Source organism: Diplotaxodon limnothrissa, linkage group LG3, assembly GCF_057381915.1.
Source record: "Diplotaxodon limnothrissa isolate DT_005_m linkage group LG3, D_limnothrissa_male_GT1.1, whole genome shotgun sequence".
Classification (NCBI taxonomy): domain Eukaryota; kingdom Metazoa; phylum Chordata; class Actinopteri; order Cichliformes; family Cichlidae; genus Diplotaxodon; species Diplotaxodon limnothrissa.
Window position 1 is genome coordinate 43,557,959 of NC_140598.1, and position 144,179 is coordinate 43,702,137.

At 41.3% G+C, this 144,179-nt stretch overlaps 3 protein-coding genes and 2 pseudogenes across 4 annotated transcripts; 1 reads left to right on the top strand and 4 right to left on the bottom strand.

The window, feature by feature from the left end:
* Nucleotides 1–31,024: 31,024 nt before the first annotated feature.
* On the bottom strand, nt 31,025–32,472 carry LOC146636020 (E3 SUMO-protein ligase ZBED1-like; annotated as a pseudogene).
* An 8,407-nt stretch (nt 32,473–40,879) lies between these two features.
* Nucleotides 40,880–42,279, top strand: LOC146636021 (sentrin-specific protease 1-like). Its single transcript, XM_085350668.1, has 5 exons — nt 40,880–40,945; nt 41,064–41,152; nt 41,268–41,379; nt 41,460–41,568; nt 42,227–42,279. Exons 1-5 carry the CDS (start codon nt 40,880–40,882, stop codon nt 42,277–42,279), a joined length of 429 nt encoding a protein of 142 aa, XP_085206794.1.
* Nucleotides 42,280–47,258: 4,979 nt separating this feature from the next.
* LOC146636022 (serine protease 27-like) lies at nt 47,259–51,479 on the bottom strand. 2 transcript variants are annotated; one of them, XM_085350671.1, is made up of 6 exons: nt 51,422–51,479; nt 50,735–50,755; nt 49,570–49,732; nt 48,874–49,127; nt 47,881–48,029; nt 47,259–47,594 (listed from the first exon to the last, which is right to left on the bottom strand). In XM_085350671.1, the coding sequence occupies exons 1-6, from the start codon at nt 51,477–51,479 to the stop codon at nt 47,259–47,261; spliced, it is 981 nt and encodes a 326-aa protein (XP_085206797.1). The 2 variants fall into 2 exon arrangements, with proteins under 2 accessions (XP_085206797.1, XP_085206796.1); XM_085350670.1 differs by having other exon boundaries at nt 48,865–49,127.
* A 28-nt stretch (nt 51,480–51,507) lies between these two features.
* Nucleotides 51,508–59,469, bottom strand: LOC146636023 (serine protease 27-like; annotated as a pseudogene).
* A 17,895-nt stretch (nt 59,470–77,364) lies between these two features.
* Nucleotides 77,365–86,575, bottom strand: LOC146636024 (chymotrypsin-like protease CTRL-1). The gene is made up of 6 exons (XM_085350669.1): nt 86,518–86,575; nt 86,065–86,085; nt 83,705–83,867; nt 78,883–79,145; nt 78,649–78,797; nt 77,365–77,748 (listed from the first exon to the last, which is right to left on the bottom strand). The coding sequence occupies exons 1-6, from the start codon at nt 86,573–86,575 to the stop codon at nt 77,365–77,367; spliced, it is 1,038 nt and encodes a 345-aa protein (XP_085206795.1).
* Between the last annotated feature and the right edge of the window lie 57,604 nt (nt 86,576–144,179).

A 144,179-nucleotide genomic window follows, 5' to 3' on the forward strand; every position in this document is an offset into this window, starting at 1 on the left:
CATGTTGTTACGGCTGATTTGCTTTGACAGCCGTGATAGACTAGGTTGTCATCCACAAGACAAACTGGCATAGATCAGAGAGGTTTGGGACAAGTGTGTGGAGTGCTAGCAACTCATCTATAACCCATGTTCAAACATCACAGTTGATGAGCATCTGATCGGTTTTAGGGGATACTTCCTTTCTGAACAGTATATGCCAAGCAAGCAAGCAGTCTAAATTAGAGATATTACGTATCGGTATCGGTCTGATACTGACGTAAATTACTGGATCGGATATCGGTCGAGAAATAAAAAAAATGTAATCCATCCATTAAATATCAAAAAAGCACCTCACAAAACTTGTGAAACGGCGTAACTCGGCTCATAACCGTAGCACGTAGGAGCAGTGTGCTCACGTGATAGAGCGGCTGTGTGTTTTTGGAGCCTCGCTACCAAACCAGCATTTCATCTCCGAGGAAGTTTTCCCAGAGAGAAGTAAAGCAAGTGTGTAAGTTCATCTCTGAATGTTTGTAAAGCATTCCCGCGTTAAGCTTAACAACCGATATATGGAGCGGCTGCCTCTCTCTCCCTCTCTCCTGCTGCCACTTCAATCATGAAACTGATCAATGATCAGCTGATCGGCTTTTCTGTCGTGAGTCCCGTCTCTTGTTTGTTTATCGCTCACTTCAAGCCAGAAAGAGGAAACCAGCGGCTGAACAACAGCAGCACGTTTAAGCTTGATAAGCTGTTGTTAGAATTTATTTAATATCACTTTCTACACCAGGATCTTTTTCTACGTAGCTGACGGCTGGTAACTGTGCAGGGGCGGATCTAGCAAAGTTTAGCCAGGAGGGCCGATAGGGCATTAACAGGGAAAAGGGGGCACAAAGACATACTTTTCATTCTTATTCTCATTTAAAACATCTAGCTTTTAATAAATAATTATCTGAATCTTACACCCAAAGTTTTAATCTGGTGTAAAATGTATAGAAGTCCATTACTGTATATAGTAACTGTTAAGTCTAATATACCCTAGTAAGCTATAGTACTTTTTCCTTTGGGAAGATACCATCTGTGCAGTCTGCAATTCTGTTGAAGAAAGATGTTGAATCTATTTAATTATTCTTGAAAAATAATTCATTTCTGTGCATTTTTTTCACGCTGCATCAAATTAAAGTTGATTACGTTGATTAAGCATCATGAGGTGGAGGGTGGGGTGTGGTTCCCTATTTTTTTTTTTTTTTTTTTGCTGGAAGCTTGCAACCCTATTAGTTAGGTTGTTTAATATTTCTGCTAAGGACTCTTTAAAATACCAGAATAGGCAGGATGGAGCAGGTTTAAGTTTATTAGATTGATCAGTGTTGCTGAACTATGAAATATTTTGGGTGCAGTGTATTTTTTACATACAGGTATAACAGAATAGCTTTAGTGTTGTTGTTATTTGAACTTGAGTATGAACTTATACAAAATGCAGCAAGATATTAAAAAAACAGTTTTATTGATTAAAAAACACTTTATATCGGATTCATTTCGGTATCGGCAGATATCCAAATTTATGATATCGGTATCGGACATAAAAAAGTGGTATTGTGCCATCTCTAGTCTAAACACAGCATAAAGATATGTACAGCATGTGATGCCAGGAAAACTTATGCAGGTTTATACTGGAAAACCTGCAAGCGGTGTTCCTGAAAAGACCCAAGTGAAGTTTGTGGTTCTGGAGATGGTTGGAGGTCTCAAGGGACATAAGATAATGTGCAATTTCTTCACATCCTAAACTCTTGGTGAGGATCTGTGTCAGAAGTAAATGTAGTTTTGTGATGAATTCCTCTGCATACAAAATACACACATACAGGTGTGTATTTTGTATATATATATATATATATATATATATATATATATATATATATATATATATACACATATTCAAATTGTTGTTCCCAACCAGTGCACAGCCTGAGATTCTCAGGCAGAAACCAGCCAGCTGTTCCCACATCATGCTTAAAGACAAAATGCAAGCTAGTTTTTGCTGTTAGGGCCTGCCTGAGTAACGCCAGCTTGGTTTGTCTCCGTGTGCTTTGAATTCACTGCCAAAGATTTATTTACATACATCAGGGTTTTTTATACATCTTAGCAGGTTTTCTTTTAAAATGTTTTAGCATTCTCAGCTTAATACCATGTTATTTTTTTAGCTTTTAGAATTTTATGTTCATTTTTAATTATTTGTAACCATGGATTCTCAGTGTATCTTATTTTTTTATCCCTATTCTGATGTTGCACTTGAGTTTTGCATGGGCTATTTAAATTAATATATGATCTGTTTTTATCATTTCCTTTTAGTTTGTTTTATAGCTTTGTAACACTTGTTTTGATGATTGCTATATTTGAACTTTATTCTTTCAGATTAGATTTTAAGATAATTAAGAATATAAGATAATATTTTAGGATAATGAAAACATGATTTATTGTCTGCTTCTTAACACAGAGAATACCATCTACTTTTGCAGCTTATTATAATCTAAAAGTTAATTTTTCCCCCCAACGTTAAAACTGTGAAAAACAGCATTTTGTGGGTTCAAGGGAAGGTGATCAAAGACTCACCCCAGAGCCCTTTAGATCTGCTATTACTCGGTGGGGGATCCCTCTCTCACTTGGCCTTTAGTGATTTTTTCAGATCACCATAAAGACCACTGAGATGCATTTGTTATAAATCATTAATCGGCTAAGTTTAACAATTATGGGAACACCTAGGGAGATTTTCTGTGCAGTTGAGTTGCTCAGCTGAACATGCTTGTATTTTACCCAGGTTAGTTTTCAACTGCTACCCTTAAAAGTGAAGGTTATTAGAAATTAACCCAAAATGCTGACTTTAATTAATTACATGTATATCTTTTCATGTAATTTACTTACATAGTGTAAAATGTTACATTTAATGGAATCTGGTCAAATGGAATTTACTTGATTGGTGCACAGTCAGTTTACAGTGTACTGATTTGAGGGAGGCTGTGGAGCTACATGTGCAGCAGATGGTGTTGCATGTTCCGTCATGAGCTAACCTGTACAAATCAAATTAGCGTTCATTGTGCATGCAGTTAGCACTAGCAAAGTCTATCTGTTTCTTCACATTTCTGTCTCTACCTCTCGCTTCTATTTTACTGTCCTGGACTGAAGTTCAGAATTGCAGAAACAAAAGCTAGACACTACCAATTGTTTCCTTTTATACATGGGCTTCAGCCTGCAAGTGTGTATTTCCTGTTGTCCATTGACGCACAACATGTTTGAGTTTTGCTTACGCCATAGTATGTGTGTGTGTGTTTACTGGTTAATTTTCTTGGCCTCGTTGCATTGCCATTAGCATTCCCCAGCTGGACAAAAAGGAAAGGGCAACCTCATCCTGTCTGAGAAAAGAGGGATAGAGGGTGGCAAGACAGAGCAGGAGGCGGAAAAATGAATGAGCCAAAACAATGGAGCCTTCTTGGTTTAGGCTGTTTTTGAGCCCAGCGATTGTGTTTGTGTGTGTGAGTAAGTGCCAGATGATTGAGAACCGAAACAAGCTGCATGAATATGGATGCAGCAGTCGGAGCTGCAAGGCCAACGGATCTATCATCAGAGACACGACTGATCGAGTGAGTTTAAAAATTCAACAATATCTTTAAAGGTCACTTTAACACTTCTTAGCGGGGAAAACAAAGACTGCAGGGAGGCAAAAGGTGACAGTGAAGGGGAATAATAATTTCCTGACTTTTGGAACTCTGATCTTTAGCTAGTAATGAAAACAGTCTGTAAAAAAAAGTCCCCGTGTGAAGATATTAAGTCTTCATATCTTGCCTTGTTATGTTTCGGTTAATTTTAGAGGTTCTGTGTTTTGCAAGCGCCTTGTTTAGCATAGGCTCATAGGCTTAACCCTGCCTCTCTGTCTTTGCATTTGGGTCCTCACTCCAACATGGCACGGTTGACAAATTGACAGTTCAAACTAGCATACAACTTCTTATACCATCTTCTCAACTTGGTGACATACACAGAGGAGGCTAACTGAATACATGTTTCAACACTAATACACAAAAGTAACACAAAAGCACATCACAGATGCACAAGTACAAATGGACTTTTTATAATGGCAGAAGCTCTCAAAGTAGGCGCTGTATGAGGGGATGATCCTGAAGAGATCAGTTATTTTTTCATGGGAAGACCTTCATCATATTAGCTTGCAGCATTTTGTTTGCTAATACTTCATCTGACCTATCAGGTAAACTTCACCTCCATTCCTTTTTTAAAATTTGTAGCTAACAAAAAACCCTTTTTAAAAACTGCTTCTGCTTGAGCACACATTTTACACTTAATGGACTCATGCGTTTAAACTGCTTTACTGTGCTAATTTCATTCATTGTTCCTGGACTTCTTTAGAGCTTGAATCGACCATTACTGTAGAAGGCAAAGACTGTAATTGATCCATATTTCAGCTTTTTAGTCCTTTGACTTCTATTGATTTTTTTAAACTTTTTTTTCAGAAATTGAATTAATTTTGGAGTACTAACTTGAAATATTTCTTCCATGCAAATCCAAATTTACCAGTCCTGATGATAGAAAATGCAATTTTTCAGGTTATAAACAAAAGGCCATTTGAAGTTGGGTCTATCAGTGAAACAAATACAGAGAAGATTAATATGCAGATTTTAAACATAAGGGCATCAGAGATCTATTCCCCATGTCAACAAATGTTTTTTTTGGATGGTATGAAATTAGTTTGGGGTTTTTAGCCCTTCATTAGTTTCCCTTAGTCTCATGTTGACAGTCAACAGTTTGTTCCTGTTGAAATAATTAGCATATGTACACGTGGAGATCAGCCACTCCCAAATCTTTTGCCTTCCAACTGCATCACCACTGAATAAGAATATTTTAACAGAGGGACCTGATGGGACTCATTAATCAGAGTGCAAAACACTTCTCATTACTGCCCTGTCTTTTCTTTTTGTTGTTAAAGTTTTCTCCACCAGCTCTATCTGGCCATTTTAAAATCTCACCAACTTACATTTTGGTGAAAATGATTAAACGCATGCACATCATCCTGGGAGCGAGGTAATTCATTCTGAGCTCAACATTAATCAAGTCATCTGTTCTTGTCATTCATCTTTACCAAACAGAGTGCTTTGTCTCACTTCTCGCCTCTGTGACTACATCTGCAAGATCCTTTTTGCTGTGTACCCAGACATATTGGTTTTACTGCCATTTCTTAGCTTTCTTTGTTAGATGCTTTTGAACAGACCTGACCCTCTTCATTTTATCGCTGTTCTTATTTACTTAACTCTACCTTTGCACCAGCTCATGCTGTAAAGGATGAGATTTGGGAATTCAAAAGCATTTCACAACTTCAGTATTCCACTCTAGTTCTTTCATCTAGCCTCCGAATATTTCCTGTCTTGGCGACTGATTTTGAAGCCCCTGAGTATTTTTTCCCCAGTTATGCTCACAGTTGATCTCTACATAAATATCAGATTTACTGATACTTTCAGTGAATGTGAGAAATGCTTCCCAGGCTGCCTTTTTAAATCAATTTACCTGCCCTCTCTGCTTGTGTTGTATAAAGAACAACTGACCGTATTTTTTTATTATTACTTCAGTCAGCATCTTTAATCAAAAGAGATTTCTTTTTTCTCTCTTTTTACTACTATCTTTAGTCTTTTCTGGGACCAGCTCACCCTTTAGTGAGGAAAGCAGAGAGAGCAGCAAGTACTGGGCAGGGATCGAAGACAGTCACAACAATGAATGTTAGAACATTAAGAGTTAAAGTGGAAGTGGGTTGCAAAGCAGCTTGCAGAGGGAGCAATTGTGCAAGCTGAACTTGACTTTTTATGAAAAACTTTTTGATTAGACATCTTAAAACCCAGAGGAAACGGTCAACTTGCACTCATGTCCATCTCATTCCAGATGTTGATTATCTGATTGTGCATGATTATGATGGATGACTGTGTCAGACTAAGACATTACTCAGAGAAGTATTTTCCTTTCCACTTAGATGCTGCAACTATTATTATATGTGTGCAGCAGCAATACATCAGGTGGCTGCAAAGAGCAACTGTGTGTTCATCTGAGACGGAATCAGAGTATGTGCAGATGAACATTTGTTCCTTTAAGCTTTCATATTGCTTTAGGTATGATTGTTGTGCAGGAACATTTAAAAGAAAAGAAAAAAATACATGGCAACTAGTGCAAACAAGCATACAAGAAAAAATACTAGAATTTCACTCACTAAAACTAGAGCGCAGACTTTTTAGCTGGGCTATATCTCACAGCAACATTGCATAAAATCAAGATTTGGATTGCAATGGCAAACAAAGCTTTCTCTGATCCAGCAAAGATTTTCCTTTAACTTACAGACACATTACACCTATCCTCACATATTGAGATTGGAAAATGAACAACAGCATTAATGCAGCAGAGATGTGGTTCATCATGAAGATGATGGCAATCATACACCAAAAGACTAAGGAATGTTTTAAAAAACTTTGATATACAAAAAAAGAGCAAACAACAAAAGATCAGTGTATAAGAACATCAGAGATAAGATTCTTTAGAGAAGAGGAGGATTGGAATATGATGTTACATTAGGAAAAATGAAAGTGAAAAGAAACAGAGGCAGAAGGAGCGAAACCATCACTGCTGGAATGAAAGACTGGATGAAGAAACGGCATTTTTGGAGGACCATGTTTGTCAACACCATTCGGCAAGGGACTTAAGAAGAAGAAGAAGAAGTGCCTCACAGCAGGCATTATTATCTTTGAGATGATTTCATTCAAAATCGTCCAAACAAACAACAAACCTATATTTGTCACACAATCATACAGAGTACAACATGTAGTAAAATGCTTGAGTCCAAGCGGTGGACGTAGCCGCGCCATTCCAGGGCTTGGTTTTAGCATGGGGGTTCTAACCAGGACCCTTACTGTATACTGGGTGGGAATCAAACTTACAACTCCCTTTCTAAAGGTGTGTAGTCTTGCCACTACACTGTCTAGCTGCCAACGTTTTGATTTCATTCAAAATCATCTAAATGACACCAATAACAAAGCTCCAAATCAATGTCTTGTCAGCAAGGGATACTGAGTGCATTTCAGCATCAAAGAGTGGGTTTTATTCAGGCTCAGGTGGGTTAGCTTTCAGGCTTTAAAAAAGTCTGTATGAAACTCTTACTTGCAATCATTAGCAACATCTTTGCAAATAAACTTTATGAGGCAATAATGCGAATTTAATAGTCTTCCACTCTGCCTGCGTTCACGTCATACTCACACATTAATGTGTTTTACATCACATTGGAGCTTTGTCGGTTCCTCAGTTATTCACTGGTGGTTTTGAACTTCAGTGACACTGACCTGTGCGAAGTTCACTGTGTGTGTGTGTTAACATATCAGTGTGTATGCTGTGCAAGTGTGGGGTTGCTTTTTTCACTTTAATACCCAGAGGCTATTCTTTTTGTTACTTTATCTTTTACCCTGACACCCACACATACACATACTGTGTTATAATGAAAATGTTCTCTTTTTCAAACAAAAAGCTTCTCATGCAGATGAATTGATTTTTGTTGCATATCTTTTGTCAGATATTTCAATATGGCACTGTTCACTTCCTCCAAAAGAAAGCTGCTTCTGGTTTTCCTGTGTGGATGTTCACAAATCATTCGGTGAATGAGCATCAAACCCAGAAAGATTAGCCGGAATGCCAGAAAACTTGGTGAAGGCTTTAGGAATGTGACACAGAAACAACAACTAAATATACTATAATAATAAAAGAGACTATAAGTCAGTGTAATGTCCTCCACATTGTGTGTGTCAAAGATTATAGGTTGCCTTTTCAAGAAAAAACATCTAATTACTATTCCTGTACAGAATAATTTATAATGCTTGAATGTCTTTGAATAGAGAGTGAACAGAAAGACTCAGAGCAGATCTCTGTTTAGGGGACTTCTTTATAGGGCTGGGTATCGTCACTGATTTCTAGAATCGATTCGATTCGATTCGAATCGAATCTGGGAAATTTTGCCTCAGACAGTCAGAAATATTATAATTCAGATCAGTACATTTACATATTTTTGTATCTATAAAAAGGAAGCTGACACTTTCCAGACTTTATCAAAGGTGTGAGCATCACAGCAGAGGCCTTTGTGCCAAAGTAGCTGAAGATAAAACAGAAAAACATGAAGGTGGTTTTCCTGGCCTGGGTTTTATAAAAATATTCTGCAGTTCATCAAAAACAAAAGAAAACCATTAATCAACATATGAACATTACCTCTGAAGTTACAGCGGTTTTATTAGAGACACGGCTAACGTTTTGCATTTTGCATCATTTTAAAAAGTTTAAATTTGTTCAGTATTGAACAGCAGAAATTAGGTTTTCTTTTCGGAAGTAAGTAAAAGGGAAAAAAAAACGTCGGCCGACCGCGCTGTAAACAACGGTAGACTTGTGCGTAACAAGCAAGCGAATAATGCAGAAAACAGATTTTCAGACGGGAAACTGTTAGAGAGAGAGAGAGAGAGAGAGAGAGAGAGAGAGAGAGAGAGAGAGAGAGAGAGAGAGAGCTGTGCATGAAGTGTGATTTTATTGTGGTGGAAGCAAAACAGCAAAAGTCAGAGTGAATTCATGACGATGTTTTTGTGAACTGCTGGTTCAGTCAGTATTGTTTGGAGAGAGATCAAACTAACAGCTCTAGAATCAGCGCAAAAGACGTAAACACAAAGCGCGGAAACATCCCGCCGAAACATCAGAATCAGCGAGCTGTCGGCTTTCAGCCCCGACCGTGTCCGTGCCGTCGGGTGAGAAAGGCGACATCTCACTGATTCTGATCCGCGGGTCCGCGCTTTGTGTTTGCGTCTTTGTGTAGAATCTGTGTACCTGCTCTCATTTACTGTTTTAGCTGTTTGGGTGGTTGTCGAAGTTTATGAGGTTTCACCAGAGATTCTGGCATTTCGGGCAAAATAAATTTATATTTAAAAATCGATTCAGGATTTTAATGAATCGATATCACATTATCGAAGCCAGAATCGATTTTAATCGATAAATCGATTATCAAAACCCACCCCTACTTCTTTATAATTCTTGTCGAAGAGTCACCGACAAAAAAATGCGATTGCCCATACAAGAATGAGCCGAAATCTGGCTTCTCTGGGTGTCTGGCCTTTTTCTTCATGGGGTGAAGAGCTCACTAATTCCAGATGACCTCTGCTGTCCCTGCACATCAAGTGGTGATAATGGAGATGGGGCCCAGCTTTCAGGTAATGGTGATTGAAAGTTGGACAAGTGAAAAAAATCTGAGTGTATCTGGGAGTGCGATTCCCAGAGAGAGGAGGAAAGACAGGCCTTATGGTTAATAAAAAAATACCTCAGTCGAAAGAATATGAATCTAAACCGTGATATCTTCCTAACCCAAGGATTTTTTCTGCTTTTTCAAGCAGGCCTAGTTGAGGTTCAGCTTGACACGGGTGCGGCACAAGTCCAGTGGGACAATCATGTCTGGTCATGCTACAAGGCAACTGCATCGAACACTGCTGGTTTTCTTAATGAGAACAAATCCCTGAGGATGGTTTAAATTGTGAATGTGCATATATGTAAACTACAGAAGCAGTTTGTGTGTGTGCGTGCTATTTATCCCTTTTTTCTTCACTACCTTTGGTCTGTCCCAGTCTCAGCTTTCTTTCAAAATCTTGCCATCCTGTCCCCATCGCTCGATGCATCATCTCCTGAAGTTTCCATCACCAGCTGTCAGGCCTGCCCAGATTTTGACATAAAAGCCAAAGCATCAAACAGTTTGAGCTCAAGCTTCTTGACTGATGTGGCAGTATGTCATCAAACCTTCAGGGCTCAGTGAGAGACAACGGCTTTAAATCTGACCTACAAAACATTTTTCTCATAAACAATAACAATGTGTACTTTTAGTTGTCATAGATATGCTTTTTTAATTCCTAACTACACAAGAAATGTCAGGATGAAAAGTGATCATTTGTGTATTTAACAAAACAGACACACAGCAACTGTAGGAATGCAACGCAAACCATTAAAAATTCAATTTCCTGCTAGTATTTTATTTTTTCTCTGACAGTGTCAAAGTGTCTTTGTTCTAACTCTTTTGACTTTGTCTCCTAAGCAAGTCTCACAAGTACAGAGTATCAGCACCAGACTTTAATAAATAAGTCAGAGGTTGTCTTAACCAGCAGGACTTTGACACAGATTTCCTGCACACACAATATAGCTACCGTCCTTATTGCTTTCATATTGGCTAAATCTCTCCCTTTACCAATTAGAGTCCCAACTGTCACCTCCTGATCTGGTACAGAAATATTTCCTAATGATCCGCACGTTTGGTTGCCCTTCCTGACACAACCCTCCCCATGTATCTGGAATTGGGAGTACACTGAATTTGCTGTGCTGTGATTTTATTTGCTTTTATTAGATATTGGCTTTTCATTTTCATTTTTACACAGGTTGAAATCATCCAAGACATCTGGTCATGATTCTATAACATATAGAAAAAGCATGACAGCATTTACTTTAATCGTCTATGACGATATCTATCTATCTATCTATCTATCTATCTATATATTTTTTAATATATATATTCTGTGCTCCAGTTTGAACAGACAAATGATTCCTTCATTTTAGGTTGTAAGAAGCAGCCTAGGAGCAGGATGGTTTCAGCTGTCTGGGCTTTAAAAGGAGGGAACAAAAGAGTACAGGATGAAGATGAGGGATGAATGAGGAGGAAGAAAGGCCTAAATCCTTAATCCAGAATTTAATTTCCCACTTTAGCCGATATTTAAAGAGATACATTCACATATATCATCCGTTTACTGTGAATCTAAGCGGATGTGTCAGGCCTTTGTACTGTGGGATGATGTAAGCAGCCTGTAATGACAGGAAAATCTGCACCAAAGAAGGAATCGAAGAGTGCTGGGGGTAGAAAGTCCTGAAGTAACTGAGAGTCACTGGTTCACAAGAGAAAAGTTAGGGAAAGAAAGGTTTGAGTTAAAGTGTGAAGTTTTGAGTGTAAATACAATTAACAGACATTTAAGAGATTACTATATATAATATTTCTATTTTAACAACAGTTCAAGCAACCATGTTGGTCTCCACTTCCTGCTCATCCAGCCTCTTCCTCCTCCTCATTCTTCCTGTCACGGTCAAGGCAGTCCTGTGGGTTTTCCTGCCTCTATTTTATCCAAGCTTCAGCTGTCACACCCTCTCAAGGGCAATGATTGCACATTCTGAATACTCCAGCAGTAGAGCAGTATTTAAAGACTGGCTTGTGTATCCATCCTCAGTAAGACTGTGGTAAGTTGGCTTCTGCATGTTAAAAACAAAGCTTTGCTCTGTGCTCCAGGTATCCTTGCTCTCTTGTCTGCTTCCAGTAATTCCTGAAGTTTGCCTTGGTTTGAGACTGAGGCTGAACCTGCTGTAATTCCAACCAGTAATCACTAACCGGCTAGCTCTTAACCCACTTTCCATTACTCTTTTTTTCTGGTGCAGGAGAGTAATAATGTCTAATATTAGTGTCTTATCTATGCTTAATGTTTCAGTTTATCCCATGGTCAGCCCCATGGGGGTAGATGAAAAATGGGAAAAATTTGTATTTCCTGACTAGTTTCAAGTGGTTGTTGGCAGTTGTTGTGAAATTTATTGCTAAAGCCTCATTCATAGAGATCTAGAGATTGGTCAGTAACCCTCTGAGCTCCATCAGTCTTTTATGAAAAATAAACCTTAGGGACTGATGTTACTAACCAATAAGGTTATAAAACGTTTAAAATAATATTGAATTCAGCTTATCGGAACGGGTCTACACAACAGTCCGAGCTTCTTATGTGGACCCTTGGGAAAACCGATTCCTCGTCAACTTTGTCTCTGTTCAACTGCAAGTTGTTAACCTTACCAAAAAAAATTATGAACAAAATTCAGTGTTGGCATTTCATAATGTAACCAGGCTTCATTTACATGAGTGTGGCTAATGTGGAGTTATGTTCAGTGAAAGGGCAGGCAGGGGATTTTCTGAGAAATCAGAAAATCAAGGGCCAAACAGCCTTTTTCTGAAATCTGTTCTACAAAACAGCAGCTGAGGAATGTCAGACATGAAGCAAAATGATGGTGCTGAGCATCTCACTTTACGGCAAAACCAAGGAGGCATTCATCACAGCAGGAGGGTACAAGCGCGAAGGCTCACGGCATCATGTTCACCGTCATTAGGATCCTCATATGGGTTTCGAACACAGGGCATGCCTCTAATGAACATGCCATTAAAGCATAACGGAAATAGTTCATGCATATCTAAAGGTTTACTGTTGGTGTGCTGACTTACACCAAAATAATACATCATTAGGTTGAAAAATGAAAAAAGTTCCGCAAACAGCACACTAGTTTTGCATTAACAGGAGAAGAGCAGAATATATATACACCACAGAAAATAGCGATGGTGCAGATTTATTGAAAGATGTGCTTTAGCTGCCACCTGTCTAGGCTGAAACCCATGAGAGGGTGAAATACACAAAGATCCTTCTAGTGCTCAACTGGTCGGCACAGTCAATGTTATACACCAGAGTTCCCTCGTGGCTCTCCTGACCTTGCCAGTGCAATGTTTGTCAGAGGCTGTTACTCACCAGATGGTGACTTCATTGTAGAAACTGTCCCCAGTCTCATTTCATCAGTCCCTGTTGTGCAGTGTGTGCTTCAGTGCTATGTGCACTGGGAAAAATTTGGACTTACTTCTTTAACCCCGACTAAACAGGACATCATATTTCATTTTTAAATTCTTGGAAGTTATGGAAAAAGCAAACAATCTGCTTATTTTTCCCATGTAGATGCTTTATTTCTTTTCCACTGTACTTTTTGAGGGAGGCCAATGTGGACTTGAGCCTTTCTGGACTTGTATTGCGTTGGTTGGGAGACTGTGGAAAGCATGGATTCCTTATCACTGTCTACGCCAGGCTGGAGGTGCATTTTTGAAAGCTCTTTATACCAAGAGGATGGGGCTTAAGCTGCAGTCTGACTGTCATTATGCTTTCCAACCACATTCAGGTATTTTCCATTTCCTCAACACTGCCTGTGCCTGTTGTGGGGACTGCTAATATCAACATACATACTGAAAACCTTGATGTCACAGCAACTCTAAATGTTACAGTCTGCTACAGACATTACTTATAACTTGTTGCTTCAAATAATAAATCGTTAATTAAATGTGTAGATAACTAATTAATTCTATATAGGAGGTTTCAGTGGTATGTCTGCTATGCCACTTCTATGTCAAGCCTAACAACCTGAACAGAGTCTGTTTCACTAATATTAGTTGGATATTTTAAAATTTCCTCCATCTGGCAAATCTGAGATTTGTATTATTTATTTATTTATTTATTTATTAAATTTTTAATTTCAAACTGCTGTTTCAGTTTTATCTCAAATATGAAAAAAAGTTTATGATAGGTTTGTAGCTTAAACCTATTCGCTGGAACATTCAAGATAATTTAATTACACAGCAAAGCAAGACACGAGTAGGCAAAGTTCGTTATGTTTCTCGTGCACGGGAGAGAACTGGACAAACGCCGTTCCTTTGCTCGACCCCAGTCGCTCTTGTCCGCTCCCCCGTAACACTGCTCTTTTATTGAGGTTACATGAATATACATAGGTTCATTAACATATGACGTCTACATACAAACAAAGGGTACCTTGCCTGTGCGTTGTGTAAGTATGTGTGTGTGTGTGGGGGGGGTCAGAGTGTGACCCCATAAACGACTTCCCTAACCCTGCTGGTTTGGAAGTCCAACAGATCATCTAAACAAAAGGCACTTAGACTAAAACAGATATAGACAGTTTATCCTACCATAAAACAATAAGAGAAGGTATGCCCTCTCCCATGCTCCCAGAATGTGGGTCTGAATGCCAGAACACTCTGGAATGCACACCAAGCCTTTGCAGACTGCTAAAGATCCCACATCCTATCACTACACAATCGATTATACACCTCTAAGCATATATGGTTAAATATTTCTAAGCATAAATGACAATAAACAATACAAATCTAACAGTTTATAACAAATAACATGAGTGACTCTGATGAAACACTTGATTGTGATCAAAGTCAAACCTTATTAACACAAGGGTTTGAAATAATACTAAAAAAGGTAAGTGACAGAAGTGACAGACAAGGTAAGTGACTCATGTTGTAACTGACTTCAGACGCCGGAGATTTTGGCGGAAAATTAAAGCAAATGGTAGCTTAGAATTAAACAAATTCCTTTAAGCTTCAGTATTACCAAATACACTTATCAATTGTCTTATAACTAACAACATTTGTCTAAATCATCTCCAACACCCTGGAGAACAACGGGGAGAGTTTAGAGGCTCTCCAAGATGACATTGATCAGTGCTTCCATGATCTCGTAATGAAGAAGGCTCAGAGTGCATCTTCCCCGGCCAAATCTGAGACGCCGTCGTCAAAAAGATGTCGCCCGGCAGATTCCCCCGGCACAACATTGCCAGCCGGCAAAGATATTGCTGACATACTGGAGTCAATCGACAAACGATTGTCCAGTTTCGATGCAAGGCTGTCCTTGGTAGAGATTCTTCACCGGGAATTTAAATCCTTGCGAGAATCCCTGGAGTTCAGCCAGCAGCAGGTGGAAACGCTCGCTGCTGAAAATGCCACGCTAAAGGAGTTGGTGAAATGTCTCAAAGACAACGTTACCCAGCTAAATATAGAAAATAAAAAAATAAAAGAGACAGTTATTGATCTACAAGCTCGTGGCATGCAAGGTAATCTTGTATTTTCTGGTATTCCAGAAGCTGCTGGACAAGACAGTGAAAAGCTTAATCAAAACTCACCTGAAGCTACCGGAGGACACGGTGAAGAACATCGCCTTTGATAGAGTGCATCGCATCAGCCCCATGCTGGCTGCGACCGGGAGACCACGTCCTATTGTGGCCAAATTCGGCCACTTCAAACAAAAGGAACAGGTGAAAAGCCGCGGCAGGGAATTAAAAGGAACGGACTTCAGCGTGAACGACCAGTTCCCAAAAGAGATCCTGGATCCTCTTTTTCCCCCTCTTGTTTTTATGCTGCTCACCCTTGTCCTTGGTTTCTTTCTTTTTTATTTTCTTTCACTGCTTCAATCACCTGCTTCCAGACTCATCCACAAACAACATCCTTTATTTCGACATTATACGCACAGCACGATAACGCAAAATCATGCCCTCAACGGCAGCACATTTACATCAGTCAGACAGCACACACAGACATATAGGATACACACACTTAAGCCAAGCATACTCATATTAGTAAATATGCAAACACATAGTCAGACTCAGGGAGCATCTTGCCACACATTTTTTCTCTCTCTCCTTCTCTTTATTTACGAACAAGTGATGTATTCTCTCCACCTGTCTAAGCGTCGCACACAGTGTGCACCCCTAGTTATACACAGACATCTATGGGTACACTAAGGTTTGTTACAAGGAATATAAATGGAGCTGGCTCCAGAGAAAACAGGTTAAAAATATTTAACCAACTCAAAAAACTACAAGCAGATGTTGTCCTTTTACAAGAGACCCACAGACCTCTTAGAGGTTCGAATGAACTTAAAACACCTGAGTTTCCTAATGTGTTCTCAGCTTGTTATAATTCTAGACAAAGGGGAGTAGCAATTTTAATACATAAAAATATTAATTTCACAGTACTCGATACAGTCATAGATCCAGAGGGCAGATTCTTAATCATTAAACTATCTATACTTGATAAAAAGCTATGTATTGTAAGTGTATATGGTCCAAATGTTGATGATCCCTCATTCTTTCACGGTTTTTTCAGTGCACTCTCTGAACACTTAGATGGCACACTTGTTCTTGGAGGCGACCTCAACCTTGGACTAAATGAAGACATGGATAGGCTCAATACAGCGGGAACTCAGCGTAATTGGCAGTCCACAAATATAATCAAACAGTATATGAGCGACTACGGCCTTTGCGATTCATGGCGCTCCCTTCACCCCACCAGTAAGGAATATACTTTTTTCTCACATGTCCATCACTCCTACTCTTGTCTGGATTATTTTTTGGTCAGCAGCTCACTGCTGAACGACATTTCAGACACTGAGATTCACCCTATACAGTGGGGCAAAAAAGTATTTAGTCAGCCACCGATTGTGCAAGTTCCCCCACCTAAAATGATGACAGAGGTCAGTAATTTGCACCAGAGGTACACTTCAACTGTGAGAGACAGAATGTGAAAAAAAAATCCATGAATCCACATGGTAGGATTTGTAAAGAATTTATTCGTAAATCAGGGTGGAAAATAAGTATTTGGTCAATAACAAAAATACAACTCAATACTTTGTAACATAACCTTTGTTGGCAATAACAGAGGTCAAACGTTTACTATAGGTCTTTACCAGGTTTGCACACACAGTAGCTGGTATTTTGGCCCATTCCTCCATGCAGATCTTCTCGAGAGCAGTGATGTTTTAGGGCTGTCGCCGAGCAACACGGACTTTCAACTCCCGCCACAGATTTTCTATGGGGTTGAGGTCTGGAGACTGGCTAGGCCACTCCAGGACTTTCAAATGCTTCTTACGGAGCCACTCCTTTGTTGCCCGGGCGGTGTGTTTTGGATCATTGTCATGTTGGAAGACCCAGCCTCGTTTCATCTTCAAAGTTCTCACTGATGGAAGGAGGTTTTGGCTCAAAATCTCACGATACATGGCCCCATTCATTCTGTCCTTAACACGGATCAGTCGTCCTGTCCCCTTGGCAGAAAAACAGCCCCATAGCATGATGTTTCCACCCCCATGCTTCACAGTAGGTATGGTGTTCTTGGGATGCAACTCAGTATTCTTCTTCCTCCAAACACGACAAGTTGAGTTTATACCAAAAAGTTCTACTTTGGTTTCATCTGACCACATGACATTCTCCCAATCCTCTGCTGTATCATCCATGTGCTCTCTGGCAAACTTCAGACGGGCCTGGACATGCACTGGCTTCAGCAGCAGAACACGTCTGGCACTGCGGGATTTGATTCCCTGCCGTTGTAGTGTGTTACTGATGGTGACCTTTGTTACTTTGGTCCCAGCTCTCTGCAGCTCATTCACCAGGTCCCCCCGTGTGGTTCTGGGATCTTTGCTCACCGTTCTCATGATCATTTTGACCCCACGGGATGAGATCTTGCGTGGAGCCTCAGATCGAGGGAGATTATCAGTGGTCTTGTATGTCTTCCATTTTCTGATGATTGCTCCCACAGTTGATTTTTTCACACCAAGCTGCTTGCCTATTGTAGATTCACTCTTCCCAGTCTGGTGCAGGTCTACAATACTTTTCCTGGTGTCCTTCGAAAGCTCTTTGGTCTTGGCCATGGCGGAGTTTGGAGTCTGACTGTTTGAGGCTGTGGACAGGTGTCTTTTATACAGATGATGAGTTCAAACAGGTGCCATTCATACAGGTAACGAGTGGGGGACAGAAAAGCTTCTTACAGAAGACGTTACAGGTCTGTGAGAGCCAGAGATTTTCCTTGTTTGAGGTGACCAAATACTTATTTTCCACCCTAATTTATGAATAAATTCTTTACAAATCCTACCATGTGAATTCATGGATTTTTTTTTTCACATTCTGTCTCTCACAGTTGAAGTGTACCTCTGGTGCAAATTACTGACCTCTGTCATCATTTTAAGTGGGGGAACTTGCACAATCGGTGGCTGACTAAATACTTTTTTGCCCCACTGTAGCTGTCAGCGATCATGCTCCTGTATCTTTAACACTAATGAACAAGAATAATACTACGCCAAGAAAAAACTGGAGATTTAATATATCACTACTTAAAGATGAAGACTTTATTAAATATTTTAAAAAAGAATGGACTCTATATGTAGACTATAATGACACTCCTGGATAGGAATGGGTATTGATAAGATTTTCACGATTCCGATTTCATTTTCGATTCTGTTTAACGATTCGATTCTTTATCGATTCTTTTTAAAAAAAGAGAACACTGAAGTCGAATAGCTTAGAACTTTGTTTTATATCTTCTCTTTGAACAAGATAGAAATTTAGGAGTAACATGGCCTTACAAACCCAACAGTGAGATCTTAAGAGATCCACCCTACGGCTCTTCAATGGGGTGTCACAGGGTCCCCAGGAAAAAAAATATGTAAATGTAAAATAATAAAATAAATATTCTTCTGTAGCAATAACAAAGTATAACATAAATTATTCTGCAGCAATTATACAAGGATATCCAGTAATGTCCTGCCTACAATTAAACACATTCACTTACTGAAAATCGGGGCATCTGCTGTGGCAAATGGGTGCAAGCCTTTTACCACAAACTTAGTCACTGCTCGGTGACATTCGTCTATCCTGGCCTGAAAGGAGACGCTACCGGCAGACTGCAGCGAGAACTGCCAGCATCTGAGCCAGACTCTGTCTGTCTCTCTCATCATGGTCACCTAAATGCACAGTAATGGCAGGTTTTGTAATAAGGCAGATCGCGCTAACATAATGTGCACTGTTAGTTGATTATTTACCTGCCGCATTAACGGGAGAGGACGTGCAAACGTTACCACCGCTGCTGCTGGGTTGAGATTCCGGAGCGGAATTAAAAACACGACATTCATTTAAGGTCATCACGTGTTTTGTGAGCAAATGCTTTTGCATATTCGTAGTGTTTCCTCCCTTAAATGAAATATCTACTTTGCAAGTATTGCAAGTTGCCCTGTTGTCATCCGTTCTCGTAAAGTATAACCAAACTTATGAGCGTTTGAGGCGCCATGTTTCCTGCCAGGTAAATGATGCTCTGCAATGTGGTGACATCATTCAGGGCAACTGGAATCGATTGCAAAAATGGCAAACAATTCCAAGGAATTGAAACAGTGGGAACCGGTTCTCAACAAGAACCGGTTTTTGATACCCAGACTTCCATCAAATATGAATTCTGCAAACATTAATCTCCTGCTAAAACCAGGCCCTGTATATCCCTCAAGCTAATTTACCATCACTAGTCAGCATCAGCTCTTCTCTGACAGCATGGTGGGAGTTTCTAAAATTGACGGAGTCTTCATTAATCCCATGCAAACGTACACCTATCTGGAACAACCCTGACATATTACAAAACAATAATACGATAAACTTTTCAGATTGGAGTGGTGAAGGAATCAAATACTTAGAACATATATTAGAAGGAACAGAATTTATTCCATTTGACAGACTAGTTACACAATATGGGATCAACAAGAAAAGATTTTTAGAATATCAACAAATTAAATCCATAGTAAAAAGGAAATTTAAACCCGGTCAAGCTGAACTACAAACACCACCAAGTGTGGTACAATTTCTTACTCTAAAAAACCCCCAAATTACTATCCAAAATATACAGAATGCTTTCTAAAACAGATGAATCAATATCACTTCCTATTGCAAAATGGGAAGCGGATTTATCAGTTAACTTAGACCAAAACTTCTGGTCTCAGATATACTTAAAAACCTTTCATTTAATTAGAAATCCCAGTCTTCAATTAACCCTCTCAGGCTCAAATTAAACTTTTTGTTGCTAATGCACAACCAAGTCCGGCAGTGGTACTTCTGAGTAAAAAAAACCTCATAAAATATGTATGTGGGGTAATCAGGTTGTTAGTTTTTAACTGTTGCAAATCGGCAACGCCTGCCTCGAGAGGGATAATTCAATACAAAATCTTACATAGAGTGCACTATACAGGTCATCAGATGTTCAAGATGGGCTTTACGTCTACCAACAACTGCTCACACTGCCAACCAATTCACCGGACAATTATATCCACGCTCTTTGGTTCTGTCCACCAGTTCAGAAGTTTTGGCGCAAGATATGTGAAGACTTATTAAAGTGTCTGAAATGTAACATTCCAACTTCCCCCTTAGTGTGTTTGTTGGGCAGCTTGGATAATGTCACTTCAGAAAAGAATATAGCCCATATGATTTTCACTGCCCTATGCATAGCCAAGAAAACAGTCCTCACGAACTGGAAAAATAAAAATAATCTTAATTCTAACCAATATAGAAATTATCTTATAGATTACATTAGACTTGATACAATCTCTGCCACCACATCAGATCAATTGCTCTGGGCTCCTCCTTGTTTTCTCTTTAATAATAATAATGGTTTGGATTTATATAGCGCTTTTCAAGGCACCCAAAGCGCTTTACAATGCCACTATTCATTCACTCTCGCATTCACACACTGGTGGAGGCAAGCTACAGTTGTAGCCACAGCTGTACCAGTAGGCGGTAGGTGAAGTGTCTTGCCCAAGGACACAACGACCAGGACAGAGAGCCCAGGGATATATTCCAACCTGTCCCATAGATCATCATGATGTTGTTTATTCTATTGCTCTTTTTTTTTCTTCTGCTTGTTTTCTCTTTTTTCTTTCTCAACAGGTGATCCAGGTGATTGATATATGTATTTTTTGTCTGCTTATTTTGTTGTTTTTTGTTTTTTGCCCTTTATCCCCGTCACTCTTCCCCGCTGTTTTTCTTTCCCTCTTTCTTCCTCCCCTTTCGTTTCCCCAGTCAAGTCTGTCCCGTATTTAGCAAGTGAAATAAAATAAAATAAACAATAAAAGGTGAATCAAATAGACCATTACGGCAAGGCTGGGATGGTCCATTTGGTAAAGTAAATCCGTTGGGCATCTTTCTTCCCCTTTAGACAACAATTCTGATGGCAAAAGAGCCAAATGGGACAGGCCAAAAAAAAACAACAACTAAAAAATATGATCCTGGCTGGCAATACAACAAAGCTCAAAATGAGTGCATGACTAATGCAAACTGAGCATGGTACAAACTTCACTATGATCATTTTAAAATCGTCTTTCAAAACCCATCTTACAAAGGAGTGATAGTCAGCAACATCATCACAGGAAGATCTTACTACAATAATACAAAGCTAATAGTTTAACAAAGTGTAGAAAGTTACATTCACTGGACACTTTATTAGGTACACCTTGCTGGTACCAGGGTAGACCCCATTTCCCCTTCAGAACTCTTTGTGGCACACGGAAAGTGCTGGAAACATTTATCAGATATTTTGGCCCATATTGACATGACAGCAGCACATAGCGGCTGCAGGATCTTTAGCTGAATATCCATGGTGTTACCTCAACATTACAGTGAATTCATTGTCATGTTCAAGAAACCAGGTTGAGATGATTTGAGCTTTGTGACATGGTGTGTTATCCTGCTGGAAACAGTCATCAGAAGATGGATGCATCTTCTCATGGGTTGCTAAAAAAATGCAACACCAGCAGCTGCTTTAACTGTTGATACAAGGCAGGATGGACCTGTGCTGTTGGTTAATACTGTCTTAATATCACAGCCGAAATCGAGACTCATTAGACCAGACATTTTTTGCAATATTCTTTTAACTTTGGTGACCATGTGTGAATTGTAGTCTCTGTTTTCTGTTCTTAGCTGACAAGAATAGTACCTGATGTGATCTTCAGATAATGTCGTACAGCTGCTTCATGTTTTGGTATGTTCTGCATTTAGAGATGCTCTTCTTCTTATACTTTTGTAGTAATGAGTATTTGAGTTTCTGCCTTTATATCAGCTTTAAGAAGTCTGACCATTGTCCTCTAATCACCAACTTCAACAAGACTCTTTCATCCAGAGAGCTACCACTCACTGGATATGTTATCTTTTTCTGACTATTCTCTGTAAACACTAGAGATAGTACATGGACATTGGTAGTTTCTAGAATACTAAGACCAGCCTGTCATACACCATACCACTCAAATAATACTGCATTCAAAGTCACTTAAATTACCTTTCTTCTCTATTCTGATGTTCAGTTTGAAGTTCATCTTTCCATGTATAGATGCCTAAATGCACTGAGTTTCTGCCAAGGGATTGGATGATGAGATATTTGACTTGATGGAAGCTGAACAGGTGTTCCCATCAAAGTGGTGTCCATATATCTATGTGTTTGTTGCCTTAAACACTGCTGCCACAAGGAGATGTGGGACAGCATTATCTCATTTTCTTTCTCAAGGAAGGGTCTAGGGTATTCTGCCAAGTGATATTTAGAAAAAACAAGCACACAAACACATTTCTTCAGAATTTAAAGTATTTAGTCAGTATTTGCTATGGGTGATACTTGTTAAAAACTGTTAAGTACAGCGAGCAAACTCAAACACAGGGCACAAACAGGAGTAGGTTTAAAGGGTCTATATTTTAGAGGATAGTAATGAAGATCGAGTGGTTGGGAGGGCCGTGAGGGGGGCTGGAGGTGAGGCAGAGGGAATTGTGGCAAAGAGTGAAGTTGGCAGGTGAGTGATGCTTGCAAGTGGATAAACTGGTAGGCCAAGAAGTAGAGAGCTGCTGGCAGGTAGCAAAAACAGCAGAAAGATGGAAAAAAGGAGGTAAGCACAAGACGCTAAACTTATGTTGGCCCAACAATGTTTTCTGACACTTGAGGTGGCGAGGGGTGGTTTCACAAGCCGGGCTTGATATATTGCAAATGATGAGCTGCAGGTGTGCCAGCAGGAGCCTTGATGGAAACCAGATGGAAGACAGAAACAATGAAGGGTATAGCACTGGTTACACAGAGCACAGTGACATTTCACTCAGTTAAGAACATTCAAAAGCAAAAAATAAAAATAATAATTAAAAACAAAGACTGTTCAACAAAAAGATGGGATTTTATCCTATGAAGTAATACTTGTTCTTTGCATTGTACTGAAACAAATCGAATGAGCATATGTTTGTTTTCCACGGTCACTTCACTCCACCTCCCTTCTGTTCTTCCACTTCCCATCGTGAAGACTAAAGGAAATCCTAAAATTACGTCTTTTGCACAATATCACCTCCAGTGCACTCACTTTATCAGCAAGGAGACAAGACACTCATCTTAAATAGAAAAGCTGTAGAATTACAAACTAAGGACCATTATTGTGATATTAAGATAAAAGTGAATACATAAGAAATAGTTTATGAGCATATTAAGCAAAACTTTCATGCCTCCTGTTCCAAACTGGCAGGAAAAATGTTCTGACAAAAATATAGCTTTTTTCTTGGCTAGCACTTTCAGGAAATGAACTATGCTTTGGATCCCATTAATCAATCAGTCACGAAGGCATCATGGCAGACAGTAATCAGCACAGTCTGCTCAGAAGAAAGTTAAGAGCAGTCGGGGTGGAAGGGTAACACTTTTCCTTAGTGACATGACTCTGTGCATACAAATATCCAAAGCTAATTAATGAACCTGCCAATCACTCGGCATGGAGGAGTACCGAGAATAGCAGTGAAATGGAAACTAGGTGGGAAAAACAAATGGGAACTAGGAGCCACATGCAAAACTATATAATTCAGTTAAAAGGACTAGATGTTACAGTCCCTGATAATGCATTGCTTTAGATTGAGAGACTCTTGAGGGATGGCTGTTATGAGGAAAGGCAGCCCAGAAACTTTGCCAGCAGCACACGTCGTTGTGTGTCTCAACTTTCGGTCTTTTACCCAGGCTAATCTGCCATTTTCCTTCCTTGGTTAGATTTAGGGATTAGAGATCGATCTAGATGAGTTGACCACCAGTAAAAAAGAAATTAATGATGCTTTTACTTAATTCTATCAGGAGCTGTACAGAGGTTGTCAGATTTCTTTTGTTCTATTAAAATTCCCAAACTGTCCGAAGACCAAAGAACTGTATTAGAAGGTAAGGTCACACTAGCTGAAGTTAAGCAGGCAATTGGTACTCTTAGATTGGGCAAATCTCCAGGTAATTTCCTTCAGATTTTTATAAGGTGTTTGTAGACGAATTAGCTCCAAGACTACTGTCGGTGTATCAAGATGCACTTCAAAAGGGGAGATTAACACTTAGTATGCGATCGGCAGTGATCACGTTATTACACAAAAAAGGGAAAGACCCACAGCAATGTGGGAATTACCGCCCAATTTCATTACTCAACGTGGACAAAAAGATTATCTCCAAGATACTAGCTTTGAGGCTTGAGAAGGTACTTCCTTGCTTGGTCCATAGGGATCAGGTTGGTTTTGTGAAAAACAGATGTTCTGCAGATACTTTACGTAGGATATTGCATATATTCTGGAAGAGCAGGAATAATTTAGATCCCGTCGTCGCCTTCTCCTTAGATGCAGAGAAGGCCTTCGATAAAGTTGAGTATCCCTTTCTGTTATATACGTTGAAGAAATTGGGTTTTCGTCCCATTTTCAGGCAGGTGGTATACACAGATCCAATGGCTACAGTCACTACCAATGGGATAATGTCACCCTCCTTTTCGTTAAGTCGGGGCACTAGACAAGGTTCACCCTTATCACCTCTCATTTTTGCCCTGTTTTTGGAGCCTCTGGCTATTGCACTACGTGAATGTAAGCAGATCAGAGGGGTGGATATGGGTCAAGAAGAACATAAAACTTTTTTGTACGCGGATGACATTTTATAGATTTCAAGTAACCCAGAACAGGTGGTTCCTGCAATCTCCTCAATTATTGATTCTTTCTCTGCAATTTCTGGCTACACCATAAATTGGTCCAAGTCCGAAGTTATTTCCATTTCTAAACTGTGTCCTCCAGCCATTAGAAGCTCATGGCAGTTCAAGTGGATGCCCGAGGGTTTGACCTACTTAGAGATTAAATTGACCCCTGGTTTAGATAACATAATGCAAGTAAATATCTCCCCAGTAACTCAAAACATTCATCCGCTTTTGCAGAATTGGGCCAAAACGAATCTGTCCATTCTGGGCAGAATTAACTTGGTGAAGATGATTATTGCTCCTAAATTCCAGTACTTTCCCCAAATGTTACCTATAGCAGTCCCACATAACTTGCTAAAGCTTTATAATACATGTGTGGAGGGTTTTGTGTGGGCAGGCAAAAAGCCATCCTTTAATCGGTCCAAATTATATGCTGCAAAAGATAATGGTATCATTATGCTTTCTCTCTCTCTCAGGTAGTTAAGATAACTAACTCCCCTACGGAGAAGACATCATGGGTTGCGATTGAGGAAAGTCTTGTGGCTCCCTCATCTTTAGAGGCCTTCCTCACTCAGAGGGGAAGACCAGTACCGTTTAAAGATCCAGTATTGGCTTTTATACAAGAGACCTGGTTTAGAGCTCACCAATTTATCCGCGCTAGCCCCTATCTTACCTCTAGAACCTCTATCTGGTATAATAAGAAAATATTAATTGGTAAGAAACCGTTCAGGTGGGAGGCTTGGGTGAGGGCAGGTATCAAGCGGGTGGGTGATTTATTTGGGCAGAGTGGCATGAAACCATTTGCGGAAATCAAACAAGAATTTTTTATTTTTTTTTATTTTTTTTTTGCCTGTCCCGTTTGGCTCTTTTGCCATCAGAATTGTTGTCTAAAGGCAAAGAAAGATGCCCAAAGGATTTACTTTACCAAATTGACCATCCCAGCCTTGCCGTAATGGTCAATTTGATTCACCTTTTATTGTTTATTTTATTTTCACTTACTGAATACGGGACAGACTTGACTGGGGGAAAGAAGGGGAGAAAGAAAGAGGGAAAGAGAAACAGCTGAGAAGAGGGACGGGGGAGAAGGGCAAAAGACAAAAACCAAGCATATATCAATCACCTGGATCACCTGCTGAGAAAGAAAAAATAAAACAAGCAGAAGAGAACAAGAGTACTAGAATAAACAACATCACAATGATATATGGGAATATGACAGTAAATACTAAATATTAAACATTATCGTGCAGCACATAAGATCAACAGAACACAGTGTGCTTTGAGGGAGGAGCCAAAAAGGGTGTAGTTTGTGGGTGTGATCACCCGTGTGTACACCTGTGAGCATGTTTGCGCTTGTTTTTTTTTTTAAAAGGTTCCTTCATGTAATGATCTGCTAGAGGGTGTGGGGGGGGGCCACAGCCCCGTCCTCCAGGGCATGAAGCAGGTATGGAGGAGATCAAAACTCCAGACATCCAGAGGCCCCCAGAACACAAGAGACCAAGGAAGACCAACAGAGGGGCAGCCGCACCACTGTCCCAGAAAGAGCTGAGGAGAGTCCAGAGCGTTCTCACTCCCGAGGCGTAACATGTGGACGTTTTGTCACGTCCCGCGGCGTTCCTGAGGAACGCGAAAGGAGACCTTCGGCGTTCTTATGGTACGCGGCGGGTTATGGCTGGAATCCAGTGCAATGACGCTCCCGCGGTAGTAGACGTTCCAGACCTGTATTCCAGCCCTAAACCTAACCTTATCCCTAGCCCTGACCATAACCTTATTCCTGACCTTAACCAGGACTTTAATGATGTTAAATAGCGTGTTTCTAAGCGATTTGAAGAAAAAGAGCGAACATGTGTAGGTTCAGTCCAGACGGTTCTCATATTTCCTCTTTTTCCGAGGTCGTCATTTAGGAACGTGGTGGGTAGCCGAAAACGTAATATGGTGACGATTTGTCACCTAGCGTAAAATGTTACGCTTTGGGAGTGAGAACGGGTTGGGAGAGTCCCAGATGAGGGCTCACTCAGCAGCTGCGGAGCAGAAGCCAGGGGGAGTTGCAGTGACGCGCCCGTGAGCTCCACCGGCAGCCAGCCGTGCCTGAGTGACCGAGCCCCAGGCCGAGAGGCCGGGGGCACCCCACCTCCGAAGTGGCCCGAGCGAGCCCCAGGCTCCAGGCCCCGATAAGCAGCCGCCAAGGAGTGAGCCGGTGTGTACCTGGACGCCCATCCCCGGACACAAAGAACCACCAACGCACCGATGTCTGAGGGAGTCCGCCACTGGCAGGGGAAGTGGTGGTAGGGGGAGATAGGCCTCCAAACCTTGGAGGGCCTGAGATGTCCCCAGAGAGGTGGCGCCTGACACCCAACCTGACATATAGACACAGACATACAGGCACACACAGATACAAACATCCATTCCCACCCTCATGCTCTCATATGCACTTACTCCACACTCAACCAACGTGGAGACAGACATAAAGAGACGCTGTACACACGATCACACTCCCCAAGCGTACTCTACAAACCGGTTCTAGGTACCCTTGCCCCTGGAGGGGGGAACTGCACCCAGACCCAGGTGGTGTTACCCTTTTCCCTGCGGTGGGAGGAGGCAGACTGCCCCGACTCCGCAGCAGCAGGGAGGCCCCACACTCCAGACCGCAGTCGGACGGCCAACTCCTCCTCCTAGCCTCCCGCTCCAGCAGGCCGCAGAGAATGGGGGTGAGAGAAGACTCCAAACCTCCCTCCACCCGCTCATTGTAGTGTTGATACATGTGTGTTCTAAGGTGCATTTAAAACCCAGGGGGGCATGGAGCTACCTGCCAGAGAGCAGCAGGTCAGTGCATGGTCCCTCCTGCTAGCCCTCAATGTCTACGTGTATTTAAAATTGAGAGGTGGGCAACGACGCCAGGGGTGGGGTGTACACCCTGATAGTACTTTGGATTCCGTGTATCGTGCCCACCCCCAAGATCCTATATGTATGTGTAATGAGAGTGTGAGTAATGTGAATGTCTAAGTTGTGGGATAAAATTGAGGCAGAGGCAGCCAGAAGGGGACAGAGGGGGGGGGGGGGGGGTAGCCTCCTCTTGACCCTGGTGACATACCCCTACTCCAAGGTCCTGCATGTGTGGGTGGTTGTGGTGGAGCGGGAAGAGGGAGGCAGCTGGAGATGGGGAGGGAAGGAAGGGAGGGGCAAGTGACCCCTCCCTGGGGCCAGCTCCCCCGCTGACCCCAGTAGGCACCCCCATACTCCGCGACCCGCCAGGGAAAGGGGGCCCAGGCCCATCCAGACCGGGGCCCAGTGCAGCAGCGCCTCCCAGCCCCACAGAGCCCGGGACAGTCCACCCAACCCCACCACAGAGAAAACTGCACCCACCCCACCATCCACTCATCTTCCAGACTACATAAGACAATAAACACCCAGGCTGAGATCTTCCTCCACCTCTCCTGTATCTCCCCCTCCTGCAGAGGGAGCTCCTGAGGAGAGGAAAGCTCCTGCAAGATGTGATAATCTCCCCCACCAGTTGAAGAGCCCCCCAGGTGGCTCGCCTGCTCCAGGGCTGGGCCCCCATGCACCCACCCGCCCACAACCCCGGCAACACACCAACCAGGACCCAAGCCCCCGAGGCCCGGCCCGGGCCCCAGCCCAGAGACAGAGCGCCCCCAGAACCTCACGCCCATCCCGGACCCACCCAGGGGCAGCCAGGCTACCAGGTCAGTAACCCACGTCCGTCAGCACAGACCCTCCCCTAGCCCCGCTGCACGCAGCCGCAAGGAAACAGTCACCTGAGAGCCAACAGAGCCCCTAACCGGACATAACAGCTACCCCGGGTTGAGCCCCCCAAGGAAGATGCCTCCGGGGAACCCCCCGACGCCCTAAACCTGTCCCTACCCCCACACCAATCACAACAGTGAAGGCGGGACCAAACTATGACCCCCCACCCCCACTAGGTGATGGAGCTGATCAAAGGAGCCCAGAGCAATTGATCTGACGTGGTGGCAGAGGCTGTATCAAGACTAATGTAATCTAATAGATAATTTCCATATTGGTTAGAATTAAGATTATTTTTATTTTTCCAGTTCATGAGGACTGTTTTCTTGGCTGTGCATAGGGCAGTGAAAACCATATGGGCGATATTCTTTTCTGAAGTGACATTATCTAAGCTGCCCAACAAACACACTAAGGGGGAAGTTGGAATGTTACATTTCAGACACTTCGATAAGTCTTCACATATCTCGTGCCAAAACTTCTGAACTGGTGGACAGAACCAAAGAGCGTGGATATAATTGTCCGGTGAATTGGTTTGGCAGTGTGAGCAGTTGTTGGTAGACGTAAAGCCCATCTTGAACATCCGATGACCTGTATAGTGCACTCTATGTAATATTTTGTATTGAATTAATTGAAGACTGGGATTTCTAATTAGATGAAAGGTTTTTAAGCAAATCTGAGACCAGAAGTTTAGGTCTAAGTTAACTGATAAATCCGCTTCCCATTTTGCAATAGGAAGTGATATTGATTCATCTGTTTTAGAAAGCATTCTGTATATTTTGGATAGTAATTTGGGGGTTTTAAGAGTAAGAAATTGAACCACACTTGGTGGTGTTTGTAGTTCAACTTGACCGGGTTTAAATTTATTTTTTACTATGGATTTAATTTGTTGATATTCTAAAAATCTTTTCTTGTTGATCCCATATTGTGTAACTAGTCCGTCAAATGAGATAAATTCTGTTCCTTCTAGTATATGTTCTAAATATTTGATTCCTTTACCACTCCAATCTGAAAAGTTTATCATATTATTGTTTTGTAATATGTCAGGGTTGTTCCAGATAGGTGTACGTTTGCATGGGATTAATGAAGACGCCGTCAATTTTAGAAACTCCCACCACGCTGTCAGAGAAGAGCTGATGTTGATGCTTTTAAAGCATTCATGTCGTTGGATGTTTGAGCTGATAAATGGTAGGTCTGAGATCTCTAGATTGTTGCAAAGTGCTTGTTCTACATCTAGCCAAGGTTCATCTAAGAGGGTATGTTTTAGCCATCCTGAGATAAACTGAAGCCTGTTAGCTAAGAAGTAGTGCTGAAAGTTAGGCAGTTCTAGTCCTCCTTCATCCTTGGTCTTTTGTAGTGTTTTTAAGCTTATACGTGGGGGTTTATTTTTCCAAAGGAATTTGGACATATATGAATCTAGAGATCTGAACCAATCTTGTGGTGGTTTAGTTGGGATCATTGAGAATAAATAATTTATTTTTGGTAAGACCATCATTTTTATAGCGGCAACCAATCAAACAAGAATTTATTCTGGATCCAAGGGAAATTTGGAGGTTTATATGGAGGTTAATAACCCAGATCCTTCATCTAGTATTCAGGTGTTTGCAGCTCATGGTATTCTATGGGATCTTCAGAGAGGCACACTCTCCCAATTTGGAGGGGCTGTATGGGCTCATATTGTGGTCATAAATATTTTGTACTTGTAAATCAGGATTTGTATGTGTAAAAGGAATTTGCGTGTGTGTAAAAAAGATTTGTGTGTGTAAAAATAATTTGTGCGTAGAAATGACAGTCTTCACTAGTGGGGATACTTACAAAGCTTTCTTCTTTATGAATTAGCATACATGTTTTTATTGAGCATTTGAAGAACCAGCAAAAAAAAACAGAAACTCTTGTAGAGGACATAAAGTCAGAGATGGACAAGGAGCAGGTGCATCTAGTACAGGTAGAGCTGCTGCAAAAACCCACAGAGCTCAGCAGCCAGCGCAACAAATTCTGGATCCTTGGCTTTTAGTTAGCATTAGCAGCACATGCTGCGTCCGATGTGAAAGGACTTTATGCTGTGCACTGTGACTCACAGCAATGCTCCCGGGTAGGGCTGGGCAAAATGATTATTTTCCTAATCGATGAATCTAGCGATTAATTTTTCGATGCATCGATTAATCTAACGATTAATTTTTCAATCAGATTCGATTTCGATTTGATTCGATTATCAATTATTTCCCCATTATTTGACTTGTATAGCAATTTCACATTTACTTTCACTTTACTAAAATAAAGTTGTAGTAGTCGTACAATCTTATATAAGAGATAGCATTTAACAAGAAATGAAATATGCAAACATATATAAAATTGAGGAAAAGTTAACAAAACATTTAAAATAAATAGCAACAATGTAACATTCACTTTGATATCTGCAAAAAAGTGCTCTTCATTCACAAAACAAAATCCATTTTGTTCCCGTTTCTCACATTTCTGTGTGCGTGTTTGAGTTCAATCATCAATCATGTTAATTACATGAAGTAGTTATGGATTGTAGTAGTTATGCATTGGAGATTTAATAAAAATAAAATCCACAGTAAAATTGCAGTACAATCTTCTGTTTTTAACAAAAAATTAAATGTTGTGGAAAACAAATATGAATAAAGGAAATCATAGCAAAAAATTAATAAAATATAAACAGCAACAATGGCGTCTTTGAACAAATAAAATGTAACATTCACTTTGCTCTCTGCAAAAAAAGTGCTCTTCGTTAACAAAATATCCATTTTGCTGCCTTCTCTTCTATTTTTGTGTGTGTGTTCAATCACGTTCATCACATGAAGTAGTTATGCATTGGAGTGGAGGAATGTTAGCATTTCTACATGCTCAGCAGTCAGGCTTGCCCTTTTTTTTGGTGACAATGTTTCCAGCAACTGAAAAAAGCCTTTCAGATGGTGTTGATGTGGCAGGTACAGCCAGATATGATTTGGCTAAAGTAGCTAGTGTGGGGAATCTTGTTGCATTATTCTTCCATCATGTAAGGGGGTCATTATCCCTTGGAATAGGGGCTTCCCCAAAATACAACAATACTTCTTTCCTCACTGCCTCATTTTCTCCATCCCCAACCTGGTCAGTGTTTTCATTAAAATCTTCCTCCTCAGAATCTGTACCCAATAAAGTGTCCAACACAGATCTCTTCTTTGTTGGGGGACTTGCTGAGGCTTCCTGTCCCACATGTTCCTGCTCTAACTGTGATCTCTGCTCCCTTTTGAGATCAAGTGCCTCCCTCTGTATTCTTGCTTGCAGTTTCAGAGCATCTTCTGGAGAAAGGAATTTCAGTTTACGAAAACGTGGATCGAGGGCAGCAGCAATGAGTGACACATTTTTCCAACCTGCTTGAAATGCAGATACTTCTGGCTGCGACCTATACAAGATTTCCTCTTCTGCACAGTTCTGGAAAGAGTTCACTGCAGCAGAATCAAATGATTTGTTTTGGGTGGATTTCAGGAGACCTTTCAGCAGGGGGGGAAGAACAGAGACTGTGACATAAGACTGTCCACTGAGAACATTAGTGGCTTGCTCATAAGGCTTGAGCACCTCCTTCAATTCATCCAGAAGAATCCACTGATCATTTTTTCAGATCTAGGTACTGTTTCCCACGCTGTGTGACTTCTGGATCTGAAAGCGTCGCAACCACTGGCCATCTCTGTTCCAACAGACGTTCAATCATGTAGTATGAACTGTTCCATCTGACAGTGACATCCTGGATTAGTTTATGCTCAGCTGTACCCATCTGTTTTTGCTTCTGCTTAAGTTTGGTGCTAGCTGGCTCACTTTTCCTGATGTGCTTTACAAGGCCCCGTGCAGCTGATAGTGCCTTATCAATCTTGGGGTCTTTCAGTGCATAATTTACAACCAGTTGAAGTGTATGCCCGGCAAACCGATAGGACACCACTCCAAACTTCTCTTTCAGGATGTGAAGAGCTGAAACTATGTTACTTGCATTATCATGCACAATGGCAAGGACATTATGCAAGGAAATGTGGAATTTTTCTGCCACCTTCTCCACCCAGGAGGCAAGGTTTTCTGCAGTGTGGCGCTCTTCAACTGGCAGTGTTGCTAAATTGAAGGAGAGAAGATCCCAATTGTCATTAATGAAATGACAAGTTACCCCTAAATAGGACTCTGTGACCAGACTTGTCCAAGCATCAGTGGTAAGGGAGATTTTGGATGTGGCCTTTTTTAGTTAATTCCTTAGTTTCTCCACAGAAGTTTCATACTTTCTCTCTATCATGCTTGCAAAATGACGCCTAGACGGCAGAGTGTAACCTGGTTGGAAAGTGGTCAGCATTTCTTTGAATTCCTCACCTTCAACCACAGCAAGTGGTCTCATGTCTTTTAAAATCATAGATAAGACGCTCTCGGTAAGTACAGCCACCTCCTGGGGGGTGCATAGTGTACTTCTTCTCTGACAGTAGTCCTCCAGACGTCAAAAGCGTATAGTGTAGCTTTTATTTTGGAAAGAGCCATTTCTCTGTAATAAACTCTCTTTTCCAAAGATGAGTGATTTCTCGATCAGATAGATTTATTTTTTTTATTATTTTGTTGTTTCAGCAACATTAAATTTAAAAACTGTACCTTTGAGTTAAAATATATATTTATACTTTTAATAAATGACAAATTAAAAAGGCATGAACATTTTTTTGTATCGAAAAAATATCGAACCGTGACACCAAAATATCGAACTGAACCGAACCGTGAATTTTGTGTATCGTTGCACCCTACTATCTATCTATCTATACCATGTATGTGCCTCACTGTTATGCCATGTGCCTTCATAGCATAACAGTAAGAGATTAATGATAATCACCATCACCGTTTAGCAGGTGGTGTATTATCCTTGTTAACATTTTTCCTGTGGCCAATTCGCTGTCTCACATTTTTGTCTTTCTCCGATTTTGATAAGGGATGATCAAAACGAGTCGGAATGCGCCTGCGCGCATTCCGACTCGTTTTGCCAGCATGGGCCAGAAATAAAAACCAACTAAACAGCAGCTGCTACATGTTACTGCTAAGCATCTTAAATGATTTTTGCATTTATGGAGGTTGGGTGTTTATCTCTGTCTATGAGTGAGTGTATGTCTACGTGGATTGGGGGGGGGGGGGGGGGGGGGGGGTGTGTCTGGATGAATTAAAGGGTAAAAACCAGCGTTAGTAAAAAAATTGAAAACTTATGGTGGTTTGTCTTTTTCAGAAGCTGCTCCTGGATGTCATCGTTTGAGGTGCTGGTGCATAGCCGTCGTGCTTTTATGATAGGCCATGTCCACCTCACAAAGCTGGCAAATGACTGATTTGCTTTGTTTTCGGTTAAAATATCCCTTATTGTAGAACTGTTCGGGTGGAGTGGTTTAAGTCAACTGCGACTGCCTGACTAATGTTTTTACGTCGACATATTTTACGCGTTGACGTAATCGATTACGTCGACACATTGTCCCAGCCCTACTCCCGGGTCAGCCCTGACTTTGTGTTAAACTAATCCTAAAGTAATAATGGTATTTCTAACCATTGATATACCACAACTTTATCCTTTCAGCAGCTACTGAAAGTTAGGGGACCTAGCTTCTATGGGATATTTATATAGAGATCCTCCAGCTTCAAACTCTATTACCCTTCAAGAACCTGCAGTTCAAAAGCACCCCTCCGACAGCCAAACCCATCAATTCTCTGATTGGATAGTTAAATTTGTGATTGACATGACATTGACCAATGAAATAAAAGGGTCAAAAATTATTTTTAAACATATAAATCCTGATGTGCAAGTATAAAACTGATTTACAAGTACAAAATATTTATGACCACAATTTGAACCCATAGGACTGAGGCAGTGCTGGGAGAAGGATCTGGGAATTCAGATTTTAGAGGATAGTTGGAGGAAGCTGGTTTAATCGTGGTGTGTTTGCTCACATGAAGCACAGTCTCAGCTTATCCAATACAAGTTGCTTCACAGAAATTACTGGACTCCCAGTAAGCTAGTCAGGTTGAAGTTTGCTGACAATGACACCTGCTGGAAATGTCAGGAGGAAGCCGGGACCCTAGTTCACATGTTGTATGCATACTGGAAAAATGATTACTTGTGGTATGGGATCATTAACCTTGTGAACAATCTTTTTAATCTTAACCTTTCTAAGTCTCCAGCTTTGTGTGTCCTGGGTCTGTTACCTGACAGCAGTATTCTCACTAGAAAACAGAGACTATGGGTGCGTTTGCCTTTCATAACAGGATGCAGGATAATACTGAGGCGCTGGAAGTCATCTAGCCCCTGTTGTTTTAGGGAATGGTCGGAACAAATGTCCAGGATGGCATTATATTGTGGCGAGCTCAGACAAGGAGGAGACGGAGGTATTGTTTGGTCTTGCTTCCCGTGAGCTAGCCAGGGAGCACAGCCGTTTATTGACATCTGCAGAAGAACACAGCCGCTAGCTAACTGCTCAGCGCGGCAACAGCACAGCAACAACAATAACAACACACAGGGTGCCCTCTGACCCCGGAAGGACATGCCGTCGCAGCGAGAGGGCGTCACCCGTCACTATGGCAACATAAACAAAACATAACTGTACAAACAGAACCCCGAACAGCCCTTACCCGCTACATAGCCCCCACCTAAGGGGTCAGTCGTCCCCGACGACCCCATTACCCCACACAAAGTCCTGCAAATGTCCAGGTGCCTTCTTTTGGTGCACCGGCCGGTCACGACCGGCGTGGGAAAAGTCACTCGGGTCAGAACATGGGGTGCCACCATCATCCCCTGCCCCGGCGTCTGCCGGAGCGAGCGGTCGGTACGCTGAGAGCCTGTCACGGTGCAACACCACCATGCGCCCCGGGCCCGACATGCGGATACGGTACACCACATCTGTTAGCCGCTCCACGACCTCCGCCGGCCCTTGCCAGTGACTGCAGAGTTTGGGGGACACTCCTCTCTTCCGAACCGGGAAGTACACCCAAACCTTGTCGCCAGGCATGAAAACCCCCCCTCGGCACTTGGTGTCGTAGGCTCTTTTCTGTCGTACTCCGGCCTGGGCCTGGCGGGTGTAGTCATGAACCACCTGCAGCCGCTCCCTCAGCCTCCTGTAGTAGTCCATCTCCGGCTCGGGGGGGACCCGAACACCAGATCCACAGGTGTCCGGAGCTCCCGTCCAAACATCAGAGCGGCAGGTGTGCACTGGCTGGACTCCTGCACCGCAGTCCGATACGACCAAAGGACCAGGGGCAGATGTCGGTCCCAATCCCGCTGGTGGCGGCTGGTGAGAATGGCGAGCTGGGTGGCCAGCGTGCGGTTGAAGCGCTCAACCAAGCCATCGCTTTGTGGGCAGAGCGGTGTGGTTCTTGTCTTCTCCACCCCCAGTCGTCGGCAGATCTCCCCGAAGACCTTCGATTCGAAGTTACGCCCCTGGTCACTGTGGAGCTCAGCCAGGACCCCAAAACGGGTGAACATCTCCTCCACCAGCTTCTCGGCCGTCGTCGTTGTGCTCTGGTCCGGCACCGCGTAGGCCTCTGGCCACTTCGTGAAATATTCCATAGCCACCAACACATACCGGTTCCCTGACTCTGTGACGGGGAAAGACCCTAGGACGTCCACTCCCACTCTTTCCATTGGGGCCCCCACCAGGTACTGCTGAAGGGGGGCAGTGGAGCGTTGAGTTGGGCCCTTCTGTGCCGTGCAGGTGTCACAGCAGTGCACATGAAGTTCCACATCCCGTCGACAGCCAGGCCAGTAGAACCGTCCCCTGAGGCGGCGGAGAGTTTTGGCGTTCCCATAGTGTCCTGCCCCCACCGAGCCATGGACCAGCTCAAGCACCTGCGACCACAGCGACCGAGGCACCAACAGCTGCAGGAGACCTCTGCCCTGACCGGGGGCCCGCCATCTCCGGTACAGGAGGCCGTCGTGGGTCTCCAGATTGTTGTGGTGGGAGTAGTAGGCCTTCACCTGGGGCTCCTGTCCCAACACCCCCGTCCAGGCGGGGCGTTGCGCCGCCTCCAGCCAGGCCCCCACCTGAACCAACGTCGCGTCGGCCTCCTGCTCCCGCTTCAGCTGCTGCGTTGTCAATGGGAGCCACCCCCAGCACCTCCTGGGCCCGCTCCTCCTGTCGCAGGCAGTAGCGGCACTCGACGGCTACGCAGGGCCGTCTGGAGAGGGCATCAGCGTTGCCATGCTGTCGACCTGCCCAATGCTGGATCTCGAAGTCATAGCCCTGAAGGACCTCCAGCCAGCGGGCCACCTGCCCTTCTGGGTGTTTGAAGTTCAGGAGCCAAGTCAGAGATGCATGGTCAGTGCGCAGGAGGAACCGGCAGCTGTGCAGATATGGCTGGAAGTGCTGCACCGCTAGCACTACGGCCAGCAGCTCCCGCCGGGTCACGCAGTAGTTCCTCTCGGCTCGCCCCAAGGCACGACTGAAGTACGCCGCCACCCATTCTCCAGCCTCGTCCTGCTGGGAAAGGACCGCCCGACTCCTACATTGCTAGCATCAGTGTCCACAATAAAAGGTTGCCGGGCGTCAGGGTAGGCCAGGACTGGGGCTCTGGTGAGGGCCTCCTTCAGCTGTGCAAAAGCCGCAGCACAGGCCTCCCCCCCAGCCAAACAGCTGCCCCTTGTCAGTCAGGCGGTGGAGGGGGCTGGCCATTGTCGCGAACCCCTTGATGAACCGACGGTAGTAGGAGGCTAGGCCCAGGAAGCTCCGCAGTTCTTGGACGTTCGAGGGAGTCGGCCAGTCCCGGACCGCAGCCACTTTTGCGGGGTCAGTGGCGACACCTCGATCACATGGCCCAAGAACGTGGTCTCTCTCGCCAACAGCCGGCATTTCGCGGGGTTGAGCCGCAGCCCAGCTCGTCGGATGGCACTCAAGACCTCGCTCAGGTGAGACAGTGCACTGTCGAAGTCGCCACCATGCACCAACAGGTCATCCAGGTACACAACGCAGCGGCTACGAGGGATATCCACGAGCACCCTCTCCATCAGCCTCTCGCCTTGTAATCGGAAGGTTGCCGGTTCGAGCCCCGGCTTGGACAGTCTCGGTCGTCGTGTCCTTGGGCAAGAAACTTCACCCGTTGCCTACTGGTGGTGGTGTCCGGTGTTCTGGGAATTTCTCCTACCCCGTAAACCGTCCTACCCGTTGTTCCTGAGCATGTGCGCGCATGCGCACAACACAAAAAGGGAAGCTAAGCGCATCCGGCTGTGATTTCACGCTACTCCATTGTCATATTTTCAGGAGAATAGGTAAGTAGTAAGTATTAGTACTTTTTATTGACGTTGATACTTGATTTTTTTTTTTAAGCCTTTGTGATTGTTTGTCAATATTAAAGTGAAGTCGCTATCTGCTTTCTGCACAAAACTGTCGAATTTGCAGATTCGGTGAAGTCTGCTGCCAAGTTACTGGACACGTGGTATTTGCACAACACTTTTGAGTCCGCAGCTTCGGTGTTTTAAGGCTGTTTCGGTAATGTCGTTATTTAATAAGTTAAATTATTTGCATTGTCAACTGCACATATTGAAGCTCATAAGAAAATGTTTACTGACATTCGTAGATATGGAGAAGAAGTGGGAAGAGATTTACGCGTTCATTTCTGCGGGCTCCTACCCTTCAGGATATGACCAGGCTCAGAGGCAAAACCTCAGAAGATATGCCTCAAAATTCAAACAAAAGGGTCAGTAATTTATTGTTAATACTAACAACTCATATATGTGATTAAATTAATTTCTAAATATATATTGTTTTACTGCAGATGGAGAACTCTTTGTTGGAACCAGAAGAGTAGTAAAAACCATGGATGATGCCAGGAAGATATTTCATGAGTTTCATTCATCTCCAATTGGAGGACACACTGGCACACACAAAACGCTAAATGCAGTGTAATCCAGATTTTACTGGTTTGGTATGACAGTTGACATTAAAACATGGGTATGTATTAACTGTTTGTACTGTTGTTAAATAGTGTTTAAAATAAGCAATTTTTTTGATATCAGTTAAAAGAGAAACTGTACACTTGCAAAATATAAATAAATATGGTTAATTAGTGACATTACAGTAATAACCTGTAGGCCTGGCAGAGATTTGAAGACACGCACACAAACTATTGTTGCTAAATATTTTGTTCGTTAGAGAATATGTCATTACCGGTAAGTGTTTTTTATTTTTTGTTTTTTACAAATGAGAATGTTGAACATTTACGTGAACTCCATAAATATTTTTACCTTAAAGATTCTGGAATGTGACCAGTGTCAAAAAGTTGGGAAACCACTGACTGCTGTGCAACCGTTACAGTGTATTCAGGTAAATATTATGCCCCGTTTACCCATCAAACTATGTTTGTAGCTCATATTCATAAAGGCAGGAGGGTTTGCCAACTAATTTTAACCATCAATGTTAATGTGTACATTATACAAATTGTTATTCAAATTATTTATTTGTCCTTGATAGGTGTCTGAAGTGTGGGAACTTATTGGTATAGATCTTACTGGACCTCTTCCTAAAACTTCAAGCGGCTTCCAGTATATACTTACTGCAACTGACTACTTTTCAAAATGGGTTGAAGCTTTCCCATTAAAAACAAAATCTGCATCTGAGGTAGCCCAGCACTTGTGCTCCATTATATATAGACATGGCTGCCCCAAAAGGATTTTGTCAGACCAAGGCAGAGAGTTTGTGAATGAAGTAAGTGTTAAATAATTTTCAGTTACATTTTTTAACTTTACTTCACTGGGGTCAAAGATTTTTTTCTTGTGTGCTTGTATAAGAAGTATAACCTTGTCCTTATCTGTTGAAGCTCAACTTTGATCTTTGCAAGTTATTGCAAATTGAAAGAAGTGTCACAGCAGCATACCATCCACAGACCATCTGTGGATGGTATGTTGTCATTGGTCTTTTCATCTCATCTCAACATAAAAAGGTATGCCTAATTTTTATCTATCAGTTTTTAATAACATTACTTATGTTATTCAAACTTAATTGTTACTTAATAATTTATTAATTTCTTTACTTCTAATTAAACTTTCTGTCTTACTTACTGTGTTTACATATTTCTATGCCTGCATTTAGAGCCCTCCGAAAACTGGTGAATGACCAGCAGAATAACTGGGATCTGTATCTAGAGCCCACCCTGTTTTCACTTCGGTCAAAAGTACACACCACAACAAAATACACACCTTTTTTTCTGATGTATGGAAGAGAAGCAGTATTTCCATCAGAAGTGCCTGCTCAAGTGCCGGTGAGTGTTTGTCAAATTCTTTCTATGTTAGAACAAAGAATTGAAACCATTTAAGAAAAAAACCCAGTAATGTCTTTATGAATATATCATCTTGTTTTAATTGCTAATATCTACAAAATTTTAGATTTCCAACATCATTCTGCCAGACGACAAAAGGTACAGTGACTATGTACAGTCTGAAAGTGAAGCACAACATGCAGTTAAAGAAACTGCACAAGAAAACATTGCGAAGTCACAAGACAAGCAAAAGGTTGCATACGCCAAGCGGGCCCTGAAAAAGTACAAAAATGTTGTGTACAATGTAGGGGATCAAATTCTGCTTCTAAATATGAGGAAACGTGGGCGAAAAGGAGGAAGACTTGAACCGGATTTTTCAGGTCCCTACACAATTGATGACTTCAGTGGAAAATGTGTTAGACTGAAAAACGCTGAGGGAAATACTTTAAAAGGTCTATACAGTATTGACCACATTAAACCCTATAGAACAAGCCACCCTGTCAAGTCTCAACTCCAACTGAACCTGTTGAGAGTAGCCCATCTTCTGAGATGTGGCCTTGCAGTCCTCAGCATCATCATGAAGCGCTGCAAAATAACAGATCCTCTGTCATTCAGTTTGCACCAAAAATAGCTCAGGTAAAATCAGTCCAAGCACCAGAAGAGCTTGTACCAGTGATCCCCCAGAAACCCAGCACGCAAGAAAAAGGTGGCATAGCTAAAAATCTCATTCTGACCGGTTGGTCAATTGTTGCCAGTTTGGCTAGTCAAATGGATAGAATGTTTTGTTTTTTTCTCCCTTCTTGCTAATTTTGACCTGTTGGTCCAATTTTGGCTAATTTCTGATTTACATAAAGCTACTCCCCTCTGGCATGTTTATGTTGTTGGCCCGTTGGCCCTTGTCTGCTTGTGGCCTGTTGGCCCTTGTCTGCTTGTTGGCCATTGACCGTGATTTTCAAATGGCAGCTGTTATTACTAAAGAAACTTATCATATTTTGTTTTGTAGTGAAGTGGCTTTGGGCTGCAAAAGACACCGGGCGTGTGGAGGCAGTCGTTGGGCCATACAAATTGTATGACTCTTCTTTTCGCACACTGGAGGATAGTGGGTGGCTTTCTGATGAGGTAAGTGAAATAATCATTTTTGGTCCTAGTGGTGGTCTGTAAAAATAATCTTCTTTTAATCCAAACAGGTTTTAACCTGCACTGCCTCATTAAGAAACAAAAGGCAAGTAAGAACGTATGCCGGTTATTTCACAAAGGTATTTTATACAATTTTGTAATCTTTTTAAAAAAAAAAAAATCTTGCATTTTTCAGAAACCCGTGCAACCTCTCTGTTTTCTGGGAAGTTTAAATGTGTCAGCAAGGTAATGTAGATGTTATATTGGTTATATAGTGTATGCTATGTAAATAAATCTAAACCTTTTATAAACTTAAAAATATTCCACAGATGTTGTTTCCGGCTGAGGACATTTGGTTGTGCCCACTGAACTCTGGTGCACACTGGATCCTTGTGGTACATGTTCACACCTCATGTGTTTTTTCTCTTTTTTTGTTTTACTGTTATTTTTAGCAGCATATTCTTATAAGTGAGTGTAATACACATATTCTACTAAATACAATTTTTATTTTAGGTTGTCAAAATCTCCTCACAATCTGTACTGCTGTTAGACCCTCTTGGAAATGAAGGTTGTTATGAAAGGAAAGTTATGCGTAACTGGAGGTATTCATCATTCATTAATTATCTGTTTTAGGTTGTTTGGTTTGTGGTTTTTTTTTTCTTTTTATTTAGAGCAAAATGCTGGCTACATTTTAAAAACTTGTTTTGTTTTTATTAGGAATTTTCTGAAGATGAAAGGAAAGGAAGAGTCCCGAGTGGATTGGAAAATGGAGACTCTGCCACACAACAAGCAGATGGACTCCAGCAGTTGTGGAGTTTTAGTGTTGAAGGTATTTAATAAGCAATTGTATTTAATGTATTTAACTAGAATTAAGTTAATCAATTGCAATTACTGTAACATATTTTACAGTTTGCCGAACACTACCTTCTGAGTGGAGAGGTTACTAGGGTGCTGTCCACTCCAGAAGCCATTGGGCTGCACCGCACTGAAATTGCTTGCGGACTGCTAGAACATCAAAGTAAGTTGAGTCATGTGGTTTTGTGTTGCAATAGCACTTTCAGTTTTGTTTAAAACTGTTAGGTTTAATGTCAGTGTGTTTCTAGGTAATGCTGTGTAGTTTGTTCCATGCTGGAAGCCGATCCTGAGTTCAGTATGATTGAAATGGTAAAACAAATAAACCACAAATGCAATATACAGTGGCTTGCAATAGTATTCGGCCCCCTTGAACTTTTCCACATTTTGTCACATTACAGCCACAAACACAAATCAATTTTAATTGGAATTCCACGTGAAAGACCAACACAAAGTGCTGTACACGTGAGAAGTGGAACAACAATCATACATGATTCCAAACAATTTTTACAAATGAATAACTGAAAAGTGGGGTGTGTATAATTATTCAGCCCCCTGAGTCAATACTTTGTAGAACCACCTTTATCTGCAATTACAGCTGCCAGTCTTTTAGGGTCTGTCTCTACCAGCTAGAGACTGGTAGAGACATTGGTCTTTCACGTGGAATTCCAATAAAATTGATTCATGTTTGTGAATGCAATCTGACAAAATGTGGAAAAGTTCACGGGGGCCGAATACTTTTGCAAGCCACTGTAGTAATTATTTTCTCATCAAATTCATAATGTTGGTTAACACACTTACACCCCCCCCTTCTCCCTCTTCAGGTGCAGTGCGAGTTTTGTTCCAGATGGGCACATTTTGGATGTGCTCAATATGAGAGCAGCCTGGTCAAGTACCTGTGCGACAAATGTGCATAATTTGTACACTGTTTCTTTTTCAGTTCTTTCTCCCTGTGTTCTGTTGGATCTATAAATGTCAAATATATGTATCTGTAAATATATTCAGTAAATATATACTGTAACTATAATGGAGTGAGTTCATTGTCAAAGTTTATATAGTCAGGTGTTCCAATCACTTCAGTGGTGACAGCTGTATAACTTAAGCACCTTGGCATGCAGACTGCTTCTACAAACAAGTGCCAAAACATGCTACCTTTGTTATTATAAAGTAGAAGCATAATTCTGACAGGAAGAATTATGTGCCAAAACATGCTACCGTTGTTATTATAAAGTAGAAGCATAATTCTGACAGGAAGAATTACGTGCCAAAACATGCTACCTTTGTGAATGTGACCTACAAGCACACTTTAATGGGTAAAAAGAAGTGTCAAACCGAACTGAATATCAGCTACAAACATACTCTGATGGGCAAAGTTAAGTGGCAAACCATCATACCTACTTAAATTTGTGCTGGAATTATTGTTTGGCAGCAGAAATGTGCATAAATTACATACAGTAGGACATTTTGCCAAAGTAGGACAGTTTGTCATATGGCAGCGTAAAATTATCCTACTGGTAGGACGTTTTGCCAAAGTAGGATGGTTTGTCAGAACACCGGCAGCCTCGCCTCTGTCAGTGCGCCCCAGGGTGGCTGTGGCTACAATGTAGCTTGCCATCACCAGTGTGTGAATGTGTGTGTGAATGGGTGGATGACTGGAAATGTAAAGCGCTTTGGGGTCCTTAGGGACTAGTAAAGCGCTATATAAATACAGGCCATTTACCGTTTATTTACCATTTTGTTTACTGTGTCACGGTCTACAGAGGCAGGCCGTGCGGTGGTGTGTGTAATGGACCCAGGAGCGTACACAAGTGAGTAGACGGGAGTGAGTTTAACAGAAAGCGAGCCTTTAATATGACTGAAGACCAGGAATACAAACACAGCAGGGATAGCGTGGCTAAACTATAACTAAACTGGGAAAACTAATACTGTGACAAACTAAGAGAACTCTGAGACGAAGATGATCACAAAAAGACTGATCGTGAAAACATGGGGGTGAGAACACAGACGACGCGACACAGACTACATGAAACACAGAGACTAAACACACAAGAGGGATGATCAGGGGAAGTGGCCACACATGGGAACACAGCTGACACAGATAAACATAACAAGACATGGCAGGAGTAAACAACACTGACGGGAGACTGTCAAAGTAAAACAGGAAGTACACAGAGGTGCAAACAGGAGGAGAGAGAGAGCACGGGCATAGTGGGCTGGGGAAACATGGAATGAAACACAAGGAGGGGAGATGAGGGCTCACAGATACATAGAGGGGCACACAGGGGATAAAAGTCACAAGGGGAAGTCAAATAAGGAACAACATAATAGGACAACTCAGGAAACATGACCTAAATAAGGAACGAAATACAAAAATACAAGAAACTAAGAATACTGGGCCCACATGGCCCAGGACCATGACATATTGTGTTTGTGTCGATTTTGAGTTGACAGGAATCTGATGGAGAGAACAAACACAATCCAGTCGTAGTTACTGATCCATCATCTGTTCATTGATTGACACTGATTGACACATTTTGGAGATGTTAGCTCTTTATACAATAAAGTTACAGCGGGATACAAATAACATCAGGCTGATCCTGCCACAATTTGTTCCCCGGTTCAAATCACGGACAAACAGTATCCCACAGTTGTTTATGTTTTTAAACCCATTTTGCACAGAGAGGCATTTTTTGAAACATGCATTGATAGCAATGTTGAATATTATTACACATGAAAAAACACAACTAGACGTAAAATAATCACACCGTGACGCTTCTGCCTTTTTAAATGGAGGGACAGTAACTGCGTGTTTATATGTAAGCTGTAAAACCTGCAGATAGTCAGATTAACAGTATTTTGTCTCTATCTGCCATTCTGAAATTCATCTCATGTAAACAATAACGTGGCGCACAGCATGACGTGAAAAAAAGGCACATACCTTTGACGTTGGGTGATGAACTCTGTATTCCTCGTCTACACGTAAACGCAAAAAATTAGTTTTAAAAAATCTCAGTTTTCGGTGATTCGAAACGCCGTTTACGTGTGGACAAAACAGCTGCGTTTTCAAAAATACCCGTGTAGGTGTGAACAGAGCGTAAAAGAGTTAGTAGTTTGCAAGGTTATTATTGTTAACGAAAACTAACGAAATAACGAAAACTAGATGTGAAAAAACATTTTCGTTAACGGAAATAAAAAATTTAAAAAAAGGAAAACTAACTAAAACTGTAATGAGTGTTCACAAAACTAACTAAAAGTAACTGAATTTATAGCAAAAACATGTTTAGTTTTCATTGATGTGTGCGTGTCATACAATAGTCAAGGGTGAAAATGAAGTTTAGTTTACAGATTTTTTTCTTGCTGTCTAATTATGCCAGCAGGTGGCAGTACGTTAGTCGAGTCGTCTGTGTTGCTGCTCCGTCCACATGCAGAATCATGTCAGGAAAAGTCGGGAGAAAGCGCCAGAGTCCAGTTTGGGATTACTTTGAATATGACTGTGTTTTGGATAAAGCAAGTGTCTTGTAGTGGAAAGAGACAAATTATGAGGGACATTTCTAAAGGGAAAAAAATCCCACAAACCTCAAAGTGCACTTGAAAAGCTCACACAAGAAGGCTAACCTAGCTTACCTTGAGAAGGTAAGGGAGCACACTCAACCCTCATCCCCAGAAACAGAAGCTAACCCCAGGCAAGGCAGCGTGATGCATCCCGAAACAACAGGACTGGGACATCTACATAACTGTGTGAGTCAATTGCCTTCAAAAAGTTTATCAATTCACTTGAACCAAAATTACGAACACCCGGTGCTGCAAGAGTTAATAGTCTCATTGGGGCCAAGATATACATTTTATAGTTGCCTGGTATCAGTGGTTGTTCATCTGCCTTTATTTATTTATTTATTTAAAGAACCCATAGGTGGGAATGTGAGTTGTCTGTCTCTGCGTGTTAGCCCTGCGACAGACAGGTGACCTGTCCAGGGTGCAGGGTATGGTAGCTGGAATAGCAACATACCCAAGGATAAGCAGAAGAGAATGACTGATATGATGAAACTGGGATTTTGTTACACTTAATTATTGCAAACACAACTAAAACTATAACTGAAACTAATCAAAACTAAACTGAAACTAAGGATTTTCAAAAAATAAAAACTAAACTAAACTAGCAAACAATTGGTAAAAACTAAAACCTGGTAGTTTATTTTCTTACTACCTGTAATTTATTCCAGATTACTTGTATTTGTTTAACTGTTTACTAAATGTTTGAGGTGTGAAAGAAACCGCAATGGAGCAAAATGTGGGTGTGTGTGGTTGGAGGATGTGTTTGTGCGTGCGAGAAGGGTGGGAGCGCGCGAACATTTTTCTTGTAAAACAAAGGGGAGCCTAGCAAAAAAAGTTTGGGAGCCACTGCTTTAATCATTAAAACCACCATCCTCGGCACAGTCAACAGGATTCGCAGGGAAATTCCTCAATCCACTAGACAGACAGATCGCAATGTATTCACCACTCAGGTATGTTGCAGGTCTTTTGTGGTTCTATGTTTATGTGTTTCATTGTGTGTAAAAGGGCTATGGAAATAACAATTTATCTTATTTCTTAGGTGTTTTCAACCTCTGCTGCCACGCTGACGGCGTATGCGGCCAAACGGAAGAAGACAGTCTATATTCTTAGCAGCATGCACAGCGTGGTTCAGACTGATAACACCACCAAAAGGAAGCCAAACACTGTCACCCTTTACAACAAAACAAAGTGTGGCGTGGATGTGATGGACCAGATGGTTCGGGAGTACACTGTCCGCAAAGGAACACGGCGCTGGCCAGTCGCCGTGTTTTATAACATGATTGACATGGCAGCACTGAATGCACATGTGCTGTATCAAGCATGCACTGGGACGAAGGAAAGACGGGTGGACTTCCTGGTGGCGCTTGCAACAGAGTTGGCTCACTCTCATGTAGCTGCGAAGAAGGCAAGAAAAGATCAGTTGCTTCGGGCAGAACCCTCCACACCGAGCCCTGGAAAAAGAGCCACGTGTCAGGTCAAACACAAATGCAAGAAAAATCAGGCCACTGTGCGATGTGTTCACTGCTACAGGTACACGTGGTAAATGCAGACGACAGATACCGTGGCAGTGCCAGGATTGTGAGTGATTGCTGAAAATGTTGAAATGTACTCACTCACTTTTTATCATTATTTGTAAATATGTGTACAAATGGTTGGTTTTTTGTACTGTTTTCATCAATAAATGTCAGCAACAAAGGACATACAAAGGACATGTGTTGATTTCTCCCTAAGATGGCAAACTGAAACACTCCACTCCCCCACCCCCTCAATCACTCACCCCCACTCCCCTCCCTCCAGAATTCCTAGGTAACGACCTAATATACATATGAATGACTCCAGCATTTGACTGACTGCTCTCCGGCTTTTAAAGGTAGAAACGCAAAATGATGACTCCGCGGTGACTAAGGTAGAAAACCAAAATGACTGCTCTCCGGGGGTCTAAGTGTTAAATGATTAAAATGAAGTAAGACAAAGTAAAGCAATTCACCATATTTTAGACAGTAGAGATAAGTAAACATGTTACATTTTCAGATAAAAAGTTATTCTGTGTTATAATGTCTAATATGCTCACTGACTCAACTTTTTTTTTAGTATTTCCCATTACTTTCATACCTAGTGCTTCATTTATAAAAATTTTAGATTGTGTATTCTCAAATACTCAAATCCTAAATTGGGTAAGTTGAAACTGAAGCTCCCCCATAAATCTATTGGAATAAAAAGTGTAGCCTTCACCTCTAGGTTATAAAGTTTCATAAAGAAAAATTATTTCAAGCTTCAATGCTGAACTTGAGTAAATGTGATGAGTTAAATTCCATCACTTCCAACAAACACTTGGAGCAACACAACAAGAACACAGAGAGAGGTGAAGTGAGTGAAGTGGATCAGGTTTTCACCACTGTCAAACACACTGTCATCTATCGGACAAGTGAAGTCTAAATCACTATCAGTGCCTGGCGAGGTGAAGGTAACAAAGCCTGGTGATTTGCCGGTGATGGTGTCGCTGATCCATTTCTGGTACTGGGACACACGAGTGTAGATCCCAGGTCTCATAGGCTCAGCACAGCCATAACCAAAGCTCACAACTCCACTTTGGACCCAGACTGATTCTTTCTTTGTCATAAGTGGTCCCCCGGAGTCTCCCTGTAAAAAGAAATTGATAAAAGTTAAGACAGATAGGCGTCCTGTAGAGGTCCTGACTTGTCTCAGTAAGATCAATCCTGGTGAAGTATGGATCGTGTCAACATGAAACAGATTATTTGCATGTCTGAGTAAGAGGCCATGGTGCAGTAATGTAACAAGTAGTGTAACAAATGATTTCTACATGAATTAATGAAGTAACATGATGCATTACTTCCTTAAAAAGTAACTAGCAGCATTTGTTTTATTAACATCCCACTCTATCTTGTAAACAAACAGTGGGTGTTACCTGACATGAATCCTTCCCTCCAGCTTTTAACCCAGCACAGATCATGTTCTCTGTGATCTCACTGAAGTCTTGATAGTAGCATTTGCACTCGTTGCTTCCCACTATTGGTACATTCACCTCCTGCAGGATGTTGGAAAGTGAACCATCACCTAATTGGAAAAAATTCAAATGCAAGAGCTTTTATTAAAGAAGCCAGCACCATCTTCTTCTCCCTCCACTGTGGATCATCTGCCTCAGTCTCATGCTATTCTTAGCATTCTTTCCTGCTATGTCCTCCTCTACACCCATGAAGCTCTTTTGTGGTCTTGCTCTTTTCTCTCCTGCATGGCAGCTCCATATATTCAATACCCTTTGTCCACCATGTTCCCTCTTGTGCACCTCTTCTCCACTGTATAAACCATATGTCTAACTATGTCTCCAAACCGCTCAACCTGAGCTGTCCCTCTGATGATCTCATGAATGAAAATCGAAACATCTTTAGCTCAGTATGTCTATGAAGGTTCTCAGTCATCCAGGTCATCATAGTCTAAGGAACGTGGAGACAAGCGTCTGGACTTCTTTAAGTTGCTTGAAGAGGTTTCACCTCTCATTCGAGAAGCTTCTTCAGTTCTAAGGTCAAATGATTGAGAGTCCCAGATTTAAGCCTTGTGGGAGTAACCCCTCAAGAGTGTCCCCCCTTGGCTCATGTGATTAGATAGAGGATCATTAGGGGGTCCATTGTCCCTCTTGGGGGGACACTGCCACAGGACTTAAATTTGGGACTCTAGAACTGAAGAAGCTTTTCGGATGAGAGTTGAAACGTCTTCAAGCCACTTAAAGGAGTCCAGATGCTTTTCTTTACAAGCTCCTTAGACATCTTTAGCTCAGCTTCATGTCTTCTTGTTAGAGCCACCATCTCCAAACTGTACATCATACTATTCACTATTCTTTTTGAACCTTGATAAAGTAAGTAAAGTAAAATAAACTAAATTTTTTGTAACTTACTTGCCGTACTACCAAAACCAGTGACCCAGCTGCTGGTCCCACTGTAGAAAGTGCTGTTTTCAGAGGCTAAACAGATGGGTTGAATGTAGTCTGTGAAATTCACTGGAGCCGACAGCTTCAGGAGGCATATGTCGTTCTCAATTGTTAAAGGGTTGTAGTTGGGATGGCAAACAATGTTTTCAAGTGTCTGTGTCACCTCATTTGGGTTTAAACCTGACTGGCTGTGGCGACCCAGATGGACCTTTGTGAAGGAGAGTTCAAGTCTTGACAAAACGGAAAAAAACGGAAAAAAATATATAGTTATTTTCATAGCATCTTATGTTGACCATTATAACAGTCACCATAGTAACAAATGCAGTAATATATATATATATATATATATATATTCCAGTTGATGGAAAGTTTCTCATCTGGCTGTGATTTAATGTGCTATTTATATAGAGTCAAATCAAAGCAACAGCAACAGTTTCTTCAAGGCCTTTTATTCATGTTAGTATTAGCCATCAGTCATTAGAACCAAAAAAATAGCTTAAAAAAAGGGACCACATGATAACCAGACAAGTGCAAAATTATCCATTTTCTTACAAATCACAAGTCTAAAAAAACCCCCAGAACTTTTTGAAGTCAGGAAACAGTGCTAACTCCTGCAACACCATGCAGGAACATTATTATTACTAAAAATGGAAACTTACAATGGTGACTTACAATGAAATGCAGTGAGCGGCCGTCAACACCCACTGGTCGGTGATGAGGGACCCTCCACAGGAAAAACTGCCAAAAATGGATAAAGCTGCCTGCCAGGGCCAACTTCCTGGGGGTGCATCTTGACCTCCTACAATTCTGCTATGTTTTGCAGTCATGCCGCATGCTGATAAATAAAAATGGATGCAAGTTAAATGGTGAGTACGCTGATAAGCCACAATAAAAACCACTTACTGGTAAAGCAAAGAGCATTCCTTATTGTTTTAGGCGTAATGTTTGGCAATTTATCTGTCATGTTGTTTTTGATTGTGTCTGCCTGCAAGCGCCTTTACTAAGAAAGATGCAAAGATTCTTAAAACATGCTGATTGTACAACAAACTCCACTGACTGTAAGTCAACTTTCAAACCTCCCCAGACTGCAGCTTTTTATTCAGTTTGGTGCTGATATTTGTGAAGATTCTTGTTTTTTTGCAAACAGGGCTTAATAATACTATATTTTAGGTAGACTTCCTGCAGTATTCTTCAGATTTTCAGAGAGAGCCAGTTGTAATTTAAAATGCAATACAATATGCAACATTTTATTGGTGGTGTAAAAATGATCATGTCTTAACTCATGTAGTAGGGTTAGACAAATATATTTGCTCTGTTTGGTAACTTCAATCAAAGCTGTGACTTGGTCAGTATATTACGGATATTCGGTCCTCTCCAAATTAAAATTTTCAAAGTCAAATCTCAACAACAGTTGCCTCAGGTTGCTTTGTATTGTAAGGATAAAGACCCTACAGTAACAGGAAGAAACCTCCGACAGAACCAGGCTAGGGGAAGGACGGCCATATGCCACGAGTGGGTGAGAGTGAGGGGAGGGAGACATGACAAGACATTCAATCCTAAAATATGTTGGCATCGTATCCTGTCCTTGCTGTAAAACCAATATGTTTAGTCATTGTTTATAGTTTCATAACTTTGGCATTTAATATTTAACTTAACAAAACGTCTATCCAAGGGTGTAGACTGTAGGATTAATGTCAAATGAAAAAGACTCCGAGCACTCCTTTGTTGCTGAAACAAATGGGAGGAGTATCGTCTATTGTCTGCAGCTGAGAGGAGGAAATAATCATGTTGAAACCTGAAGCTTGCAGAATGTGTAAAATTGTTCTTGGATGCTTACCAGGCTGCTGTGAATCAGCATCTGAAAATTGAAACAGCGATAACTAGTTAAAACAGTGTATTGCACATCACGATTTGCTTTTGTCAGCACGTGTCAGAGAGAGAGGAAACAAATATGTAAAAATTGAAATTGGACCTGCTCACAGAATTTTAGGAAAAGTGAGTGATTTAAAAACTAAAACTGTCCTTTCAGGAAATTTAAAAGTGTTTTTTCCAATAGCAAATTAAATATATTATATTATACTATATTATGTTATATTACATCTTATGATATTGCCCATGTAATTTAAAAATTCAATTTCTAATATCGTTTGTCTGCTAACAATTCAATTTTATTTATTTATTCAACAGCAATCAAATCAAAGATTTTGTCATTTGTACTTGTGCCAGTATCGTCTCTTCCCTTATAAACACTGGTTTTTATTAGGTTACTGAATTCAGCTCTGCCGAACACGTGCTAAACACATACTTGCCAGTTTATTGATGAATAAGTTGGAAATGTCTATATAAAATAACACAATGTGACTTTCCTGTCCTTACAGGGAATATGCCAAGTGAGCCCTTTAATAGTAACCTGGCAGAAAAAATGTGACTAATGTTTAATGTTTTGTATCTCTGTATTAATCTTTCGCTCTTCTATAGCCCATAAGAAAATAGTGTAGTACTGCAAATAAAATCAATTTCTCACCTTTGCACAAGAGAACGACGATCACAGAGAAACAGCACACAAACTGTTGGAGAGACATTGTTAAGTACACCGGTTTTAATTTGACTTCAAGTATTAAATATGGAAATCCTGGTGAGCTCCACCCACGAGATCATGCCTCCACACTTGTCCTTGCCCTCACTGACCACTGGACCTACATAAGCAACAAAAGACAAGGAACCAGGTCAAACAAGTTGGGCTTGGTGCTGTTGTGGAAGTTTCCATTTAATAAAGCCTGCAGACAAACGGTGAGTGGAAGCTAACCTCCTTTAATCAAAAAAGAACAAAAATCCAAGCTTGGTGAGAGGAGCCATTGCGGGAAGAATGACTAGCAGAGTCTCTCCTGAACCCAGCAAAGTCCTGAGTTTAAATGCCTTCTACAGAAACAAAAAGCAGTACAGTGCTGTTTTCACACATTTAGTCCTCCCCCAAAGAAAAGTTCACACACTCTTGTTACCTCTCACAGTGTTGAAGAGACAAAAGACTCTTCCTGTGGGAGATCAGATAAAATCACCCAGCTGTTTAAAGGCATGAATAAGGTGTGAGACATTGAGACATGCTAAAACCCAGTGGCACCAAAGCATTATACAATAAATAACAATGCGTTTACATGAGAACAAAGTTCATATTCAAAAGATGAATGGATGAGTGAACATGAATGAAATAATTACCCAGATTATTTTCCTGAGAAACACTTCCTTCAACCAGCAGGTGTGAATATGAGACCGTATCTATGTCATGACATGGAAAATCTATGGAGATAAAACATTAACTAAACTATAAAACCAAGGTAATGTTTTAATTATGACATCATTCAATACTTTGATTATTTTTAGGTATGATTATTTCATTTTCATTTTCTCATTTGAAAAGCTGCATATTGTAGATACATGCTCAATAAAGTGAACTACCGTATTTCCCGGACTACAAAGCGCACCTGTATATTAGCCGCACAAGCTAAAATCAGGGGAAAATCCTGTTTTGTACATACATTAGCCGCACCTGACTAAAAGCCGCAGGTGTTTCAATGTTGACTTATCATATGTAAGAGAATATGCACAAAGGGAATTGTCAGGAAAGAGATGGCTGTTTGGAGACACACCCCTTTTATTAATATTTTGAAAAACAAGTTATGGGTACATGTTTGCATAACTTTTTAGGTATATGTACAAGTAGCGGTAATTACAAGTACGTATGTACCGTGCTTCATAAATGGATAACAAATGTAGTACATAAAAATAACCTACAGCACACCAGAAAAATAGATTCAGACTACCTTTTAGGCTCAGGTGCAGTGACACGGCTTTAACAAGAAGAAAAGTCAAGTCATTCACCACCATCTTCCTGCGCACTAAAACCACCAAAGTCCTCTTCTCCAGTGTCGGATACGAACAGGCTCAGGGTGGCTTCGTCATCCACTCTCCGCTTCTCTCCTTCGTTGTCACTTTCAAAACCAAAGAAATCCTCGTTGTCAGTGTCAGAGTCGAACACCTTCAGAAGGGCCGTGGCGGTGTCCTCCTCTCCATCATGCAGCAGTCCAGCCCTTCAAAATCCGTTGGTGATCGTGGATGTTTTCACACTTTTCCACGCTGTCAGATTCCACCGGTGGAGTTGAGCATAACTTGCTTTTCGCAAGTTTATGGCCGCTCATCATCCACGCCTCCTGCTGAAGGTGTAGCGCTACTTTGAAGTTTGTTTTTCGCGCTACTTGTACGGCACTATGTTGCCTGGCGGATGGACATGTGACCAACATACTACTCTTGAACCCCAATACTGTGTGTCTGATCACATGCCCTTCCGCCAGGCAACGTAGTGCCGTACAACAGCGGAACAAACAAAACAAATCGTCTTACGATATGACAAAAATCATTTACAATCCATAGAAAAGCCGCACCTGACTAAAAGCCGCAGGGTTCAAAGCTTGTGCAAAAATTAGCGGTTTATAGCGCGACAATTACGGTATTTCTTCTGTCAAAAGGAAGGACTTACTGTAACATACGACTGTTGTTATGACGTGTTTTTTCAGGACTTAAGAAATGGGCTTGGATTTAGTCTAAATATTTGATGTTACATTATATAACCACTTTGATGCAAACTAATTTGTCTATTCTTGTGTGATGTCATGAATAGAATTTCTGAGAAAAATAATCTCGAATGCATTGCCATTCTGCAAAAGGAAAAACAAATAATATGATGTATGTTTGAAATGTTACACCCATTTAAAGAGTAGATGTATTGAGGCTTCATTCGTCCACAGCTGGCCCTGAACAGAATGTAATGTCTGTGAAGGTTCTCAGTCATCCAGGTTATCGTAGTCAAAGGAGCTTGCAAAGAAAAGCGTCTGGACTTCTTTAAGTTGCTTGAAGATGTTTCACCTCTCATCCGAGAAGCTTCTTCAGTTCTAAGGTCAAATGATGGGGAGTCCCAGATTTAAACCTAGTGGGAGTATCCCACTCACATCCTGGGCCATCTGACCTCAGGAATTTGCATGATAAGGTGGGGCCAGGTTTCACAATGAGCGCACCCGAAACCCTGGCTGATTGGCACCCACACCCAGTTTCACACCTTGGCTCAGGCGATTAGGGGATCATCAGGGGGTCCTTTTGTCCCTCTGTGGGGGGATACTCCCACTAGGTTTATAGGGCTTTGGAGCGTGATGTCACGGGGGTGGGCGTGGAAAGGATTTTGGCCCGATCCGCCATTTTGGGGGTCTAGCGCAAGTGAAAAGGGAGCGAAGGCACACACAACAGCCATGGTTCGTATTTGCTGTGTGGTCGGCTGCAATGTTCGATCACACGACCGGCAAGAGAATAAGGTTGAAAATGGTTTATCTTTTCATTCTTTCCCAACCTGGAAGCAACATGAGGCAGCTCGTGTATTGATGTTACCAAACGAAGGCGTCCAGCCTGGATAGCAGCTGTGAGAAGAGCTGACGTGCAGTTCTCTTCCATCTCCAAATATCTGTTGGTGCTCCAGACATTTTCATTCCGGTAAGTTCTAAATATGTTCATATCACTCTTTATAGCCTATTAGTATTATTTTCTATGCGCTCTGAGCTCATAGCAAATTAGAACAAACATCCTACTGAGTGATTTTGCAGAACTACCTTCTATCTATAGAGATGCTAATTATTTGGCATTATTGCAGCAAACCAGCCTATGAAATAGATGAAACACATCGTGACTGAGTTCCAGCGCTACACAAGGGACCTGCTTCAAACACACCACCATGCCAATCAGATTACTTCTTCCATGTGAGGGTGAAGAGGTGACCCTTCTGGATAAGATGGTGAAGGTTTGCTGCGTTTGGTGAACAGTGTGATAATAAAACCAGGGAAAAATGAAACCTGCTCCTGTTAAATGTTCTTAAGTCTTGTGCTGTTAAAATTGCTGTATTTTTTCAAAAGATACAGTAAATAAAGTAATGTTAGTAGTGGGTGATATCATGTAAACACTCATGATTTTATGTAAACATTTTGTCATTTGTAAACTATAAATGACATGGATTCTACATTGTAACTGATGTGATGTTCTATAAGGTGGTTTTAATAAAAAAAGAGGCAAAAATTAGTTTGTTTCTTTATTCAACTTTTGAACAGTGGTACTCAGTATATATTCAGTAAATGCAAATTATTTACACGGCAGTGTACTACAGGCATAAATGTAGACCCCTAGATAAAACATTATGGGTCATTCCCACAACCCACAGCTTTACTGTGTTCCAGCAAAGTATCCAATAGCAGTGACAACTCCTCCAAAGTAGCAGGTGGGATTTTTCTGTTTTGAGGACGGCTCCTTTTCCCTGTCACTACAGATGGTCTGTTTATGTTTTGATCAAGAGCCTTTTTTTGGGCAGCTGAAGAGGAGAAGTCTATCTTATGGCCAACCTCTGGCTGTATCTTGGTCATATTACCCAGCAAAACCCAGTATGCAGGTTCATCTGTAACAGTCCTTGTGCCACGGATCAACACTGTTGCTTCTACATTAAACAGAAGAGCAGTGACGCGGGTGCAGGTCTCTGCGACTCCGGCCTTACAGGTGCAGTGGGCGGCTTCAACCTTCCCTGTGATGCTCACAGTGACCCATGGCTGCAATGCTGGTTCATTCAGTCTTTGAGAGTGCAGGACCTGAAACACACACAGACAACGTTCATTTAAAGACAAGAACTATGAGCCAAGGCCGACGTAAATGTGTTTTATCTACTTTATCATAAATGTAACAAAGTGTTTAGAAAGTTAGCACATACATGTCATTTTTCATTTCTTTATGTGTCCATCTATAGAACGCTGCATGTTATAGTGTAAATCTGCCTGCAGAAAATGAACCTAAAGTATGTACCGGTAATGCAAGGATGTCATCACTTTAGAGATGGAGAAAGCATAAAGTGACAATTATGAATCCCTTAATATGATAAGGAGATTCTGCAGGTCATTGATCAATATATAAAATTAAAATAAACTGTATTTTTAGTGACACAAGATACAAACATGGAAGCAAGATGTTTAATTAGGATTATTTATAATAAACATTAATAAATTACTGCAATTTCTTTAACCATAAAGAATAACAGTCCTTCAGGAGAATGTCACAACAATGCACTGAACTCACTATGTTATCCACCTAACAGCCTCCACATGTTCTCACTGTAATTTCCCCTCATGAATGAATTTATGCTGCACTAATCTGAATGTTTGCAGGGAAATCAAACGCATTTCACTCGCAGTACTTGAGCTGACTTACCTTTGTTTGAATGACGACTTGTACGCGCTGATTCCACAAATAAGGTACGAAAATATGTCAGGCTACATCAATAGCGGTTGGTCTTCAGGGTTTCTACTCCACGGCCGTATTTCATACGGGTCCACATTTCCAATGCACGCTATTTTCTGCAAGTACCGCCACTTCGCCTCTGAATGAAATCGGTCTCTATACAGTTCATTCTCTTTTGAGCTGCTTTTAAGCATCTTTCTTGTAGTCGTCGTTCCAACACAGTGTGTTTGGTTTGATTCGTAGACCCCGAAAATGGCACTGCGCTCCCATAATGCATTGCGGCGTGACGTCAACTCCAAAGCCCTATATCTGGGACTCTCCACCATTTGACCTTAGAACTGAAGAAGCTTCTCAGATGAGAGGTGAAATGTCTTCAAGCAACTTAAATAAGTCCAGACGCTTTTCTTTGCAGGTAGGAGCAGTGGTTGAGATTGATGTGGGGCAGGTGAAGAATAAGTCATAGTCAAAGCCCGGGGAGGTGTAGGTAACAGCCCATATGGAAAAGATATATATAAATCTTATAAAGTTTGTATCTGTCTTGTGTGAAACTTGTATGAAAAGCATATAAGTGTGAAAACAGATATAAGATCCCTTGAAAAATTATATAATGAAACTTGTATGTTTTGGATTCTTACTAAAACAATGTATGAAAGTAATGTGAATCTCATGGAACTTAATTTCTACTAAATGCATAAAATGGTTCTGGAGCTGTTCGTGTTAACCGTCAATCAGACACACATAACTTGTACTGATTAGTTATAGTATCATCCAACACTCTCACCTTCACATGATTAAATCGTTTTTAGTCACTGACAGAGTATCACAAAACTTGAAATAAATCTAAGTGAAATGATGTATGAATAAATGAACTTGAACAAATAAAGGCCTCATTTTCACTCGTGCTCAGTGTGGACTCGACTCTACTCAGTTTTGGTCATTTTGTCGTACAGTTGATTGTGCATTGGGTCATTATAGCAATGGGGCCAAAAGTCCAGTGACATCATTTGTATACATCACGGCCAAAAAACAACCAAAACACAACAATGGAGTATGGGAAGCTCATCTTGCAACTGGAAGGTTGGCAGTTTGATCCTCTGCTCTGTTTGTCTCGGTCATTGTGCCCTTGGGCAAGAGACTTCACCTATCGCCTACTGGTGTTGGCCAGAGGGGCCGATGGCGCGATATGGTAGCCTCGCTTCTGCCAGTCAGCCTGCTGTGGCTACAACTGTAGCTGCTTCCACCAGTGTGTGAATGAATAGTGGAATTGTAAAGCGCTTTGAGGGTCTCGAAAAGCGCAATATAAATGCAATCCATTATTATTATTATTATTGTTATTATTACCACTACTTTGAGGCGATGGTATACCTGCTGCTCAGTCTATGGCATTTTGTCAGACTCAGGGACCATGGCACTGGTTTCTGTTTAGCTTTTTCTCTTTCTCTTTCAAAAATGGCGGTTTTCATTACTGTTAAGGAGTCCCTCTCATGACTCATCGACCTACACCACTGACTGGCCTATCAGTGACATGCAGTCTGTTGACATCACATTTACGTATTGATTTCCCCCGCTTGGAATACTGGCTGAGTAGGTACAAAAAAAGTACCTGGCACCAGGTACTACCACCTAATGAAAACCCTGAAAACTGAGCTGAGTCAAGTAACTGCTAATGGAAAAGGGCTATAATGTTAATAATCATAAACACTACAGAAAAACAGTGAGTGGTTGAAAGCTGATACTCAATGCAGTCAATTAGGCTTTACATTACAAATAAGCACAAAGTGGTAGTCACCTGACATGAATCCTTTTTCAATCCAGCACAGATCAGGTTATCTGTTATTGCAACCAAGTTTTGTAAGTCACAATTGCACTCATTGTTTCCCACTATTGGTACATTCACCTCCTGCAGAGTCTCTGGGGTGGAACCACCACCTAATTGAGAAATTTTAAAAGAAAGAGCATTTTTACATGTATCACTAATATAAAAGAAAAATATATATTTTATAAATTACTTGATAGGTCACCAAAGCCAGTGACCCAGCTGCTGGTGCCATTGTAGAAAGTGCTGCCTGCTGAGGCTAAGCAGACTGGCTGAATGTAGTCTGTGAAATTCACAGGAGTCGACACCTGCAGGAGGCACATGTCATTCTCATATGTTAAAGCATTGTAGTCGGGATGGCAGATGATGTTTTCAAGTGTCACAGTAACTGCATTTGGAGTAATGAAGTGAGCAGCTGTCAGCACCCACTGGTCGGTGATTAGGGACCCTCCACAGGAAAAAAAAGCCAGCATTGGCTAAAGATGCCTGCCAGGGCCAACTTCCAGGGACTTCATCTTCACCTCCTACGATCCTGCCATTTTTATTAGCTCTGCCACATGCTGACAGAAGAAGACACAAAAGTTCAATAGTGAATACGATGATCAGCCTGGAACTGTAAATTACTAATACCATTTACACTGTAAATTTCAAAAGATTATGAAGGGAAGCAGCAACTACTCAAAAAAAGCTTTTCATTGTTTTAGTTGCCATCTTGGCACATATGTAGCTCAGACAACAACAGGTGTGGGTTTAAATAAAAATAAAATAAAAGACCCAGCCAAAATTGTTTTCTTGCTGAAACAAATGAGTTACAGTAATGTTTGTTAACTGTATTTACAGCACATCTGAAATGGGGAATCGTGCAAAATTGTTCTTGGATGCTTACCAGGATGCTGTGAATGAACATCTGAAAATTGGAACACAAAGACCGATATATCAAACCAGTGGTATTGCACGTCATTACTACTGAAATTCTATTTAAACCCAACTAATGTGAAATTACTTCACTTTAAAAAAAAAATTATGTAAGTAATTAGTACTTACTTAATTAGTATCATTAACTACTATTACTTACAAATTTAAAAGAGAAATTAGATAATGAAATAGAGGTGACAAGAGCAGAACTTAAAAATGTCAAAAAATTATCTATCCTATCTTACAGAAATGTACAGGCAGGATACATTTCATAGTATCCAGAAATATATTTTTTAGAGTATAAAACTCTTTAACATCTGTAGTTAAACTTTTCACATGAAATGTGAAAAGTTTAACTACAGATTTTAAAAGTTTAACTACATTTTTCTTATGACATAGTTCACATTTCATGTGAACTATGTCATAAGAAAAATGTTTAACAATGCAAATACAACTTAAACTTTTCTCTCACCTTTGCCAAAAAGATTGATCATCACAGAGAAAAAGCACAGGAACCGTTGGAGGGCCATTGTTGATTATGCTGGCTATAGTTTGTTGGTTTCACCCACAGCCTGATGCACCCAGATCTGACCTTCCCCCCAATGACCACTGAAATAACAATAGTAACAAAAGATAAAGCAACAAGTTAAATAAGTCGGTCTGTGTGCCGATGTTTGATAAAAGCTCAAATGATTCACACATTCTTGGAAATACGCACTGGGATTCATAGAAATTTTATGTAAGAGAAGAAACTATTCTAAAGGCTGTGGTTGGAGGTTGTTTTCTCCAGCCTGGAGGTGGATGTTGGTGTTACTATAAAATCTATCAACCTAACATGCATAATTTATGGCTTTAAAACATTAACTAGTATGCAAAATAAGTAAGCAAGTACGTTTTGATATTTTCATTTGTTTTTGGGTTTTTTTAGATTAAGGCAAAATAATTTCATTAAGGCTTGGCATGCTTGTAATACTGACAAACTCAATTGGTGCCACAAGTGAAAACAGCATACTGCACATACATACAGTCCCGATCAAACGTTTAAGATCGCGTGAAAAATGGCAAAAAAATCATATTTGCATGATTGTATCTAAATAAGATTCCAAGCAGAGCTTCAAAATGCAACAACAAGAAATGAGAGTGAGACAAAAAAAATTTAAGCATGCAATTTCTTGAAAACAACCCTTAAACAGAAACAGGCTATGAATCCACATTTCTGCACAGATTTGGCGTTTTAAAGGCATGTGATCTTAAACTTTTGATGAGCTGTAAAACAGCCTGTCTCAGTTCACGCATTCTTTTCAATAAATTGCATGCTCAAAAAAATATTTTGTCTCATTCCCATTTCTTCTTGTTGCATGTTGAAGCTCTACTTGGAACCTTATTAAGATCCAATTATGCAAAATATGATTTTTAGCTATTTTTTAAGTGGTCTTAAACTTTTGATCGGGACTGTACAACATATGTTGTAAACTTCTTTCAAAACCTGTATTGATGAAAGACCAAATTATGGTGAAAAATCCACCATATACACGTTTTTACTTTTGGCTCTAACAGCGGGCCTTGGATCACAGCTGGACTGGCCATCGGATATACAGGGCATTTGCCAGGTGGGCCAATTGTGATTTTTCTTTTTCATGGGCCGATGTTTTTTGTTCTTTTTATAACGGTATAACAATGAAAGGTGGTTGAGGAGCCAATTGGTCATGATTGACTCTGCACTGGACCAATTACAGCTGAGGAGATCGAATGCACCCTTTTTTCCAACTTCACAAAATTCTTTCAGTTTTTTTTTTTTCAAATTGTAGACGGCATTTTTATATTTAGGTTAGTAAAAGGCCTTTTCACATCTAGTTTTACTTTTTAATTTAGTTTCATTTAACTAATAATAATGTTGGTTGGTAATGCTGATCATCCAACCAGAATATTTTAAATTAAAACTGAAATTTACCAAAATAACTGGTTTGTTCTTGTCATTCACACTAGTTCTGCCCTGCCAGTCTATGCATACTGCTAATGATATAAACATTAGTTTCAACATTATAACAAGTGTTCAAATAATATTGTAGATATGCCACACATTTTTCATAAATACAACACTGGTTTACTGTTATTCACTAGTTATTAAAAATTATTAACTGCAAACAAAGTCTCAATGGAAATGTAACTTTGAAGTTATCCATTATTAACATAACTTAGGGTTAAATATGTTACTGACTTTAGCACTATTTTAACTGTACTGAGTTTCCACTTGTGGATATGCATTAAAGTTTCAAAGAAAAGGCAAAAACCTAAAGAATCCCAAGTAACTAATCTCATTTTAATGTATCACTGGTTTGATATTTAAATGATAATAGAAAACAAAACTAAAAGAAACATAGTTGGTTGCAAGGAATATGGTGACGATCAAAACTAACCGTGCCTTGATCTAGGTCAGGAGTCGGCAACCTGCGGCTCCGGAGCCGCATGTGGCTCTTTTGTCCTTATACTGCGGCTCCGGGTGGTTTGGGAAAATAAATTAGAAGTATTTAGCTGAAGTGTATTTTATTTGTGTTTAGTTCTTTTTTTTAACTTGTAGTTCTAAATTGGAAGATTATTGTGATATTGAAATATAAAAATAAAATTGTATTTCGCTCAAAATAAGCGTCACACTTGCGGAAGCCAGTATACCTGCCGAAACGCCATGCATTTATCGAGACTTTCAACCCCAGGTAGGCCAATTATGGATCTTCAGATCCACATTACGTCAGCAGCCACCACCGTGAAACAAGTTAAAAACAAACACCACTCACGCCTCATAGACGACAGCTTACAGTCCTGCGTAAAGATGAAAGTGACTTCGTTGCAGACGATGTGCGCAGAGGTTCAGGAGCAGAAGTTCCATTGAAAACATACCACTGCAGACCCGGTGCTTTTCAGCATCTCTTTATTGACCACTTTTCACACACGGTTGTTGTACGCATACAGTCGGCTGTAGCTTTTCAGCTCACTGCCCGACACACACCAACACAACAGCAGAGAGAGCACAGACTTTAAGGTGGCGAGGCGTGATTGCGGGTGCCGCTCAGGTGCGTCCGACTCCCATGCAGCGGCGCTGCAGCCCCCCCGCCACACACATTAACCAGGTAAAATACATATTTAGGCAGAATTTTGCAAATATCTATTTTTCATCTTTTAGCAGCATAGTGCTTTTTTTCCAATTATTTTTTAAAAGTCAGGTCAAGGCTCCAAAAGCCCAAAGGCGATATAAGGGTGGCGGCTCACAACAGTTTTTGTTTGCTACATGGATCATTTTAGTTCAGCTGGGTGTCTTTCCTTTTGTTATATTTCTTTAAGAGTTCAAAATGTGTTAATTACATAAATAAAATGTAATTTTCTCATTAGCACTTCATGGATTTAATAAGCAACACACTTTAGTTATTCACACAAAGCATAAAGGTAAAAAAACAATATATGCAGTGTTATCTTCATTTTAGACGTATTTGCGGCTCCCAGTGTTTTCTTTTGCGTGGAAACCAGGTCCAAATGGCTCTTTGGGTCTTAAGGGTTGCAGACCCCTGATCTAGGTGATATTTTCTTTTGTGACCCACTCCTGTTGATATTGCATTTTCATTTTATTTAGAACCATTTTGATCACCTTTCCCATCTTGCAGCAACTTACTAGTATGATGCCAGTTGGGCTGATAAGTGATAAAGTCTGCTTTTGTTTTTGTGATTATTGTTTTACTCTGCCCATTCTTTGTTTAAGCTAGGTAATAAGAAAAATGTGCAGTAATTCAAATAAATGTCAGTCTTCCTCACCTTTGCATAAGAGAATGATGATCACAGAGAAACAGAACATCCGTGGAAGAACCATTGTTAACTACACCTAACTTTGACTTCATCTACTACATATACCTGCTCAGCTCCACCCACAGGATCATGTGACCTAAGATGGCCTTCACCAAGACAATTAAAATGAAATCTACAGCTGTTTTTGCTTTGTTGTTTATAGACACCTCAATCACCACACATATATGATCACCACACACACAGACATTCACATTTGTTCAGTATCAGCTGTGACGCCATTTAAAACGCCGTTTTCTTGAAATTATGCAGGGCACTCCTCATGGTTCCCTCATCCAATTACTTTTAACTCCTTTCACCCAATCAAGGAAGAAAGAAGTGCAGACCACACTAATTCATCACAGATTCGCCTTGCTACCTTTTCGGTACCAATGCTTGTCCCAGTATTCACTTGTATTATAATCCTACTATGCATTTTGATGTGTTTAACACATGATCAAGCAAACAAACGACAGAATACTTTACGTCTTACATCTTAGCAATAATATTCTGCCATCATGCACTACCGTTTCGTGCTAGTTCTGTTTACTTTTCTCTTCTTTTGTCTCCACTTTTTCCACCCATATTTGGAGGCCCTGCAGCTTCGTGACAGAGAACCGACATCCCAAGTAAGCTGAGGATGAAAAGACGGGGGTGTTGTTGCTGGAAAAGGAGACGTTATGTAATCATTGGAAATCCCTAATAAGATTGAGGAACTAATGACCCAGTCACAGAGGGAGTACGGGCAGTGTAGCATTACGATGCTAACAGAGTCCTGGCTAACACCGGACATGAATGTGGCGCTGCCTGGTTTCCAGCTGCTGCCGGTTCACAGGACGAGAGACAGCAGTGAGAGGAAAGGAGGGGGACTGGCAGTGTTTGTTAAATGACAGATGGTGTAACCATGGGTACATCGCTATGAAAGAATAGCTCTGCAACAGATACATTGAGCTGTTAGCATGCGGGGAAGCAGTCTGTGACTCTCTGTGGTCAGCAGACTGCAAACCCAATCTCTGAGAGCCCTTTTTATAATATCAGGGGACTATAATGACACATCGCTCGACTCCACACTGTTGACCTTCCAACCATACATACATTGGGTAGACAGGTCAGCTTTAAAGAAAAACAGTAAAATGTACAACAGAATAGGGGAGTCGAGGAGAAAAATGATAACTCTACTCAGACTGAACTCCTGATAGGGGATCAGTGTGAGCATCCAGTCATGCGGCATGACTGCGCTGGTCCAGTCGACCTGCCGTCTGTATTGGGTAGGGGGCAAGCAGCAGAGGCCTTTGGAATGGGGGACGGGGGTGAGTGCGTAACTCTGGTAAATGGCCTGTATTTGTATAGCGCTTTACTAGTCCCTAAGGACCCCAAAGCGCTTTACACAACCAGTCATCCACCCATTCACACACACATTCACACACTGGTGATGGCAAGCTACATTGTAGCCACAGCCACCCTGGGGCACACTGACAGACGCGAGGCACCACCGGACCCTCTGACCACCACCAGTAGGCAACGGGTGAAGTGTCTTGCCCAAGGACACAACGACCGAGACTGTCCAAGCCAGGGCTCGAACCGGCAACCTTCCGATTACAAGGCGAACTCCCAACTCTTGAGCCACGATCGCCCGAACTCTGTACGTGCATGCATGTGTGTATGTGTCCTGTGTTCAGCTTGACAGAGTGACCTTCCAACCAGTAAAGTGAAAGTCAACAGTCCGCAGCCGATGCAGGTGACCTTGGGAGGATATGGGCATAGAGAGTCATAACACAGTCTCATGATCAAGAATCGGGCTCTCCTGAACCCAGGCTTCTCGTTGAGAAAGGGGTGCCAATTGTGTTGAGGGACCAGTTAATCAAATCAATATTCTTTAGGTTTTAGAGAACAAGACCGAGAGACTCCCTGAGGATTCAAGTTAGACGAGACTAGACAAGAGAAGCCAAGCAGGAAAGACAAGTTCAGAGCCAAAGCAAGAGGATCCGCTGGCACAAGTTGGATATGACAGTGCGCTTTTATTCACGAATGACTCAGCTCTGGGTGTTACTATGGATTTAATTTTTGATATTTTAAAAATCTATTCTTGTTAAACCCATATTGTATAACTAATTTGTTAAACTGAATAAAGTCTGTTCTTTCAAATATATGCTCCAAATATGTTATTTCTTTACAACTCCAAATAGGAAGTTAATTACATTATTGTTCTGTAGTATGTCAGGGTTGTTCCAAATGGGTGTACGTTTGCATGGGATAATTGAAACTTGGTCATGGAAACTCCCAACATGCTGTCAGAGAGGAGCTGATGTTGATGCTTTTAAAACATACATGTTGTTTTGATGTTGGATCTGATGAATAGCACATCTTTTATAGGGGAGAGATGATGAGCTGATGGAGCTCAGGCATGTGTCAGCCTCCCCACCACACCCTGAACCCACTGTTCCACCCCTCCCCTGCAGCTGAGCCACAAATCATACCCCGCCACAGTATGTTTTAACCACCCTGAGATAAATCGTAGCCTGTTGGCCAAGAAGTAGTGTTGAAAGTTAGGCAGATCAAATCCTCCTTTATCCTTGGCCGTTTGTCACATTGTTAAACTAAAATACGCAGGTTTATCTTTCCAAAGGAATTGGAACTGGAACTGACGATTCCAGAGAACTAAACCAGTGTGGCGATGGTTTACTTGGAATCACTGAGAATAAATAATTTATTCTTGGCAAGACCATCATTTTTATTGTAGCGACCCAAGTGATATGGGTAGAGATTTCCATGTAGCCAGATCATCTTCTACTTTCTTTAAGTATAGATAATTTAATGATTGCAAATCTACCCTCTGTGTCTACAGCTGTATTGAGTACTGTGAAATTAATATTTTTGCATATTAAGATTTCTAATACTCTTTGCCTAAAGTTATAGCAGGCTGAGAACACATTAGGAAACTCAGGTGTTTTAAGTTCATCTGTAGCTTTGGCAGGTCTACGAGTCTCTTGTAATAAAACAACATATGCCTGTAGTTTTTTTAAGCTTGTTAAATATCTTTAATTTCTTCTTTCTGGAGCCGGCTCCATGCATATTCACATGAGACAATCCTTAATGTGCCCCTAATTGTTTGTGTTTAACTAATGTTGGATGCTACATGTGACGTGTGTGCATGCTAACTTATATGAACTAGCATGTACATGCTTGTGTGTGTGTGTGTGTGTGTGTGTCCTATATGTCAGCGTGTGCTGTGAGGCTGTAGTGGATGTGCTGACGCTGAGTGCATGTGTGATCATGCCATGCAAATGTGTAAAGATCCAGGGTGTTGTGTGTCACTGCGTGGGAGAATAGGTGATCAGTGCAGTGAAAAAAGGGAGAGGGAAGAGACCTGTGAAAAAGGGCAAGTGGGAGGGATGAAACATAAAAAAAGAAATTGTGATTAATGTAACACTGCTGAGCCCTTCTGAATTTAGATGTGTCAGATCATGCGTCATTCCAGGATTTCTTTATGGAACTGGTCGTTCACGCTGAAGTCCGTTCATTTCAGCTCCCTGCAGCGACTCTTCACTTGCTCCTTTTGGTTGAAAAGATTAAATTTGGCCACAACAGGACGTGGTCTCCCAGCACCAGGCCTCTTAGCTCCGATACGATGGACTCTGTTGAAGCAGATGTTCTTAATGGTGTCCTGAGGAAGCTTCAGGTGAGTCTTGATGAAGGTTTTAAATGTTGATTTAGTGTCCTCTCCAGGAGACTCTGGGATATCTGAAAAAAACAAGGTTATCTTTCATGCCACAGGCCTGAAGATCAATGACAGTCTCCTTCATTAATTTTTTTTTATTTCCTTCACCAAGATGGGTCACATTCTCAGTTAGAGACTTGACCAAGTCCCATATTGAGCCGTTTTCAGCAGCGAGTGTTTCCACCTGCTGTTGGCTTAATTCCAAGTATTCTCTCAGGGATTTTTTAAAAAATTATTTGGTATAACTGAAACTTAGAAAACATTTGTTTATTTTAGAGCCACCATTCACTTCGCAGCCTTATGCACTATTAATATACACGGGAAATACTTATAATACTACTATAATGCTTATAGTATAATACTTACATTAATACATATATTTTGATAGAAGAGCTTATATGTGTGCTATGTTTTAGTCACAAACAGAGCTTAAAAGATCACATTTTATCTTACTTTTATTTTTCTTGTCATATAAAATTTTCTAGATATTTGCTGTTAGTTATGTTCTTTTATCTTTTATTTAACAATGCAGACAAGTCACTTTATACTTGATAATAATAAGCTTGATGATACTGTCACTTGAAACCTTAAAACATGGATGATGACAGCAAGAGAGAGAGAGAGGGAGCAAAAAAAATATAGTGGCCATCCAATCAATAAAATAAAATAAAGCCAATGTAGCTTCTGTTTGCCTGCATTCCCTTATGGTGATTTCACATTATAAAGTAGTCTCTTACACTGTTATTAAATATGGATCTCCAGCCTGCATCCATGCACTTCATGGATGATTTTTGTGGTTTCCAGTAGCTTATGATATGAATAGTAGCATTTAACAGGGTACATATTACTCTAAGCATGGCTTGAATAGGCTGGTTTCTACTACAAATCTATTCTTTTTCATATAAAAGCAGCGCTCTTACTGGGCAAGTTTGCTTTGTGTATGGAGTGGAAAGGTGATTTTCCAGTGTCTGTATTGTCTGTATTCTACTTTAATTGCTTGAAGATTTGCGGCACTGCCTCTTTGTGTTTAGTTAATAAAACAATGTTGTGCATGTTTCTTCTCTTATGTGCTTGTATCCTTTCGGCGGGGACTGGTCTGCAGTGCCATACAGGGAAGGCGAACACACCTGCACGGCATCCGTGGACTTAAAATCTGTACTGGGTCCTATCATGTTGTTGTTGTTGATATTTGGTCAGCTGGCGGCTGAAATGCTGCAGCCGTGTGTGTGTTTCTGAACAGCAACCGTGCATAAAGTATGCTGGAAAGCAGTAAAATGTGATTTGGTCTGCCATGGATATATTACAGTGATGCCGAAACCCAGGAGGGGGGCGCGGCAGACCCAGGACCAGACCAGCAAAGGGAGGAGCTGGCAAAAAAGGTGGCCGAATTGGTGGCCACACACAAGGAGCAGGTGGCGGTGTATCGCTGCTGGGGGGAAGAGCCATAGGACTGATCCAAGCGCCACCTGCAGTTTATGGCAAGTCTGGCAGTTTGGGTTGGTTCCTGGCTGACACCGCCGCCACTACCACCGGCGTTCCCCAACAGTTCTGGCGGTGGAGGGCCACCCATGCCTGCCCGCAGTGTGCGATCAGCCAAGACGCAGCCTGCAGCTATATATGTCCCCACTCCACGGGTGGGAGAGGCTAGTGGCCAGCAGGTGCCTGCGCTGATCCCAGCGCCGTGGAGTAACTACCGTGCATGCGACCTGCACCAGCAAGGAGCAGTGGAGAAGCCGGAGGTTCAGGAATGGAGGTTCCCATGCCAGGGGAGCCTGCACGTAAGCCCGAGGTCGGCCGGCGGGTCAGACCAGCCTCACCTCCACCAGAGGCTGTAGCGCCTCGTGGTCTCGCGTGCTGCATGCGCACCCGGCTGCCTGTGAGCCTCGGCTTGCCGACACCGCGCTGTGACTGCTTGCTACACGGTCGACCACCGGACCAGCTTCACCGTCGCTACTAGAGAAGTAGTTGGCCATCCGAGCTGTTATCGCCTGGTTGCTGGACCAAAGAATCGCCCCTGGCTCACACTGTTTTGTCAGCCACTGTAAGAGAAGGTTTTCATGGATACAACATGTTTTAACTTTTTACACAAATGTTGTCTTCAATTTGTCTTTATAGATTTATAGATTCATTTCAGTCATTTACAATAACTTGCCTTCAGGAACTCGGGGCGGACCTCATCCACACCAGGGGCTCTGCCACCAAGGAGTTCTTTAACTGCCTCAGTGACCTCACCCCTGGAAATTGGCGGGTCATCCCCCTCATCCCCACACTCTGCTTCCTGCTCAGAAGACGTGCCAGTGGGATTAAGGAGGTCCTTAAAGTATTCCTTCCACGCCCAACAATTTTCTCAGTCGAAGTCAGCAGTGCTCTGCCAGCACTATACACAGTGCAGGTAGAGCACCGCTTACCCCACCTGAGACGCCTGATGGTTTGCCAGAATCTCTTCGAGGCAGTCCGAAAGTCTTTTTCCATGGCCTCTCCGAACTCTTCCCACACCCGAGTTTTTGCTTCAGCCACTGCCTGAGCCGCATTCCGCTTGGCCTGTCGGTACCTGTCAGCTGCCTCCGGAGTTCCACAGGCTAACCAAGTCCAATAGGATCAACCGTTCCTCCCAATCACGCCCCTCCAGGTCTCGCTGTCGTTACCCATGTGAGCATTAAAGTCTCCCAGTAGGACAACAGAGTCTCCAGGTGGAGCACCTTTCAGCACCCCACCCAGGGACTCTAAGAAGGCTGGGTACTCTGAACTGCCACTCAGCGCCTAAGCGCAGATGACAGTCAGGACCCATTCCCTGACCCTAAGGCGCAGGGAACAAACCCTCTTATCCACCTTGATCATTAATATGCAAATTCTCATGACCATTGATCAAAACCCACTGATCAATGGCCATGAGTACCATTGACAGAGATTTGGGCAATGGCTGCAACCACAGCATTGTAAGATGGTGAAAGATGTACCCTAAGGCCCCTTCCTCGATTCAGAGATGGTCTTTCCCTAATCACGTAAATGGCCTCCTTGATTCCACGCTCAAACCAGCGTTCCTCCGTGTCCAGGATGTGTTCATCCTCATCCTTGTAAGAGTGTCCACTTGCCTGTAGGTGTAAATAGGCTGCAGAGTCCTGGCCTGACGAGGTAGCTCTTCTGTGTAGTGCCATACGCTTTACCAGAGGTTGTGTGGTTTCCCCGATGTATAAATCCTGGCAATCCTCCTGGCACTTAACAGCGTACACTATGTTACTCTGTTTGTTTCAGGGGACCCGATCCTTGGGGTGGAGCAAGTTTTGGAGTGTTTTGGGGTTTAAAAGCCACGGAGACACGATGCTTAGAAAAAATGCATCTCAACTGTTCTCATACTCCTGGCACGTACAGGATCACTACAGGTTTTCACTTAGGCAGTGGTTGTCCTTCTCTCCTGGATCGGCTGGAGCTTTCTTTAGGCGCCTTCCGAGCTTTGACAAATGTCCAGCTGGGATAACCACATTTACTCAGGGCCTTTTTGATGTGATGTTCTTCTGCTTCCCTGACTGTGGGGATGGTGTTCGCTCTGTGTTGTAGCCTCCTGATGACACCCAGTTTATGCTCCAGTGGTTGATGAGAGTCAAACCTTAAATACTAATCCATATGCGTAGGCCACTTTTCATATCCTCCCTGGTGAATTTGATGTGTTGGTCCACCGATTTAATGTGATCTGTGAATTGTGGTAGGTCATGAGATTTGATTTTTTTTGGTTTTAGAATAGAATAGAATAGAATAGCTTTTTATTGTCAATGTTACAAGAACAATAAAACACAGTTTGGCATCTCTCAGTTGTGTGTAATACACAATAACATAAGTATTTACACAATAACACAGGCTTTAACATTTACACAAGAAAGATATGTACAAGTTATACATACACATGCATACGTACAGATACACCCATACATACTATCAATATACAATTGTACTTAGTAGTCAGTATAAGCTTTTAATGATATGTTTGCATATGATAGAATACTGCATGATGACCTTTTTATGACTTAGACTGTTGTCCACTACAAGACTTGTTTTATACATTCTTTCTCACAGCGATAATAGCTGAACAAGCTGTTATTATTTCACTCCTGCCAGGAAGAGGAGAGCTGGATACTTTTATCTGCACTCCCTAACAAGAAGAGGGGCCACGTCCTTCAGAATCACACACACACACACATACACCTACATACGCACATACATACGCACTAATATTCCTCTTTCTATGAATAGACGTATTCACTGTTGTATTATTTTTGTATAGAAATAAAGACAAGTGCACGAACAGAGCGCACATCACAGGGCTCCCACTCTGGTGTGAGCGTTCTGTGATCGCCCTTGCAAGTAAAAGCTGCAGCGTCTGTGTGTTTCTACCTTTAGATTCTTAGCTGAAGAAGTGTCTTTAGAATAAATCTCTTGACACATACATACACACAGACACATCTACACAGATATGGGAATTTGCATATTACTGATCAAGGAACTGACCTCCCAGCTGTTTTTTCCTTCATGTGTTTCAGTTCACTATCACCTACAGACCTTGTTCCCACAATACCAAACCCGACGCTCTCTCTCACCAATTCACCGCCTCCAAGGATTCTGCTTGTGACTCTCCCATCATCAACCATCCTCTGGTTTTCTTCAGCCCCTACCTACACCAAGCCGCCCCTGGTCTCATATTGCTGTCGACTTCATCACTGGTTTGCCACCTTTGTCAGGTAACTCTGTCATTCTGACCAGCATTGATCATTTTTCTAAAGCTGCTCCCTTTGTTGCCCTCCCTAAGCTTCCTACGGCCCTAGAAACTGCCCGGCTCCGGACAAACCATGTCTTCCGTCTCCATGGAATCCCCGTTGACATAGTTTCAGACAGGGGCCCACAATTCACGTCATATGTCTGGAAGGTGTTTTGTTCCTCCCTGGGAGCTCAGGTCAGTCTTTCCTCTGGCTTTCATCCACAGACTAACAGCCAAACTGAGCGGGCCAATCAGGAGCTTGATGCGGCCCTCCGATGTGTGGCATCCACCCACCAGACCACCTGGAGCAAGCAACTTCCATGGATTGAGTACCCTCACAATGGCCTCACCTCCTCAGCCACCGGAGTGTCCCCTTTCGAGGCATCCCTGGGCTTCCAACCACTTCTGTTCGCTGCCATTGAAGGTGATCATTTTGTGCCTTCTGTACAGCAGGTGTCAGCGCGCTCGGAGAGAGCCACACGAGATGCCCTTCTCCGCATAGTGGAGCGGAACAAATGCCTGGTGGACCGCCATAGGACCCTGCCACCGACTTACGCACCCGGACAAAAGGTTTGGCTGTCAACCAGATTCATTCCGCTCAGATCTGAATCCAAGAAACTGTCTCCTACCTTTATTTGCCCATTCAAGATTGACTCTCTGGTTCACCCGGTAACAGTCTGCCTTAAGCTGCCCCAGAATATGCGGATTCACAATGTTTTCCACGTGTCGCAAGTGAAACCCTGTCTCTCCAGTCCTTTGTGCCCTCCTTCCAGACCCAGGTGTCAGGGGCCTGGGGCATGGTTTGTAATACCTGGTGGATTGGGAGGGCTGCGGGATGGAGGAGCGTTCATGGATCCCATGGGCGACACTTCTGGACAAGAACATGGTGCAGGCATTCCATGAGGCACACCCTGAGAAGACTGGAGGTCGCCGGGAGGCTCCCGTTGGGGGAGGGAGTACTGTCACGGTCTGGATGATCAGCAGGACGCCAATCACCAGCTTCTGCTTTTCTCTCTTTGTTCTCTCTTTCTCTCTCTCGTTGGTTAGAACTCATTGCGGGTTGACGCCCTCGGCCCATGCCCCTCGTAGGAAGAAACATCTGAGCCTCATTAGTGTGTCCAGTATTCAATCCAGGGAGCGACTACTGTTCTTATCGGGATCGTTGCATGACTCGCATTAGTGAAGTCAAGCTTCAGCAAGTGTTCTCTCATGTCTTAGTGCTTTGTATTAACAAGGGTTTCTTTTTGTACATACTCCCTGGATTGTTTCCTCTGTGTTTCCCGTGACAAGTGTCGGAGAGAGAGACTGATTTCGTGTGTGGATTGTTTGGAGAGGCACAATTGCTTTTTCTCCCGGATTTCCCTGGAGTCCTGTCCCCTCACCTTTTGTATATAGCCCAGGCCTGCACCTAAAGCTTCCGGTTGCGCCGTTAGATGGCTGCACCGACGAGAGCTCCCAGTCATCTCAGCAAAAATGTTATTATTTATTTTGTACTGCTTTCAATTTCTGTGCGCACAGCGCGATCATACACTCGGTATGACAGACAAACGCTTCTGGAGCTACGTTCGTCAGCCAGTTCGGACTTTACTGCGGGTTTCGACTCCGTGGACGCTCTGCTGCCTGGGATCCTTTGTTTACTCCCGCGACGTCGAGGGAAAACAAAGAGGGGGAAACGCGCCGGAGTTTTGTGCCGAACGCGACAGAGAAACAGCAAGCCACCTCTTCCCAGCATCCTGCTCGCGAATCTCCAGTCTCTGGACAACAAACTTGACGAGCTGCGTGCACGGATTAAACACCAACAAGACATCAGGAACTGCTGCGTTCTGGCCTTCACAGAGACATGGCTGGAGCCCAGTGTCCCCGACTGCGCCATTACTCCGGATGGATTCACTGTTTACCGGGGAGACTGAACGAAGGACTCAGGCAAGAAAAGGGGAGGAGGGGTGTGCTTTATGGTTAACTCCTTGTGGGCTAGAGATGTGTGTATCTTAAAAACTTACTGCTCTCAGAGTCTCGAGCTGCTGACCGTTAAAGTCAGGCCTTTTTACCTCCCGAGGGAGTTCAGCTCAGTTCTCCTCTCAGTTGTTTACATTCCCCCATATGCTGATAAAGCTGCTGCTATGGATGAACTGTATGACATCATTACTGAACTTGAGAACAAAAATCCAGAAGCTGCCTTTATTGTGCTGGGAGACTTCAACAGAGCCAACATGAAGAAGGTTCTCCCCAAATGCTATCAGCACATCTCCTTCCCCACAAGAGGTGATCAAACATTGGACCACTGTTACACTCCATTCAAAGTGTGCTACAAACCCCTCCCCCGCCCAGCTTTTGGTAAGGCAGACCATTGTTCCATACTGCTGCTGCCTGCGTACAGACAAAGACTGAAACAGGAAAAACCAGCTTCCAGGGTTATTTACAAATGGGACAGTGAGGCTGAGGAGGTCCTGCAGGACTGCTTTGACACAACTGACTGGCAGATATTTGTGGATGCAGCTGATGGCAACATCAATGAACTCACAGACTCTGTCATTGGATATATTGGAAAGTGCATGGATGATACCATCACAAAAACCACTGTCCGCATATATCCAAATCAGAAACCCTGGGTAAATAAAGACGTTCGCGCCAAGCTAAAAGTGCGGACCTCTGCCTTTAACTCCAGGGATGCTGATGCATATAAAGCATCCAGGTACGACCTCCAAAAGTCCATAAAAAAGGCCAGAAAGGACTACAGGGACAAAATGGAGTCCAGCTACCACAGCTTTGACACCAGGCGACTGTGGAATGGACTGCGCTGCATCACTGACTACAAGAAGGTCAACACAGTCAGTGTTCAGCCCACTGCATCTCTTGCAGACGAGCTTAACAACTTCTATGCTCGTTTTGACGCAGACAACAGAGAGCAGATACTCTACCATCAGGAGGACAGTGAGGCTGCAACTCTAACTCTGAAAACAGAAGCTGTGAGATGGACCTTTAAAAAGGTAAATCCTCACAAAGCTCCAGGACCAGACGGCATCCCAGGCCGGCTACTCAGAGTGTGTGCAGACGAGCTGGCAGAGGTGTTCACCAACATCTTCAACCTCTCCCTGAGGCAGTCAGTGGTCCCCACGTCCCTCAAAGCATCCACCATCATTCCCGTTCCCCGAAAATCAGTGGTCTCCTGTCTGAATGACTACCGTCCTGTTGCACTGACATCCGTCATCATGAAGTGCCTGGAGCGGCTGGTCAAAGGTCATATCTGCTCCTCCCTCCCTGACACACTGGACCCTCTTCAGTTTGCCTATCGGACAAACAGAACCACAGAGGATGCCATCGCCCTGGCAACGCACACCACCCTCACTCACCTGGAAAAAGGGAATACATATGCAAGGATGCTCTTCATCGACTACAGCTCGGCATTTAACACCATCATCCCCTCAAAACTTGCCACGAAGCTCGTCGACCTTGGGCTGGGAACACCGATCTGCAGATGGATTCTAAACTTCCTCACAAACAGGCCCCAGGTGGTGAGAGTTGGTAAGCACACCTCCTCATCACTCATCCTAAACACAGGCACGCCACAGGGTTGTGTGCTTAGCCCCCTCCTATATTCCCTGTTCACACATGACTGTGTTGCTAAACAAGAGTCCAACATCATCATCAAGTTTGCGGATGACACAACCATCATAGGCCTCATCACAGACAACGATGAGACGGCCTATAGAGAGGAGGCGATGGCGCTGTACGAGTGGTGTCTGGAAAATAACCTGACTCTCAACATCAGCAAAACTAGAGAGATGATAGTGGACTACGGGAAACGACCAGTCAGAGAACACCAGCCCATCCACATCAACGGTGTCAAGGTCGAAAGGGTCAGCAGATTCAAGTTCCCTGGAGTCAACATCACTGAGGACTTCTCCTGGACCCTTCACACAGACACTGCTATCAGGAAAGCTCGCCAGCGGCTTTACTTCCTGAGGAGGCTGAGGAAGTTTAGCATGAATGCCAACATCACCTCAAATTTTTACAGGTGTGCAATTGAGAGCTTGCTGACAAGCTGCATCACAGTTTGGTACGGAAGCTGCTCTGCCAGCAGCCGTAAATCACTACAGAGGGCGGTGAAGGCAGCAGAGCACATCACTGGCACGAGGCTTCCTGCCATTCAGGACATTTATCTCCAGCGATGCCTCCGTAAAGCACACAGCATCATCAAGGACCACAGCCACCCAGCACATCAGCTGTTCTCCTTGTTACCATCTGGCAGACATTACAGGAGCCTGTCTGCTCGGACTACAAGACTTAAAAACAGTTTTACCACCAAGCCATACGACACCTCAACCACAACACTTAAACACACACAACTCAGCACTCAGAAGCTACCCTGCAGCTTCACAAGTACTCTGTTTAATCTGCACTGGTCACTCCACTTTATTGTCATTGATATTTATATTTAAAAGTGCAATACTGTAATTTTCTGCTGCTCATTCCTGTGCAATATCCCATCTGCCCTCCCGTCATATTTCTTTTCAAGATTTTCTTATTTAATCACTAGTGTACATATATTTATATTTATAGATACATATATATTTAGTCATCTTTTCTCTTTTACCATGTCTCTCTAATATTTTGCTCCTTACTATTTTTCTATTTTCTTTATTATTTTATTTTATTATATTTTTTCCTATTGTATCATGCTGCTGAGTGACTGCTGCTCGTCAAACACATTTCATTGCAATGTTGACCCTGTGCTAACTTGCATATGACAAATAAAACTGAAAACTAAAAACCTTTTTGTATACACACCTGGTGGACGTTTGTAAATAAATTCTCTTGTGTGCATCTGACCTCTGAGTCCTGCGTGTGAGTCCTCCATGTCAACCGTAACAGAACTACCTACCCTCTTCCTGTAACCACTTCCTGGGTCTCATTTCAGGGGCTCAGTATTTTTGTCACTGAGCAGTGACAAAATAATCTCATGATAGTCTTTCTGGTTTAGCAAAACCATGCATCTACCCTTGTCTGCCACAAGGATGATAATGTTGTTGTCATTACTAAGTGATGTGAGTGCCTTCCTCTCCTCCATGCTGATGTTGGATGCTAGGGGCTTTACATTGCTGAGACAGGCTGAAAAATTCGTCCGTAGTTGCTCTGCTTCCACGTCTGCAACATTGTTATTTCAAATTGCTGTTTCTGTGGCTGTGTATAAGATTGGGGAAACCTGCAGTCAGCTGAGACTGAAGAAGTCACTTGGATAAGTGATGAAATTTTTCTCTCACTGAAAACGCTACGTCCAGATGAACAGAATCAACTTTTTGAGATTAATGGTGAAAAGCCTGTGGTCAGGTCCGTTTCTAATGCCACACATACATATTTAATTTGTTTTTTGTTTTTGTTTTTTTCATTTTCTCATCTTCTCTTATTTTTCCATCATCGCATTAGAAAAAAATAGCAGACATTCTGATACAAAAACTGATGGTACAAATGCTGTTAAATGTATGATGCTGGTTTAGCAATGCCTTCTCTATGAGGAAAAGTTATGTTGCACAATACGTTTCGAGGCACTCTAATGTAAAGAAAATATCTAGCTGGCAACATCAAGCTTGTGAATGATAGTCCTACCAACTCAACAACGAATACTATTTATTTAAATAACTCAAAATAGAATACAAAAGAATGCAGCACAGTAAATAGTATTTTAAAATTGCATGTTTTAATCATCAAAAGTGTAAGCATACCAAAACATGATTTGAACAGACCACAGATATATGCCCATATATAACGTGTTAACATTTAAAGAGAATTACTAAATAATGTTTAAAATGTATTACTTCAAATTTGCCAGGCTGTAGTTTTAAATCATTACTGAAGTCATGGAAATACATCAGATAAAGATTAGCCAATCACTGTAATTGAGAAACAGGATATAAGAAATTGTTGCCATTTTCAGATAAACAAATATTTCATGTCCAAATGTTTAAACTGTCCACTTCTTCTTCTCTTATGGTATCAACAGTTAGTCTAATTTCTACTAATAACTGTTTCGTTTCCCTTGTGAAGTGCCCAGAAACTTAAGCTGTCCCATAAATCTCTTGGAGTAATGATTATTTCAACTTAGTATTTGAGTACAGGACTAGTAAATGTGTTGAGTTACATTCCACCACTTCCAAAAAACACTTGGAGCAACACAACAAGAACACAGAGAGAGGTGAAGTGAGTGAAGTGGATCAGGTTTTCACCACTGCAAAACAAACTGTCACTGTCACATGGGGTGGTGGGTGGTGTATCTGTAGTGGGTGGTGTTGATGTGGGGCAGGTGAAGATTAAGTCATAGTCAAAGTCCAGGCTGAAGTAGTTAACAAAGCCTGGTGGTGTTCCGGTGACGGTGGTGTTGATCCAGTTTTGGTACTGGGACACACGAGCGTAGACTCCAGGACTATTAGGCAAGGCGCAGCCTTGACCAAAACTCACGACTCCACTCTGGATCCAGATACCGCTATTATCTTTTGTCACAAGTGGTCCCCCCGAGTCTCCCTGTGAAAAAAGTGTAAAAGTTGTTAAAACAGATTGAGATCAGTTGAACATCTCATGGAGCTTAATTTCTACTAAATACATAAAATGTTTCCGGAGATGTTTGTGTTAATTGTCAATCAGACACACAACTTTTGCTGATTAGTTACAGTATCACCCAACACACTCAACTGCACGTCACTACATGATGTGATGTCACTGACAGAAATTATCACAAAACCTTTGGGAAAACCTTTATAGAATAAATTAAATACATCTAAGTGAAAATAATTACGAATTATGAGTAAATGAGCTTCAATGCAAAGCCTCTTTTCCACCAGTACCTTCTCAGCTTGACTCTACTTTACTTGGTTTCTGCCATTTTGTCGTACAATAGAGCACCACCTGCGTTGTATCATTAAAGCAACATGACAGAAAGTCCACTGACCTGAACACAAACTAACCATGGAAGGCTTCGAGGGGATTCTCTACCTGCTACTTGGTCTATGGTGGCTCTCGGACCATGGTGTTGGTTTCTGTGTACCCATTTCTGTTGTTGCATGCCTTCAAAATGGTGCTTTTGATTACTGTTAAGGAGTGACTCTCATGAGTCCTTGAGCTACACCACTGACTGGCCTATCAGTGACATGCAGTCTCTTGATGTCACATTTTTGTATCGATTTCGTTTGCTTGGAATACCGGCCGAGCAGTACTAAAGGAAAAAAAAAAAAAAGTACTTGGTACCAGGTGATAACACCTAACGAAAACCCTGAAAACTGAGTTGAGTCAAGTAGGTGCTAATGGAATAGGGCTATAATGTTAATAATCATAAACACTACTACAAAAGCAGTGAGTGGTTAAAAGCTGATAGTCAATGCAGTCAATTAGGCCTTACATTACAAATAAGCACAAAGTGGTAGTCACCTGACATGAATCCTTCCCGCCATTTTGCAGTCCAGCACAGATCATGTTATCTGTGATTGCAGCGAAGTTTTGTAATTCGCATCTGCACTGGTTGTTTCCCACTATTGGTACATTCACCTCCTGCAGAATCTCTGGGGTGAGACCACCACCTAATTGGGAAATGTTAAAAGGAAGATCATTTTTACTGAATCATTTATCACTAATAAAAGAAAATACATATTTTAAAAAACTTACTTTCTAGGGTACCAAAGCCAGTGACCCAGCTGCTGGTGCCACTGTTGAAAGTGCTGCCTGCTGCGGCTAAGCAGACTGGCTGAATGTAGTCTGTGAAATTCACAGGAGTCGACAGCTGCAGGAGGCACATGTCATTCTCATATGTTGCAGCATTGTAGTCGGGATGGCAGATGATGTTTTCAAGTGTCACAGTAACTGCATTTGGGTTTGGACCAGACGCGGTGTTGTGGCCCAGAGTCACTTTTGTGGTGTGAAGATCAGCACTTGAATGAAAGAAAAAATATAGTTATTTTTATAGCATTGCATAGTGATCATTATCATTGAACTACCGTCACAACCAGGTAGCAACAGATGGTTGTGAGATTTTGATGATAAATATATACAGTGGCTTCCCAAAGTATTCGGCCCCCTTGAACTTTTCCACATTTTGTCACATTACAGCCACAAACATGAATCAATTTTATTGGAATCCCACGTGGAAGACCAATACAAAGTGGTGTACACGTGAGAAGTGGAATGAAAATCATACATGATTCCAAACATTTTTTACAAATAAATAACTGAAAAGTGGGGTGTGTGTAATTATTCAGCCCCCTGAGTCAATACTTTGTAGAACCCCTTTTTGCTGCAATTACAGCTGCCAGTCTTTTAGGGTATGTCTCTACCAGCTTTGCACATCTAGAAACTGAAATCCTTGCCCATTCTTCTTTGCAAAACAGCTCCAGCTCAGTCAGATTAGACGAACAGCGTTTGAGAACTGCAGTTTTAGATCTTGCCACAGGTTCTCGATTGGATTTAGATCTGGACTTTGACTGGGCCATTCGAACACATGGATATGTTTTGTTTTAAACCATTCCATTGTTGCCCTGGCTTTATGTTTAGGGTCGTTGTGCTGCTGGAAGGTGAACCTCCGCCTAGTGATGTGACGTTCTGTATCGAGGCTTCGAAGCGTGTGTCGAGTAATGGAGGGGGCGTTTCCGCGAAGCGCGTATCGAGGCTTGCTTCATTTATGGGAGGAGCTGAAAATGATGACGTCCGAAGCCTCGCTGCCCGGCTGTACCACGTGACTGGTTCAGGAAGCGGTTCGAACTGTACCGCGAGCTATGACAGCGATATACACCCCTCAGACTCCATTCAAAATGTGGGTGTTTGATGGAGAGTTGCGGTTAGTGAGAGAGAGTTAGAGGCAGTTTGGAGAGAGTTAGAGACAGTTTGGAGAGAGGTTGGAGGTTTATGAGAGTGAGGAGAGAAAGTCAGGAGAGAATGGAGCCAGCTACGAAGAGAAGGATGTCCTCCCCTGTGTGGGAACATTTTGAGCTTATATCTCCCAACAAGGTATGTAAATTTCCACAGAAGATGTATTTTCATAATACTGATGGTGCAATAAAACCTATGTTAAGCTGTCTGTACTTTTGTACAAGGTGAGGTGTTTGCTATGTGCCAGGGAGCTGGGATATAACAACAACACCTCATCCATGCAGCAGCGCCTCTTCTTTCTCAGGAGACTGAAAAGATTCGGCATGAGCCCCCGCATCCTCAGGACCTTCTATCGCTGTGCCATTGAGAGCATCCTCACTGGATGCATCACCACCTGGTATGGCAACAGCACCGCCTACAACTGCAAAGCTCTCCAGCGAGTAGTGCGGTGCTCTGAACGGATAATTGGAGGTGAGCTTCCCTCCCTCCAAGACATCTACAGGAAGCGGTGCCTGAGGAAAGCGGGGAGGATCATCAAGGACTCCAGTCACCCCAGCCATAAACTGTTCAGACTACTTCCATCAGGAAGGAGGATCTGCAGCATCCGGTCCCGTACCAGCAGACTGAGAGACAGCTTCTTCCACCAGGCCATCAGACTGCTGAACACGTCATAGACACCTCAGCTTCACTACTGGAACTTCAACAGTATGCACTCCATACTGTACAGTAATGCCACTGTTTTGCACATGTCTCACTCTGTATATTTATTTTATATATTTTATTTATTGTTTACTCTATTTAATTTGTAAAATATGTGTATACACACACACACACACACACACACACACACACACACACACACACACACACACACACAAAAAATATTTAGTATACACATCCAGAAATGCATATACTATTATATATTGTACATATATTTATTAGTTTCAGATGTAGCCATTATCGTATTTTGCTTGTTTACATTATTGTATTTGCACAACTCTGTTGCTTGTGAAGCTCACACACAAGAATTTCACTCACATGTGCTGTACCAATGTACCTGCACATGTGATGTGACAATAAAAGTGATTTGATTTGATTTGCTTAGGCACTATAGAGCTATGCATGAGAATAAGGGGAACACCGATTGTGGAGCAAGACCAGGTGAGCCATCAAATGCCATGATAATATAGCATGCAGTAATGTTACTAAATGATATAACAATATTATACAATGCAATAAGTTATGTGTGTGATATTTATATTTGTGCTTTATCTTTATTGTCTTTCCTCAGGAGAACAATCTCAAATAGATGAAGACCTGGTTAGCATGGTGATTGAGGACTCCCAGCCATTTAGCATTGTGCAGGACAAAGGAGTTAAAAGATGTGTTAAATCATTAAATCCTAGCTATGTTCTCCCCACTAAAAGGTCATAAAAGCAGTGAAAATTTAGTTTTTACAGAATAAAATGTGAACAGGCAGGACTGAGGCTCAAAGCGTCAGTGTGTAGCTGTCCATACCTCAACGTTACAAAAGCACAACTGCTGTCCACACCCCAACCACACCTCACCTCACGGTAAATGATCATTTCCATTTTAAACATTTCCAAATGATCATTTTCCATACTGCCAGTATAAATATACACAGTATACTGCATCACTACAATATAGATGTTTTACACACTCCTTTTGTTGTTGACATTTACAGGCTGTGTGCAAAAGGCCTCACTCTTCAAATTCATGCCAACTACTATTTTTACGTCCAGTAGGTGTCCTGCTAGAGCAAATGAAGCTTCAAGAAGCTTTGCACTGGAGTGAACCACTTGGATGAAAAGCTTCAGTGCTTCATGAAGCTTCATCTGCCCATCACTAGCCGTCACAGAGCAGCTGTATTTGTACTGACATTAGATTACACACAGGTGCACTCTATTTAGTCATTAGCACTCATCAGGCAATGTCTATGGGCAACTGACTGCACTGAGATCAAAGGGGGCTGAATAATTACGCACACCCCACTTTGCAGTTATTTATTTGTAAAAAATGTTTGGAATCATGTATGATTTTCGTTCCACTTCTCATGTGTACACCACTTTGTATTGGTCTTTCACGTGGAATTCCAATAAAATTGATTCATGTTTGTGGCTGTAATGTGACAAAATGTGGAAAAGTTCAAGGGGGCCGAATACTTTTGCAAGCCACTGTTTAAATTGAATCATTTCATTCAAACACTGAAGAGCCGTTGTAGTCCAAGAAAATGATTTTGATGGATGTGCGTGTGCACGTGAGTTGAATGGTGAGGCTTACTTTTGTGCATAGCTAGAGTTTGTTATCTTTTGACAGAACAAAGTTAGCAGGTTCCCAACTTACATCTTCATGCTAAACTTGCATGCTGCTGGGGGCCTGGATCTCCTCCATACCTGCTTCATACCCTGGTGGACGGGGCTGTGGCTCCCCACACTCCCTAGCAGATCGTTACATGGAGAAACCTTTGGAATACAAGCGTGCTGATCCACACAGGTGTGCACACAGGTGTACACACGGGTGTTCACAGACACGGACTACACCTTTCTTGGCTGCTGCCTCAAAGCACATTGTGCGCTGTCTATCTTGCGTGCTGCACAATATCGTTTAATATTTAGTATCTACTGTTATCTACTGCTAGCTAGTTTATTGTGATGGTGCCGTGTTTTTTTATTATGTTGCTCTTTTTTTTGTTTGCTTTCTCTTCTGTTTTTTTTTCTCCATACAGGTGATCCAGGTGTTTTGTTTGTTTTTCTTTCTTTCTTCCCCCCTTTCTCACCGTCTCTTCTCCCCTTTGGTTTTCTTTCTCTCCCTCTCTTTCTTTCATTCTTTCTCCCTGTCCTATCACCCAGTCATGTCTGTCCCGTTTTTAGCAACTGAAAATAAAATAAATTCATAATTATAATAAAGGTCAATCAAATGGACCAATATGGCAAGGCCATGATGATCCACTTGGTAAAATAAATCCGCTTGGCATCTTTCTTGGCCTTAAGACAACAATTCTGATGGCTATAGATCCAAACGGGACACAAAAAAAACCAAAAAAAAAACTTGCATGCTGCTGATTGTAAGTTCACATCGGATGGAAAGACGTGACTGGTATTAAGTTTCTCATCTAACCCTGGCTGTTACTCAGCGTTGTCACAATTTGATCACAACATTACATTATTAAGAAATGTGTTACTACCAACTGTGAGTTGAAAATTATCAGTGGAGAAATTACTCTAAAAACTGTTGGGGTGCTTTTGAGTAAATGTGTGCAATTAGTTTTTTTAAGACTTTAAAAATGTCCTTTCACTAATTTCAGAAAAAGAAAACATCAGTTGGTTATGAACAAAAATATTAAAATCACTGTGCAATAACATCCATTGCCTTACATGCCGAACAGGCCACCTGTCCATCACAGGGATACCCCAGAGAGGGACAGAGACACACACTCTCGCTTCCATAACCAATTAAAAAAAATATTTAGCCTTTAAAAAGTGTTGTCTGCAGAAGAAACCCACATGGCACAGGGAGAATATGTAAACTCTACTCCAAGAGGTTGAAACCTCCAACAGGCGTTAACCACTGCACCACCACAGAAACACTTGCAGTGTTGACTTACGGTGTAATGCAGTGAGCAGCTGTCAGCACCCAGTCGTTGGAGATTAGGGACCCTCCACAGAAAAAAAAGCCATCTTTGGATAAAGATACCTGCCAGGGCCAACTTCCAGGGGCTGCATTTTCACCTCCTACGATTCTAGGATTTTTAATAACCCTGCCACATGCTGAGAGAATAAGACACAACAGTTAAATACTGAATATGTTGATAAGCCACAGCATTATAGGGAGTGCAGAATTATTAGGCAAATGAGTATTTTGTCCACATCATCCTCTTCATGCATGTTGTCTTACTCCAAGCTGTATAGGCTCGAAAGCCTACTACCAATTAAGCATATTAGGTGATGTGCATCTCTGTAATGAGAAGGGGTGTGGTCTAATGACATCAACACCCTATATCAGGTGTGCATAATTATTGGGCAACGTCCTTTCCTTTGGCAAAATGGGTCAAAAGAAGGACTTGACAGGCTCAGAAAAGTCAAAAATAGTGAGATATCTTGCAGAGGGATGCAGCAGTCTCAAAATTGCAAAGCTTCTGAAGCGTGATCATCGAACAATCAAGCGTTTCATTCAAAATAGTCAACAGGGTCGCAAGAAGCGTGTGGAAAACCAAGGCGCCAAATAACTGCCCATGAACTGAGAAAAGTCAAGCGTGCAGCTGCCAAGATGCCACTTGCCGCCAGTTTGGCCATATTTCAGAGCTGCAACATCACTGGAGTGCCCAAGAGCACAAGGTGTGCAATACTCAGAGACATGGCCAAGGTAAGAAAGGCTGAAAGACGACCACCACTGAACAAGACACACAAGCTGAAATGTCAAGACTGGGCCAAGAAATATCTCAAGACTGGTTTTTCTAAGGTTTTATGGACTGATGAAATGAGAGTGAGTCTTGATGGGCCAGATGGATGGGCCCGTGGCTGGATTGGTAAAGGGCAGAGAGCTCCAGTCTGACTCAGACGCCAGCAAGGTGGAGGTGGAGTACTGGTTTGTGCTGGTATCATCAAAGATGAGCTTGTGGGGCCTTTTCGGGTTGAGGATGGAGTCAAGCTCAACTCCCAGTCCTACTGCCAGTTTCTGGAAGACACCTTCAAGCAGTGGTACAGGAAGAAGTCTGCATCCTTCAAGAAAAACATGATTTTCATGCAGGACAATGCTCCATCACACGCGTCCAAGTACTCCACAGCGTGGCTGGCAAGAAAGGGTATAAAAGAAGAAAAACTAATGACATGGCCTCCTTGTTCACCTGATCTGAACCCCATTGAGAACCTGTGGTCCATCATCAAATGTGAGATTTACAAGGAGGGAAAACAGTACACCTCTCTGAACAGTGTCTGGGAGGCTGTGGTTGGTGCTGCACGCAATGTTGATGGTGAACAGATCAAAACACTGACAGAATCCATGGATGGCAGGCTTTTGAGTGTCCTTGCAAAGAAAGGTGGCTACATTGGTCGCTGATTTGTTTTTGTTTTGTTTTTGAATGTCAGAAATGTATATTTGTGAATGTGGAGATGTTATATTGGTTTCACTGGTAAAAATAAATAATTGAAATGGGTATATATTTGTTTTTTGTTAAGTTGCCTAATAATTATGCACAGTAATAGTCACCTGCACACACAGATATCCCCCTAAAATAGCTAAAACTAAAAACAAACTAAAAACTACTTCCAGAAACATTCAGCTTTGATATTAATGAGTTTTTTGGGTTCATTGAGAACATGGTTGTTGTTCAATAATAAAATTATTCCTCAAAAATACAACTTGCCTAATAATTCTGCACTCCCTGTATAACCATTCACACGTTCAGTGAGTAACATCTCATGAAGAGTTCTGATGGGAGATGATACATGTTTGAAGTTTTCCCTGAACAATTTTGCACTAAAATGTCACAAAATACCTTTTCTGTGGTTGAGTGTGGTTCATGTGCAACAATGTTTTTATGACTTTACATCTAAAAATAACATCAACAACATAAGAGAGCTAGAGATTAATAATAAGCAATGATTAAATGCACAGTGCTTTATAAACACATGGTGAGTGAAAAAAGGTTAGGGAAGAAGAAACAGTAAAAAAAATCAAGTGTTAAGTCTAATCTTAAAAGTAGAGAGGATGTCGGTCTCCTCAGTCAAAACTGGGAGCAGGTGCCACAAAGGAAGACTCTGCCTCCCATACTCTTACTGATTATCAACGATACAGTAGTTTACTAATACCATTTACCCTGTGGATTTCAACAGATAAATGAAAAATAAAATCTTGACAGATGCCCAGCTCAGACGTTCAATTGGCACTCCCATTGGTGTAGGTTTAAATATAATTAAAAAAAAGGTTAAGTATGAAAAACTTTCAGAATTGTTCTTGGATGCTTACCAGGCTGCTGTGAATGAACATCTAAAAATTGGAACACAAAGACAAATATATCAAAATAGAGGTAATACACATCATGACTAGTCCATAGTGAATAAGTATTTTTATTCAATTGCAACTAATATGAAATAACTCTAATGTTTAAAACATAATAATAATGATAATAATAATAATAATAATAATTAAAATAATTAGTATAATAACATTCTATTCCATATAATTTAGAAGAGAAAATAAAGAAAGAAAAAAATAAGAAGAGCAGAATTTAAGGATGTCAAAAAATTCTTTCCCATCTTGCAGAATGCTACAGGCAGGATGCATTTCATACTATCCAGCTAAAATAAAATTTATTATAAAATTCTTTAGTATCTGTAATTAAACTTTCCACACTTCATCTGAAAGAAGTAATGGGAAAGATTTTAATACTACAAACAGAAATACAATTTTCTCTCTCACCTTCGCCAAAAAGAATGATCATCACAGAGAAAAAGCACAAGAACCGTTGGAGGGCCATTGTTGACTACGCTGGCTTTAATTTGACTTCAACTGTTAAATACTATAAATCTTGTGTTCAGCTCCACCCACAAGCTCACACAACCAGACCTGATTCCCTTCACTGACCACTGAAATAACAATAGTAACAAAAGGTAAAGCAACAAGTCAAACAAGTTGGCCTTTGTTTTGTTTGAGGAACTGTTCAAAGGCTGCACATATTCTTTGAAATACGCACTGGGATTCAAAGAAATATTATGTAAAAGAAGAAACTATTCTATAGTTCTTGGTATATTTTGCCATGCGGTTGGAGGTTGGCATGACTATAAAATCATCTTAACATTGTCACAGAGAATGTGGAAACGTTCAAGGGGGCCGAATACTTTTGCAAGCCACTGTACATGGTTCTCACCTTGAAGCATGGAGGAGAAGGTGTGATAGCATGGTGGTGCTCTGCTGGAGACACTGTTAGGGATTTATTCAAAATTGAAGGCACACTGAACCAGCTTGGCTACCACAGCATCCTGCAGTACTTTGCCATACTGGTGCTCTTGATTGATCTTTATTATTTATTTATTTTTTACTTTTAAGTTATTACAATCGGAACAGACATGACTGGGGATAGGAAAGGGAAAGACGTAGAAAAGAGAAGTTCAAGAAAAGGACAGGGAAAGAAAACAGAGGGGAAGAGGGACAGTGAGAAAAGATCCATTTAATCGCCTTGGCACTTCAATGTTAATGTTAGAACTGATGTTACGAATGCTGTTAAATGTATAATGTTGGTGTAGCAATGGCATGTTTATGAGGAATAAAAACGGTTGCAGAAAAGCTCAACAAAAAGTGTAGTTTAATTACAGATTGAAACATTTTCCTTCGGCCTGTCAATTACCACGTTGTCTTCATCGACAAGCACTGGTGACTGCCTGTACATGTGTCAACAGTCCCAGAGGAGAAAGTGAGTGAGTGATCCTTCAGGGCCAAAGTGGACAACTGGTAAATACAAAGAAAAGCAGAAAAGTTGACATATGTCACTTAAGAGTGAGAATTGATCAAAAGAAGGAGGTTGTGATAAGAATTGGTTGTGATTGACTGGAGCATAATTCACAGCTGTTAGACTTTCAGAAATCTGTTGACTCCTCTCAATCAAATAGGCTGTGATACAGGGATGTTTTCTATGTTAGCGATGGAATATTTGCAATGGTGTTTAATTCATCCAAGAGCTGCGTTTTTTTCCTCTTATTTTAACCCTCCAGTTTTGAATCATATTTCTTTTATTTGTTTTATTTTTGTTTTTATATGACACAATTTTAAAAAATTGTACCAAAAAGCCATTTTTAAGAGCTATAATACTTAAGTTTATGATGCACAGTAACCTTTCTGAGAGAGTGTAACAAACCAACAATAAAAACATTAATATTATTTTATCTTGTCAATGTGAACCTAGACATGACTGAAGTAAGAGTCCAGATGTTGCTAACCGTGTTTTGTTGATGTTGTGATGGCATCCTGAGGAATGTAAAATGCTGTGTTGTAGCACAATTTTTCTAACAATATACCTTTCCACGTTTGAATAATATAATATCACGTTATTACAATAAACATAATTATCACGTTCGTACAATATAAATATTATATTGTACAAACATGGTATTATATTGTTCAAATGTGAAAGGTATATTGCACGAACATGAAAAGTTTATTGTTAGAACAATAAACTTTTCACGTTATAACGTGATGTAGCTCTATTTTTCTTTTGCCTGGGTGGCAGCTCTACGCTTACGTACTCGGATGAGCTTGCCTCATCCTACAAGTTGTGCCTCCATCTCTTGTGTCCAGATCACACGCTGCTCCGCCGTGCTGCTCCACCTTTTCTCTTTCATTTCTGTGTTTGTGCGTGCGCAGTGTGAGAGGCTGCGTTGACGGGCAACAGGATTTCAAACAGGTTAGATTATCTTGCGACCATACGATTGATGATTGGGAGCTGGTCGTGAGGTGTTAACTGCTTTTCGTTACCCCATGTATACTACATGATGCACACACGATTAAGGCAAAACACGGGCCGATCCCCAAAACGGTTGCGCAACTGAAAAATCGGCTCAAAATGGGCCAAAAATCGCACAGTGTATGGCCAGCTTTTGGAGGCTAGCTCCAAACAAACATCTGCAGCTTGGCAGTGTATACAGCACTATAATGACCAGACCTAATTCTTTTGAAAACCATACATCTTTCCACAGGTCCCCACTTCATCAGACATCACCTGGACTCAGAGCTGGATGAGGCCAGCACAAACAGCAGCCTAACCGACTAAGATGATGGATCCATGGGGTCAGGAAAGCCAGAAGCAGAGGAACTGGAGAGGTACCTTTCATGTCCATTCACTGGAGGTGTGGATCTATTGCATGGCTTTCCTCACATCAAGAAGCTGTCGATCAAAGTCAATACAGCTCTTCCTGCATCTGGAGCTTGTGAAGGACTTCTCAGTCATGCAGGACTCCTGTTCACTGCTAAACAGTTACAGCTTCACAGAAAGAACCTTGAGATAAAACTGCTGCTGAAGCTTAACCATCACCTCACTGAGTGAAGAAATGGCACATTTTTGCTAAATATGCAGAAATAGATGCACACCCATACAACTTATGGTAAACTGAGCTGCCTTGTATGAACATATGTTGAAGCTGCCTCGTTCTGTTTTCTCTGAGGCTGCTGTGCCATTTGGAGCAAAAATGAATATAAAGTTTACAGCATATCTTGTCACTGGAAATTGTTTGCACTGTTTATATGTTTATATTATTTACTGTAGGTATTGGTGAAAAAAGCTTTATGTTGTGAAAACTGAAATCTGGAAATTAGAATTGCTGTGCCTTATTTTGTTGATCTTTTTATATATATTCCTTTTGAAAATGGTAAAATTTGTATATTTATTTATTTTTGTTTGTCTGATAACATTTATTTAAAAAATAAATCTGACATTTCAAACAGTTACTCGCTACTTGAGTAGTCTTTTCGCCAAGTACTTTTTTACTCTTACTTGAGTAACTTTTTTGACGACTACTTTTCACTTTTACTTGAGTAATAATATTTTAAAGTAATGCTACTCTTACTTGAGTACAATTTTTAGATACTCGACCCACCTTGGTAATTAGTTAGATTACTCGTTACTGAAAAAAGTAACGCCGTTTGTAACGTCGTTATTCCCATCACTGTTGATTGATGGGATCATGAATAATGAGTAATATATACTGTTGTTTGTTTGTTTGTTTGTTTGTTTGTTTGTTTGTTAATTAGTTAGTTTATTTGCTTGTTTTATTCAATTTTAAATCATGCTTTTTATTTGTTCTTGTTTCTAATGTCTCTGTAAAGCACTTTGAATCACCTTGTTGTTGAATTGTGCTATACAAATAAACTTGCCTTGCCTTGCCTTGCCTAATGAATCGTGAATAACATCCCTTGTATGCGCTTTTGTGCTTGAGATCAAAGCAAAGTATTTAAAAAAACAAACTCTGGTGTATAATTCAATCAACAAATTGACTTTTCATTATCACACTGTAACACCATGTGTGTTTTTCCTGTCTTACAATAGAAGTTTTCATTGGCAACCACTTAAACTCTCACCGCATGCATGTTTCTTTGTACTGATCAAAAGCAACAAGTCATTCTGGTTGACTATCCACATCATGTCTAAAGGAGGGTAACACCTAAAGTTATGTTGCACAATAAGTTTCCAAGCAGGCTAATGTAAAAAACAATGTGAGGTCACTGCTACCTGGTAAAAAAAAACAAAAAATACTTGTTTAACCTGTCAAGCTGCACACAGTGGAGGACAAAAAGGTTTAGCAGGAAAGTTCAAGCTTGTGAATAATAGTCCTCCCAACCCATCAACAAATACTATTTATTTACATAACTCCATTCTTCTTCACAGACACCCCCCTCCCCTAATTTGTGATTTTGAGTGAACAGATCTAATTCAATAGAGGAAACCTTTACATGTTCAAAATAAATCATGTTACTTTACTTAACATTAATCTTCTGTATTTTAACTGATTGTAACATGTTGGATTATCCTCTCAATCAGAGAGACTGATCTGCCACCACGTACTCATCCCAGGGAATCAAACACTCCCATCCAGACACCAGTGTTTTTGAGTGAACAGGTCTGTTAGATATAAAGAACCTGTACATGTTCCCATCAAAATACATCATATTACTTTACTTATCATTGCCTTCTGTATTTTAACGGATTTTCACATGTCGGAATTAGCACAAAGCATCCCAAAGCATCCCATTTTGGTCAGTAGTTGTAGTCCACACTGGAGGTGGGAAGGACTCCAGGAGTCACAAGTCAGCCAGCCAGGACGCTGTGGTCACTCTGTTTTCAGTTGTTTGTTTAGCTTGTACCTACTTCCTAGCTTTGTTTTTAATTTCTGGTCAGGTTTAGACATAAATTACTTTATATAGAACATAAACTGAAGGAGTTCACATCATTTTAAAATACCTGTGCAGTGAAGCACTGTAAGGGTCATTCATGTAGGTTTTTTATTTGTTGCCCACCTCAATTTTGGTGGGTCTATTATGATGTGTTCTTTTGTAATCTTAGAGGGAAGGGTCCCCACAAATTAAGACAAATCCAAGATTACAATACCCCCTAAAGGACACAAAGGGGGGGCACCGAGTGGTCTAAGTATAAAAATGATAGGTGTCATATGCAGTGGAATTCACAGTCCGTAGAGCTCAGTCCAGCTGAAAATTTGGACAGATGAGTTGTAGAGTGACTATAAATCTATAGTAAGAAAACTTGAGGTTGTGCTTGTGGCCTTAATGACTTGCTTTATGTTATTTTTTATTAAATGTGTATATTCCCAGCTTTACAAACAAATACAAAAACAACACAAATTAAAAGAGCTCTCATCATAATGTCAGTAATGTATTCGTTACAGATGCTTTTTTAACCCAGGTATTCGTCTGAGCCTTCAGCACACATCAGCCTCTTCTGCTGATGAATCACATCTACAGCCACAGTCCATATTGTATCCAAGTATTTCACAAGTGTAATTAGAAATGATAAAGAAAAAGCACAGTTCTATATAAGGCCCTTAACAGCTGCCTGTGGCACTTTTATTTTAAGGTGTTGGATTTTTTTGTTGTTTATTGTGGACTTTACTATTTTCACTCTTTATCGTGCTGCTGTAACACAACAATTTCCCTTGTAGTATCAATAAAATATCTATTTGTCTATATATTTTGTGTTTGAAAGGTGCAGGATAAATATGTGGAGGTGATGGACAGAGAAGGATTTGTTTATTCAGTATTATGCTCAACTGTTAGGTAGTTAGGCAATGCAAATGTTTACTGAGGTATACATCAAGTATAACTTTTTACTCTGCCTTGATGAAACCAGCCATTACATTGCCCCATGACACATCATCATACTTCTGCAGCTTTTGGCTCATTCAACTTACCATGTAAATTTGCCTGGTCAATATATCGACAACCCTTTTACCCGTGCAAACAGCAGCCCCGCTGATAATCCTTAGGATAACACATGTATTCAGGGTGCAGTTTTGATTCTAAGTGCGTGAATGAGAGAGCTGTGAGGAAGAGAGTAGGTGGTTATTTGTTCTCCCCCAAGAAAATAAACTGTACCATCCATGAGCTGCAGAAGCTTGCAAACTGAAGCTGACTTCAAGGGAAATAGATATAACAGTTTTTCCTCCTACATGAAAAAGTAATTGTTGTTTTTCACTTTTTAGGTCCAAGTTCAAACCAACACAGCATAGATGTCTCTATCAGCTACTGTATTAAAGATGTAATTTCAGACAATACAAGTTTTTTTTTCATTCACTTTGTTTCTTTATAAGTTTTAATTCTGCAAAGACCAGATGCCTTGTAGTCTTACTTATAAGTGCCATGAAAAAAAATAAATAATCATGAAATGTCCCAAATTGTTTTACGATGCTGGAGACATGAAGAGGTGATCCTTTTTAGACAGACACATACCTGCCTAATAATCAGATAGAATAAACCTATTTGTAAATCATGCTATTTCAACAAATGACTGAAACAGGATAGGTCACCACAGACTAGTGTAAAAACTGAAATACAAAACAATTTTGAAATGTGAATTATTGGTATATAACAAGATCCTCTCCGGGTTGCTCTTGGATGTCTGAACAAAGGACAACAAACGGCTGGACTGCACACAAATGCTTTGTCATACAGAAAAAAAAATATAAAAGGTGGGGTATTCATTATTTTGCAACCCTTGTTTGTCACATACCTACGTTACTTTTATCTCCACCCTTTATTTTCTCTTTCTTTGTGGATCACCTGTTACTGATTATCCCATCAGTCCGCACTTGATACCTAACTTCTTCCCTTTGTTCTCATCTACATTGTCTTGTCTTTTTCCGCTAAGGTCAAGCTTTCAACCTTTTTTCCTTGCAGAAGTTTTGCCTCCTTTCTTATTTAGCTTTTGTTCTTATGTTGACTATGTTTACTAGTGATGTAACCTGTGTTTTTGGGCCGTTGTCCTTTGTCTTCCACTAGCCTGTGTTTTTCTAAATCGTCTTGTGTCTTGTGTGTGGCTTCCATACCTACAATAGCATAAGTAGCATAATGCAACTATTTTCCTCTTTACTCACAAAGCTTCAGATGTTTCGGGAGCTTTTCTGAGAAGAGGAAGTTGACATATGCCACGAAAAAGCTGGTGGGGCATGTTTCTGGAGTTAAAATATGTGGTTGTACCTGTAATACATTGGAACTGAGGTGTGTGTTGGTATGTTAATCCATAAACCTGACAAAACAACGATAAGCTTGTAAGCAGAAGGTTAAACTATTGTTTGCCAAGTCTGTCTGTTTTTGTTTCACTGTCTTGCACAGATGACTAATGTAGACCAGAGTACATATGCGTGTTTATCCAAGTGCACAGTTACTCGGTGGTATTAAAAAGCTCAAGTACTTCACTTAAATGCTAATTTTACTACTTAAGCAGCAATAAATGTATTCTACATCCTGATTCAAAGCTTGTATTATAAAAGTCAAGTCTTTTATGCAAATATTCAAATATGCAAATATCAACATGTGTGATATATACAGAAACCTCAGCTAAATGCTCGTATAAACCATTTCAATAACCACCAAATGCAACGCAGACAAGCAATACTTAAAAGAGCAACTACGTAATTGCACAAAAGTCCACTTAACACACGCAACTGAGACAAAAAATATCTAGACTTCATGTAGCGATGTAAACAATTAGCTAAGCTAGTTAACTGTTAAGCTAACACCAAGTTTCACCATGCTCCGACTAAAATTCACTGAACCAGCCGAAAAAGAAGATCACAACAATACAAGCGGAGAAAATGCGGTAAGACAGAAATCTGCATACGAGCCGCTGTACCTCCTGATAATGGCAGAACCAACACAATGCATTAGAGCCACTTCTGTCAACAATCGCAATTTCAGGCCCAGTTACAGACACGTGACTGGATTACACCGCGTGTTGTAAATTTGGGGCCATGTGGTGTCTGGCCTTGCAGCTTCTGCTTGGTTGAAGTGATGAGAATCCAGAATCATTACCATGATTTTACTGCCTCAAACGATTAAAAAGAGGTGTCAATCGGCCAATAGAAGCCAAAGCTACAGCCCTGAAGAGGTTAGAGTGCCAGAGTCTATGTATACAGGAGACTGTGAATGTTTGGTTAATTCTCAAAAAAAGTAAAAAAAAAAACAAAAAACAAAAACCCCCCCAACAAAACCAAGCATTTTAGGCATGTTAATTAAATTGAATCATTTCTGCTATTTAATACCTAAAAAAATGTGAACAAACTGCTGGTCTGACCCATCATGGAAGCAATTAGGATTACTTGGGGCCATTAATCATACAAAGCTCCAAAATCCAGTTGATCTCCGTATAAGACCAGTGTCAACTGATGTTATAAAGGGATAAATCCAAATGTGAAAGTTTTGGTTCAAATCATGATCAGTATTTACTGGGAGATACAACAGTAAATGTCATCGTTTGGGGCTCCATTTCAGCATGACCATGATCTCAAGCACACTGCCACTGCAGTGAAAGCATTTGTCAATCAAACACTATCAGTCATGGATTGGTCTTTCCAGAGCACAGACCTCAGCAATACTGAGGCAGCGTGGGATCATCATGACAGAGAACAGAACAAAGGGCAGTAATATCCAAAGAGGAGCTTTGGATGTCCTTCAAGAAGCCTGGAGAACTATTCCTGATGACTACTTAAAGAAATTACAAGTTTAGACTGTGTTGAAGAATAAAGGTGGTCATACAAATAATAACTTTTAAGCTCATTAGAATTGTCCAAACTCTGTTTTTATCTTTTATACTTAATTTGCTCTATTAATTGTTATATTTTCCTTATTTTGTGAGATTTAACAAAGAGTGCAATATGTCTGTGAAGGTTCTCAGTCATCCAGGTCATCATAGTCAAAGGAGCTTGCAAAGAAAAGCGTCTGGACTTCTTTAAAGTCACTTGAAGACTTTTCACCTCTCATCCGAGAAGCTTCTTCAATTCTAAGGTCAAATGGTGGAGAGTCCCAGATATAAACCTAGTGGGAGTATCCCCCCACAGAGGCCCAAAAGGACCCCCTGATGATCCTCTAATCGCCTGAGCCAAGGTGTGAAACTGGGTGTGGGTCCCAATCAGCCAGAGTTTCGGGTGTGTTCATTGTGAAACCTGGCCCCACCTTATCATGCAAATTCCTGAGATCAGATGGCCCAGGATGTGAGTGGGCGTTAAGGTGCCTGGAGAGGGATCTCAAAACTGGATTATAGATGGCAGAGAGTTGGTGTCGTAAACCACTTCACTCCTCTTTCAAACCATCTGTCCTCTCTGTCCAAAATGTGAACATTGGCATCCTCAAAAGAGTGACCTTTGTCCTTAAGATGCAGATGGACCGCTGAGTCTTGTCCTGTGGAGGTGGCTCTTCTGTGTTGTGCCATGAAGAAGCTTCTCGGATGAGAGGTGAAACGTCTTCAAGTAACTTAAAGAAGTCCAGACGCTTTTCTTTGCAAAGAGTGCAGAAATTCACCACAGGTATCCTTTGACCTTTAAAATCCAGCCAGACAGAGATCAAACATTTGCTTCCCTTCTCTGTTCAGATATTTGAATTTCTCTTTGCTTTCTCTCATGCACACGTGTGCTCCCGGCAGACCAGTTCTTGTTGTGAATGGAAAAGCCAAAGCGACCACTATCCGTCATGGCTCTCTTTTCACTCTTTCTTCTGCTCTTCACTCACCCCCGTTCTGTTAACTGTGAGGGCTGGTGGGCTGGGAGGAGGTGCTGGCCGTCAGATTGGGGTCTGGGATGCGGGGCCTCCCTGCTACTGCAGATAAGGAGGTGGTCTTCCTCCACACGAGAGAGAAGGGTTAATCTCCTGGGTCCGGGTATGGTTTGCCCCTCTGGGGGCAGGGGTACCCGGACCTGGGATATAGAGTATGTTTGGAGAGTGTGAATGTGTGTACAGTATCTATTTGTGTCTGTCTCCACGTTGGGTGAGTGTCGAGTATTTGTTTGTGTATATGGGGTGGGAATGCACGTTTGTGTCTGCATGCGCCTGTTCGTCTGTGTCTATATGTCAGCTTGGGTCTCAGACTTCACCTCTCTGGGAACAGCTTAGGCTCTTCGAGGTATGGAAGCCTATCTCCCCTCATCACACTCCCTGCTGGTGGCTGATGCCCTCAGACATTGGTGTGTTGGTGGTTCTTGGTGTCTGGGGCTGAGCGCTCATGTATGTACCGGCTCACTCCTGGTGGCCGATTGGCGGGGCCTGGCGCCTGTGGCCCGGCTGGGCCCCTTCCGAGGGGTGGGGTGTCCTCAGCCTCTGGGCCTGAGGCCCGGTTCTCTCTGGCACAGCTGGCTGCTGGCAGAGCCGGCGGGCACGGCACTGAAACCCCCCCGGCTTCTGCTCCGTGGCTGCTGGGTGACCTCTCGTTTGGGGCTCTCCTCAGCTCTTCTCAGGAGGGTGGCCCAGTTGCCCCTTTGGTGGTCCTCCTTGGGTCCTCGTATTCTGGGGCCTCTGGATGTCTGGGGCCTGGATCTCGTCCATACCTGCTACATGTGTCACACAGTGGAAATTGGTGTTTTTAAGTTTTATCAATCTGTGTATTGGTACATAGTGTTGATTTTATTTGCATGATTTTATTGTGATCTTTATATTGCATGTTTGTTTATTGATATTTATATTGTATGGTTTTATCCTCATATTTATATTATGTGTGTTAATGTTGTTGTATCATATTCCTTTAATCCACTGTGGACTAAACAGACAATTATAGGCACCTGTGAGGTGGGGGCGTTCCCCAAGGTGGCCTATCAACCGCCAGATTGACCTGTTAAAGGGGATAGTGAGCGCAGAGACAAGAGAAGCGACGCATGAAAGGTGAGCAGGAGAAAAAGGAATGCGTGTAAGCCCGCACATGTGTTGAAGGAACTGCTGCCTGACTGTGGGGTGCCACGAGTCATTCGGCGACCCAGTCCCAACGGCAGGAACAGCAACAGCCGGTGGCGATGGCCGCAATTCACAACATGGCAGGGATGCCCTTCTGCCTGCATCCGACGGTGAGACGAGGGAGGCCGTGTTCAGGTGTGGAGTGGTGCGGGACTGTGCGGCGACGCGCTGTCAGGAGGAGACAGGTCTGCGACAGGAGCCCCCTCCTTGTTCTTCTGGCCTACGTGGTTTCCATCCCGGAAGAGGAATTCCTCTCCTGTTTCAGATAAGGACCATTCGCCCATGTGTGGCTGGACTGTGGGATTATGGGACTGTGGGAGGGTAATTTTAGCATATGGGAACCATTTTTTTAGCTTTGTTTTAATAGTGTACGGTTATTCCTGCCGGCAGGGCTTTTAGCGGGTTGTGAACATTATTTTTATTGTATAGCGGGGATTTTAACTTGTATTTGCGATTCTGGCTGCGTTTTTATGGAAATAAATGGTGTGTGTTTGAAGCCAGCTTAGTTTCTGTGCCCTGAGCACTGACCCGCTCACTCCCCTTTTCGCTTGTATGTATACAGACGTGGTGGTGAAGATTTAGGTCCACCAGTCTTAGCGGCTACACATGCCCTGGGGGACGGAGCTATGACTCCCCACACTCCTTAGCAGATCGTTACATGGAGAAACCTTTTAAATGCAAGCGTGCTGATCCACACAGGTGTACACACGGGTGTTCACAGACACAAACTACACCTTTCTTGGCTGCTGCCTCAAAGCACATTGTGCGCTGTTGATCTTGTGTGCTGCACAATAACATTTGATCTTTAGTATCTACTGTTATCTACTGTTAGCTAGTTTATTGTGATTGTTGTATTTGTTATGTTGCTCTTTTTTGTTTGTTTTCTCTTCTCTTTTTTTCTTCTCCATACAGGTGATCCAAGTGTTTTGTTTGTGTTTCTTTTTTTTTTCTTGCCCCATTTCTCACCATCTTTTCTCCCCTCTATTTTTCTTTCTCTCCCACTCTTTCTTTTAAGGTCAATCAAATGGACCAATATGGCAAGGACATGATGATCCACTTGGTAAAGTAAATCCGCTTGGCATCTTTCTTGGCCTTCAGACAACAATTCTGATGGCTAAAGGTCCAAATGGGACAAGCAAAAAAAAGAAAATCAAAATTATTTACTTTTACTTAAAGTTGCTTGGTTTAAACATTTCATATGTTTTGTAAGTTCTATTGGCGTTGTCTCATTTGCCTTTGTTGCACCCCTCTTTCCATGCAGACACATGTAAGCCTTAATTGGATCCCCAAAAGAGCCCCTTCAGAAATTAGCATGGTAATTAAAATTGTAAATCTTAAAATGCTGGCTTGGTGTTTCGATGCGTGTGAGGTATATGAAGCTGTGGGAAGAAAAAAAATAAAACAATAAGGGCACAAACCAGTTCAGCAACATTCTGAATGTCACGATCTGGTACAGGGATTCAAGCGCAGAGCGGTAAGGTATCTCCAAGGTGTGGTTTATTTACAGTGCAGTGCAATATATGTACAGTGAACGGATCCAAAACTCCGGGGGGGAAATCACAGGGTAACTCGCTCACGTCTTCTTCTCTCACACTCACACACTTTCCCGCAGCAGGGAGGTCGCAGGTCCGGGGGGGGGGATCTGAAGCAGACGAGAAGGCAGGTCACCAACTAATCACAAGTCACGGATATGAAGCACAAGAGCTGTGAGAACACTAACGTTAGGGGTACAATCATCCAGCGACGAGAGGATCTGTGTTCCAGCCTCAAATAGTGCTCCCGGTGATGATGGGTGAGTGTTGTCAGGTGTGTGTGTGGGCCAAGGGCGGGAGCCCACAGTGAGCTCCGCCCAGGCAGAGAGGGAGAAAACAGCAACAGCAATTGTAGCCTTGTGGGGCCGACCGGGCAGGCACGGAGACCATGACACTGAAGCTCATATTTTTTCTCAGAGCTGTCACTCACCAGGGCCGCTGTTGATTGAGTGGAATGTCAACTGTTCGGTGTTATTTTGTAATGGAGAAACAAATGCCTCCACTGTGTGCGTGCATATTATGCAGTCATTTCCACTGCAACACAGGCAAGGTACACGTGCAGTTGTAGTTGACAGTTGTGATTGGCAGGTTGTTTAGCGTTAACAAAAGTGAAATGAACACAATAATATTATAGTTTAGATTTTAATAAATGAAGACAGCATGTTTCCCTTCTTTTTTGTCTAATACACTTAACTAAAATAACAATATTGTTGAATATTGGAATATTGTGGTCCAGCAGCCTGGCTTCAAAGGCATCTTCTGCAAGTCTACAGAACAGAGTTTCAAAATTTCTACTAGATTTTCATTTCAGGTTTTTTGTTTCTTTTTTCACACTCTCTGCAGATTAGTTACTCTCTGATACAGTACAGTGGACTTTCTTGTGTAAAAAAATTAATGATTATATAACATGTAAGTTTTGATTTTCAAAACATCTGTTCTTATAAAGAGACTCAGCAGTAATATTCATGCAGATGCACTGAATCACTGCACAAAGCTCACATTTCTAAAGCTAAAGTGAACAGAGCTGTATATGAACCCCTCAATTGCACCGAGGAGGCACCGATTACATACACAGATATATTTGACACAAACTACCCAGTGTGACTGTTGGTATTTGGAGCATACCATGAATGAACCACTTTAGGCAGAAGCATCTTTGATTAAAAAGAAAATGTGGATGGATTTAATGTACCGATTCAACATAGGATGTATTTTCTTGATGTGTATTAGAGATGTTCTTATATTTCCCGTCTTTCCCTTTGTGTTCAGGTTGTCATGAAGCCGTGTTTATTTGTGTCTCTGCTGATCCTTTTTGATTTTAAAGGCGATGACAGTCAGTGTGTTGCTCTGCGGGTGGGGCCAACTCAAGGATGTCAATCTGTATGAGATTCTTCCATTGAAGCATGCCACGTGGACTTGTATGCAGAAAAAAATTATGAATACAAATATATTTCTGTCTCCTCTGAACTCTGCTTTTTTTCTTTCTTTTTTTTCCTTTTTTTGCCTGTCCCATTTGGTTCTTTAGCCATCAGAATTGTTGTCTGAAGACCAACAAGGATACCCAATGGATTTACTTTGCAAAATGGATCATCACGGCCACCCTCCTGGGGAGAGCTGAGGAGAGCCCCAGATGAGGGGTCACCAAGTAGCCACGGAGCAGAAGCCAGATGGGGCTGCAGTGACGTGCCCGCCGGCTCTGCCGGCAGCCAGCTGTGCCAGAATGAACCGAGCCGCAGGTCCTGAGGCCAGAGGGCCCCCTTTGCCCCGGAAGAGGCCTGACCGAGCAACAGGCACCAGGCCCCGCCAAGTAGTCACCAGGAGTGAGCTGGTACATACCTGAGCGCCCAGCCCCAGACACCAAGAACCACCAACGCACCAACCCCTGAGGGCATCAGTTACCGGCAGGGAGGGCCTTTGGAGGGCCTGGGAGTTCCCAGAGAGGTGGAGTGTAAGACCCGACCTGACAAATAAACACAGACAAACAGGCATACACAGACACAAACATGCATTCCCACCCTCATGCACACATATACAAATACTCAGCATCCACCCAACGTAGGGATAGACATAAATGGACATGTACACACAATCACACTCCCCAAACAAACTCTATATCCCGGGTCCAGGTACCCTCGCCCCTGGAGGGGGAAACGGCACCTAGACCCAGGAGATGTTACCCTTTCCCTCGGGGTGGAGGCAAGCAGACCACCCCAGGCTCCGCAGCAGCAGGGAGGCCCCGCATCCCAGATCCTAATCGGACGGCCAACACCTCCTCCCAGCCCCCCTTCCCCGATAGCAAGCAGAGAACAGGGGTGTGTGAAGACCCAAAACCTCCCTCCTCTCACTCATGTGTAGTGTTACTGCGTGTTGTTCTAAGGTGCATTTAAAACACAGGAGAGCATGGTGCTGCTGCCAGAGAGCAGCAGGTGTTAGCACGGCCCCTCCTGAGAACCCTCAATGTCTACATGGATTTAAAATTGAGAGGTGGGCACCAGCGCCAGAGGTGGGGTTGAATACACAGACCGTCAACTGGATGCCGTTAACGTGCCCACCCTCAAGGCCCTATATGTATGTGTTATGAGAGTGTAAGTAATGTGGATGTCTAAGTTGTGGAATAAAATTGAGGCACAGGTGGCCAGAAGAGGAAAGGGGGTGGGGGTGGGGGGGATGCCTCCCCTGCACCCTGGTGACACACCCGCACTCCAAGGCCCTACTTGTGTGGGTGGGTGTTTGGAGCGGGAAGAGGGAGGCAGCCGGGGATGGGGAGGAAAAGAAGGGAGGAGCAAGATGCCCCTCCCTGGGGCCATCCAGAACGGGGCCTACAGCAGCAGGACCGCCCAGCCATACAGGACCCGGGGCAGCCCACCCGACCCCACCGCAGAGGAAACTGTACCCACCCTAACATTCAATCATCTCCCAGACTGCACAAGACAGTAGACACCCAGGTTAAGTTTATTCTTCCCCTCTCCTATGACTCTCCCCCACCTGCAGAGTGGACTCCTGCAAGGATGGAACAAACTCCCTGTCAGTCGAAGAGCCCCCTAGTTAGGCCGTTGCGCCAGAGGCCCCTGCGCCAGAGGCCCCCTGCGCCAGGGCTGAGCCCCCGTGCACCCACCCGCCCACAACCTCGGCAACACACCAACGAGGACCGAAGTCCCCAAGGCCCAGCAAGAGCCCTAGCACGGAGGCGAAGCACCCCTGAACCCCAAGCCCCCACGCCTGCCCCGGGTCCACTCAGGGGCTACCAGGCCACTAACCTACGTCCGCCAGCACAGACCTTCCCCCAGCCCTGCTGCATGCAGCCACAAGGAGAACACCCTCTAAGAGCAACCAGAGCCACTAACCAGGTTATGACCACAACCCCCAGGTTAAGCCCTCCAGGGATAACGTGCCTAGGGAACTCTGCTTTTCACTGACTGCCTTCCTGACTCATTGATGTGTTTGTTCCCCGTTCCCATTCTACCTTTATGTGGGTTTTTTTTGTCTGCTTGTTTTTGTCAAATGTCAATAGATACAGACATAAAAGCCACAAACCTTTTGTATCTGGATTCATAATACACAAAATCATTTTTGTCTGTCTTACCCAGTGTTGCATGTATGGAGGACCATTAATGCCAAACATCAAAAATAGGAATTTAATACGTTTGTTCATAAATACACCATTATCAATAAATCCAGTATCATTTAAAGATACACACAGATATTGTTAACTCATAAAACTTGCATGAAGGCTAAAAACAGACAACCTGATGGTGTCATGACACAACCCTGTGAAAAGCTATATACACCCCATGACTCAGCAGGTTGTAGACGAACCTTTAGCAAAGATAAATAAAGTTATCGCTTGTCAATTCATTGAGGTTTGTGGTCATTCATTTGTGCGCAGCTCTCTGAACGTCCCACGACAGCATTTCAGTCAGCTTAGGGTCGGGACTTTGACTGGACCACTGCAAAACCCTGGTTCTTTTCTTTTTCAGCCATTCTGTTTTAGACTTGCTGCTGTGCTTGGGATCATTCTCCTGTTGCATGATCCAGTTTCAGCCACGCTTTACCTGTCAGACAGACAACCATAAAATCCTCTGCAGAAGTATTCTAGCACCAAGTGTGAGGCTGACTCAATGGCTGCAAGGTGTGCAGGTCCCGTGGATGTGAAACAAGATCACATTATTGCCCAACATCTTTGATGGCTGGTTTGGGGTGTTTGTGCTGACATGCTGTATTTCATTTTACCCAAAAGTGGAGTTGTTAGATTAGACTATCCAAAGGACATTGTTCAAGAATTCCAGACTGTAAATCATTCATATTTTATTTGTTGTGGCTACAAATGAGACTTTATTATTATTATTATGAAAGAAACATTTTTACATAAATACAGAGAACAGGTCTGTTTAACTTGTTACGTGGTTGCTCGGCAACATGATGACGTTATAATATCTTATAAAGACAACCTCACCTCATGTTTATATATTTTTTAAGCATTTTAAAAGAATTCCTGGCAATATTAACTTTTGGCACTTTTAATCCTCCACAGTAAATGAGTAAAGGTGATTATTGTCACTGTATTTAATGGCAGTCTTCTGGTATGGCGTGTGAAGTATTTAGGGTGTGCTGATGTGCGTGCATGTTTAAAATCCATTGGCTCAAATCTACTTTCCAATCCATTGCTCTCTGCATTAATCAGGTGTTGAGTCTCTGGTGGCCCTAATCCCTTCTTTAAATAACACACACGTGACTCACAGTTGTGCGCACACACACAACATGTCTGAAAAATAATCAAAACACCAGGAGGAATGAAATTTCATTCAGAAAGGCAGACACACCATTATGCAACATTATATAAACATTATATAAAGAAATCACAGAGGCACACGTGACAGCCTGAAAATTGCATACATAAATTCACAGAAAAATGCTCACACCTTGGCAAAATGTAAAATGTAGATCCCCCTCCCCTAGATCCCATTATGCTATTTTTTTTAAATACATCCATGCACTGTCAGGTCTGCCAGGCGCACATTCCCCTGAACGTTTTTTGCTTCTGTTATCGCTTCTACGTTTGATGAGTATACAATAATGTGCATAGCTGTCAATTGTACGCTAGTTGTACACGAGGCCCTGTGAAAATGTCTGGATACCCTCCAGAGCGCAGTCCTGTTAGAGTGTGTGTGTGTGTGTGTGTGTGTGTGTGTGTGTGTGTGTGTGTGTGTCCTTGTTTAAACATCATCATCAAGGGGACCAAATGCTGGTACTTTTGAATTTTAAGGCAAAGGCTCAAAAAGTGGTTTGGGGTCATGGTTGGGGTAAGGGGGCTAGGGACATCATTATATCAGTCTGATGCCCTCACTAAGATGTGAAAACGAGTATGTGTGTGTGTCTGTATGACACAGAGAGAGATAGTTGTCTTTGTGTCAAAACCAGCAGTGGTTTTTGACCCTTTGATCTCCTTATCTCTTAATAACCCACAGCTGTTGCGAGCCTCTGTGCAAGCTCACGAGTGTGTGTGCAGTCATGTTCCTGGGTGTCAGAGACTCGTGGGTGTCCATAAACCATGTGAACTACAGCTACAGCTGTACGTATGACACACAATTGTGAGAACAGAATACATCCTGCAGTTGAGCTTTTTAGGTATTTAGGTTTCCTTTGCGTCTTTTTGCCAGCAGACAGTTCTGCTTAAAAACGCCCAGCTCTCTCTAACAACCCACTAGGCCAAGGGGAAAGATGTGGTTATAAGAAATTTATTGGCTACACATTTGAAGGGATTCACTGCTGCGTTCCTCTTTGTTTATTTGTGTGATTTCACAATATCACATATGGCTGCCACTCTGATAGTTTTGTCACACCTTAGATCAGGATAATTACGACAGGTCTTTTTCACAGAAAGACATTTTCACATGTCAGAGCTAGAAAAGCATTTCGGAAAATAATTAAATCATTGCTCCCTAAATTCTTTGGCATGGCCATGACTCGCTGGGACACTTGAATAGAAGTTATGACTTCTACCCTTGTTTTTTCTCTTGTGAAAAGTTTAAATAGGTCTTTGTTTATTCTTCTTATATAGTCCTGCATGGATTTTCTTTCAAGAGTTTGATGTCATTACCTCTGCCAGGGAGAGGTTCTGTCTGCAAATATGATAGCTCAAAAAGTCGAATTAATTCAGATAAAACTTTTTAGGGGTGTAGAGTGGAGTCATGTTAACAATCTATTAAAACTTAACTCACTTAATGTCTCATTGGTTGAAAATTGGCAAAAAGTCTTGTATCTTAGAAACTATGATTCCCGTGTGTTGTCAACATATAGAAAGTAGTGTATAAAAGTAAAAAAATCACTTGAATCATGTCACCTTTGACCTCTGACCTTTCCTTCGAGGAATAGATTGATCTGATGGACAAAGTGATAATAATGGTATAAAACAATCTTTCTTACTTCCATTGTTTGTATTGAGAACATAGGCATAAAGGCTATGATGCATGGTGATGCTAAATATCACATTATTTTATTATGACTGTTATGCAGATTACAGTAACAAGTTATAACCATTACAAAACATTCAGAAACATTTCATGTATATTCAAATTGTTAAACAGACATTTGTGTTCAAAAACGTTTTCATGTGATGTTGATTTCTAAACATCTAAATGAATTTTCCCAAACAATGGAATGAATGTTACATATGTAGTACATCTACATAATTGGGGGTACAATTATTATTTTTTAATTTATCTCAAGTATATTAGAATGGTTTTTGACTGGGTAAATAACAAAATCCTGCACATTGAACTTATGTTTCCTCCTGTTTCTCCTAAAAGTAAATACTGGCAAGAGAGTAAGCTGCCTTGGATGATGTTTAACACTCTCACAGTGCTTCCTGTTTTTTATTTGGGAGTGGTTGTTTTGCTTAAACTAACTGAGGACGCTCCAGAGACAACCTTAAACGGGTTACTGACTGCATAAGTGTCTTAGCAGCTGTGGTCCCCGCTCACAAAGAAAAGGTTTTAACATCAGGTGGGATGCTCATAGCCAGTGGTAAATATATTGATGAATATATTAGTATTAGAAGATATTTCCTCTCTCTTTCTGAGGACTAAAAAAATGTCTGACCTTTTAGAGCAGCAGGAAGCCTCAGCTTTTGACTCGCGTGGATTACTGAACTGGTTATATTTAATGTGAGAATCTACAGTTTTAGCAGTATAAACTGCTAATTCACACAAATATCTCATCAGCCAATCATATGGCAGCAACTTAGTGCATGTAGGCATATAGACACGGTCAACATGATCCACTGAAGTTGAAAGTGATCATCAGGATAGAAAGAATGGCAATTCAAGTGAATTTTCAGTGTGCGTGGTTGTTGATGTCAGACAGACTGGTCTGAGTATCTGCTGATCTGCTGGGATTTTCCCACAATCATCTATAGAGTTTAAAGAGAATGGTCTGATCAGGAGAAAACACTGTGTGAGCAGCAGTTTTCTGCTTGAAATGACTTATTGATACCAGGAAATCAGAAATGAATGACAAGACTGATTCAAGCTGATAGGAAGAAAACAGGGACTCAAATGACCAGTCATGACAACACAGGGATCTAGAAGAGCATCTTGGAACGGACAACACGTGTAACCCTGAATCAGATGGTTTATGGCAGCAGGAGAGGACATCGGGTAAGAACAGAAAACTTAAGCTACAGGTCATGTGAATTTATCCCAATTGGTGATGAGTCTAAAGTGATGAAATCAGATTTGCCAAGAACTTCCATGAGTCTGAATGTGATGTAAACACTTTGAAAGCATCGATCCAGGCTGTCTCCTGTCACTGGTTCAAGTCGCTGGTGTAATGGTGTGAGAGATACTTTTTGGCACACTTTAGCGCGCTAGTATCAACTGAACATAATTTGCCACAGCCTACCTAAGCTTGTTGCTGACCCTTTCAATCCCATTATGGCCTTAGTGTACACAACGTCTGATGGCTGCTTCAGCAGGATAACCCACCATGTCAAAAAGTTTAAATCGTCTCAAAGTGATTGCTCGAAGAGTTCAGTGTGCAAAGGGCCACGGTCATCAATCAAAAACAGCACCTGCGGTTGTGGTCGAACGAGAGATTAACATCATAGATATGCAAAGCTACATGCTGTAAAAACAAAACAAAACTTCTCTCTGTCACGTGTTCTTTCGAGTGCGTTGAGTGTATGTTTGTTCTTGTTTTTTCTTAGATCCATATTTCAATACAGCGCCCCTTCACCTGCAAATGGAAAAGAAAACAAATGTAGAATGAATAGATGCTGAACAGACAACAAAGCAGGAGCATGAATAGAGAATAAAAAGTGGTCATCATCTTTTTTTCTTTGATAAAGCAAAGGATTGAAGGCATGAAAATGGTGTAGTTAATTGTGTGACTGACATCTTGGCTGATAGAGAAGGTCTTATCCATCAAAGCAATGCTCAGCAAAGTTCAAACATATAGTTTGAGAAAACAAGCAGAACTGACTCAAAGAAACTTGGTGTGAGGAATATGAAAGAAGGGTAATTACCTCTGAAGGGGAAAATTAGAGACAATTATTTCTGACACATAATTGTCTTTTTACAGTGAGAATGGATCAAATGGTCAACCATATTTAATTGCTGGAGCATGAAAAGTGATGTGACTCAGCTGAGCACGTCTTTTGTTGCACTCAAACATGAAAACACAGTCACTAACATGCTCTCTGTAGATAAAACATGACTTATAACTGCAGCTTGTTTAATCAGGGTTAGGGTTCTTTATTTACAGCCATCAACACATTGTGATGAGTGGCATTGTTACAACGCTTTAAACAGAAATTGGAAAAAAAAAGTGTTGTGCTAAATGGCGTAAGGGTTGCCTGTGAATAATTAACAGTTTTGTTTAATCCTTTAAGACCTACCATAGAACCAAGGCCGCCAGAGCTTACTTTATATTTTTACATGGTGTGGTGCTATTTTTGGAACCATTTCAAGTTGCTATACATCAATACAACTGTTATAGCCCAGATTTTAATAATATGTATGCATTAAGTCCATAGTAACTACATTAATTGCAAAAAAGTGCAATAAACTACAAAAAAATTGAAAATCGTTTTTTTATTTTTTTTATTTACATATATTTCTACTTGGAGAAATTTAAGAGGTTTATCCCTCAAAACGTTAAATACAAAAAAGTTGCAAAAGATAGTTTCCCACCACAGGAAATTTATTTTGAGCGTCTTCATAGTTTTATTTTTGAGATACACCAATTTTTATATACTGCAGGAAAAACGAAAAACAAACCTATGATGCAAATTTGCAAAGAAAGCAGCATGTGCATCAAAATAAACTATTTTAAGCAGTGCAATTTGAGTTCTAAGCATCACAGAAACTATTCAGAAAAGCATGAAGTCAAACATGACTTATAAAAACACCAGTATAGGCTTTTAAGGCCTACAAGTAAAAAACTAAATTTTCCGCGAAAATGACGTCACTTCCGGTTTCGGGCAGGTAATGGCGGACATGCGATAGTTCGCCTGATGTCTTTTTCAATGTGGGAAGTGTTACAAACAGCTGATCGGATCGGCAAAACCTGTTTCTGGAATATTATGTTTTTGTTCCTGCAAGCGCTTTTTATGCAATATTTGCAAAGCGATATGTGGACGGAAACCGTGACCTAGGACAAGCTGATGGCATAAGATGTAAGTACAACTCCTCCGGTTTCATATGCAAAAAAAATATTGTGCTAGCTTACATGGTTCCGGTTCTACAGGGATTTAAAAATAGTTACGCAAAACGGAGCATGCCCGCTCTGACCGGCCTTAAAGGGTTAAAAGCTCAGTCATTACAAAATCAAGTCTACATATCAATGTGAGTATTCTTTTTTAAAATATTGTTTTAATTCACTATATAAAAACTATGGTAAATGGCCTGTATTTGTATGGCGCTTTACTAGTCCCTAAGGACCCCAAAGCACTTTACACATCCAGTCATCCACCCATTCACACAAACATTCACACACTAATAAAATATGTCTATAAAAATGCAGTTTGGAATAACTTTTCTTGGGAAGTAAATCTATTTTAACACATCCTCCAGTTGCAGAGCTACAAAATAATCTCCAGCAGGAAACTGGTGTAAATGTGTCTGACTGAGGGTGGACAGAGGGCCCAGTGTCATATACTGAGCCCTGTGCTCACTATCCGGCATCGTGGCGCCTGATTGGCACATGCTATAGATTACCAAAATTGGCAGGTTCACCTCTGGCACTCTGTGCTTTTCACAGGTGAGAGCAGGTTCACCCTGAGCACAAGTGACAAACGTTAAAGAGTCCTCCCTGTCCAGGATGTGTACATCCTCATCCTTGAAAGAGTGTCCACTGGCCTGTAGGTGTAAATAGACTGCAGAGTCCTGGCCTGACGAGTTGGCTCTTCTGTGTTGTGCCATCTGCTTCGCCAGAAGTTGTTTGGTTTCCCCAATGTATAAATCCTGGCACTTAACAGCGTACACTATGTTACTCTGTTGGGGTCCACCCCAATCCTTGGGGTGGACCAGTTTTTGGCGCAGCGTGTTTTGGGGTTTAAAAGTCACAGAGACCCGGTGTTTAGAAAAAATGTGTCTCAACTGCTCCGATACTCCTGACACATATAGGATCACTACAGGTTTTCGCTTGGGCAGCGGTTGTCCTTCTTTCCTGGATCGGCTGGAGCTTTCTTTAGGTGCCGTTCCAGCTTTGACAAAAGTCCAGCTGGGATAACCACATTTACTCAGGGCCTAAGGGTACAATTACTTATTGTCAGTACTCATTGACTGGCCCCTCGCAAACTCCAGTAAAACATCTCTGGTAGATTATGTTTTGGTTCCTCACACACTACCAGATCCAGTGATACCTTGTTCCAGATTTTGGAGAAACACCTACAAGACACCGTTTGTCACCTCATTAGGAATATGCCCCGACATTGTCAGGCATGAATACATGCAAGTGAAGGCCATACGAACTACTAAGAACCAAGTGAAGGAATGGATTCTGCCTTGTGTGTACTGATAATTTTCAACAAACAATGCCATATCTGTTTGTTCCTAACACATTACCCAGTCCATATCAGTATAGATATCCAGCCTGATTTTTTAACCACTGGCATCAGATATGATTTCAGAGTGTTTAAGTACATTCCGGTGAATAAGGCAAAATAAAAGAAGATGTTGTGATTTCAAAATGAGTTTAACAGAAAGTATAAATTCGGATTAGTTATAGATAGAGCTGGGCGATAGAACGATAACGATATGTATTGCGAAATAACTTTTTCTCGATAGAAAAGTTAAACTATTGCGATAGGCCTCATCTCTCTTGTCCTCTTAAAAAAAAAAAGGACAGCCAATCCAAATTAACTAGCGCAGAGCCGAACCAATCACAGCCGCAGCGTCACGTCACGTGACTTGTTACGTACAGCACAAGTGCCAAGCCGCACATGTGTATTTGTTTGGGAAGCAGCCAGCAGCCGTGCCGCCCGGATAATGGAGGAAATAAGTGTGCCGACTAGAGAAAAATCAACCGAGAGCGTGACCGAAGGTTACCGAAGAGAAAACAGATGATGGTTCCAATGCCGGAGAGATTGTTGAACGGAAGAGCCATAGACGTTCCGTAGTGTGAAGGTATTTCAGCTATTTCAAGTCTGACAAAAAACAGAGTAGCGCGCACTGTAAATTGTGCCAAAAGCAAGTCTGGAAATACAATAAACCGGTGCATGCTCAATCTCTGACTCAAAGCGCTAATTCGTCATTCGGCTTTTGTCAGACTAAAGTAACTGTTAAACCTGTTTGAAAAGCTAAGCTATACAACAAGGAGAGATTGAGAATTTCCTTTTAGTTCTCAGTTTATTTGATATTGACAAAAGTTAGTCAATTTTGTCTGTTCTTCTGTAAAACAAACTAAGATTTATTTTTAGAATTAATATTTTGTTTCTAAGTGGAATTGACAATTTAGTCTGTTTCGTTTGTTCTATTTTGAAACTTAAAACGCTTTAGCGGCTGCCTTTTGTGTAGTTTGCAATATTTGCCTTTATTTATCTGAAAAAGTCTCATGTTCCTTAAGTACATTTACCCTGTTGAACTTATTATGGGAAATAAATATTTAAATCAAAACAAGCTGCTGATTATTTCACATTTTACCTGTGAGCAACGGCACATTTAAATCTTACAAATATAGTTATTTGGCTTATATCGTGATAGATATCGTTATCGCCTGAAATGAAAAAAACATATCGTGATATGAAAAAATCTTATATTGCCCAGCTCTAGTTATAGATAAAAAACAGTAATGGAAACAAATTTTCATTAAGTTGTGAGATCTGAATCAGATCAAAAATAGGTTTAGATTCTGGGGTAGTTCACTGTAAATCAGTACAAAGCAGTTCTGAGTTGTCATCTCTTTTTTCTGAAATGAAATATTTCAATCCTGATGAAAGCACTCATCCATGGTTTGACAAGTGTAAAGACAGTCACAACGACATGCTTTCACAGTCACAAGATTTCAAAGGAACTCAGCACCTGTGGGAGGTTTCGGTAGCATTCATATCGTTATTAGCAGTGCAGACATTCAGAGAATCAATGACAAGTTGCAGAGAAGATATATAATATAATATGTCACTAAGATGTTTCCAGGAAAGGGATCACACCTATATAACCCTTTATAAGTCTGGGGTACTAAAAATGACAATAAAAAACACACATGAATAAATTAGACAAAGCTAATAAAGATCAAATGTTTCACAAATGCAAGATCTCTCATACCATACGTTCTTCTCAGAGTTGTTTTTGAAAGCACTGTAAATAAAATAAAAATGCACAGGTTCGTCAGGGAAGAGAAGGGGTCTCTGGGATTTTTGTGTTACAATATATCTACTCATAGCCACAATACTGGTAGGAGGAATGCGTGCTCCACTACATATGACAACAGCACAGATTTAACTAATTTCACAAATGCATGCTTCCTGAGTGTGCAAATGGCTGTTTGGTCTTTTTGAATGCACCCACACATACACACTAAAAGACCAGAATCCCTGGAAAAGTGAACACGCATGAAATAGTAAGCTGACAGCTGGCAAATCATACACATGATAAGTGAGTGGAAGTCACATTGAATAAGTGCAGAGAAAAGTGAATGGCTTTGTTAGTGTGCGCGCACAGTGGGATATCGCCTGTTATATTCTATTTCTGGCACCAAACATGTCACCCATCTGTTACACAGCGATGCCAGGTGGGTGAAAATGAGTGGCATAAGCCCCACAAGAATGAGTGTGTATGCAAATATTTCTCTGAGCCTTTGTGTGCGTGTTTGTATATCTTCCTCTGTGAGTAATAAATACCCTCAGTGGGGAATCTGAGGCAGTAATGAAAGAACATTCATCAGACTGCTTTATTTAATTAAAAGGATTTCACCATCACAATCATGTCTTCATTAGGGGTTACTCTGGGGAAAAAAGCAAAACAGAAACACCCAATCCAGATCTAGAGTTGTTTATGAAAACCTTCCATTTGCCAAAAAAATGCTTTGCCTTTTAGCGTTTTAAAAAGGCTTTTTCAGCTCTGAAAGATTTCAGCTGCCAAATGGTATTCCAATATGAGCTCAGTTACAATAATCTGCCTAAAGGGTTAAAAATAATCAACCAAATGAAAAACTGCTTCAGAGCTACAGTGTACATGATAAGAGTATTTCTACAGATATTTGTAGTCTGCCAAAAAACAGATCTCATTTTGTTTACACACTGAAAAAAAAACATCTGTGAAGAACGATGTCCTGTTCATTTTTTTTGCCTCTATTTTTATGAGGGTTTTTAGTGTTACTGTAAATGAAAAATGGTTAAAAAACAAACAAACAAATACAGAAAATTCTGTGGTACCTGGCTCTGGGATTTGTTCTGTCATTTATTGTTTCTTTTTTATTCTTAGTTTGTTGTAGTTTCACAGTGTGGACTTTTGAACCTCTTTAGAGATATCCGGTCTTTAAGTCTGACGTTCATGTCTGGGCCCAAACTCCGCTGCAGGTCCCTAAGTCAAACGATCACTGCGGCATCACTGAGAGTAGAAAAACTGCCTATTCTTTAGTCTGTAATAAAATGTTCAGTGTGGCTGCTCTACCAGGTGTAACAATTAAGTTTAACATCCAGGCATCCATGAAAACGGAATTTATGACATTTAACGGAGTTAGAAGTTAGCAGGGAGTTAACTTTCATCTAAATATAAAATACCATATTCTCACTGAGGGATTTATGAAACAAACTAAAACGTAGAGCTCTGCAATCTCTTCCAACTAGGGATGGGTATCGTTTAGGTTTTATCCGATACCGGTGCCAAACCGGTGCTTAAACGGTGCTCAAACACAAACTTTGTCCAAAAACCTCTCATGTTTAGCTGTTTTTTTGTAAAAACATAACAATGTTAGCCTTTTCTGCATCTATAGGGCATATATGGTATCACTCTTGGCTGAAAGCAGTGCTTAATCAATGAAAAAAAAAACTTTGTCAAAAAACCTCTCTTGTTTAGCTGTTTTCCACTTTTTCTTTGGTCATTTTAGCCTTTTTGGCCAGGATGAAGGGAGTATCTGCCTCAAACAAGAAGACAGCCGTATGTAACTACGACAGTGTTTGCTAGTTCACCTTACGTGCATTAGTTTAATGCAGGGGCCAGGACTCTACTCTTCGGCTTCTTGGGGAATGTTGCTAACTCCGGGTCCAATAACAGGTACCACACCCACACTCGGAGGGAGGTCTTGCAGCAAGCTATCAAATACGGTGCATTTCTCGGATTTTAAAAAATCGCTGTTTGACATATCTGGGGGAAAAAAAGCAATGAAATAAAGCACCGAAATGTGCGCTGCTTTTCAGTCTGGTTACTATCGTTTATTTCAGAACCGGTGCCAGGTACCCATCCCTACTTCCAATATAAATGAAGACAGGAAAGTAAACAGCAGTGAGTCTGTGAAGGTTCTCAGTCATCCAGGTCATCGTAGTCAAAGGAGCTTGCAAAGAAAAGCGTCTGGACTTCTTTAATAAGTTACTTGAAGACGTTTCACCTCTCATCCGAGAAGCTTCTTCAGTTCTAAGCCAGAAGCCATCTATGTCCACTGTGAGCGACCATCTTTGAACAGAGGCGGGGGTTTACGACACCAACTCTCTGCCATCTATAATCCAGTTTTGAGATCCCTTCCCAGACGCCTTAACACCCACTCACATCCTGGGCCATCTGACCTCAGGAATTCGCATGATAAGGTGGGGCCAGGTTTCACAATGAACACACCCGAAACTCTGGCTGATTGGGACCCACGCCCAGTTTCACACCTTGGCTCAGGCGATTAGAGGATCATCAGGGGGTCCTTTTGTCCCTCTGTGGGGGGTTACTCCTACTAGGTTTATATCTGGGACTCTCCACCATTTGACCTTAGAATTGAAGAAGCTTCTCGGATGAGAGGTGAAACGTCTTCAAGTAACTTAAAGAAGTCTAAACAGCAGTGACTTTGTAAGGTTACTGAAGTTGGGCTAGCTGGTATATAATGATGTGCTACGTGATCGCTAGCGTGACAAAGCTATGTTAGCATAATATAAACAGTGAAGCTGGAGGATGAACGCTAACGAACGGAGGACGTTTTTCCACTCGATAAAAGCTATTGTGAGGGTTCCCAATGGTTAGGGGCAAATGCACTTGCATGGCAGGATGCTGTAAAAGGACCAAACGTCAGTCAGGAGAACAACTGAGATAATCCATCCACAATACGAGGTTAGTCATTAATATACTGCTGCATGGGCTGGGCTGTAGTTACATCGTAAAGGTTTAGAAACGGAGCTTTAAAATAATTAGCCATAATAAAAACCGAGAGAGGCCGACAGTGATCACTGACTGTTTTTAGGGGATTGTTGAGATTTAATGGAACAAGATACAAAGCATTGAAAACACAACAGCCTCATTAAATGCAGACTACTTTGGGCCTGGAAGCAGGATTCATCACATCATGACTTAAAGACTGGATTGCTGGATTGGTTTCGTCTTGTTAGTTTGACTCTGTTTACCTGTGTCTTGTTTTCCCCAATTATATATTTACTGTATGCTGTATTTAAGCCCTCAGTTTTCCTCAGTGACTTGTTTTTTTTCTAGAACTGTTGATTTCTCTTAGCCTGTCTCTTTCTCCCTTCTTCTCTCTTAATTTACAGACTTTGTTATTTTACAACTTGCTGCTAAGAAGTTTTTTTCCCTGCAACCAGGATTTTCTGTTTCTACCATAAAGACCAGTTTTGTTATTTCTACTCAGTATTTTCTTTCAACCCTTTAGTTATCCAGGTAATTTATCCAGAAGAATCCATGACTGAAATACAGTGGAAATCATTAAAACGGGAAGCTGAAATACCAAATAATGCTAAGCTCTTTGAAATTCAAATCTTATTTCTAAGAGAGAACCTGGTATTCCTCATGTTCGAAAATGTATGAATGCAACAATTTCTATGTTTTATTGTGCTCTTAAAATGTATAAAGCACTTTTATGTGCACATCTAAACATGATGAACAGATAGAAGCTCCTCTTGAGTCTCGGTTCCGCATCTTCCGGGCAAGGACAGAGAGACTCAAGAGGAGCTTCTATCCCCAAGCCATCCGTGCCCTAAACACACACACCCGCCCTCTCACATCATCTATAATTGACTGAGTCAGGACTCTTCCAGACACTAAATCAAGGCACAATGTACATTTCAATTCCTTTAATTTTAAATATGTTTATATTGTCTATCCTGTAAAATAGTCAGATATCTATTCATATTAATGTACAGAATTCACCTGCTTGCTGCTACTACTGCACATTCACCCAATGTATATATATATATATATATATATATATATATATATATATATATATATATATATATATATATATATATATATATATATATACCAGAAGGCAACATTGCAGACATAGAGGACAGTTACAAGTGCTTGGGGATCCCACAGGCGAATGGGAACCATGAAGAGGCCGCTAGAAAAGCTGCAACCACCAAGTACCTGCAGAGGGTCAGGCAAGTCCTGAGGAGTCAGCTGAATGGTAAGAACAAGATCCGGGCCATCAACACGTACGCCCTGCCCGTGATCAGGTACCCTGCTGGGGTAATAGGCTGGCCAAAGGAGGAGAAAGAAGCCACTGACATAAAGACAAGAAAGCTCCTTACCATGCATGGAGGGTTTCACCCCAAATCCAGCACCCTGAGGCTGTACGCTAAGCGGAAGGAAGGGGGCCGGGGACTGGTGAGTGTCAGCACCACAGTCCAGGACGAGACAACGAACATCCAAGAGATGGCCCCAACTGACCGAGTGCTCAGTGAATACCTCAGGCAGCAGAAACCCAAGAAAGAGGAGGGAGACGAGGAACCATCATGGAAGGACAGGCCCCTGCACGGTATGTACCACCGGCAGATAGAGGAGGTGGCTGATATCCAGAAATCCTACCAGTGGCTGGACAAAGCTGTACTGAAAGACAGCACAGAGGCACTAATCATGGCAGCACAAGAACAAGCTCTGAGCACAAGATCCATAGAGGCTGGGGTCTATCACACCAGGCAAGACCCCAGGTGCAGGCTGTGTAAAGATGCCCCATAGACAATCCAGCACATAACAGCAGGGTGCAAGATGCTAGCAGGCAAGGCATACATGGAACGCCATAACCAAGTGGCCGGCATAGTGTACAGGAACATCTGTGCCGAGTATAACCTGGAAGTCCCGAGGTCAAAATGGGAGATGCCCTCAAGGGTGGTGGAGAATGACCGAGCTAAGATCCTGTGGGACTTCCAGATACAGACGGACAAAATGGTGGTAGACAAACAGAAGAAGACGGCCGTAGTGATCGATGTAGCGGTTCCGAATGACAGCAATATCAGGAAGAAGGAACACGAGAAGCTGGAGAAATACCAAGGGCTCAGAGAAGAGCTCGAGAGGATGTGGAGGGTGAAGGTAACGGTGGTCCCCGTGGTAATCGGAGCCCTAGGTGCGGTGACTCCCAAGCTAGGCGAGTGGCTCCAGCAGATCCCGGGAACAACATCGGAGATCTCTGTCCAGTAGAACGCAGTCCTGGGAACAGCTAAGATACTGCGCAGGACCCTCAAGCTCCCAGGCCTCTGGTAGAGGACCCGAGCTTGAAGGATAAACCGCCCGCAGGGGCGTGCTGGGTGTTTTATATATATATATATACAGTGTTGGGGAGTAACGGAATACATGTACCGCCGTTACGTATTTAGAATACAAAATATGAGTAACTGTATTCCGTTACAGTTACCGTTTAAAAAGGTGGTATTCAGAATACAGTTACTTTGTTGAAATAAATGGATTACACTGCGGTACTTTCCTGTTTCATATTGTCGCGGGTCAGGACTGTTTGGGTTTTGTTTGACAGCTACGTTCTGTTGTTCCAGGCGGCAGCGTTACGGTTGCCATGGTTACAGGGCGACGCTCTCTCTCTCTTTCTGCGACTGTGTGTTTCCTGGGTGAGAGAGCGCCTTTGTTGTTGTTGTGCTAAGCTAACAGGCAGAATGCTACAAGCATAGCTCTAAAGAATGTAGCATCATGGGCAGTGTAGTCCGTGTTGCAGGGAGAATGGACTGCCATACACGTTATGTGTCTGTGAGCGCGAGGAGGGAGAAAAAGGCGAGTGGAAAGGTACGAGTTGTCGTCGAGGAAAAACGGGAGCTGGAAGCATGTAAATATAATAATAACCACTGCAGCCAAGAAGAGTGCCTGACGAGCCCAGTTGTAAGTAAGCTATTAAGACTCGACTGTACACCGTGTTCGTGTTTTCCTCCGAAAACAATAAGTTCCGTTGGAGCAGCCTTTCAACGCCTCTCTCTGTCTCTGCTAGCAAAGTTGACCCACACAACAAAGTAAAGCTATTTTTCGGCTACGAGCCGACAGGGACCCCGCCGTATTAGTCAGAGGTCCCTTTACTACAGTTCGGAGTCGCGGACCTTCAGTAATAGTAATAAATCACACAGCAATAGTACATTCACGTTGTTGTAAAAAGCACGATAATATATTAAGTAATCCAAAGTATTCAGAATACGTTACTCTCATTGAGTAACGTAACGGAATACGTTACAGAATACATTTTGGGGCATGTATTCTGTATTCTGTAACGGAATACATTTTAAAAGTAACCTTCCCAACACTGTATGTATATATATATATATATATATATATATATATATATATATATATATATATATATATATATATATAATGTTTTTCCTCTACACCCCCCCCCCCGATTTTTTTGCACATGTCGAGGAGCGTGTCAGGCTACATTTCACTGTGTGTTATACTTGTATAACTATGCATGTGACAAATAAAGAACCTTGACCTTTAAAAAACAATAATGATGAAGGTGAGTGGCAACTTCCTGGATCCAACTTTCAGATGACTTACAGAATGCAAAGAGCATGTACAGTATTAGAGCTCAGCAAAATCAAAATCAATTGATCTGACGCGTCCATATGACTAAAAGCATTTGCACCAAAACTGATTGTGGATCCAGAGCTCTCTCTGATACAAATTAAGGAAACATAATCATACTTACAATCATACATACTGTAGTTTAGATGATGAATGTAATCAAATGTAACTCAGGTTATTTTCTGCAGCTACACTTAACAGATGCAATATAATGCAAAATGCCTGACACACAATTTCCTAGAAGCCTCACGTGTATGGCGTGGAAAGAACTGTGAATGCTGAGTACAGTGAAAGAAAACAGGCTTTGCTACAGAAGGAGATTAGGGCCACTGGGGGGAAAAGTGGACACGTCTTTTTTTTTTCTTTTCCAGAATTCTGAGATTAAAGTCACTTTAATCTCAGAATTCTGGAAAAGAGAAAATAAAGATTTGCCCGTTCCCCCCATTCTTATGGCTCCTTTCAAGTAAACTAAAACGTCACTAGAACTAAACTCATCAGTGTCCATGTCAGAAACCTTCCAACTTTTACATCAATAGCTGTGTACTTAGCAACCTGTTTAACTACCTACATTAAAAAAAAGCTTATATAAAAGCTTGCAGCGTCATGCATTAGTCTGAACAAGTGACTGATGTAACAAAGGCAAGGCGGGGAGCCAGATTAAAGAAGAATGCAGTAAGGGCACATTCTCTAAGAGTCACAACAGGTGTGCAAATACAGTGGACCTGTCCTGAGTGGGGTTGACTGAAGGTTAAGTGTAACGCAACATCAGAATGCAAGGCAGGTATTTGTGTGGGAGCAGTGGCTCACATCAGGTGACAAGATGATTATGTCAGATATCAATAATGGTAGCTGCTGGTGAAGAATTTATTGAGTTACTGACACGATAAGTTATGCAAACATTACGATTTAACATCAGTTTATGATGGACAGAGAGGAGTTTGTCTTCTTGTGTTTATACCTGGACATCGTTCGACACATTCAACATGATTGTAAAGGAGTCCAGAAAGACTCAAGAAGACCAGTAACTCAAATTTTTGCAACCAGCCCACTTTTGGAGATTAGTCGCAAAATTGGCCACCCCTATGAACACTGTTTAGTAAATACAGTCACATGCTATTTTGTCCTGATTGGTAAATCTGGTGCATTTTTCCTAATCCCATACTTTATTTTTACTCTCAATATACACTTTCATTGCAGCTGCCCTTAAAAAGGACCTGATATTACCTTATGCTTAGGGAGAGAATGGGATAGTGTAGTGGTAAGTCTACACACTTGGTGGATTCCCACCTGGTATCCAGTAGGGGTCCTGGCTAGACACCCCCATGCTAAAAAACTAGCCCTGGAATGGCGCGGCTACGTCTGCAGCCTGTCCGCAGCTCTGACACAAGCATTTCACGACATGTTGTACTGTGTGTGAATTTTATTTTTATTTTTTTACTAGTACCGTATGTGTTTAATGGTTAAATGTTAAAGTTAATGTTTACTTTAATTTGCTGTGATATAAAAGTCTTGCAGTCTGTAGTGATGAAAATAAAAATAAATAAAAGCAACAGCAGTATAAAAATCTGGAATGGTTGGAATTTAAATTATTTATTTGTGTTACCTTTTGACATCTATAATCTGATTTAACATTTGTGGTTTTTAATGGCCTGAAAAGAATTCATGCTCTCATACTTCAAACATGTGACTGAATACTATGGGATAGGTCTGACATTTTCGTATTTGACAAACTGGAATACTGATAATACCGGTTTGTTAGCGTGGAAAAGCACCTAAGGCTCTACAGTCAGGATCAAATTCAAGTCAGTGTCTTTCAAGTTTACAGTAGGAGTCCAGGACTGAACTGCCAGCCTGCTCCTGAGCACCTGAGCCACAGTCTCCCCTAATGGCTGAAAACATCTGTGCACAAAGACGGTGCATATATATAAAACTTTTTAATTGTTCAAACATTAGCATGGCACATTGCACCATTTAATGTCCACTGCATGCTATAAATTAGTCATAGATAAACAGGCATGCTGCTTTGCTTTACTGAAGTGCCATTTATACAGAATAAAGCGTGTTCATTATTTTAACTGTCAAATTCTTATTCTTATTCTAAAAAAATATAATAAAGAATAACACAATATCGTTCTCATAATATTCAAAGTTGTGACATAGACCTCAGTTTATAGTTGAAATGAAGAACAGCAGCCGCAGAGATAAAAGTTCTGCAAGTGTCCCTGAACGCAACACACATTTTAGATCCACAAGGAAATGATTATCTAACTAACAAAAGAGTCAGGCGGCTTTTGCTTTATCCACTCACCTGATAGTCATCCTCTTTGGGGTTTACAGGATACACACTTGACTGAATCCTTCCTTTGTCTGTTTTAAACACTGTCGAGTAACTGAGTGAGTGATACGGCTTATCAGAATATTGGAAAATCAAGGGAGTCCCGCAAAGACCAGAACACAGAGAGTGCTGTGCCCTGTGGCAAAACTAGAAGTCTACGGTGTGCTGGAGAATCTCCCGCTGTAAAAACACTCAAAATGCTTCGGCTATGCTGGCTTGCCTTAGAATACAACAAGTTTAAACGCATCTACTGTGATAGAGAGGATCTTATGCAACAATAAAGGTCAGCAACTTGAGGTTAGTTTGTTATGAAATACTTGTGTTCAAACTGGTATGACATATTTAAAGCAATCAAACTATGATAATGGAATAATAATAGACTGATAAAATAAGTTCGTGTGTTGCAGGAGGAAGGTTAAAAATAATATATCCTACAATAAACAAAAGAATTCAAGCAAAAGTGACACAAGGACATAATGAAAGGCTTGAATTTTTAGATTAAGTTAAGGGGAAGTAAAATGCACACTGCTGGTTTCAGTGCAAAATCTATGAGATGATTTTTTTCTACTTTGTCTTAAAGAATTTTCCAAGACTGGGATACGTTAAATACTTTTTTATCTTTGTTACATTGCAGTGAAAACAAATATTGGACGCACTTTATAATGTCACACAATGAACCATTAAGGTATTAGGAAGCGGTTAATTCATTTATATATCATTACACCTCCTTTTGTGTGTCTTTCATAAATACAGATATGTTACACCATGTCCAGATATCAGCTGCTAGTCATAATCACAATAATATCTGTATCTATAAATGACATACTGAAAAGTAATGATATATTATTGAATTAAAAACTTGCTAACAGCTTATTAGTTAATTAATAAACCATTAAATGTTTTTTAATTTATGTTTAATAGTGTGACATTGTTATAAAGTGCTGCCCAAATATTAAGAGAGACCTACAAAATAAACTAAATACATTATAAGATAGTTAATTGTTTTATTTGCCATTAACTAATAAAAATCAAAATAAATAGATAACGAATTAAAGTATCTATTAAATTGATTAAAATATTGAATTTGATCTTTAATTCATTATTTCATGGTTTCTGTGTGTCAGGCCATCGTGGCCTCGCCCCTTAAAGTCAGGGGGTGTGGTTGATTCTGATATAGTCAAAGCCAGGTGTGCAGTGGAATCTGAGTGCATGGGGTTTGTACACGCACACCTGCTGCTTTGCAGATACACCCAGGAATCCAGACATCTGAGGACAGGAGGACACACCTCACAGTGAGAGAGCAGCAGACTCAATGACGTCAGCTCGGCTTCTCTGTTTACTTTACTACCTTTTCACCCTGATGATTAATCCCTGCAATGAAAGGAGGTCATAAAAGACCTAATGACTTTTGTTCTTTTACATTTTATTCACAAATTTATAAGCACTTTGGGCAAGATGCTCAGCCATAAAAGATCCATTAGGATGGAATTATTTTGAAAGGTCATAAACACTCGCTCGGAAGAAAGTGCACCAGTATATTAGGCTAAATATTACTGATTAATCAACTGTTCTCTTCTCTCCTAAAAACATTTTAGGAGAAAACAATTATACATCAATGCGTAACTTATTCTCAACGAAGACAAAACAGATTGTATGTTAATTTTCTCTCTCTCCCTGGATGTTTCCAACACTTATAACAGATGGTGTTTACAGTGTAATCAAATACATATAAAAAACGATAATTTACTTGACATCACTCTTCAGGAAATCTACAAATAGCATCAGCATGCTGCTCCAGATGTTTGAGTTCCTGGTGAAAATGTTCTCATTTTCCTTCCTGTGTTAAAATATTTTAGATTTCATTGAAAATGAGCTGTTATAAGCAGGTAAAACACAACTGAAAATCAGGAAATAAAGATGAGTGAACGATTCTCCTCAAAATGTGCCAGCAGTGCTCCAGTTAGCCACTAAGGTTCACTAAAACTATACAGTTAGAGCTTAACTTTAAGCCCAGCCAAACAGATTTGCTCAAATAAACTAAACACAGAAACGCACAAACTATCACCCATCAGATATCACCTGAGTGTGTTATATCCTGTGTCTCCCTCGCACTGAGAGATGACGGTGAGTGGGGGATTTGAAAACAGCGTGCCAGAAGCAATTCTGACCCAAGCCAAGAATTCCCTCCTAACCACCTATGTTGAATTAGAACTATTTAATATCATGAAATATTGAGTCCTGACATGAAAACGTAACAGCTGCAATTATTTCAAATATTTTTCTTGAAGCTGGTAGTAGGAAACCTCCTGTGTGTTTCCCACACTCGCTGAAACGGTAGCTCAGGTGCCGTTATAATCTTATAACTTCTCCAGCTTTTCCCTCTGGGTACTCCGGCTTCCTCCCACAGTCCAAAGACATAAAGTTAGTGGGAACAGATTAATTGGTAACTCTAAATTGCCCATAGGTGTGAATGTGAGTGTGAATAGTCGTCTGTCTCTATGCGTTAGCCCTGCGACAGACTGGTGACCTGTCCAGGGTTTACCCTGCATCTAAGACAGCTGGCTCCAGCCCCCCCGCGACCCTGAAAAAGGATGAGCTTAAGAGAATGCATAGATAGATTGCAGGTGCTGCTCTCATGTTTGTATAAGAAGACACCGTCTGACCTCTATACCAGCGGTCTCCAACCTTTTTTGCGCCACGGACCGGTTTATGCCCGACAATATTTTCATGGACCGGCCTTTAAGGTGTTGCGGATAAATACAACAAAATAAAACTAGTACCGGTACCGAAAAAAAAAAATATTCATAGCACACGTGAAAAGACCAAGGAAAACTGAGTAAGCAATGAAAATGATAACAAAATAACGCTGAAAACCTATAAAAACCCTGAAAACTGTACATTTCACACCTGAGCCTCAACTCTCGCGGCCCGGTACCAAACGACTCACGGACCGGTACCGGTCCGAGGCCCGGGGGTTGGGGACCGCTGCTCTATATGACCTTTGTTCATTTTGTTCACAATACATAATAAAACCTATGTTTTATGGTTTTGAGATTCCCAGATGAGACTTCATAAACCACTGGGAACCTGAACACACGTGGAGGAAAGACAAACAGTTTGGTGTTAAAATTCCTTGAACTAAAGACAGACAAGGAACACACACTTTCAAGATTCCATAAAATCATAATTTTCCCTGATTTGACCCCCATTGGTGCATCAAACATTCATCTCGTTAACTACAAAAATTTATAGCAAGGTATTTTTACTGATGTAAAAACTATTTAGGCCAGGTTTGTACAGCAGAACAGTACAAAGGGGTTAAACAGCTGATGTTTCAGTTGATCTTATCTCCTATCATTCAAAGCTAAAAGAAAATTGAGATTTGGCTGTAATTTTAACTCAAAAGCAATTGTGAAAATTAAAATCGACACAGCTACTATTTCTGTCTTTCTACTTTCTCTTATCTCTGCATGAGGCACGCAGTGCCTGCAGCCTCTTCTCATGAAGTTGCTCTTTACATGTGTTTTCTCTACACAGACAAACATTTACAGGACACTTTGTCCTGAATGCAAATGTTGCCGTTGGTGTTCATGAAAAATTACAATAACCACTTTTTTTTTTTATAAATACCCACAAAACAAATTAGAAATATTTGTAATTCACTGTCCTTTCACATTTCACACTTTTCCTTTGAGTCTTTTGCATCATTGTCACAAACCACCTGCCAGACAGACACTCAGTGCCCATGACAAAACACGACCTGATTAAATAATTGATTTAAAACTGCGCCAGGAGTAGCCAATCATATTTGGTCTTGTTAAGGTTCAAAATATTGGGGATGGAGACAAGAGAAAAACCACAATAACAACACTGGTCCGGCTGGGTTAAGTCAAACGATGATTTTAATGAACACACGCGTGGGAGATGGACACCGTATGCAGACAGCCTCAGATCTCAAAATGGTGGAGCATTGCTCAAACTCTTATAGCCTCTGGTTCTCCCACCTTATCATAAAAGCATAAACATTCACATGCTTTTCTCTCACACGGCACCTAAGCTATGACCTTGGCTTCCCGTTTATCTGCTCCTGCTGAGTTGGGGCAGAAAACTCCAGTATATTCTGTTCTCTTCTAATCAGACAAATAAGGCGATGACTTTCTGCAAACAGTATTTCTTATAACATCATAAAATAATATCATTCATCCACAATAAATCAGCAGTCTAATGTAATGCAAATCAGTTTAACGAATGCAATAGTTATCAGCTTCTTCTAATTCAGGAGAATAATGCAAACTAAAACTACATAATAATTCACAATCTTTAGTTAGGGGTATAACATGGCATAAAATAATATTATAATCTAACAGTCTGAAACCAACTCTTGCAGAACTAATTGGTTTACAGTTAAAAGATGAAATAAATGTTTCACCTCGAAAACACTTCATGTCATTACTCAAGCAAATTGGAAAACACAATGTTTGAGGGCAAGTGGGCTCGTTGTGGAAGTGTGCACATGCAATCTAGTTTTATGCTACTGGCTATAATGCGAGTGTGTTGTTTGTGTCCTGTAATGCTGTCACTGTTTTGGATTTGATTTCTTGATTTTTAAGAAATGGCTCAGGGTATCAGCACACTGTCTGAGGGCAAACGACTCAGAGCTGAGGGATTTAAAATACTGACTTGACGCCTGAACTGTTAAGCAAGTTCAACATATCAAGGATATATTTCCATTATCCATATTTACTTAATCAACAACAGCAAGCACAGCAGTCACACAAAACTGGTTCCAAATTTTGGAAAAAAGTATTGTTGATTCTCAAAAAAAGACATTAAGTGCTACTGAAAACCTTTAAACTCTCCTACTACAAGCACAGAGGCCTGAGGGATCTTCTGCACTTTTCCCCCCAACCTGACAACTGATTTGTCAGTAGGCCGTGATTTCATACCTGTTGATATCTAGTCTCATAGAAAAACCTACTCCAGGGCAGTTTAGCTCTACAACATAATTCACCATGGCAATAAATCCAGTAAGAGTTAACCTTCAAGTTACCTTTGTAGGGCAGAACACTCAGTGTCAATCCTGAAATGACCTGGATAAGATGAAATCTTGCATCATAGCACAAGTCTGGTTTATTTGATTAAAGCAGCACCAGAACCAGCAGAGCAGCGATGGCACACAGGAGAAATACTGACTACCATCAGTGCTAACCTTAGCCTCCCAGTAGATACACCTAGGTGACTTCCATCTTGAGCAATCGTATTAACAACAATTTCATAAGACTTGACCTCTGAACTTGACCTCTAGGTTAAGGTTACTGTGATATGAACTCCTCCAAGATTTTTAATAGATGCACATATGGCATCAATTTTAAAATCTTACATCACCTCGTTCTCGAGTTCACAAAGTTACATGTCCAAAACTGACTGGTGACAATACACCTTGAGCCTTTCTCAGCTGAGGGCTAAAAATACCTTTTTGTATACTTAATCATATTCACGCAAAGGCCCTGAAATGGCAACAGTCATATAGTATAACTGACCAAGGATGTAGTGGGTGTCCTGTACAGACAAAAACCTTTATCTTCTTTTAATATACCAGGATGTACACATGATTTTTGAGGCCAGGCTCCAAAGTCCACTGGAAGAACTGCATTTTTTGGCACTTCGATGTTGCCTTCATTTCTCGGCCCTGGTTTCATGTATGTCAGCTGTGTGGTTTTAATCCAAAACATATTTTCCTAACTTTAAGTAAGAAGCCTGGGTGCTTAGGCCTAACCAAATTCCAAATTCGACTTGCAGTCCAGCAAGTTTGTTTTTTCCTCTACCGCTTCTCCTTCTATCGCTTGTTGAATGTTTTGGTGTTCTAAAAGCAAAAATCTTCTTATATAAAATTTCAAGAACCTTTACATGGAACATTTGAGACTGTGGGAAATGACCGATATGACTGTTCAGCTGGAGGACTTGCTGCTGAAAAGTGTTGGCTGTGTCCCAATTCAGGGTCTGCACGCTTGAAGTACGCATTTTAAGTGCGGTTACGCCACGCGACGACGGCTTCGAAGTGTACTTCAAATGCATACTCCAAATGCGCCGTCGATTTCCCCAAATATCAAGCGTGGTCTGGTGCACGCTTCGTGGTCCCATATATCCCACAATTCATAGCGCAGCGGTGGGTGTGGATAATTTTGCCGCAAAATACGGCAGAAGGGAGCGGCCGAAGAGTTTTTTTTTTCCAAACTTTATTGAAATTATAAAGCGAACAGTCAGTCATTCCAGTTCAGTTTGCACAGGAGACATACAAGGCAAATAAGAGTAACAATATACAGTACAATGAAATAAGAAGGATAAATAAATAAAGGATAGAAAAGAAAAAAAAAGGGGGGGGGGGAATGTGACAGACTTCATAACAACTTTGTACTTGAAAGTTGTGACAGCTCATTCGTTAAACATTTCTGAATGAATTTCAATCAATGATAAACCTTTTTTATTGGAAGTTAATTTAAGAGAGTTTAAGTAATATTCAATTTCAATCAAAAACAAATTAAATGATGGGGTTGAGTTTTGAAATTGACATTTATGTATGTGGGACTTCCCTAATAAGATGGAGCGGCCGAAGAGTGAACTGTCAAAAGTACTGAATATGACGTCACTCATTTATGTGCGAATGTTTAATAATTAAAGTCAGTCATATATCCACAAACACAACAAGCTGAAAGCCAGTGATATATGTATATGTGTGTATATATGTATATGTGTGTATATATGTATATGTGTGTATATATATATATATGTGTGTGTATATATGTATATGTGTGTATATATGTATATATATACACACACATATACATATATACACACACATATACATATATATATATATATATATATATATATATACATATACATATATATATATATATATATATATATATATATAGAGTACGCACCGTACGTAGTACGCGTAGTGCGCGTACTTCAAGCGTGCAGACCCTGAATTGGGACACAGCCGTTGCCATGGCCTGCTGAGAGACCGGGAGGAATAATTGAAGGAAACAGGATCAGTGTGGGAGACTGCATGTTTCGTGTGTTCACCCCGAGAAGTCAAGATGTTAAGGGGTGTATTTCACCAAACTGTTTGCTCACAGAAGTGAGTGGGTGTGGTGACTCATGCTCTGCTGTTTGCACCATGCAGTGCTGCGACCAGTGTTAGTTATCTTCCACAAACCTGCACATGTGGTGGATCATAAATTTGATTAGTTTTGAAGTTGTACATCTCTGTTCCTTATATTTCATGTGATGCCCTTATTAATGTTTTATTTGTTGCTTTGACTGTTTTCGAATAGAATATGCAGTGGGAATATAGAGGGAGATAAGCAGTGAAAGTTTTGCCTGGGTGGATTGTGCGTCGATCCATTGTTAATGCCTCAGGGCTCCAGTAGGTGGGTTCGCGCGCTTCCTCCTTCACTCAATACAGACGAGTGAGAGTGAGAGCTGCGTGCTGCGCCGTTCTTTCACCTCTCCTCACTATTTCCCCTGTTTAAGGTAACTGTCATGCACAAATCTGTATAAATGTGTGTTACTGTTGATTATTACATTGTTATCATTGTTCATTGTAGCGGAAGATGTGAATTGCAGACTATTTTGCTGAGAAGTTCCAGTTAATCTCTGTTGCTGCGTATGCTAGTTTTCGCTATTACTCCGCCATATTGTGTGAAGATTTTTCTGTTACTATCTGTATAAGTTAACTACTGAAAGACATGCAGTACTTAAAGTATTATTTCATTGCTGTGGAAAGTTAGTGACTGTGTCAGCTAACATGTGCGAGTTAAAAATGTGTTTTTGTCTAATGCTACAGTTCATGTTATCTAAAGTATTCTCATCAGCTAATGCAGCGAACAATAGTGACTTAGTTTGGATACAGTTGTCCTGAGACTGAGTGCATCCATAAGAATATTGTTTTGGTTGTATTGCTTCTGAAACTCAATACAGACGAGTGAGAGTGAGAGCTGCGTGCTGCGCCGTTCTTTCACCTCTCCTCACTATTTCCCCTGTTTAAGGGCACAACACACACACGCAGCATCTCCTAACTCAGAGTGTGTACACTGAAAATGCCATTAGTAAGTGTTTTTGCAAATAGGACATCCAGATTACAAACTGTACATTTTAATCATGGTCCTCACAAATATAAATGTGTGCATGCATACGTGTTTTCTACAGTGTTCACATGTCCAACAGGAATTGTTGTACTTGCAAAAAAAAAAAATTCTTTGCATGCATTACTACATGTACAGATGTTTTGAAATGAAAGCATATACCTGTTCCCGTCTGCTTGTGGTGTCTTTGACATAAGGACATATTTGGCCTTTACTTTTGTTTGTTTGTATTCGATTGCCATCACGTTTGCTCCTGCAAGGAACAAGAAGTGTGTATGTATGATTTGGCGATCATTCATGAACTGTGAAAAATGCCTATTTATCAACAACACAAAAGAGAAAAAAAAAAGAAATGAAGAAAAGCATCTTTTATTTTAATGTTATACCTGGAGTATTGGAGTGGTAATATGAGAAACCACCTGTAGGGGAATCAAAACTATGGCCTTAATCACTTGAAGAAGCTGTTACTGAGCTTTAATGCATGTATGTGGCTGTGGCTCAGGGTTTATAGAGATACTGAACTCTGAGTTGCCTCAAATACACTCATGCGAGAACTTGGATGGCACATCAGTGAGTAGTAAAAACTGCTCACTCAATTAGAGTAGGCAAAGCAACATATAGGAAACCAGTTCATTTACCATTTCATGCAAAAATCTGAAAGAAATAATACAATGTGACAAATTACTCAAAAGTGAGAAGAAACTAGAGCAGGAATAGAGTAAGGAATACAAAACTCAACCTGTCAAATATAGGAATCAAAAGGTCTGTTAGTTTCTGTCCAGATTTTTGTTATTCCAGAATTAGAAGAGAAAAGTAAGAATACAAAACCCAAAATTAATGAACAACCGAGACAGAATCTACTTTGAAATTTTCTCAAAATATTTCATTTAAAAAATTTTTTTTTTACTGTTTCTGAGTGTCTCTCTTCTGAGTGTTATCTTAGCATTCAGAGATGTCGAGAGAAGTTTAGGGAATACATAAACAGAGAGGCCAGATCCAATTTGTGGGTCCTCATAAGCTGTGCTTATCACCATATCTCTCAAATGTCATTGATTGAACCAGATTCCTGCCACCCTAAATCTTCTATATCGCTGTTATCTCTATAAACCATTATCTACACATGAATATTTAGGCAAGTGGCAACATTTTTGATATTCTCTGGCTGCTGCTTCGAGAGGCTAAACACCTCTGGCCCCTTTCCTTAAGACCATCACCTTCAAGCAACATAACAGTTTTTAACAAAGTGAACCATTAAAAAAAAAAAGTGAGATATGATTTAACCGTGAATGTGAAACTAGATCCACTACAGTCTGCCTGCAGCGCAGAGAGAGGTACTTTTTATTCTCAATAACTTATATAAGCACTTAGAAAAGCTGCAAGGCCATTTCACGCTTTTGTTTGCAGACTTTTCATCAGCATTCAACACGATGCTGCCATATCTTTTAATAGGATAGGTTGTGACATGTGATTTTAAATTGCCTCACCAGCTTCTATTGGAGATCTTGACTTCTTGACTGACTGAGAGCTGAGGATTTCTGTAAATGGCCATATTTTCTCCGAACTTGTAGATGTCCACAGGCTCCCTATGTGGATGTGTCCTTTCACCCCGACTCTTTAATATAGACATGGATGAATGTTGGAGTGCTTTTTGCCATATTTTCTGATGACACAACATTGTTGACCCTCTTCCGAGGTTCAGAATCAAACTGGAGGAATGTGCTTACTGATTTCATTCCTTGGTGTGGCCAAAAAAATAATAACTATTGGACGTTATTATTTCAAAGATCTCCACTGAGTGTTCTGCTTTTTGTAATACATATGAGTTACAGAGAAACAGTGCATCATAGAAAACCTAAACATGGAAATACTTTAAAAAAAATTGAATTAGCACCTCACATTTTAGGTTTTCATTTATTGGCTGGATTCACTTCCTCAATCTAAACAATAGAAACGACCTGAACAGCTTAAACACGCTGAAACTACAACAGACCTTTAAACTCATTTTATGATGCATGGATCCTCAGAAAGATGTGACTTTGACTCAATACAACCTTGTAAGTGAACTCACCATCTGACATTTATTTATTTACTTTTTTTTTTACTGATTGACCTGATCCTTGTATTTATCACTTGTATCTAGCTTATTAGAATTAATTTATTTTTTAATATTTTTTTTATACCATTGACTGTAGATCTGTATCCATTTTTAACTCCTTTTAGCTTACCACATATCAGAGCAAAGCCTACAGCACATTTAAACAACAGAAGCTAACCCAAAGGGCATTAAAGATTTTTTTTTTTTAAAAAGAGTCTAAAAAACAGTTTCAAAATACATGAAAAGCTAATAGGTGTGTTTCATTGTGTTGTGGAAAGTAAAAATCAGTGTGTCACATGGCTCTTCCTTCTTTACAAGTTTGCTTCTGTTCACTTATGCGCAGCTCTCTAAAGGTCTTGCCAGGTTTGTAGTCATGTTGAGGTCTGAACTTTGACTGGGCCATTACATCACCCTGAATCTTTTCTTTTTCGAGAGAGGGGCGAGGCAGTGTGGCCTGGAACAAAGAAGCAGCTGAGTATGAACAGAGTAAAGAAAGAGTCAAGTGATGCACAAGGAAACAAATATGAGGGTGTAGAGAGAACTTATTTAAGTGCATGACAAACAAGGATTACAGAATGTATTATGGCTACAATTTTTTGTCGTTTATCCAGAAGTCTTGAGGTTTATTTTAGATACAAATTTCAAAACCTAAGCTGTGCTGGCAAGCTTTTTTTTTTTTTTTTTTTTTTTTTTTTAGAGAGAAGAGGCTCTCTCTTGGCAAACTACCCAGACAAGTCATACTTGTTCAGCCTTTTTCTAGTTATACTGTGATGAACTTTAACATTTAACAGGCTGTAGAGTTTCAGATTTACTTCAGTCTGACCTTGGGGGTAAATTTGCTAGAGCGCCCTCTCCTGGGAATATGTTGTTGTATATGTTGGAATATGTTACTGCTGATGATCAGTAAAGTCCATTTGATCACCTGGCTGCTACTACTTTATAAATATATTATTCACTGACTGTAAAGTGCATTGCTTCCATTTTACAACAGAGACTGAACCAACAATATTTGCTCCAACAACAAACCAAACTGAGTCATGGCCATGAATATCATCTTTGTTTTATCAGCTGGTTCACCTACTATAAGGCAATTTCCCATTTTATACAAACATTGATTGTCTTCTGGGTATTAAGTCTACAGACTTCAGTGATCTTCCATCTGGATAAAGGACCATTGAACTTTGAGGACAGATTAGTGGAAATTTCTGCTGTCACTATATTACTGCTGCCATAAAAATTCTGAATTTCGGAGAATGCATCCAAGCAACCTGGTGGTCACACGATGCTTGACCTCTTTTTTCTGTTAAAATCATTAAAGGAAAAGGGAGAGTACCCAGCCACTGGTACAGATATGTAGACGACACCTGGGTCAAAATCAAGACACAAGAAGTGGAATCCTTCACTTCGCACATTAACTCTGTGGATAAAAACATCAAGTTCACCAGGGAAGACACAAAGGACAACTGTTTGCCTTTCCTGGACTGCGCCATGCACATTGAAGAGAATGGCAACCTCAACATCGAAGTTTACCGGAAGCCCACACACACAGACCAGTACCTCCTCTTTGACTCCCATCACCCTCTGGAACACAAACTTGGAGTAATTAGGACCCAACACCACCGGGCAGAACATGTTCCCTCTAAGCCTGAAGGAAAAAAGAAGGAACACACACATGTAAAGGAAGCACTCAAAACGTGCGGCTATCCTAAATGGGCGTTCTTAAAGTCAGCAAAGAGGCACAGAAAAGAAGACCAGACACCAGCGAGGGAGGATAAGAAGGACAGACGCAACAACATTGTCATCCCCTATGTAGCCGGTGTATCAGAGAAACTCAGGAGAGTTTTCTCCAAGCATGACATCCCGGTGCATTTCAGACCCAGCAACACGCTCAGACAAAAACTGGTTCACCCGAAAGACAAAACGCCAAAACACAGACTTAACAATGTGGTGTATGCTGTACAGTGCAGCGAGGAATGCCCAGACCTCTACATTGGAGAGACCAAACAGCCACTTCACAAGCGCATGGCACAGCACAGAAGAGCCACCTCCACAGGACAAGACTCAGCAGTCCATCTGCATCTTAAGGATAAAGGACACTCTTTCGAGGATGCCAATGTTCACATTTTGGACAGAGAGGACAGATGGTTTGAAAGAGGAGTGAAAGAAGCTATCTATGTCCACTGTGAGCGACCATCTTTGAACAGAGGCGGGGGTTTACGACACCAACTCTCTGCCATCTACAATCCAGTTTTGAGATCCCTTCCCAGACGCCTTAACGCCCACTCACATCCTGGGCCATCTGATCTCAGGAATTCGCCTGATAAGGTGGGGCCAGGTTTCACAATGAACTCACCCGAAACTCTGGCTGATTGGGACCCACACCCAGTTTCACACCTTGGCTCAGGCGATTAGAAGATCATCAGGGGTCCTTTTGTCCCTCTGTGGGGGGTTACTCCCACTAGGTTTATATCTGGGACTCTCCACCATTTGACCTTAGAACTGAAGAAGCTTCTCGGATGAGAGGTGAAACGTCTTCAAGTAACTTAAAGAAGTCCAGACGCTTTTCTTTGCAAGCTCCTTTGACAAATCATTAAATGTGGTCCAGATATCTCTTCATGACCCTTTCAGATATCCCTTCAATAATCCAGTCTTCTCTCTGCTAATTCATCACTGTATGGTTTGGATACTGAACAGGAATACAACTGACAGTAAGGTTGGCAGAAAAACATCATTGGTGCCGACTTGCCTTCGATTCAGGATTAGTTCAAATCCAGAGTCAAGAAACGAGCAGTTAGCCTCAAACCCTGGTTACAACCTGTCCCAAATCCTTCCCTCTGGTAGGTGCAGAGCACTGTACACTAAAACAAGCAGACATCTGTACAGTTTCTTTCCACTGATGAACACTCAATGTCTGTACTAAAACATCCATCATACCTGCTCCTGAACCAAATCGTGCTTTACACACTGTTTTGTGTGTGAATATATATTAACAATATACAAATAGACAATCCTCATATATATACACTCTATATATTGTCACTAGTTATCCATCCCTTATTCTAATATCTTTGCACTCCTTACCATAAGTATGCTACATGTGTTGTTATTGTCTGCATTATGTTGATGTCATGTAGTCAATATTGTCTCTGTTACCTACACTGAGAGCAAAGAAATGGCCAGAGCCTAGTTCATTGTATGCTTACACATACTTGGTCAACAAAGTTGGTTCTGATTCTGAAGTTATTTCCAATACTGTTTTATTAGCGAGGCCTTTGAATCATTAAGTATACTTTCTGAAAATAAATGTTAATTTTAAGCACTGAATTACAGCACTACAGAGCGACCAGCATGTCTGCAGAAAATACGTTTTTTTCACAACTGTCAAACAGGACACAGTGGATCAATTTTAGTTCAACTTTAACTTAACCATAAACCTTTTACCCTAATTAATAAATAAGATTATAAACCTCATTATAAATAAATTATTTTAAACTATAAAAACAGAATAAAGTTTCTCTGGTTGTGGTAAGGTATGGTTTCAAAAGGATGTCTAGATGTAGTAAATTATAGACTGAGCTGAAGCCCCATTAAATTTTAATACTGTCTTCTTTATTCTTTCTTCTATAAAAAATTAAGGACAGCAGCTGGACAGGAGTCCGGTTGGCCATGCTTTTGAAACATTTAGCTAAAATTGCTCACAATGAAGGAAGAGAATTAAATTCAACACCATCCACAGCTACAAGTACCAATAGCAGGATGCGATCAGGTCAGAGGGCTGCATTCACCTGACAATATTATTTTGACCCCTGAGTGACTGCGACAAAGACCAGTGCAGGTATAAGAAGAGAGCCAAGACATGGGGTAGAGTGGACTGTGGTTTTTCCAGATAAGAGCTTATTAAAACAAGGGGATGAAGACAGTTAGGGGAGAGAGGATGACTCATACGAGAGAGGGTAATGTGAGTGTTTTCTCAAATGGATGAGTTTTGAGCCTGTGGTTAAATATGGAGTGAGACCGCGCTGGTCTTCCTGTGGATGGGAGGTGATTTAACTACCAGAGAAATCAGTTTTACATCTGGCTCAATGAGGGAGGTACTCTGATGCTTATGTAGAGGATGATTTCTGAACAAAAGGACTCAGCTACAGCACAGCATCCCTGCCTGGAGCTACCAAGAAATGAGATGTTTAGAAATAAAACATTTTTGTTCAGTGGTTTGACCTATACAGCAGACTTTCAGTGCTATTCTCTAATATGCTTTTTTTCCTTTCTCAAAATTCAGAGTAAAAAATAACCCCCTTCTTTTTACGACTTACTGCTGGTGCAGCTCAGTCAAGGTCATAAAAGTCAGTACAAATATTCTGGTTTTGGCTAAATCAGGCATGTTACACAGTGTGTATGGTTGGTAATATTTTTCCTCATTTAAAAAGATCACACATTGTCAAAAAATGTCTGGCAATCTCACAGCTCAACAGCCCTTTCAAACAGGAAACTGTGGCAGACAGAGCTTTTACTTGCCTATTTACCCCCCACTGATTGTTCTACACACAGGAACTTTCAGACTTTATTTTTAATTTTCCAGTATCTGACTACCAACACCACAATGCATTTTCAGCTTCTTAATACAGATGTTGTTGCAAATGGTGAGCCTATGAACTTCTGTCTGGCTCATAGACTGTATATAAAGATGGACATACTTACCGTGACATCGCTTATTGGTTAGCAAAGCCCTGCTGTAATGTCACAAGCTGAGCATTTCACTCCCATTGCCATCTTGGTGCTTGGTGGTTGATGCCCCCTTCTGGCCATTATAAAGAAGTGCATGCAATGACTTCACTTTTCAGACACAGGAGCTACAGCCACAGTTTATAACTATTCTGTGGTCTGACTTTCCTATGAAAAATGACTCTGGACGCAGACTAAAGCCTCAATTTGGTATCTGTTTGTTCATAGCAGTCACAGAACAAAGGATTCTGTTTGCATGCAGCACTATGACAAGCCAACAGCACATCGCCTGTGGGAAATACTCTGCTGGGTGGAGTGCAGAGCAGAAAAAGGGAATGCCAAAGTGGTTTTCACCATGAAGATCTGGTGAACTCCACTTTGATGTGGAGGAGAAGTACTGACCAGTACTTAACTCATTCACTGCCAGCCATTGGCAGTGAATGAGTTAAACCCATTGACTCATTCACTGCAATTGACGGCTATAGACGTCAATGGCAGTGAATGAGTTAACAATCAGGCCCCCCATCATTTACTAAAATATTTACTAAAATGGGTTCTTTCATTATATAATGAATTTTGGGGTGAATGGGGAAAAAAAAACAAAACAAAACATTTTTTTAAATAATAAATACAACTACTTTTACATGGAATCATTTTGACCACATAGAAATCAATGTATGATGCTATACTCAACATTCACATAACACCTTAATTGCTTAGCAAGACGTATTATCTGTTGTAGTCCTGTTTTAATTCCGGATCAGTTCTGGGTCTGGTTGAATTGGGGTTTAGTCCCTGTGTCTTGATACAGCCCTGATTTTGTTCCGCCTTGCTGCTTAATTAAAAAACTAGTTTAAGGTGTCCTGCAGATGTGATATTTTTTTTTTCCTATATGAAGTCATTCTTTTTTGAACAAAACTCAAAACAGAGCCTATTAATCTTTCAGTCATTTCTACCCTCACTTAATTTCCTTTCGCTGCTCAGCTCTCACACAGTGGCTCAGCTATGCTCCAATCCCTCGATATTGTGGCCAATCACATGCGAGGATATAGGATAATATCATTATGTGAAAAACAGAGAGGGTGAGAGACACAACAGTCAAGTGGAGTGTGCGTCTGTCCTCTCAGTAAGCGAGTGAGACAGTAGACAGCGGTGAGGAGGGCTGCGCGAAAGCAAAAACACATAAATATGCCTGACACCCGTAAACGTAGCAGCATCTGGCTGCAGTTTAAATACTTTTTTTTGTCTCGGTCTTGGTCTTGTCTTGGTCTCGATACTCTCTGGTCTTGGTCTCGGATTAGACGGTCTTGACTACAAGTCTACTTGGGAGGTTGCTGGCTGTAGAGAGAAGCAACACAAGAGCAACCTGAGCTGAACTGAGCAGAGAAACCAGACTGTGGAGAACTAATCAGAAAACCAGAGCAGAGCAGTTGAATTGGGTTGGTTTCAGGCCTGCACACTGCAGCGGTGTTATAGTGTGTGGATAAAGGACACACAATGCAGACTGTGAACTGAGCTCTGGAGAGATGCAGACCAAAGATGAAAAGAGGGATACAGCATGAGAAGTAAGACAAACTGAGGCTTTAAACAGACACAATGAACTCAGGCGGATGGAAAACACCAGGGCAACAAGACACAGTTGAAACTAATCAACCTCAATCAAGACAATGAGACAGGGGAAGTAAAACTAAATACCATGCACACAATACACAAGACAAAATAAAATAGGAAATAATAAAAACATAACAAAGCAAACACAGAGATTGAGGGGCAAAGACCCAGGAGGCTGACTGGTGGAGCAGTGAGGATGGTGGATATGGGAGCGAGGCAGCAGGTCTGGTGAAGAGGACTCAGATGTGGATGAGATTAAAAGTTTTACCTTTTGTACTTCTACTTTACATTTAAATGAATTTTTTCAAACATGTTTCTGTTTTGTTGTAGCCAGCTGTGAGATCAATTTTAAAACCTCTGTTTTTGACTGTTTTTATATCAACTAATATCACCTATTATCCCAAATTAATTTGTATAAATGTTCTTTTTCTGCAGTAATCAAATGAATTAGTTGTGTTAGGTATTGTGTTGTTTGGTGGCTTGTCCTTTAATTATTAATGGATTCTAAAATTGGACTAAAATATATTTTACCTTTATGATCTTCAATAATCTCAATCATTTCTATGACTAAAAAACCCTAAAACTTAATATGAAAACCTTTTTAAAAACTCTTACTTATAATCACAAAAATGAGACAAAAACGTCTTAAAGAAAAGACTTCTTGCAGTCGCTGATATTGTTGTAGAGTGGGGTCAAAATGACGCCCTCTAGGCCTTCTATTTTTAACACTGAGTCCTGTCCACATATTTGAGTGTTAACAGCTACCACATAAAAACAGAGCTCTGCAATGCTTTGCATGGCACCTCTGCATTACCAGAGCATCACCAAACAGAACCTTCAGCATAAAAAATGCCATCTATGAAATATAATATGAGTTCAGTGGCATTTAAAGGCAAACTTCTGTGTAATGCATGAGCTGCATGGAGCTACGGGCCCACATGTTGTCTGCACATACACACACCTGATCTCTCTGTTGTTTAAACCAATAACTCCATTCCCATTGTGATCAAGACAAATACCCTGTATTCCTTTCAGACATCTGTTTTTCCCTGTTCATTGCTCTGTCCATTCTCTCCAGGGGAGATAAGAGCAGGGTGACTCACCTGTTTTAGTGATGCAACATAAATAGCCTGACTCTTTTCTCTAACTCCTCCTGAGCCTTGATTGGTCCCCTAAGCCTGTGTCTTCCCTCCTCCCAGTCTTCACTTTTGTCTTGAGCTGTTTCTGGAGATAAGGGGCTTTATTTTTAGCCTCACAGCCTACGTAGAAAGAATTTGAAATCTGTGATACGACCAGCACCTATGTGACTGTGCTGTACTTTTGATGAGAAAATCTGGCAGACTTTGATAGTTATTGCCTTTGCCACTTTGCAGAAATCAATAAATTATGGGTAGAATAAAGTAAACAAGATGTTACTTTGTCAAGCGTATTATCCCATATGGAATAGATGAGTTGCATATATTTTTACTGACCACACATAATTAATTAGCTCCACTTAACCTATGGATTTAGGAGCAGTATGTATATGGCATGGTTTGACGAGAGAAGCCAGAGTTCAATACAGAATGGCCCTGATTAGCGCCGCGAGGCTACAAGAGGAGAAGAAAAAACAGAGGAGTAGGGAATATTTAGCCTCTAACCCCTTCAAGGTCAGCTACTCATGAAGTGCTGTGAGCATTTCAGTGCTATTGCTATTTTTAAATCGCTCCCTGGAATTCCTGCTCTGACCACTTTGCACTCGCCAAACTGTGATGTGAATGTGATGGAACTCTTCCAGCATTTCAAAATCGTGACTCTGCAATCTGATTTTCATTTTGGGAAGTAGCAGGGAGACGAGCCAGGCTAGTAGGATGGGTGATTAGTGAAGTTTGTGTTGGCGTGGCCAAAAAAACCTGCTGCCTTTCTAATATGCTGAGAGTAGGCCCATGAAGGGAATCAACACAGTTCTGGTGGTTTGGATCTAATGTTCTCCCCCTGGCACCTCAGGATGTCAGAGTAGAACTCCACAGTGATAACTCTGGCGATCCTCTCGGGTCGTCCTGCCCATGGGTCTGTGTTAAGCATGTTCTGCTGTTATGTGTTTTGTCTCAGCTTCTCTCCCAGTCACCTGTTTCCCTGCTTGCATGTATACGTGTGTGTGTGTGTGTGTGTGTGTGTGTGTGTGTGTGTGTGTGTGTGTATATAGAAGGCCAGTTTACAGGCACTGTCATACCGAGAGGAGTTCCCATGCTGAAGCCAGTCGCACCTGTAGCTCATCAGCCGTCGCCAGCTGTAGTTGATTGCCTTCATCAGGAGCCTCTCTACTAACAGTGTGACTGGTCTTCAGTCAACGCTGGATTATTGCGTCAAACCAAGGGCGTAGATTTGGCATGGACGGAAGGGACATGTCCCCACCAATATCCAGCGTTTATTGAATTGTCTCCACCAATAATTTGATCTCTTCGAGTAAAGAAAAACAAAACTGATAGAAATAAAAATAAAAAAGCGATCTGTCAACGTCTCATTCACCCAGCGGGTCAGAAAGAGTTAAATTACGTTCTCTACTGGAGTCCTATATCATGTGACAAATATGGCCAATGTGATTGGCTGAGCCTTTCAGGGAGCTCTGTTTAGTTTTAGCAGCGGCAAGCCTGCGCTGCCAGGACCTGCAAGGAGGAGAGGAGGATGGCAGCAAAAAGAACCTGGATATAAGAAAGTATTTTTCAAAGAAACCTGTAAGTCACCACTTAAAGTCAAGTTCACTCATAAAACCTGTCCATCATAATAACGTTACAGGCTATGCAAGGCAATACATGCCAACCCTCCCGTTTTTTCTGGGACAATCCTGAATTTCAGTGCCCCTCTTATTACTCTTTCTGGGTTGCAAAATAAACTTTTACAAATTTTTCAGGCGAGAATGTAGCTGTGCAAACTTCAAATATCTGAACCGGGGAGAACAGCAAACCCCGCGGCACATCGTTTTAGGCTTTGGCCCACATCAGTCTAAAATTGTATGTAACCATGAATAACGTGTTGCTATGTCCACCAGGAGAGACTGGACAGTATAGATGTAAAACAAATATGCCAGCAGTTTACCTCAGTTAATGAGAGGAGAAGGCATGTGTGTGGCTCCTTCACATACTGGACATTGAGTTGTTGTGTGGGACACCAGTAGTCAATGTCTGTTGCTGTAACAGTAGTTCATGTTTAGAGTAAAACATCCCAGCCAACTGATTTGATCGGGGCAATAGTGCCTAAAATGTTGCATAATTTTGCTAAGAGATCTGTTACTTTGTGGTAATCTTAGATGAGTAGTTTTATGGACAAAAACCACCAGGTCATTCAGTGTTCCCTTAGTGGTAACGTATAAGAGATGTTGGTGTAGTATAACTGAAGTAATGTTGTTAAGTCCTTAAAGTCATATTCTTTTATTGTCATGACTGTATTTGAAGCTATTTTTATATTTGTATGATACCTGATTTATATGGAATATGGTTGAAGTAAACTAAAGTATAAAATACTTTGTCAGTCATTTGTTTAATAGTAATTTAACATTATATAATTCACATATAAAACTATGAATTGTAATTTTAAATGGTTTAAAAGCATGGAGAATAACATATGTAGCCAAGTGTATTTCTCTTTTTTTCTTTTTTCTTCTTTTTTCTTTTTTTTTTTATCAAGAAGCAAAGACGAAAAGGGAAAAAAAAAAAGAAACAGGGCAGGGTTCGGTGGTTGAATCATCCGTCAAAACCAAAACCAAATCTACGCCCTTGCGTCAAACCCATCAGTATGGCCATGGATTACTTTGTTATTTGAAAACCCTCGCTCTTAGAAGATTGCCTAGTAATCATATTGCTCTTTTTGTCTTCACTAGCCAAAGCCTTTGCAAGACCTTGGTCCACATAGCCTGCAATAAATCAGACTAGTTTCTGGTAGATGTTGGACTTCACCAGGGCTGCCCGTTGTCACCGTTTCTGTTTGTGATTTTTATAGACAGAATTTCTAGGCATAGTCAAGTGGTGAGAGGCCTTTACTTGGGTGGTCTCAGAATCTCATCTCTGCTTTTCGCAGATGATGTGGTTCTGTTGGCCTCATTGGGTGATGGCTGCGAACCATTCCAGCGTGAGCTGGAGGCCCAGTGTGAAGCAGTGAGAATGAGAATCAGCACTTTCAAATCCAAGGCCATCCTCCTCAGCCGGAAAAGGGTGCCGTGCTCACTCCAGGTCAGGGATGAGTTCCAACCCAAAGTGGAGGAGTTTAAGTATCTCGGGGTCTTGTTCACGAGTGATGGGAGAAGGGAGCAGGAGATCGACAGACAGACTGGCGATGCAGCTGCAGTGACGCAAAAGCTGTACTGGTCTGTTGTGAAGAAAGAGCTGAGTGTAAAAGCAAAGCTTTCAATTTACTGGCCGATCTATGTCCCTACCCTCGCCTATTGGTAATGAGCTTTGGGTAGTAACCAAAAGAATGAGATTGCGGATACAAGCGCCAGAAATGAGCTTCCTCCGAAGGGTGGCTGGCCGCTAGAGGGTGAGAAATTCGGCCATTCGGGAGGGGCTCAGAATGGAGCAGTATGCTCCTCCACATCGAAAGGAGCCAGTTGAGGTGGTTCAGGCATTTGACAAGGATGGGCACCTCCTGGGTGAGGTGTTCCGGGCATGTCCCACCGGGAGGAGGCACCGGGGCAGACCCAGGACACGCTGGAGACATATCTCTCGGCTTGCCTGGGAACGCCTCGGTGTTCCCCGGACAAGCTGGAGGAGTTGGCTGGGGGGAGGGAGGTCTGGGATTCTCTGCTTAGGCTGCTGCCCACAAGACCCTGCCCCAAATAAGCAGAAGAAGATGGACTGTCATACGGGATGTCTCTTTCAAAGCTTGCATATTTTCACATGCATTATTCAAGTGAGAATTTTTCTTACTTCCACTTTTTTGATAAATGAATGTTTGCTTCATGAAATGTTATTATAAAATGGTACCAAGATTAAATCTTCCCTTTTCTGAGCATATCAGGCAAAGACATCATCAGGAGAACCAGATAAAATGGACAAGCCATGTTATACAATATTTAATACAGAATGGCTAAAGGTGTAAAAAGAAAGTAGAAACAGACTAAGAAACTTAAATTAGTTCTATTTCTTTCATTAAAAGATAAGCCTCGGTCAAACATTAAACGATCATTTAAAACAGCAAAGCTTTGTGAGGTATGAGGTTTCTAGTGGAATTGTTCTGATCAGCATACATACTTGGAGAACGAAGTAAACCTGAGCAAATGTCACACAAGAGCTAAAATTGATGAAAGTTCTACTTGCAGATTTGCACCACTGACTACTAAAATGGTCTTCACAGTTCTGACCTTTGAAGGAATGCAGAGCTGGAGGGTTGAGACTGTAAAAACATTGCACTCATTACAGTAGTAAGAGCAGGATGAAAAGAAAGAAGCTGTGCGATACCAGAGGGAGAGTCGCCGTCACATGTAATAATGACTGATCCAGCGTATTGTAGTTAATGAACAAAGGTGGAAAGATATGAGCCAAACAGTACAAACATTATTAAGTTCTAACATTTTCCAAGGACATTTTTTTCCCCTTTTTTCCTTTTTATAACTAGTTGTATTAACTCATCTAATATATATATTAGTGCTGTCAGAGTTAGTGCGGTTAGCTCATTAAGGCGTTGATGCCGTGCAGCCCTCACGCGGGGCGATCCACATTAACTCGCTAACGGACATTTGCCGCATTAATGCGGTTATGGCGTTAACGTCATTTTAACGAGATTAACGCTCACAGCACTAATATATATATACATAAAATGAATCAGACGCCTGTCCTTCACTAATCAGTCTGCACATTCGACACACAGTGACTCTTTTGCAAAGAAACACAAATGTCCAGTAAAACAAAAACTTGAGGAGAAATGATCCAGAGACTCTGCTCACATTTATATTAAGCACTTTTTTTTTTTTAATCAGTTCATTAAAAATCCACTCTGCCTGATTATAGTGGAAAAACTACACACAGAGTAATGGGCTTAACAATGGGCATGACCTGAAACGTGCCATTCATGTTAAAAAAAACTCCAATGTAACTGCATTAAAACAATTTTGCAAAGAGTGGGCCATCATTTCTCCACAGCAATGTAAAGACCCATAACCCAGATTTCTTGCTGCCAAGGGTTAGGATCGTAGGATTATGACTTTAATGACATTGGAGTTCACTTGGATTTTTCCTCTGTGTGAAATGAAAATAAATCTTTTATGATTAGGAATTTTTCCACATAGGGTCATGTAGGTTTGTGAGAACTTTTCTCCCTTAATAAATTAAATCATCATTTAAATACTGATTTTCATATTCACTTTGGTTATATTTGTGTACTTAAAATTTATTTGTGATAAATATGCAAAAACAAAAGAAATCAAGAATCGGGCAAATACTTGTTCACAGCACTGCACAGTCTGTAATATCTGTTATTGTAACATTGTACATCGACAAAACAAGCAGATCTATAGATACAACAAAACTGTTCAAGCTGCTATTTTCACTTCTTAAAAGTAGCCTCATACTCTTTACACACAAATGCATGTGCGCGCACACACACACACACACACACACACTTAGACTCCCTGCAGGTTGGAGTCATTGCAATTCTGTTTTTCCCTAGTATGATCTGAGAAACATTCAACAGGACAGTGAGGTTTGAGTTTTTTGTTGTTGTTTTTTTCACACAGCGACGCAGATTGTAATCATCCACAGACGCGACATGCATTTTAATCTGGCTGACCATAATGCAGCGCTTACAGCAAATATAGCCTCATGATCCGCAAGCGTCTGTTTAACTGCCTCGATATGTGGTACTGTACATTCAGTAGCCACTCAGGGAACATGTGACTTGAATTTTTATGGCTTTATTTGAAACTTGTTTTATCCCCCATTTACCACACTCATCTGAGGAGGATTACAGATGAAGGCAGGAAGAGGAGGGAGGAGAAAGGTTGGAGAACAGAGGGAGATAAGGTTGGAGGCCGCAGGCTGTTATCTGTTATTAGCATTGGTCATATTAGTAGATCCACAGAAGTGCAAAAACATGTATTCAGACAGTGAGATAGAAACTATGAGGGTATATGCAGCTTAAATTTAGATTTTTTTTTTTCCTAATGGTAACACATTGACACTGTGTTGATGCCATCACCCACAATGGTCTTCCCATTCAGTGCCCCTGGTCTAAAAAAAAAAAAAAAAAGAAGCTCAGGCTATCATTTCAAGGTCTTAGTGTCATAAC

Coding starts and splice junctions, on each gene's coding strand:
- LOC146636021 (XM_085350668.1), top strand. CDS start 40,880: ATGTTGTTTCCGGCTGAGGACATTTGGTTGTGCCCACTGAACTCTGGT. Junction 41,153..41,267: donor AAAGTTATGCGTAACTGGAG/GTATTCATCATT, acceptor TGTTTTTATTAG/GAATTTTCTGAAGATGAAAG. Junction 41,380..41,459: donor GTGGAGTTTTAGTGTTGAAG/GTATTTAATAAG, acceptor CATATTTTACAG/TTTGCCGAACACTACCTTCT.
- LOC146636022 (XM_085350670.1), bottom strand. CDS start 51,479: ATGTCTCTCCAACAGTTTGTGTGCTGTTTCTCTGTGATCGTCGTTCTC. Junction 48,030..48,864: donor TGGTTTTGGTAGTACGGCAA/GTAAGTTACAAA, acceptor TTTTCCAATTAG/GTGATGGTTCACTTTCCAAC. Junction 47,595..47,880: donor GAGGGAAGGATTCATGTCAG/GTAACACCCACT, acceptor TTCTTTTTACAG/GGAGACTCCGGGGGACCACT.
- LOC146636024 (XM_085350669.1), bottom strand. CDS start 86,575: ATGGCCCTCCAACGGTTCTTGTGCTTTTTCTCTGTGATGATCATTCTT. Junction 86,086..86,517: donor GATCATTCTTTTTGGCGAAG/GTGAGAGAGAAA, acceptor TCCAATTTTTAG/ATGTTCATTCACAGCAGCCT. Junction 83,868..86,064: donor TGTTCATTCACAGCAGCCTG/GTAAGCATCCAA, acceptor TTATTCTCTCAG/CATGTGGCAGGGTTATTAAA.